General features: G+C 38.4%; 1 protein-coding gene across 3 annotated transcripts; it reads left to right on the top strand.

Moving 5' to 3' along the window:
* The first annotated feature begins 20,116 nt into the window (after positions 1 to 20,116).
* On the top strand, positions 20,117 to 107,656 carry SIPA1L2 (signal induced proliferation associated 1 like 2). Of its 3 annotated transcripts, XM_059829186.1 has the most exons (21): positions 20,117 to 21,620; positions 28,081 to 28,214; positions 29,577 to 29,765; positions 37,073 to 37,247; positions 42,847 to 42,950; positions 49,475 to 49,632; positions 51,170 to 51,746; positions 57,616 to 57,890; positions 69,748 to 70,005; positions 73,429 to 73,512; positions 75,025 to 75,128; positions 75,536 to 75,639; positions 78,430 to 78,818; positions 82,492 to 82,716; positions 85,310 to 85,463; positions 88,300 to 88,519; positions 95,452 to 95,583; positions 102,704 to 102,757; positions 103,715 to 103,838; positions 105,487 to 105,568; positions 106,426 to 107,656. In XM_059829186.1, the coding sequence occupies exons 1-21, from the start codon at positions 20,156 to 20,158 to the stop codon at positions 106,570 to 106,572; spliced, it is 5,154 nt and encodes a 1,717-aa protein (XP_059685169.1). In that variant the 5' UTR covers positions 20,117 to 20,155; the 3' UTR covers positions 106,573 to 107,656. The 3 variants fall into 3 exon arrangements, with proteins under 3 accessions (XP_059685169.1, XP_059685176.1, XP_059685185.1); XM_059829193.1 differs by lacking the exon at positions 102,704 to 102,757; XM_059829202.1 differs by lacking the exons at positions 95,452 to 95,583; positions 102,704 to 102,757.
* Positions 107,657 to 144,179: the final 36,523 nt, after the last annotated feature.

The raw sequence follows: 144,179 nt of genomic DNA on the forward strand, positions 1-144,179 counted from the left end.
TATCAAGGTAATGAAGTGATGTAGTTAAAAAGTTAAAATGAAGGCTATTTTTTAATATATGCTTTTTTTTTCCTTTTCTTTTTTGGCAGTTAGCAGATTGTCTCTTTAAAGAAGTAACTGTGAAAATATAAAAATTGGCAGACTGCATACTGAAATTATGTTGTAGTTGACAAGTGTGTTTTATGAAATAAGATGATTTTTGTCTTGAACCTCTATGTTTATATTCCTGTTGCCCTTGTATTTTTTTGTTATTAAGCTCACACAGGAAACTAAAATAGAATTCTCCATTGTGTTAGGTGTATGTATGTGGCTTACTATAAGGTGTTGTGTGTATGGCTTCTAGAACTACATCCTGAAGTAATTATTTCATTGTTGGAAGCTTCAGGTTTCCTGGTGTGACAAAAGTGAACTAAAGCACAATTTGAAACCAGATACACTCATAACAGAGGAACAACATGACAGTTGCCAGTGGAACAGCTGCAAGTCTACAGAAAGTACAGGACCTAGTGAAGTTATACCTGTGACTGTATTTCTGAAGCAAAAATTGAAAACTTGAGAGTATTTTGCTGCTGCTGTGTTGCGGGACATACTTAGTAACTTTTTGCAGAGATATAGTTTGTTAGTTTCTAAACTTTTAAAGTCATCATCCAGAAAATTTAAAATCTTCCTTTTAGTTCAAGGAGATTAAAACTTAAAAGTTAGTTTTAAAATGAGAATGAATAAAGGTAACTATTTTAGAAGGATCTTGTAGAAACATAATCAAACCAATATTCTGGATGGACATAAGGTATTTTGTTCAGGGTCACATGAGGTATAGACCTTTGTGTAGAGCACTATCAGAAATAACGGTATCTTGTAGTATTGGGATAAGAATTCCATCCCGGTAAAACCTCCAAAATATCTTGTCTCTATTCTTTGTGAATATTCAACTGAAGTGGATGATGTAATATTAATGCTTCACTCATCTGGTTGATTTAAAATTAGTTTGATTTTTTTATCTATTACTTTGGTGCTGAGTGAAATATGAATAAATCTTAACTAAACTGAATTTAATCTTATTTCTTTTGCTAGAAAAATCAATCCCTCAGACTAAGCCCCCCAGTGTTGGCCATAAGCTCGTTGGATGAGTGATGAGGGACTGGTGATAGAGTGCATTCTATTGGGACATGCATTCTACTGTGTGTCGCTCATTGCCCACATGCTCCCTTTTCTGGAGCTTTCTCATACTCTTTCCGTCTGTGTTTCACCCACTAATGCAATACTCTCCCCTGTTTTTTATCCCTTCCCTAAAATAATAAAATAATTGTCCAACAGCTTCTTTTCCTTTTGCTTTGGTTAAACCACAAGGTTATATGCACTTGATCCACATAGCTGCTAAAGAGAAGAGAAGAGAACTGAGCTCAGTTGGCACATGCAAACTTCCTGGTGCTACTGGTGCATACGTTTATATCTGGTATATATTTTAGGCATATGTGCTCATATGCTTCCTAACTTGAGGGATCAAGCAATCCAATCTTGCTCAGGCCATAGGTAGAATAAGGACTGCAAAACTGATTTGATTTGGATGTTGTATAGACTTAGAGTTAGAGAGAAAAACTGGTAAGGAAATAATAATTTTAGTTAGATTTACTTGGTAGTGCTTAATTTAATTGTCTAGTCCTATTAAAAATTATTTTCTCTAGCAGTTCTCTTTATAGTTAATGTACTTTCTTCTTCCTCTTTTTCCCTCCTTCTCCCATCTCCATGCCTGGGCTGTTAGCATATAACTTAAGTTTTCTAACTGACAGATTGGGATTTTTTTTTTTTTTTTAATTGCTTTTACTGACTTCTAAGTGTCAGCTTTGACTAGGATGTACTTACTGTCTCATTTCAACCCCTGGTAACTATGCTGATTTGCATGCAGACAGCAACATGCATTATTTTGATTCAAGTGTTACCACCTTGATGCTCTGTCCTTTTTACATGGTACATTTCCCTTAAGTATTCAGCCCAGCGACTGGCCAGCTATGTTGGACGTACTGCTCAGTGAAGATTTTACTAAAATAGTTTTTAACTTGTGTTTTCTTCTCTAGTTAGCAGAAGTAGAACTAAGCACAGTGTAAACAGATGTTTCCCTATTTATGTTTAAATTACAGAACGTTGTAAAATGACCTTGTTTCATAGCATGGAAAGAGGCCTTACTGGTATCCCATACCTCCAGTGAAGGCTATCTGTATGATGGATTGGGGGTGGGTGGTTGTTTTTGTTTGAGCACTTTTAGTTCTTGTGCTCCCTTACAAAAAATGCCCTTACAAAGGCAGGATAGAAGTGCCTGTATGTATTCTAGGAACAAGTCTTTGCAGTATATCATTCACACTTAATTTATTCTGTAACGTTCATGCTACCTTCTTTATTCAATTGTTATGAAATCTACTTATTAATTGAATCAGAAAGCATCTGGTTTTGATACTGATTCAGGTTTAAAAAAATCTTTCAGTTGACCACATATGTGGTCTGTCAAGTGGTATTCATTCCTTGTGTGGAAGCAAACATTTCCAGAAAAGTACTGCCTACGTGTCCATTGCCCAGACTCAGGATCTCCTTCTGTTGTCTTGTCTACAATTATTAGGTGTTGATGGTAGCTAGAACTGGGAAGAAATATATATATTTTTTTCTGTTACATGAATATTTTGGTTTCTAAGTGTTTTCAGTATTTGGCAAGGTTGAAGTGGACATCTGCAAACTTTCCTCTAGATGCCTCCCCACTTCAGAGTAACCAGTTCCTTGCTAGTTTTGGTACTTCACTGGGGTATTGATTGCTGAGGTTCCCTTTTGTAGACTTGTTGCAATAAGATTTAATTTACTTCCCTATATTAAACAGAGAAATGAGAACTTACTACTTACTGGAATCTGAGTTATATTGCAACACAGCAGGAATACATATTTATAAATGTTGCTTAGAAAACAAGCTGTATATTGGACAGATTGTACTAATTTTTTTAATTAATAAAAAACCAAACCCACAAAAAACCCCCAACACAAAACCCAACACAAACATCACCACCAAAAACCAAACTCAAATTCAATTCCTTCTGAGTATTTCAGTGTAGGAGGATGTTTATTGTGTTGTACTGTGTAGCTGCTCTGGATAATTTTTTCTGTATTTGTACTTCAGTTCTACAGTTTTCCACAAAGCTGCTTTTCTCCAGTAGACTTAGGATTTTTATGTTAATGTGTACTCTTTCCCCAGTCACTTCACACTGTCACTGGGGTTCTACAGAATTCAATGGAAATAATGCTTGTCTTGTTTAGCTTAAGCACAGTATGCTACTATAATAGTTTTACCCAACTTCTTTCTGTGCAAAGCAGTTTGCATGGTGTATTGAATTATATTGCATTCTAATATAGTGTCATTGTGTGTGTAGGAACAATTAAATGTATATCAGTAAATTGCATTCAGTTTTTGTGTGTTTGTTTAATAACGTGCATTTTTCTAACTTAGTTACAAATGTTGTTGCTGATGCCTGCTTTAAAAATTAGGTTTATTAAAGTTTATTAAAAATTAAGAGATTCAACAAATACTTACTCAAGTTATACCTTGTTTGAGCACCAAATATCAAAAGAATTGTAGCATTAAGATGACCTGTTTTTGGTTTTTTTGCAGCTTTTAATTGCTTTTGTCTAACTAGAAAGTCAGTTCTAATAATGCTTTAAGACAATATTAAACTACTGATGTATTTTTAAAAAGTTAACTAACTTATTCCAGTTTCATAAGTAGTTGGGAGAGAATTAGATGGGCTCATTGCTTTACCTCCAGGTGAGTTGACAGGTATGTCTGACAAAGTGTGTGACCTTATGGCAGCCATAATGTTCGCTGCTTGTACAGATTTGTGAGGAAATTATGTTCCTGGAGAAAACACAGCAGTGAAGAACTATTCCCTTCTAAAATTCTCCCTTGAGTGGTTCATGTATTAATAAGGTCACCTCTTATGTGCAGTTGGTACTAGACTGAGTCCATTCAAGTAGGAGAGGCACTTTCATGTGAAATTGGGGGAGGGAGTCAAACTAGGCAAATGGGGAAGGGTCAGTGTTTTATCTGAGAAATGTGACTATAGATTTGCTTTTAATTTTCTGTGAAGACTAACTACCTCTTGCTGTGACTAATTCTGTTAGTTATATCTAACTGGTATTTGTTGGCAAGGAATAATATTTGGCTTAGTTTCAAATATTTTAGGACTTCCACGTTGGTTATTAGAATGGAAGAACTGATTAACTCATGAGTTGATAGGCCTTTATTTCTTTCATGAAGAGTTTTATTAGTAAGCATGGAGAGACCCCCACTTTCATTTCATCAGTGGAAGAATTGTTTTGACTGGAACACTAAGTCTAATCTTTATTATTAAAAGGTCTTTTTGAGGTGTCTTAGCAAGAAAAAAATAATTCCAGTCGACACTTTACTCCTTTTATGAAATGCAGGTTTCCAGGAAGATGTGGCAAAATAATATAGCATTCCCATTTCATCTTCAAGATTAATTCTTGCATTCACAAAATACTTCGATCAAGAACAGTTATTTCAGTTATTCTCTTGATAGAGGTGTTATAATTTCTTTTTCTTCATACGTGTTCCATTTGTTTAAATTATTTTGTGGCTTCAATATGTATGTTTGAGGTTTTTACATGGTAATCTCCGTGTTTAAACTCAAAGATGAATTGAACACTTTCAAGTAGCTTTAATCAGTTTCTGAAGTATTTAATTATTATTATTTTTTAAAAGCAAAAGCGAAAGATTTCTATTATATTTCCTCTAAAAATAATAGCTGAATAGTGAAAGAGATTTTTTAAAAAATATCTAGTTTAAAAAATGTACGATATAGTACCACAGGGCTACTAGACATTCTGTTTTCCATATAAGTGTCTCATTTTAGTTTATCTATACTTAAAATGTGCGATTTGTGATCTTTAAGATTGTATTTGTGTTTACTCATTTTCTCAATAGGCTTGTCAGTTTTTGTAATTGAAGGAGGGTTGCTGACAGAGTGTTCTCTGAGAGGCTTTGTTCCTTGGAATTCTCTCTAGGCTATTGCTTGAAGTAGATAATTTGCTAACTTGAAGGACACATTGAAGTACATATTTGTTTTGCCTTGGTTTTGACAGGAGATGGTTGGGTTGGATGGGTTAGCACCTAAGTATAATGCATGGTATTAACTGTTGAGCGTAGGTACAGACCCTTTTATTCAAACAAAAAGAAACAACATTTAAATAATCATACAGCATAGTGGACATTTTAAAAAGTCCCATAGCTTCCTTACTCTCCTGGAAAGAAGGATAAAGGAAAGTAAGGTAACTGATGCTGGTAATGTTGTACAGTGTCTCATCTGACTGTCTTGGATGCCACAAAGATGTATCTTGGTAGAATAGAAAGGACTGATGAATGATACTTTAGGAAGATATTAGTAAGAAGGAAAAAATACTGAGATAAAGGAAGTGGCAGTAGAGGAACAGTAGTGACATCAAAGAGAACAAAGCATTCAGTGAGGAAATGAATAGTAGAACTGGAGAATGAAATAGAACCTGAAGTGAATATTTCTAGATGAGAAGGCTAAAACAAAGAGACGTGCTTTTAAAGTCAGCTGAGCTGTTGCTATGTCGGAAAGCTGGACTTCTGTCGGAGTAGTAGACCTTGGAAAGGACAAGGAAAAGGATATTTATAAAAGAGGAAGAAATGGGCTTGGGGGAAGACAATGATGTAGGATGTTTATTTTGATTTCAAGATGTTATAGGAGGCTGAACTTGCCAGGACCAGATAGATCACTTCTTGATAACAGATGATTTTGAACAAGGGGTCAGATTAATTCTGAGTTTTCCAGGATGGTTTTAGGCATCAGTGAGCAGAAACCAATTGATTTGGGTGGAAAACAGAAATAAGATAGTGTGGACGTGTGGGAACTTTTGGCTGGTGATGAGCAAAGCTGCTAGCTTTTGCCATCTCTGTAATTGCCTGCAAATTAAAAAAAATCGTTGATGACAACCATTACCATCCTAACTTTGCCTGACATCTTAATTTACCTTATTGGCCTGTTTACATTCCGAATAGCTATGCCTGAATAACTGTTATCTGTGAACACTCTCATTCCAGACCAAAGGGTGTCATGGTCCTAACACACGTAAACTATCTGGCTTGTGCTCCTTGAAAGGAGGATGATAGAAGTAATGGATTTAGAAGGAAAATGTTGCATGAATTGGATATAATTTGGTGAATACATGGTTCCTAGTATATGGAAATAGAGAAAAGAGGAAGTGAAGAAGCACATAGCATCCTCAACATGTGAGATAAAAATGGGAAACTGAAAGACTCTTGCATTCGAAGGAAAACACTGGAATAAATATGGATGAGAGCTACATCATGAGAGGCAAAGAATTCCTGGTGTATGCAGCAAAACATGGCATGCAGATGCACACCATCACTTCTACGGAAAGTTAACAAATCCTTAGAATGAAAGGAAAACTGTATATATGCTATTTGTTTTGTAAATATAAATTTGCATAATGAAATCTTCCTAGTGAAATGTTGACAACCTAGTTAATGATGTGATGAAAGGCTGCTATATGCTGAAACAGCAATTCATGAGAGTTTGGCACTGTTTTTTTTCCCCTCAAGATTTGGCATTTTGGATAGAAATTAGCAGATTCACAAATAAGACTAATAAGAAAAATAAGACTGAAACTGTGTGGAATGACATGGTTCCATAAAACATAGTTTTAGTGGGTGTCCCCCACACCCCCATTCTCAGAGCAGTCCGTTACAATTTCCTAATTTAAATTTGTGTCACTGCCAATGCGGCCCTCATGTAATCAAGCCTTCTGAAGTGCAAGTAGCCTTTTAATTTTTCTAAATATGGCTTTAGATGATTACTTAGCAAGTTTGCACCCCTCTGTTTTGGTCCAGATTGTTACCCAAGCTTTTTATTTTAACATAGTTCTCTAGCTAAGAGGGGAAAAAAAAAGGTCTTGCTTCATCTAAAATCAAAACTGTTGACCAGAAATTTAGTCTGCATTTTCAGAAAGTTATTTATCTTCTAGGAAGAAGAGGTGTTTTTCCTGCTAGATACCATAGTCTTAAAAATATTCTAGAGCCTATAAAATCTCTGCTTAGTTCAATTTAAGACTATAAAACAGTGTTTAGAGTAGTTAAAGAATAAGATGAGAGGGAATTTGTGATTACTTAACTTTAAAGATGGTACTAAAATTTACATACACTTTTTTTGCAAAATCATTGTTAATGTGGACTTACAGACTAATGAGAGTATGGATGCATTTGTTTGCAAAAATATTTTTGCGTACTTCATGCACACATTGTAGTGTGAGTGTCCATATTGAGGAATGCAGCCTTGAACATGCACAAAAGTTTGCTCCCATACAGTTCGGCTGGAAAAAATTCAAACAACTGAACTATACACTTGCATAGAAACATAAGTATTTATTAAAATTCTGGATATCTTTGGCGTTGGGGTTTTTGTTATTTTTTTTTAAAGTGAAAAATAGTTCATCGCAATTGATGGTTAGGAAGTCCCTGACTATTTTGATTTTATTGCCTTTTGTGTTACAAAAGACTACTGATCATACTTTATTCAAGCCAGTAGTAATTCACATTAACTTATTGTATGGATATTTTAGTGCATCTTTAATTGCGTTGTTTGGTTGGGGTTTTTTTTTATTCTCATGTGCATTTATTTGTTTAAAAATGCAGAAAAGCTAGCTGAGCAGATTCTGTAGAAAGTCCTTTAAAATCACTTACATTATGAATTGCCCTAGATAAGGATACTTTTCTTACATTCTGTCATACGTAATGTTGACACAAATAGCTGAGACCTTTTGTAAGCAATTTATATTTTGTTGACAAATATGCAGTCGGGGTTCAGTTTAGGGGAAAACATTTCTCTAGATTATGAAGAAAACAGGATTTATTTCATAATGTCCTGAATTTGGGGGAAAAATAATCTGTGGATTTTACTGATAAAGTAGGTGAGTATGCACTGGAAAGGAGAAGGAATGCTGTTTACTTAGGTTATATGTCAAATGTGTAGTTTCTCTTATAATCTAATCTGAGCTTTCTAAGAGTCATAACTTAGCAAATGTGATTGTTCCTCTCTAAATTTGGACTTTGAAATAAATCTGTAGTTTCTCTAATTCAAATATGCTGCAAAAAAGAGGCAGATATGCACTGACAGCAAGTAAAAACGCAGTTCCAGAAATGTGCAGTCTGTATGAATGATATGCAGTTTGTTGGCTGACCAGAAACTTTGTGCTAAATCAAGGCCAATAATGAAATTCAGAGGCAGAATTTTTACAATGCCTACACTGCATTACTATGCTTGTATGTGAATGCTTTGGATCGGTTAATCATACCCTCTTATTTGAATGTTTTCATTTACATAAGGAGCAGAACTTGGTAAATCAAATACAAAATTCAGTGTCTGAATTATTGGATGGGGTGTTATATAATCAGAATTTTAAAAGCAAAAGTTAAAACAAAATTGGCTCTATAAAAGCAAACCATTCCAGATGAATGTGAATTTATAATTAACATACCCCATGCTTACCAGCACTGGACCACAGTTATATTTTTCATACTTCCTAACAGTATGATTTCTTATTAGTGTGTTCAGAGAGCTATTTAAAGGTAAATTACTGATTAATAAATTACTGAGTATTTCAGTAAGTTGTCTTAAAGCAAGACTTCTTTTTTCAAAATTTTTGCCTTTTGGTCCTTTATCATAAAGCAGTAGATTTAGGAAGATGATAGCATGCTTATGATAGCTTGTAGCTATCATCTCATGTGTCGCACCATACAAGATTTTTTTCAGAATCCAAAGAAAGAGGTAAGACTTATAGTAGCATGGGTGGGGGGTGCAAAGAAGTAAGATTCCTGAATTATTAGAAACTTATTTTTAGGGTTGTAGCTTTTTAAAGGCTACTTTACTCTATTGTCATCTTGCTAAAAATCAAGAAAGGCTTATAGACATTTTATTTAATGTCTCTCTAACAGGAAGGAATACAACATTGAATCTGCGTTCCTTAACCCCAGTCATGATGATGACTTTGTCTGGAAAATGCATATATATGACGAGAAGTCTTCTTTTCAATTTAGGAAAATAAAGTCTTGCTGATCTGGCTCAGAATTTTTGAAAGATGTGTTTCCACACTATAATTTTGAAGACAGTTATTTTCTTCCTGTTTAAAATTAAAATATATAGCATACTTTCTCAGCAGGACAATTCCAGAAAGTTCTCTGACATATGCTTTAACTTAACAAACTAAAAGCAAAACTGTAGTGCAATGATTAAACTATCTTACCGGGGTTTTTTTGTTTGGTTTTTTTTGGTTGTTTTTTTTTTTTGAGAGGGGAGCGGAAGGAAGTGTTTCATAAAGTTTACATAAAACTTTAACCAAAATTAGTTCCATTATGACCCTTTTAAGTCTTACTGACAACAAGTTTTTTACCTTGACAGCAATTTGATTCTAGGTAAGATATCAAATGATCACTGAACAGATGGCAATGACTTTTTATTGCTATCAAGTTGTGGTGAATTTGAGTGGACTGCTGAAAAATGAAGAACAATATGCTGCTAGCAACTCTCTCACTCCAGCTACTGTTCTTCTGTTTATGTCTAGAATCATGTGAAAAGGTTTTATTCCTCAAAAAAGAACCGTGACTCTACAAAGCTGTAGAACACCCGGCCTATAGGTTGGCTGTCTCAGAGAGGTGCTTGTTTGCCCAAGCTGTATTGTTCAGTGCCAGGTGGCCCAGGCTCAATTGCACGTGCTAGGAAATGTCATGTGGACACAAGTTACCAAGTTATTTGGTAACTACCAAGATATGTAATGTATTTTGTTAATATTATGAAATCTGCTTTCCAAATATACGTTGTAAGATTAAGAACAAAATTGTTTTTATGTAGTAAGACTGTATGAATTAAGTGTGTTATGGTCACCATAGATTTTAAAGTATTTTCTTTCTATATGGAATTTCTGCTCTTTTGATTCAGGGAGAAACGATAGAAAAAAGTGAATCTCTGTTCTCAGAAAATAACTTCTTTAAAACATCTTGATGTTCAGTGAGGTGAAATAATACTTTAGAACTCTAAAGTGATGCAAAAGTATGTGAGAAGTTACTTGCTGACATCTGAAACAGCAGAACCCCAGTCAGTTTGAAAGATTCAGAAAACTGGCCAGTAATATTATCAGTTTATGCTACCTCACAGTTCATGCCAGTTAATAAAGAACCAAGGTCAAACTGAAACAGTTTCCATAAAAAACAATGAAGATAAAGGCTGATGTTTCCTTTTACTTTAAAACTGACTTTAGTTTAATCAACCACTTCCTTTATTACTCCTAAAAATAATTTAGATAATTCAGAACTATGACATCAGACCATTCTACTGCCAAATGACATGGCCTAAAACTTATTTTCTGTTTTACTTTCTTGTAAACAGAATAAACAGAAGCAAAGCTAGTATATCTATTTTTTCCATAAAATGTGCCTCTGTACTCTCTTCCTACTGAATAGTTTAGATCTCGTCCACACTAGAATGTTTTGAATTTTTGAAGACTCCATCTGTTGTCATAGACAGTATTCAATGTTTCTTTATTGATTAGTGGGAGAGCATGTTCTTTTAGGTTTTTTTCATTGTTGTGAACTTTTATGATGAGTGAGATTATTCAAATTCTCCTTTGCTTTAAGTATGAAGTGGACTTACCCTCTTTTTTCCCCTAGCAATGAACTAACTTGAACTTCTAAAATTGCATTTATCCACTTTGTGATTCCCTCTTTGCCCAGAGGTTGCAAAGTGTTAGAGAAAGTGGTGTTAGCTGTAGCAGCTCAGTTCCTAAAGAGTGTGTAAGTGAATGTATACAGTTCCATTTAGTAATTACAGACTATTTTCAGCCATCCTGGAGGAACGTGGCTAGTCAGGATGGCACAAAGACAGGACTTTTAACAGGAGCCACACTAAAAAATTTTGAGAAACACGGTGTTCATTATTGTAGATACTCACTTGGTAAGAACTAGGTAATAGCTGTATGAAGCTGTAGAACAAATGGCCTCTAGGCTGGCTGTCTCAGGGGTGCTTTTTGCTCAAACTGTATTGTTTAGTGCCAGGTGGTGTTTGGAAATGTCAGGGGAATGCAATAGGTCTAGCAGAAGGGAAGGGAATCAGCACATTGCCTTTGTGCATTTCATTGGGAAACTGTAGAATGTATGAGGAATCACTGGATGATGCTGCATATGTGCAGAGAGACTGTATAGTGCATTTGCAATTTGCCTACTCACATGATGGGGTAGGAGCTGGAGGATGACCCTCTGGTGTCACAGGCCTACAGTTGTAAGGCCAGTCTATAGGAATTCTCTAGAGCATTGCCAAAATAGTGTTTTTCTGGAATGATATTTTGTCCCAAAAGAAGCTGGAATGATTAACTTTGTGTGAGCCTTTCTAATAGATACAGAAATTAGAGTCCTGTGGTAGACCAACTTGAGTATCATGAAATAGTGTTATTACAGGAAAACTCTCAAAAAACATGAACATGTCTTTGATATCGGGGGGGGAATATGAAGACAAATCTAAAAAAAAATAATCTACGTTTAGCAAAGTTTCTCAAATCTTATTTCAATCATTGCAGTTTTCTCTCAAATATCTACGTACAACAGGAGATGGGATAAAATAGCATCTGTAACAAAATAGTGTAATTTTGTAGGCACTAAGTATTAATGTCATATCCAGATGTTCTGTGGTACCCAAAGTTTTATACAGTTGATGGATTTTTGAGAGGTTATCTGTAAAATATATTCTTGTACATATGCCTTAAATGCAAAAATCTGATTATTTTGAGCCAGCAAGGTCTGCTGCAAGTAAGTGTATGGAGATCTGTAGGATGACATACCTATTTCTCATGAACATAAGCAGAACAAATGTTCAACCTTTTCTTAGTTATCACTTACAGTCCTTACAGTTTATTCCATTGAATCCACTTTGGAATGTCTGTTTCCATTGGGCACTAACAGTCTTATTAATGGTAATTTGTCAAAACAGAAGATTTTTGGAATGGAATAGGAAGTTTGATTCTCAAACTCAAGCTGTTGTGTCCCCATGATTAAAATCCATGCACCCTCTTTGGTTATCTCTTTCACCGATGGATGTACTGAGTGTGCCTTTTCCTTTAAGGAGGCTCTTTCTTCTACTTCAAAAAATTAGGTGCCCTTAAAAATCATATGCAGTATGTCTCATGATGCATTGGAGAGAGTATTTCTGCTGGAAGTAGCATTAATATTGTTCTAGTGCTAAGTGTTCTGCTGTTTAGAGGAATTTGGTGATCTGTGGAGATGATGTCCAATGTATGGGTTTGTGAGCTCATACCATGGAATCCAAGTGTGTGCTTAGGACAATGCAAATAGTCTGACCTCTCCAATGTGAACATGGCAGGCTTAATCTCTGCTCCTGCCTGAAGCAGCATTTTACTATGAAACACAGTTATAATAGAAACATATAAAAGAACTTTCTTCTTCTGGCTAAAAATGGGTTTGCCCATTTCAAAAGCTCTTGAGTGCTGTGTCAGAATCTGAAACCTGCTTCATGGAATAGGCAGCCTCAGCTGTTTAATAGATTTATTGTTTTATTTTTTCACTGAGTGGAAGAAGCTTTATTTTGGGCCTCACTGTAGTAGTCTTATAAAAAGTGGAATTGCCTCTTATGATTTTTTTGTGACATACTGGCTCTGAAAAGTCAAAGCTTGCAATCTTGTTCTCTCTTACTGAACAATTTCTCCTCTTCCAGTACTTGACTTCTTATGCAACTTCAGTGCAGCCTCTGAACTTGCTTCCAAATTTCTACCTCCGAATGTGAACTAACAGTCAAAATGTTAGTGCGTGTCTCATTTCCTATCAACCTTTAATTAAAAACCCTTTTTTCAGATACCCCAGGAGGCGCCAACTCCAATATTCTTAATTTTTTTCAGAATAATCGAAAGCAATTTTATGCAATATGTGAAAACAGCCTTACACACGTATCCCAAAAAAGGTTTGAGATAATTTCTCTAGAAAATACAGTGCTAACACAGTCAGTCAGAAATTTATCTAAACATATGTTTCTGTTAGAAATCACCCTCTGTTCCTGAAGTTTTAAATTTTTGTAGATTGATAAGTATAGATAATCATGTTTAACTACTTCTAATTTTTCTGTCACATCATTCCATCTGTAGCAATTTGTTATATATTGTGAGGGCAAAAATTCTTACAGTGTTACTGTTTTTTATGAAATGGACAAGACGTTTTGTAATATTCTGTGGGTTGGGTTATTTTTTTCCCCTGGTTTTCTCTATGCCTGCTCTTGGGCAGAGTGCTTTCTCATTGGAATTTCAATAACCATTTTTTGCGCTGAGCTAGAATTATAACAAAAAAGATAATTTCTGATGTGACTAATTCTGGGAAAGGCAGAATATGTTCTTTTCATTGTTTTAAAATAATGGAATACACTTCCATTATTTTTTCTAAATCGCTGAGTTGCTTTTTGTTTCTGCCAGTATTTTACGTAAAAAAAGCTTGGCATTCTTAGTATTTATTAATGTGTATTAATAACTTGAAGGTAAAAAGTTTATTTTGAAATGGAACATATGTAGTATGTTCCTTTCTCAATATACAGTGTGAATATTCTCCTTTCTGTATAATCTTCTGCTAGTTGGTTTGCAGATGCGGAATTTCTCTTTTGAGTGTTATCCCAATGCATACAATTGGCTGTCAAAAGCTCATTTTCATCCGACAGGTTATTCAGCAACTACTGACTTTCCTTTTGGATTATGCAAATGGTTGCTTAGAGTCAGTACATGGTACTCCTTTTCCTTGTGTTTGCATAATATGAATGTGGTGCACAAGTCCTATCTTTATCTTTCTAAGCTTTGCCTCTGAAAGTGACTTGGTACACTTCTTGTTTACGAACTGGATTATCATAGTATTTATAGCATCCCATACAGTGAGGTCATCATATGAGGATCCTGTTGGAACAGGACAAATAAATAGTCCCTGCCTTGGGGATTATACAATTTAAATGAGAAAACATGCATTCAGGCAGGAAGGGGCAATTCAAGAATCAGTGGACACATGACAATTTCTGAGCCTGTAGACAGTACTGTTTCTACTGAGGATTCAGAGGTTGTCCAACTTGCTTGAGAAGACCCCTGAAAATGACTTTTTTGTTGTTTTTGAGTGGAACTTGCTTCAATGCAATGTTTCAGTATTGTAACTGAAAGTTAATCATCTTTACTCTTTCAGAATAATTCATGCTCTGTGTAATCCGACCTCTCTTACTGAATAGGTTCTACTAGCTGAGGAAAAGTATATGTCATGCAAACAGATTTTTACTCCCTACTTTGTAAGCTCTTAAACTACACTGAATATATAAAGTATTATACAAAATTTACTTGTGTTTATCTGCTGACTGATATTTCGTCATAGGAATCTTGTTCATGACATACCTGTATCATCATGTGTTGAGGACTCAAACATTCGAAGACTGTAATTCTGTATTATCAGTATTTTAAGGATAAATATATTTACAAGGAAATTGTAATTACTGTGAAATATTGGAGGCACAGAGATAAGTACATCTAAATACTTTAAGATAGGGAAATATCTTAGAGTCATCCCATCTGCTATACTTCTGTCTGTCCTGAAGAGATAATGTGCATGCATATAAATTATGTTCTGGATGTTATTTTAGTCATCCTGTAGAAAACAGATTATTTAATGGTCAATAAGTAGGGTTCTTTTTTGTTATCATGCCCTTTGACTCCTAGATTCATGAATGGAAAGAATGAAAGGAAACAAAGACAGTTTGGATTCTGTTTATTTAAAATTTTTACTGATACAAGAACTTAACTGACAGGTATAGAGCTTCTATTTGCAATTAGCAACGACTGCCAAAAAATGGTATTGGTTAATAAAAACCTATGAGGAGTTTGGTGCCTTTTTTTTTTCTCTTCTCTCTTTCATGGGATAATAAGTGGTCAGTGCTTGCAGATGTTTTTTCAACCCTTCCCTGGAAAAATTCCTTGGTCTAAGAATTTCATGTTAAGATGTTTCCTTTTTACCTTATTAATTATGTTATGTTGTAGGCTTTGCTCTATTTTATTAGGTTCCATAATTTCAGTTAAAAATAATTGAACTGAAGAGTATAAAAGAAAGATTCTCAGTGTGTCAGTGGTAGTTTTGCTATTGATTTTAACATAATTGTGATTTCACTCTGCTACTTTACATAGTTCAACCTGAAGAAGACATAACTTCATTTCCAGTTTCATAGTTAAACTCTGCATAGGCTGCATAATTGAAAAATGTTTGTAATAGAGCTGTAAGAATTCAAAGTTCTGTTCTAAAGATCCATTGCTCAAAAATTACACGTTGCATCTCAGTTTCAGTATTTACATGTATCTGCCATTTTTTTTGTTGGAGAAGGGAACCGTATTTGAAGAAGAAACAGAGTATGTTTTGTTGTGTTTTTTACCCCAAATCTTCTACCACTCCCAAACTAGTGCAATTCCACTGCTTTGATAAGAAATGTGATGGTCTTACACCAGCACTGAGAATCATGTAGGCTATTGTCACTCTTAGTTATAGCTCCTTCCCCCCAACCTTAAATCAGCTAAGCTGTGGTATGATTGTTGGTGGATTATTCTGTAGTTACATTTCTGTAACTGTGTAATTTCAACAAAGGATTCTTTTCAGTTTCTACTCTTGCATTTCTCTTGCAAGCAGACTGTAAATGTGAGGAAATACAGCACAACTAAAGAATGTGCAACAAATATTCACTACACAGCAGCTCATATGTATTTCCATTAATCAAATAGGGGCTTCCCATCCTTCTTCTGCCTCTTGTCTATGTCTGCATATTAATAAAGTATCTGAAATATGCATATGAGAAGTAACCATTTATACTGTAGTAGTTATAGCTTTAATTGTAAATTTGATGTATAATAATTTGAAGCATTTTTTTCATGAGCTGTGCTCATAATTTGTTCATTGTATTATTTCCAATCCATTTTCCACAGCTGCAATCTGAATAAGTGACTCAATTATAGTTAGTGTTATCCTTTAATATTCACTGTGCCTCATGGAAAACTTTGAAAGAAATATTCTATTTAAAGGCAATTATGCTTCAATATCATGGTTTTCTAAAGACATTTGCATGAAAACAAATGCATGAAGAACTAATTTTCCTCTTCCATACTCCTATCTGCAGTAATAATTCTCCTGCGTGACATCATAATCAACTGTCATATGATATGGTATCACAGTTCAGTGTGACCAGAATTTTGTGGCTTGGACACACCAATAAGTAGCATGGCTTAAAAACCAGGCATAGCCCTCATTTTGCTTCTGAAAATTCAATAGTTCTGATTTAGGAATCATTAAGAAATAAATGCTGTTAATAGATATACTGAAAATATGTAAATCTAAAAACATTTGCTGATGTAATCTGGTTTTAAAAATAAGCAAACTGAAACAAGTTTGAACTTGCATTAAAAAATTTTTTTGTATGATTTTCTTCTTTTTCAAAAATTATGTACATTTTTTCTAGTGGCAACCTTAGTTTTAGGAAGTGGTACCTTGTGAGAGTTTTGTTCAGTGGGTTATCTGGTCCAGAAAATTGCCTATATTGTGAAAATATAGGCAGCCTACAAACCATGTTCATTTCTCCTTTTCACAGTTCTTTTTCATTGCACTTAGAAGTACGGGCCTGAAGGCAGAATTTTCTTGCAGACTTTCGATTCCCATAAAGTAGCCATTGTGTAACTGCTACTCTGCTATACTGGCAAAATACATAACACTACTACCCTACTATGTGTTTCTTTGGGGAGTGGAAACTAACCAGCCTCTGAGCACGCAGAAAATGCTGTGTAGAATCAATTGAATGCAAATTAAATGTCTGATCTTCAGCTTTTGGCATATTATTCCTGCCTATACTCCTATTTTATCAAATTGCACTTCCCATTTTTTAAGATTAGTAGAGCTTGAGAGTCATGGTTTATAGAATTGTCATCTTGATAAATAGTAGATATTAGTGCTTTCATCCAAATTATGCACTCTTTTTAGGATGATAACATTACATAATAATAGGGGCAGATTTCCAAAGTCTTGATCAACAAAATGATCACAGAAAGACTTCTTAAATAATTCATTTCCATCTATCAAGGCTGACATGAGGCAGCGTTACCAAACAGCTTCCTTTTGACAGGATAGTCCAATAGTACAGTTCTTATTCATTGCTGTGCTACTGGCACAGGAACATTTGTGGGCATGTATCCAGGTCCCCAGGAAACTTGGAATCATTCCATGTTAAAGAACTGTAACTGTGGCTAACAAACCAGCTGCTGTATTGAGCTCAGAAGGAAGTCTTTGTAGCTGTGTGGAAGGAACTTAAGTTATTTGCATAACATCCATCAGCCTTAGTGGGAAGGGTTGGCAGGAGCACAACAGCAGGGTAGGCATCCAGCTTTTCTTTTCTGACCATATCTGACAGTGATTCCATTCTTAAATGCTAGGATGAGATGAAAAGAGAGAGAAACGAAGAACTTGACCAAAAGGACTGTACAGGTCTGAAGAGAAGGGTACATATGATCATATTGACAGCATTCTTTGTGGAAGTAATAATTTATTAAATTCAGCAAACAACATTGGTTTCTAGTAAATAGTCTCAACATCTGTAGGGGAATGTTTGTGAGTTGCTAAATTCTTAGTATGAAGAGAGAGAAAAACCTTAAACAACAAGTACAGGAGAATGTAGTGCTATCCATCAGCATAGGTCAGCTGTCAACCAAAACATGCTGTCATACTGAGTTACAGGAATTTACAGGAATGGTGAGTACCAAAACACACACATTTATTTTAAAAACAGGCAGATTTTGTCAATTAGGCCACTTCAGATTTAAAAAAAAATATTTACTAGTATACCTTAAATATACTGCATCACCTCTTCAAATATTAGTATTTCCAATAAAATGTAGATCTACAGTTCCAAAACAGGCATTTCTTTGGTCTTCTGTCATACCAGCTTTACACTGTAAAGAAAAATAATTCTCTCTTTAAATGCTACCTTTTGCAATGTACCTTTGTTTTAAAATAGTCAGGCCATACTTCATCAAGTATTTAAGCTAACACTACCACCAAAAAAAAAAAAAGTCTTGCTTTCCTGTGGCCTTTAGCCTCTCTTCTGCCTTCCACAAATACAGCTATTTGTGAGGCCAAACAGTAAATCACATTGTGGATTTAGATTGAAAATAAATGGGGTGGTAGCGTGCATTTGTTTGTTTAAAAATTCTACAGGCTACTTTTGAAATACTGTGTCTCTGAACACGCTGGTTGTTTAAACAATCTTTTGGACTCCTGTAAGGAACCAAAACCTTTGTTTTAATTGACATCATTGGCCATTAAACAGGAGTACTGAGGAATTTGTATGTAGTGAAAGTAAGCTGCAATGATATATTGTTATTATTACTCGTTCCTGGTAACAGTCACGTAGAAACCATGTCAATCATGATGCTACTGTAACTTTAACTTGTGTTTATTAACCCATTTTGGTAGAAGAGTCCTAAAGTTTGCTGTATCAAACACAACTTCGTGTTGATTTCTGACAAGCAGAAAAAATAACCTGCAAGTTTTAATGCATATTATTCCTTTGCCCCCCCGCCTCACACTCTTTAGAATTTTTATGGCATTAAATGTAGGGGAAAGAAACACCTATCTTCTGAGCTCCTCTTACCACCTGATATCTTCACTGAAATAAGGGCAGAATTCATATTCCAGGCTAATTTGACCTGACCTTTTCTTTAAACTCTGGTAAATGCATATTATGCTTATTTGCAGCATCTTAAAACATCATTATGTTGGCATTTCTGTTCAAGGAACAAAAGCTGAAAAGGAAGTACATAACATGCTGTCTTGTGTCTTATTTTAGTCTAGGTTTATGCAGTGGGTTAAAGGATGGGCTCTGCCTGCAAATGAATCTTCACAGCATGAGTCATGGTCATTCTTAAGACCATTAAAGACACTGAAGAATATTTTTATATCCTAACAATTCCAATTTGGTGAGCAAATTAACACTTATCAATAGGCCTACTGTCTCTTCTTATTTGTGGAAGACAGCAGATGTGTTCTTTAGCCCAGTAACTGAGTTAACAGTCTAGGTTTCCAACCAGAGGAATATAATGTAACAGAAACAACTATGACTGTTTTACACAGCTAAATAATAGTTTACACTCCAAATAAAGGAATGTAAGTAAATCTCCCTTTGGGGAGAGAGGAGAAAACAAGCGAAATACATTTATTCACTGAATTAATCATAACGGAGAGATTACTTACCTTTAAAATGTTCTTTTAAATGGGACAAAACAGTGTTCTTTGTGCTGTTTCATATATTTTGCTTACATTTTCTACCAGTTTTGCCCCAGTAACTCCTGTGTGTATTAGCCAGTTTCAAGCAAACTTGAAAAAGCTATCTTAGAGATGGCTGTGTTCTTTCATGTTATGTAAAAAACCCCAGTGATTAGACAGAGAATAGGTATCTAAGTTGCTGTCAGCATTGAAGGAAACTCAGAGAGAATTGTATGTGGCTATTCTGCTTGGCAGGACCTGGTCTGCTATTCAGTGTGCGTGTACTGGTTAGCCCGTGAGAGAGATGCAGGTTCAAATTGCTCGCGTCCTGTGGGCATCATACGGGAAACTGGAATTACTGCATTTGTTGGGTTTTAAGGAGGCAGAGGATAGAAAACCATACAAAGCAAGTCTCATTAGTTCCAGTTTCATGGGGTGTTCTGTATATATAAGCAACATTGGAAGCTTACTGTTATTGACTATAAACATTGTAATACACTTTCTCTTCTTTTTTTATGAACAGATAAAAGAAATTTGTCTGGATTAATACTCTACTGAACGCGTCTGAACTGAAGGAAATGTTTTAAGATTGCTCTCCTGACAGAAGTTGTACAAAAATGGTACACTGAGATTTCTGCTTGCACTTCTGGGAAGACTGTAACTGTATTTTTATATTGCAGTTTATTGACCCATAAAAGATAATGTAATAACAAAGGTAACAGTATATTTATGCAATAGTAGTGGTTCCCCTCCCACTGACTGGACATGAGTGATCAAAGGTCTTTGCAAGAAGATAAGCACAAAATTAGCAGAACTTCCTCAAAGTTCAGGGAGTCTTCAAGAAGCATGCAATCTGATGATTATTTTGCTAGAAAACTTAAAGCTTTGAATGGTAGCATGGGTCCTCCTGTTTCTTCAAGTGCATCTAGCAAAACTGAAAATAATCAAACAAATGGTACACCAGCTGTGCCTAAAATGGGTGTTCGAGCAAGGGTATCTGAATGGCCACCTAAAAAGGATTGCTCTAAAGAGCTGAGTAAAGCTGCTTGGGAAAACAGACCTCCAACCAGTTACGAAACTGTTGGCTCAGTACTTCCAAACGGACAAAATGACCAAAGTGATGGACAGCAGGAAGAGCTAGAATTGGAATTTACAGAGGGAAAATACTCGATTGGAGATCTTTTTGTTCATTCCCCTCAAAGGGGACTTCATCCCATAAGGCAAAGAAGCAACAGTGATGTGACAATAAGTGATATTGATGCTGAAGATGTGTTAGACCAGAATGCTGTTAACCCAAATACTGGAGCAGCTCTTCATAGAGAATATGGCAGTACCTCTTCAATTGATAGACAAGGCTTGTCTGGAGAAAATTTTTTTGCAATGCTAAGAGGATACCGAGTGGAAAATTTTGAACATAAAACCCTTGCTCCATTTGGATTTTCTGAGTTTTTCCACTGTGACCCTACAGTTTCTCCAAGCCTACATGCTGCTGCGCAGATTTCCAGGGGAGAATTTGTCAGGATTTCTGGCTTGGATTATATGGATAGTGCCCTACTTATTGGTCGAGACAGGGAGAAATCTTTCAAGCGGAGACTAAAATCAGAAGCCGTAGAAACATCTCTATTTAGAAAATTGCGAACAGTTAAAAGTGAGCATGAAACTTTTAAGTTTTCATCTGATCTGGATGATAGACTTGACAGAAATGTTCGTTCTTGGAACTGTCAGAAATGTTTTGCACATTATGATGTTCAGAGCGTTTTGTTTAACATAAATGAAGCAATGGCTACCAGAGTAAATGTAGGAAAAAGAAAAAATATAACCACTGGGGCTTCAGCTGCATCACAAACTCAGATGCCAGCAGGCCAAACAGGAAACTGTGAATCTCCTTTGGGAAGCAAAGAGGACCTCAATTCAAAAGAGAATTTAGATGCTGATGAGGGTGATGGGAAAAGCAATGATTTAGTATTGAGTTGTCCTTACTTCAGGAACGAAACTGGTGGGGAAGGAGATAGACGGATTGCACTTTCTAGGGCAAATTCAGCATCTTTTTCTTCAGGTGAAAGTTGTTCTTTTGAGTCCTCTCTGAGTTCCCATTGCACAAATGCTGGTGTTTCAGTACTGGAAGTACCAAGAGAAAACCAGTCCATTCACAGAGAGAAAGTGAAGCGTTACATCATAGAACACATTGATCTTGGAGCGTATTATTACCGCAAGTTCTTCTATGGAAAAGGTAATTTTTTCTAATGCAACTGTTCTGAGATACTAATGCATTAGTTTTAAGTTGCTTAGTAAAGATTTTTTTAACTCCTCCTTCTCTCTAGAGAGACGTAAGTATTACAGGGGATCCTGAAACTCTTTACTAAAATTAAGCCTGTTATTCTTGCTCTCCCAGAGGGATATTCAACAACCAGTGGGTTATGTATAAAGTTATGCAATACTTGTGTAAGTTCACTAAGTGTGGGGTCATTTAAATTATTATGTAAACTAACTTCTCTGAACCAAACTTTCTTGGTGGGCAGGAGGAAAAGACGGCATTTATATCCAGTAAATGCATTGGAAATACTGATGCCCAGAGTGGAAATCATTACTTCCTAAAAGGTGCATCCAAAAGAGAAGGTTTTATTATTGAGGCTTCTGACTCCCTTCTTCTAGATTCTGCTGTCTTCAAGTGTGTCTTGGGGCCTTTCATACTGTATGCACATATACATACTCCTTAAACAGGCAGTTTCTGATGATACTTAGTTTTTCAGCTTAAAGAAGGTTGTTTTATGATTTTCTCCTAGCCTTTTACCCTATTCTTTTAGGGTATGTTCACACCACAAAGTGCCAGGGTGCTCTTCTCAGCAGAGTAATTATCTTGGCTTGAATTGTTATTCAGATAAACTATTTCCACTTTGTGGTCTACTTTGTCTGTATTCAGTACTGCATTGTGCGATGTGTGCGAAATATCTGTGGGGAGAACCCCAAAATACCTGTCTCTGTCCTTTCTGTATTATGAATTACAGCTCAGTCTTTTTGCTGTTATTAAAAGAAAAGGAAAAAAAAATCTGCTTCTGTCCTTAGAAGACTGCTTGTTACTGCCCGAGTCTTCCTGAAATCATACCTCCTCTGCTTTCTAACTATATTTGAACAGCAGGAAATAAGCACTGTACTGTATGTACAACTTCCTCCTGTGACCCTGTACAAGGGACTTGAAAGAGGATCCAGTACAGTGCTTGTTTTCACAATACGGTAAACGCCTAGAGCACATTGGCTGTAAAAGGACTATATTTAAAAGGCAAGGAGGAAAAGAATCTGGATCTGTCATGGAAGAGGAAGAAAAAGACCCAGAGCTAGGCAAGAAACGGGCAGTAAATTCAGAGGTTCAAAATGGCTTTTAAGCTAGACAAGGTTGTAAAGGATCAAAAAGTGTTGAGGGAGTCAGAGTGGACGAGAATGAAGGGAAACTTGTAACAAAAGGGCGGCATATTTTTTGAGGGGCGGAGAGAAGAAAGGATTGGCATAGACGGAAATGAAAGGAAGATTGTCAGCGGACAAAGGTGGTGGCAGGATAGGAGGAAAAAAGACAAGGATTAAGCCAAATGAAAGAGTACTTGTTTGTGAAATGCTTTTTTCATGGATGAGTTACAGGTTCTGAAGGGCTGAACGTTTTTTGTGAAGAAAAATCTTGTCAGAGAGATTAAAAAAAATACAAAGAGTACTCAAAAATACTTTAATATACTATAAAAAAACCTAATGACCTTTCTGGAAAGCTGATGCAAATATAATTAGTTTTAATTAATTTCTGTTCCGGTATTATGTATATATGATATCTTAACTAAAAGTAAAGTATGTTTATATTAATATAGTATTAAAAAGTTTAGAAATGGTATCCGAGAGTTTTATCCCACATAGTGTAGTACTAGGAAACTTGAATTGTTATTGTCCTTCTTACTAATTGTTCTGTAGGTAGAGTTCTTCAAAAGTAAATATGATGTGATGCATTTAATATCCAGTAATAAATTATTATCCTCTCACCTTTGCAATGATATATAAGCCATGCCCTGTTCCACATTATCTTTCCTTAGAGCTGTAACAGAAGCTACTTGAGAGAAATCTGTGTTGGATGGCTCTTGAGACAGATAGCAAGTCAGGGCAAACATGTTGATGGAACTAAAAACTTAATTTTCAATACCTGTTGTCTCAAGGGAACAAGCATGTAAGGAAGCTCCAGAATCCTTCCAGCTGAACACAGTTCTCACCTAAGCAAAGTTTATTGTGGATAGAGGAAATAAAACATGCATTTTGCCTTGGGCACCAAAATGTCTTGCTGCTGTGCTGATCTCCATATAAGAAAAAAATGACATTTATATGCATACTGAGACTTACTTGATGGTCTTCCATGACAGTGAGCTCTCCTAGCTGATTGTTCATTGAATTGTAGATTTAATAGCACAGTTGAGTTTAGCAAAATAATTGTGGAAGGATGAAATAAAAATTTAGCAAACAATCATCACTTGTATATAGAGATATATGTAATGCCACCAATTTTCTTTGCTTTTAACAAGATAACTATGAAAAAGAAATAACTTTCTGAATATTTGATTTAGTTCACAGTTTTATAATTGGCACTTGTCAGCGTACAAGTTTTATTTCTGTGTTAAGATGCATGAAAGAAACACCCTGGCATGTGTAGCACTAATTATTCCATTCCCTTTCAAGAAATGAGAGATTTGAATTCAGTGTCTTCTGAAATGAGCTGTAGCTTTATACTGCATATTTATAAGCTTTGTAACTATTGTTAAAATCAAATCCAACACGATGGATGTAAAATATGTTAATGTTTATGGAAAATATCTTCTCAGTTTTCAGTTAAGGTTTGTAAAGGCTAGAACATTTTATTTTATCTCATGGTTTTGATTTATTAATGATGTCCTTTAGTGAACTATATTTTTGTGGGATAAAAGGGGATGAGAAGGGAAAAAAAAGCTATCTTGATTTTTAAAAAGGATAATTGAAATATGGTTTTATTATCATTGATTTGTCTTTTTCCCCTTGTGCAATTATCCTCATAATACCTTGAGACTTGACTATTACTACCATGCTTTTTATTTGAGGGATGCTTGCAACCATTTCTTAATATGGTATTGCATCTATCTGCTGATATGAAACTGAAAAAATGTCCTAGAAGACATGTACAGGCTTAGCAAGCTTTTGGTATTAACTCAGTTTTGTATAAGTAAGACTTTCGTATTAGAAGAAATGTTGACAATTATTCCTCAAAATGAAAAAGTAAAAAATTAGGAATATTTTATCATCTCTCTTTAAGCAGCTAGAAAATAGTAATTATTTTCTTCTCTTCTCTTCAGTTGATACTTTTAAATCAACATAAATACATTTAAATGAGCTTAATGAGTTTGTACTTTTTGAGATTTTTTAAAAAAAAGTGCCTTGAATGAAAAATGTTTTCCCCAAATCCCAGAATATCAGTAGCCATGCTATTCTTTAATTTACTTCAGCTTCTTTAATTCCCATTCTTGAAACTTTTTTATCTATTTTATTTTTAATGTACATAAATAACGTCTTTGGTTTTGTGTCTTTCATATTGTACAAGAAATAAGCAGATATCTACCAAGCTTGCATTTTTCTCCTCAGTAATACTTCAGCCAAGAAATCTAGTAACTGTGTAATACCCTTTTCTAGATTTACATCAAAATGGAAGTCTATAGAAACCCTAACTGAGAAGTTTACCTTTTGTCAAAGCCTGAATATGCAGCTGTGGGGAGTTTTTATGTCGTTGAAAGCGTTTGGCCTCTGAATCTCTCTCTGGTCTGTAAAGTCCTGTTCCATTTGATAACTTTGCCCATTAAGGCTCAAAGTTTTTTAATTTAATACTGGGAAATCCATGAGGTATAATTTATCCATGCAGGTAGGGTGCTCAGATTGGTGAAGGTATGTGCTTGGTGAGCATGAGCGAATAATTTAATGTCTGTGCCCCTTTGATCCCAGGTGTTCCTTGCAAAAAATTATGCTAGTTGTAATGTGCTGCTACTCATTTTCTCTCCACTGGGACATGGACTGTAACCACCAACATACTTTATAGATATATTTTTTGAAAGACTACTGGTAACTTAATTTAAACTTGATTTGACAAATACGACTGTCGCTTATGTAGAGATAACTTATCTTTTTTGTATCCATTCTGAGAGTATGGATGACTTCTCAGTGAAAGACATTTTGTGAAAACTTCCTTATACATTTCTATAAGTACATTGTAAAAAAAAGAAAGTATCAAACTATATCAAAAATGCTAGCAAAGTGGTTTTTAATCCAGATGATCTTAAAAGGGGATATTAGTCTATTACTTCATTGCTATTTAAAATATGGAATTATAGCATAAATTGGATTGGAAGACATTTTTGGAGGTCATCCAGTCTAATTCCATGTTTAAGGCTGCCTTTAAAGTAGGTACTGAATAGGTTGCTCAGAACCTATTCCCCTATGGCTGTCCCTTTAGCTTTTGACCATCCCTAAGGATGGAGATTTCACAAACTCTCCTGGCAACCTGTTCCTGTGTTTGATTCCCCTCAATGAGGGGCTGCATCTTGTGATGGTTGCATCTTGTCCTTTCTCTCTGTACCCTGGAGAAGAGTCTGGCTCTCCCTTCTCCATAAGCCCCCATCAGCTACTGGGATCCTGCAATTATTTCCCCCTTTAACCGGCTCTTCTCCAGGCTGCACAAGCCCATCTCCTTCAGCCTCTCCTCATCTGTTACATGCTTCAGCCCCCTACTTGTCTTGGAATTTGTCTGCTGGCCTTGTCCCACTCTGTCCAAAACTGGACACTATTCCCTATGTGGCCTCACAAGTGCCGAATAGCGAGGCATAACGTCTTCTCCTGACCTGGTGGTATGCTCTTGCTAGTGCAGCCCAGAGTGTGGTTAGCCTTCATGTCTGCAGGAGGTTCTGCTGGCTGCTGTGCAGCCTGTTGCTCACCAGGGTCCCCAGTACTTTTCTGCAGAGCTGCTCCTGAGGCAGTTGGTCCCCAGCCTGTGCTGTTGGATGAGCTTGCTCTGCTCCAGGCACAGGTCTGTGTTGGCCTTCATAAGGTTTTTGTCAGTCCATTTTTTCAGATTGTCAAAGGGAGAGTTTGTTTTAACATGTCAGGTTGAAAATTTCAGTGGTTTAGGAGTTGCTTCACATGCAACTCAGCTGTCCTATCTCAGCAGCAGCTGCCTCCAGGGGAAGGGGAGGGTGGGCAGTGAAGCACAGAGACCTTACAGCTATAGGACTCCATCTGTGTGCATGAGTTAACCTGCTTTACTTTTGTCAAATACTGCAAGGTTTATGCATTTCAGTACCTGCCCTGTGTACATATTACTTATTTGTTAAAAGCCTGCCAGTTACTCCTCTTTATCTGTTGCACCCAGCTGCAGCCCTAACCTCCAATACATGAACTGTTCTCCTTGAGGTTGGCCATGTACATGAACTTGTTGAGGATGCATTCCACTCCATAATTTAGATAATTTAAAAAAATACTAAACAATAACAGCTCCACTATCAACTTTTGATAAACTTTTTAGTAACTGGCCACTACTTGGAATTTGTATTACTAATCACAGTCCTTTTGAGGCCACCTGTCCAGCCAGTTTATGTCCAACTTGTAATTTGCATTTCCAAATCATGTCTTTTCAGTTTAGCTACACGGATATTATGGGAGACTGTGTAAAAAGCATTGCTAAAGCACAAGTAGGTGACATTCATTGCACCTTCCTCATCCATAAAGCCAGTTATCTCATTGTAGAAAGCAACTGGGTTGGTCATGCATGATTTGCACTTGGTAAATCTGTGCAGGCTGTTCCCAAGCATCTTTTTGTCTTTCATGTGCCTGGAAATGTCTTCCATGAGAATTTGTTCCTTAATCTGCCTGAGAACTAAGGTTTATGGTGACTAGTCTGTAGCTTCCCAGACCCTCTTTCTTCCCCGTTTTAAAGGAGGGTATAACCACTTACTATGACCTTTCAAAGGGGATAGAGTGGCCTTATGGTGACACTGGCTAATTCCGTCAACATATATCCTGTTTGGTGCTATGGACTTGAGTGTGTCTAGTCTGCTTAAATAGTCTCTAACTTGATCTTCCTCATCTGTTGGTACTGCTTTACTCTCCCAGACTGGGCCAGTTGGCTCAAGGATGAATTTAACTATTCATCAAAGACTGAAGAGTTGCTAGCCTCAGTTTTCACTTGTAAAACTGAGTTGCTGCTTTGAATGTAAAGCTTTAAATAAGAATAAATTGAATGAAATGAAGGAAGCTAGATAGCATCTTACTTGTTTGAAGAATGTTAGCTTTTTGTTAAAGACTTCATGTAGATATAGTTTCTCCAAAGTAGTTTCTTACAGCATCAAGCAAAATGATTAATTTAGAGGTAACAAAAAATGCAAAAAATTATTATTTTATAGTAGCAGCAGTTGCAGTCGTTTGAGTTACGTGATATGAGTGACCATTCTGCTCATCAAAATTAGCATTTTGTGATTTATGTACTTATTGTGCAGTTCAGAATATCACAAGCCAGTGTATTTACAGATCTTATAGCTCAATTAAAAGTAATATTTTTTCTTGCTGCAGAAATTTTTAATGAGATTCGATGAACATTTTCTAGGAGACTCATATTTCATTATTTCCTTCTCTCTTCATTCACTCTTGTGCAAAAGAGCATCAGAACTACTTTGGAATAGATGAAAATCTTGGGCCTGTAGCAGTTAGCATCCGGAGAGAGAAGGTTGAAGATGCCAAGGAGAAAGAAGGATCTCAGTTCAACTATCGTATAGTTTTCAGGACAAGTGAGGTAATGTTCTTTCAGTAATTCTGCAAAGAAATGGAAAAGTTAACTTAGAGCTTAGGATACTAGTTGTTTGTCTATGGATATGTTGCTATCTTTGAAAGTAAATCTGTTAATGGGAAAGCAATGTTTCTTGGAACGTTAGTAAATGTAGTTGCTCCTGGAACAAAGGTTTCCCTTTCTGTACTGCATAAAACCTTTCTTTTTTTGAGCGGGCACCCAAAAGGAGGTAAGTTGACTGAAGGGAACTGCAAGGGGCAAGCAAGGGAACAGATGATAAGAACAAAGCTGAAGATAAGTTTGGATCAAGCTGCTTAATGTTAAGTTTCTAATGACAGAAATAAAAGATTATGTAATGTAGGGGAAAAGGGAGGGGAAAAATATGAAAGCTAGTACTATGACTTATTTGTATTTTTGTGTTTTGTTTCAAAATACTTTCTTAGAAGCTTTTTTCTGTGAGATGTTTTTATATGCTTCTACATACATGATTTGTGGAAGGAATATTAGTAGGCCGATAAAAATAATTGTCTTATTTGGAAGAATAGCTTGCTTGTGGTTGTTGTGGAAGGATATGTCTCATAACTTCTATTTCAAGCAAACTAGTATATCTTGCAAACTAATTTCTTCTTTATCACCACAACTAGCTTTGATTTGTGTGAAAGTACATAATGTTATTATTGTAACAAGCAACTGAATTTTCATAATCACAGAATCACAGAATGATAGGGGTTGGAAGGGACCTCTGGAGATCATCTAGTCCAACCCCCCCGCCAGAGCAGGTTCACCTAGAGCAGATTGCACACGAATGCGTCCAGGCAAGTTGTGAATATCTCCAGAGAAGGAGACTCCACAACCTCTCTGGGCAGCTCGTTCCAGTGCTCTGCCACCCTCAAAGTAAAGAAGTTCCTCCTCCTGTTTAGATGGAACTACCTAATAATCCATAGGACTATTGCTTTTTATTGTGATTAGGACATAGAGAAGTGTTAGCTAGACCTCCTGATATCTCTGGGCTCATGTGCTTTTACAAACAGATATAGAAACTACTGTGTCTGCTAGGGTAGTATGGTATTAAAATTAACAATTTTTAGTTTTCCTGGCATTATAAATATTTTTTTCCAAAAGAAGTAATAGTCTTTGGAATTAGAATAAGTTAATAAGATCATCAGTGAATTTCTTTAAACAAGAAATGTATTTGTCACTGAGTCAATAAGAGCCTGTCTCCTCTTTAAAAGTTAAAAAAATTAAAAATAGGGATCTTTCTTCCAATTCTTTCTTCCATGTTTTTGCTAAAACCTGAAGTTTATCTCTTTAAAAGTTATTGTAGTATTAGAACTAAAAATGTTTTGTGTGTTTTACCTTTACTTGCAGCTTACTACACTTAGAGGAGCAATTTTAGAAGATGCTATACCATCCACTGCTCGGCATGGCACAGCAAGAGGTCTGCCTCTCAAAGAGGTACTAGAGTATGTAATACCAGAGCTGAGCATTCAGTGCCTAAGGCAGGCTTCCAACTCACCCAAAGTACCTGAACAGCTGCTTAAACTGGATGAACAAGGGGTATGTAGCACATGACTTTTCTTTAAAGACTATTCAAAAAAAAAAAAAAAATCTTAAATATTTTGCAGGCAATGTTAATAAACATGGATCTGTAATGCAAACTATTCACTTTCTTGGTTTTGGAGATACTTGTGTATTTTCATTGACAAAATGAGGTTTGCTTTTCTAAGCAAATTATTTTTAAAATACTTTGGAGCTTAGGAAAAAAATTATTGGTCTATGAAGATTCTCTTTAGATGAGTGAATGAGAGAAAGATTATAACTAAATTTTTAATGTTGGTAAGAAGTGATTTTCACAATCTGTATTTGCACTTTAATGTGTACAAATGCTAAATGCAAATGAAAATACATCTAACACTTTATTAATATTGTGTATAGGTAAGGAGGCAAAAGGATATAACATATCAAGTCTGTACATCTAAAATTTTGGGTTGTTTTTTACAATAACATTTTCTGATTAACTTGCAATAGTCTTACTAGAATAGAATGCTTCTGGGTTCAAACAACTGAAATTGTGATTGAGACTAATGAATTAACTGCATGGCAATTAAATATTCATATGACTTAAATTTGGAGAGAAAATGGTGAGGCTTACTGGGTTCAATAAAGCGAATCTGCTTAATTCAAAGCTAGTGATTAAATTTATAGCTTCTGAATATTTTGTGAAGGTCAGGCTTGCGATGGCTTTTAAATCAATTTTTAAAACCATGTTTTTAAAAAATGTTTATTTAAAGTGAAGATTGCACTTTCTAGGCAAAAGTCAGTATCTATCTGTTGAAGTTGAATCAGCTGATGGATCCACTTGATTATGATGGTGGTGTAATTAATTTCTTAATGCTAATTCAGTTTCGAATGTAGTGATTACATCTGACATTGGTGGTGTCTACCAGAATTATTCTGTCTTCTCTTGTGGCTGTAACAATTGCTCAAAACCAAGTAAATGTAGACAGAGGAAGAGAATTGCTTTTTTTTGGGTGGATTGTTAAGCTAGTTTTGTATGTATATTTTACTACTTTTGTTTTTGTCTTTAAGGAGGACTGTTAATTGAAAATTCATTTTGCCACGTCTTTATTTTTTCCTGTGTTTGTCAGTTCTTCTGGTAAAACAATAAAGGGAAATCAGAAGCACTCAGTTCTGAATCTAAGAGTTCCTGATGCATTGTTGCTTTCTGTCTTTCCTGTTTGAGCTCCAGAGTGAGTTTAGGTTAATCTAATTACTATTCACTGCTCAAAGGGGCAGTATGTTCTAGGCAGTGTAGAGTACTACTATATTAGATCTGACCTGAATATTTCCCAAACTCACACTGTAAGTATTTCCCAAAAATTAGTAATGGAGATTGTCCATTGAACACTGACCAAAGTAATTCTTTAATCATGAACTCCTAATTTTGAGAAACAGCAGTACATAGCACTTCTTTTTATTTTGGGTGATCAATTCTGAAAATTCAATCCTGTTTTGAAATGGGCTGTCACCAGGCAAAATGTAATACTAATGTATCTTAGGTGCTTCTTATTATGAGATAATTACTTGAACATAGACAGAAAGCTGTGCATAGAACTGGCATGAGATCCATTTATGCTTTTAATCCTCTTATGTACTTGATGCTTTCAGTTTATTAATCAAGCAAATATAAAAAGAGTTATGCTTGGCAACTGAAGGTGATGACTGGCTGAAATGTCATGAATTCAAAAATACAAATCATGACCTAGAGGACTAATGCTGTCACCAGAATCATATTCATTTTGCGTAACGGTGTATTAAATGTCCATAGTTCCTCAGCAGTCTGAAGACTATTTTGGTGTTTTGATTTAATTTTCTGCCTGTTTCATAGTTTTCAGTGAAATCTGGTATGGATTATGGAGGAAATGTGTGGGTAAAACTTTGTCTCTAAAATGACAGTAGAAAGTAGATGCAAATTGGCTGGTTGACCTAATTTGAATATGTAAATAAAGAATCTGCATGTTCCCAATTTATTCTCACATATGATGATCAGCATTAGATTTGGCTGTAAATTTACAAGAAAAGTCAACTATCTATCTATAACCTGGACAGGATTTTTTTACCTCTCTCTAATTTCCCCCTCCCCGTTTCTGCTAGTGGTTGTTTATTGAATAGATGCTTTTTGTTTCCCCTCGCATCCTTCTGGGAATGTTCATTTCTTTCTAGGCCAAAGGCTGAAGTTTATAAAAAGCCCAAAGAAATTAGGAGCTTTGATTGCAGTGATACTTAGTGGCTATTGAGTGCCTAATCTCTTGAGATTCCTTGCCAGAAAAGCTCTAAAATGTTCACATGATGAAAGTCAACAAGTTGTTGTTACATGATAAAGAATCTATACTGTACAAGAAGACAAGATGTCAGGATTCAGTAGTTGAGTGATTTGGACTAGAACATAGTCATTTTGAGTCAGGAAGGATTGCTATGCACCAGGCTTGCCAACGTGACGCCCATCTACAAGAAGGATTGGAAGGAGGATCCAGGGAACTACAGGCCTGTCAGCCTGACCTCGGTGCCGGGGAAGGTTATGGGGAGGCTTATCTTGAGGGCGCTCACGGGACACATGCAGGATACCCAAGGGATCAGGCCCAGCCAGCACGGGTTCATGAAAGGCAGGTCCTGCTTGACCAACCTGATCTCCTTCTATGACCAGGTGACCCGCCTAGTGGATGAGGGAAAGGCTGTTGATGTTGTCTACCTGGACTTCAGCAAAGCCTTTGACACTGTTCCCCACAGTATTCTCCTAGAGAAGCTGGCGGCCCGTGGTTTAGACAGGTACACTCTTCGCTGGGTAAAAAACTGGCTGGATGGCCGAGCCCAGAGAGTTGTAGTGAATGGGGTGAAATCCAGCTGGCGGCCGGTCACAAGCGGAGTCCCCCAGGGCTCAGTTTTGGGACCGGTCTTGTTTAATGTCTTCATTGATGATCTGGATGAGGGGATAGAGTGCTCCCTCAGCAAGTTTGCAGGTGACACCAAGTTGGGAGGGAGCGTTGATCTGCTTGAGGGTAGGAAGGCTCTGCAGAGGGATTTGGACAGGCTGGATCGATGGGCTGAGGCCAACCGGATGAAGTTCAATAAGGCCAAGTGCCGGGTTCTACACTTTGGCCACTACAACCCCAGGCAACGCTACAGGCTTGGGGACGAGTGGCTGGAAAGTTCCCCCGCAGAAAAGGACCTGGGGGTGTTGATCGACAGCCGGCTGAATATGAGCCAGCAGTGTGCCCAGGTGGCCAAGAAGGCCAATGGCATCCTGGCTTGTATCAGAAATGGTGTGGCCAGCAGGAGCAGGGAGGTAATCATGCCTCTGTACTCGGCACTGCTGAGGCCGCACCTCGAATCCTGTGTTCAGTTTTGGGCCCCTCACTACAAGAAAGACATTGAGGTGCTGGAGTGTGTCCAGAGAAGGGCGATGAAGCTGGTGAGGGGTCTGGAGCACAAGTCTTATGAGGAGGGGCTGAGGGAACTGGGGTTGTTCAGCCTGGAGAAGAGGAGGCTGAGGGGAGACCTTATTGCTCTCTACAACTACCTGAAAGGGGGTTGCAGAGAGGTGGGTGTTGGTCTCTTCTCCCAAGTGACTAGTGACAGGACTAGAGGAAATGGCCTCAAGTTGTGACAGGGGAGGTTTAGGCTAGATATTAGGAAAAAGTTCTTTACTGAGAGAGTAGTGAAACATTGGAATAGGCTGCCCAGGGAGGTGGTAGAGTCACCCTCCCTGGAGGTATTCAAGGAGCATGTGGATGTGGCATTGTGGCATGTAGCTTGATGGGCATGGTGCTGTGTGGTGTTGGGTGGGTTGGTTTTTGGTGTGTTGTGGCTTGTTGTTGTTGTGTGGTGGTTGGCTTTTTTTTTTTCTTTTTTTTTCTCTCTTTTTTTTTTCTTTTTTTTTTCAGGTTGGACTTGATGATCTTACAGGTCTTTTCCAACCGTAGTGATTCTGTGATTCTGTGATTTAATACATATCATATAGACAAGTAGCTAAATGGGTTTAGAAATTATTTTCTGATGTTACATTAGTAAATTGTTCTCAGTATTACATTAAATGTAGAATTTCTAATTTAGAAATCATGAAATCAGAACCATGTCTGCAATTATTTACTTAAAAAGACATGAATAAGGTTGCGGTACCATTTCAAAACTGGCAAACTTTATTAGTTTTAAATATTCTGATAGTTTTTCATGCCAGTTAAATGCGCCGCAGAAGAAGATCCTGCGAAAGCTCATTTAGTTCCTTCTTTCTTAGGCGTTGATGTTGTAAGGGTACCTTGATTTCTGCTTCTGCAGAGTCCCCATGATCTTGGCATGAGAGTCTTCTAATTCCATCGTCAGGAGTGCTCCTAGCACACGGGTAGGAGGTTCAGATTACTGCAAATAAGCTTGCAACTGCTGCCTTGATTAGGAATAGTGGTATTGGTAGGATCAAATTTGTACATCATTGCCTAGCGTTTACAGTATTTGTCCATGAAGTGAAAACCCAGGAGTAATTCCTTCCTTGGGTTGGAGAGTTTCAGATCCTCATCTTCAATGTCTTATAGGACAGTGTTTAAACCATGAGATGGTAGGTTGTTTTGGAAGATAGAGGTATACTTAACTCCTGTTTGGAATTATTTTGATATTTATGAACAAATTCAGGAACGACTGGTGTCCTCAGAAAGAATGAAGGAGTGTGACTGCATATTCTAGACTGAACATTTTGCCTAGGTGCTTCTTTACTGTTAGTTGTTGCCCCTATTGTTGGTGGCTCAGTTAGCATTTAATTTCTCCACTCTGTAATTCTAGTGTGAAGTTAAGGGAATTAACTTAAATTCCCTGTGGTTTAAGCTAAACTATTTGACACAGAGCTGGGATAGAGATAGCAGTGTGCTTCCAATCATTTAAAGTCTCTGCTGGGAAACTGTCAAGTAACAGCACTGCTTCCTGTAACCTAATGTTTATATGGCCAGTTCTTGTCCGGTTTCTTCCATGAAGTGTTCATGCTAGCTTTCCACTGAATAAAACAGTCACCAGCATGCAATCTGAAATCTTTTGTTAAATACCTAACTCTCTCCAGGCAGTGCTTCAAAATGGGGATGACGCAAGGAAGCACTCTGAGTGGATAGCATCTAATGCCAGTCAGAAGGAAATGATAAGAGCAAGCTGGTATCTTAACCCTGCCCTGCTCCAGAGTTCAGCAGTCTGACTCAGGTGGCTCCTACAGTGCATCCATAACCCAGAATCTCTTTTTATTTCAGATGGTCATCCCTCCCATTCCAAACCAAACTTTGGCACAGCTCCTAGTTCTTCTGTGTTCTGTGCTACCCTTACTGCAGCACCACTCCTCATTCCTGTCCTTACTAAGCCTGTTCTTTCTTCCTAACTGCTCCCTGGTCAATGGCCTCCTGCCAGAGTATGTTCCACAAGGGCTCCCCCCTACATAAAGCAGTTATCAAAGGGAGAGGATGGATTGGGCTCACCAGAGAGGCGGGAGGGCTGCCATCATACATTACTCTTATTTCTGCTGTGCTGCAGGTTTTCTACACCAGTAGACCAATTTCGTTAGTGTGCATTGCTGTGAATATAGATTGGCTGAAATCACGGAGTTAGGCCTGTTTGTATTAGTTAAAATGAGAATAAATTGTCCCACTGATAGGCTTAACTTCATAGTAGGAAAAGAACTCCAGGCCCAATTGGTGTTATGAAATGTTTTGCTATTGGCTTTAATAGTCTAGCATTTCCCTGTTACTTCATTTTAGTACATTTACCTTTTGGGCATGAGATTCTTAGCGTGAATGATTCTATCTATGGCCTTCAAAAATCTTCATTAGTTTGGATATCTTGGGGATTTTTTTGTGTGTTGGTTGTGCATGAAAGTAAATATTTAAACCAAGAATGCTGTCAAGTTAAATCTTCAATTGCATGGGAGATAAAGAATACGAGCTTAAAAATGCAATAGTATCATGAAAACACAGAAAACTAGGTTAGTAAAAGCATAGTGAAAGCTTTTATTTCTCCAGGGGTGATGAGGATTTGGGTAGTGGTTTTCTTTTTTTTGGTTTTCCTTTTTTTTTTTTTTTTTTTTTTTTTTTAAATTGACAGTTGGCAACTGCCTTATATACAACTCTCCACTTACAATGGAGAAACGCAGCATTTATTGAAGAGGGAAGGTTAAGGATTATTTGAAGTCTGGAATGATATTTTTGACACTTTCTTCTTTCATGTGTGTATGTTTTCTTGACTTCTTACGAGTTAGGATTCTCGTAACTTTTCCTCAAAATTGCTGCGGTGCAGTAGCATGTTTATGGATTTGAGTTTTACAATATACTTAACATGGCAGAGCATGTGTTTTGTATGACTAAGGTAAAGCAGACTGTTCTGGTCACCTTTGCTCTAATAGGAATATATACAGTCTTTGCATAACACACATTTTAGACACTAATCCTGAAGTTTGAGTAAGAGAAGTCTACAGCTGGAAAATTTATTTCAGTCATGAATATAGATAAATGTCTTAAGGAAATCTGGTGTGACTGATGGTCTCTGTCAGTTCATGAAGCTCTAGAAGCTGTCAGTTAAGAATAATAAGACTAATTCATTCACATGGAGGTTTGCTGTTTGTCATCTTAAGTATGCATAAAAGCTAAGAAGACAACACTCTGCTCAAGAAGTAATCATCTCTTTTTATAGTTTTTATACTGATTTTTTTTATATAAGTAATTTATCTCTTTTTAGTGTTCTAGAATTGAGACTCCAGTTTGTTTAACAAAACTATTTAACTGCAGTCTGGTTTCTAGCTTGAAGTATACTTTTGAAAACGGGGAATAATTTTTAACAATGGACAATTTTATGGGGAGGACAAAAGATTACATATAACAAAAATTACTGTTCTGAGGGCCTGTTTTAACTGAACTGCACTGAACTTTAAGGGGTAGAAATAAGGGAAAATAAGCTCACCTTGTTTTGAATCTGAGAAAGAAGACAGTTACACAAAATTGCCCATTAAAGTTCTCATACTATAACATGCATTAGAGTGTGTTTTTATAGATAACTAAGTCAAAAGTCTTAATGTACTGCTTTTATCTGTGTTTGGATAGTGACAATCCAGTTTTCTTTCAAGACAGTTGTTGTTGGGGTTTTTTGGTCTTTGTTTGTTTGTTATTTTTTCTTTCTATGGTGACTTAATTTCCCAAATCAGAACACTTATTTTTTCACTTTCAGATAACTTCTGCCAGGGGTTATAACAGTGTCAATATTTAAATTGTTAATATTTGTTCTAGTATTGATTTTCCTTTGCTTCTGTAATTTTTCCTTCCCCCCTCCCACTTTTTTTTTTTTAATTTCAGCTGAGTTTTCAACATAAAATTGGTATCCTTTACTGCAAAGCAGGCCAAAGCACAGAGGAAGAAATGTATAACAATGAGATGGCAGGACCAGCTTTTGAAGAGTTCCTTGATCTGCTGGGCCAGAGAGTACGGCTAAAAGGATTTAGTAAATACAGGGCTCAGCTAGATAATAAAAGTAAGTTATGTTTCTGACCTATGGTAGAAAATATAACTAACCAGTTGTTGTTCTGCAAATCCTGTTTTGTCTTTTCATGCTCTTGACGTTGGGTTTTGATTAGTAAGATTATATGGTAAATGAGGAAGATGACACATATGATAAGAGTATGTATCCCAACTTGTCTGAAAGGTTATTTACTTTTTCTGTGGCATTAGTAGAACTGAAAATAAAAGCAAGTTATTTCATTTGTCTGCACTTAGTTAAAATCATACTATGTGAGTGATATTTTTTATATATTTCGGAATTTCCCAGCTACACTTTTAACATCTTATCCTTAAAAAGGCAAAAGAAAAAATACATATTTCAAAACATGGAGTCATGAAAGGCACCATTTTCCTTATTTTGACTAAACTTTTGTGCTTCTTTTTAATCAACATACATATTGATGTTTAAATTTAAGGAGCAATCAAGTTTTCTCAGTTTTCTAGTTTCTCACACATGCACAGTAAGCATGTTATCATTTGGCAGTTGATAAACGTTTGTCTACTTAACCACTGTGTTATTACTGCCATTTCGTCAGGTCTTTCAGTTTCCCTAAGTGCAATAGTATAATAATTTAATTGTACAAATTTGTCGGGGTTTGTAGCAAAAAATAGGAACTAAAGTATCGCTGTTAAAAAAGTCAATGATATGTTGACACACTTCTTTATTAGCACTGCTTTTCACTGCCCTTAAATTTAACTTAACTCATTCTTAGTTTAATGTAGTTTTAACAGGATTTTGACAAGTGATCACTATGAGCTGTGGTCTAAGGATATCTAGGCATTCATCTACTTTATTGTAATGTACTGTTTTCATAGATATAAAGACTCGCTATAAGGAAGAAATTTTTTACAATGAGGGTGGTGAAACACTGGAACAGGTTGCCCAGAGAGGTGGTAGATGCCCCATCCCTGGAAACATTCAAGGTCAGGCTGGATGGGGCTCTGAGCAGCCTGATCTAGTTAAAGATGATGTCCCTGCTCATTACCGGGGGGTTGGACTAGATGACCTTTAATGGTCCCTTCCAACCCAAACTATTCTATGATTCTATGATTTGATTTGTATCCTTATTTTTGCTGTAGCTTGCATATTACATCCTGAAAACAGATACTTTTTTTAATATACTGTATATGGCCTGTGTATAACAGAAAAGGAATATTTTTGTTGGTGAAGTACATCTCTTTAAACTATTAAATCCCAATACTTGTGTGTGTATTCTACTTACTCTTCTACTCAAATGGGAAAGTTCCTTGAACTGTTAGAGAGAAGCTGCCAAGAAGGGAACTTGGAAAGATGTGCTTAAAGGAAATTAAGGGAAGATCTTTTCTTGCAAGGGATATTTTTGCCTTTCAGATAGTCATAGAGATCTAGGAATCGAAAGTCCTCTTATTTGCTTCTCTGTTCCTTCTGCCACTTATCCACCTGACCTAGCCTGGTTCTTAGGGATCTCTCGCGTGTTTTTGCTACTTCAACATCAGTCTTCATTTAACTGGACTACATCTGGATTTTTATTTTTCTGAAAATGATACATTTGAACACTGATCAGTGTCACAGTCATAAAAGGATTTCTCTTCTGTTATCAAACTGGTAGTGCACTGATGGACTGTCATCTGCTGTTCAGCACCAGGAGAGAGACTTAGTGATTCGTATTAGAAATTTTTGGAAATGTCTAGTGTGTGTACATTGTGGTTGGTACCCAGTGCAGATGAACTGTCCATAGGTCAGTCTCCAGGGGGAAATGAGATATGCAAAGTTGGTGATAAAACCTCATGCTTTTGCAATGAAGGGAGACCAGCTTTCCAACTCAAGAATTCTTTCACATTCTCCATCTCTAGTAGTGGTGGGAAGTGGTGAAAAAAGTGAGCTGAATCCTATGGCAGATTCTAATTTATGACTTACAAGGCAGGAAAGCTGCAATTCTGTAGCCCTGTCAACCTGCGTAAGCACCACATTTATTTTTATTAACATTATTGCCTCTTTGCTTAAATCCGTGCTTGTTTCGCTTTAATAATTCAGGCTTGATAGAGACTATTGCATCCTATTTCAGTACAGAATAATAACTCATTTTTCAAATTAATGTGTAGAAATATTTATTAACATGCTGTGGATGTCAGACTGCTGGGATGAATTGATAAATAAGGATGAAAAATTCAAAGGAGTAAGGGGTGTTTTGGTTTTGCTTTTTTTTTTTTTCCCTCACTCAGAGCATGACTGAGTGTCACCTAGTAATTTTTACATATGAAGATATATGCTGGTCTGTCCAGCAAATTCAGTTTCTAAATTTGCTGTGCTTCAGTATGAATGTACATTGCTGATTGTCATTGTGTATGTATCATTCAGTAACATAATTTTAGTATTTTACTAATGCTGTGTGCCATTAACAATATTGGCCTGTCATAATATGTTCTCATAGTTTGCAACAAACAGAATGGAATTAAGAGAGTTCACAAAAATATAGTATTCAGCTTTATATTAAATGTAAAATACTGACTTAATTATAATCTTTTTTGTATTATACTTGTTTTTTTAATATGAGGGCACAACGAGTATTACTGCATGTCATATTTATAATTGGATAATACATTGATCTGACTGCCTGCAGGTTCAAAATAGTGCAATAAATTCATATCTAGGAGCTACATTTTTGGTTGCCATAATGTTTCAGTAATATTTCTTGCTCAGTTTTTGTAGGGTTCACATTTATTAAGTGTTTCTATTCTCAAATGTTTGACTAGCTGTGGGTTTTTTTCTTTTAAAAGTTCATTTTAAAAAAAATTGTTCTGTTTATTTAATATTTTGATAAGTAATTGATTGGTCCATTTCTTATGGAATATAGAATGTAGACTGTTGTGGTGGGTTGATCTGTCTGGCAGGTAAGCCCCCACCCACTTGCTTGCTTGCTCACCCCCCAACAAGGTGGGGCAGAAAATCAGAAGGACAAAAGCAAGAAAAACTTGTGAGTTGAGATTAAGGCAGTTCAGTAAGTGATGGAAAGGAAAAAAACCACACTGTGTCGTGTGTGTCCCCCCAAAAAAAACACCAAAAAACCAACCCACCACCACAACAACCAACAAACCAACAAAAAAACCCCACAAAACCAAGTGCCACTTGCCACCTCCCATCGGCAGACTGATGCCCAGCAAGCTTTTGAGCAACAGCTACCATGGAAAAAGTCCCCCTGCTCCAGTTTTATTGCAGAGCATAATGTTATATGGTATGGAATATGTCTTTGGTCAATTCAATTCAGCTGTCCTCGCTGCGTCCCCTCCCAAACTCTCACCCACCCCTAGCATACTCCCTGGCCTGGGGGGACAGTGTGAGAAACAGGAAGCCCTGATGCTGTGCCCTATTCAGCAATAGCTAAAACATTGGTGTATTATCAACACTGTTTTCATCACATACAGAAAACACAGCACCATATGGGCTGCTATGAAGAAAACTAGCTCCATCCAAGCCAGACCCAGTGCAAATGTGAAGTACTTGTGGAATATATTAACTAGAAACTCTTTTCTGCCATTCTTTAGTGCATTTTAATGGCATGCAATTCTAAATCCTAAGATCAAGAAATAAGAAAATTAGAGGAAACTTTACCAATTCAACACTATATAATTTGTTTAGTATATGTTTTAAGACATACCAATCTATGAGAAATGAGGAATTAAAAAATTATTATTGGAACATTAATATTCTCATTTGTAATGTTCAGACTTTAATAATGGATTATACTATGGATAAATTGGGTTATGTTTGCAATGAATTTCCTTATACCTGTAAAGAGAGAAATGAAGGTGAAAGAAATTGAGGAAACGTTGAAATTTTATCTCTACAGAGGAATAGTGCTGTTTCAGTTCTGTTTGGTAAAAGGTGCTTTTCTGCAAAAAAGCAGAAACATTTCGTAACTGAAAAAAAAAAGTTTAGCCAATTTTTCTCAAACTTTGTGAAATAAAACTAATGTTTGGAAAGGAATGAGGTGCAAAAATGTCAGCCCAGATATATATATTTTTTTCAACTAAAATTCTCAGCAGAATAATGTTTGTAGTAGCAACCTCTAAGTCAATTTAATCACAGTGAGCCTTAGTAGGTGTTCAGTAAAGCATCTGTTGAGTTAGAAGATTTCAGCTTGCTCCGTGTGAGGGTCTGAATTTCAGAAGAAAAACTTGCTAGCTCATTTCCAAAGTCAAGGTGCTGAATCAAAAGTATTCAACTAAGTAGGATGTTGTATTAGGAAAGCATTGATTTAAGGGTAAGGAATCTGCCTTTCTGTAATAAGTATTTAAAGGGACTGTTTTGTGCAATATCTGTTCAAGATAATTTGACTTTATTTAATACCTAGTATAATGGAATTATATTTTCAACAAAGATTTCAAAATAATGGTGTGCAATAATGTTTGTTTTTTTAGCAACATTTAAGTAAGAAACTTCAGTGGAAATTATGCTTCCTATTTCTTATGTAACTGTAATTTATATTACATCAATATTAATAAATGAAGTTAATTTTATTATTGTACAAACGTAACTGATGAAGCCAGTTGTAATATGAATGTCTTCAAAGTTATACACACACATAAATATTTTAGATCTAGGGCTGCAGATACAGTATGGTTACTGTTGAATTTTACACTTAAGTGTAGGTTTATATACTTTTAACCGGACAACTAACATGGCCAATCAATTTCTTTTTGGAATACAGTTACTATTTAAAACAAAACAAAACCAAACCCCAAAACCATAAACACTGTGTGGAAGAGAGTGCTGGAGAATGTTTATTGGTGTAGATACATAATATAAAATTAAATAAAAAAATGAGTGAACACGGAAAAAGAGAAGAAAAATTGATAGATTTCTTGAGTCAATAGGGTGTTCTCAACCTCCTGCTTTAAAGTTAATTGTACTTACTTAAATAATCCATACATATTAAAGAAGGTGAATAAAGAGGATTAATTTTTGACTACAGAGTAAAACTGACCTGATTTGCTGTAAACATTTTGAGATCCTAACTCTATTAATAAACTTCCTAAATAAAAGAAATATAAATATCAAATAATATTGTATATGAAATGTATTTTAATATTTTTTAAAGATCTGAAAATTCCCAGTAAAATTATTTGACATTGTACTACAATGTATTATGTACATATTTTATGTTTTTAAAATGTCTGATCTGCAGTATGTGTTTTAATGTCAGATTTGAAGTAGCATTTTCTGCTTATTTTTGGTAAAGTATGGGTTTAGTCAGTTGTCCTCATTTAAGTAATGAAAATATATTTTATATAAAACTATACTCAAGTAGCTAAGTGTTTGTTCATTTCTTCATGAAATGCCAGTATATTCAAATTTAGATCATTTAGGCCTCATAGACAGCAAACTCTTTGGGCAATTTCTTGCAGGACCCTTCTATGTCATAATATGAAACTAAAGAGTAGATCGTTAGCTGATGCAAACTGTTTTTGTTCTACTGAAAAAAGTTTTAAATGGCATTAATTGATTTAAATCATAACATGCAAAGAGTGGTGTCCTAAAAAGTAGTATGAATGTTCTATTTTACTGACCTTTTTGCAATTAAATTAATTTTCAGCTGATTCAACAGGAACTCATTCCCTCTATACCACCTATAAAGATTATGAGTTAATGTTTCATGTATCAACAATGCTTCCATACATGCCCAGTAACAGGCAACAGGTATGTTTTTAGACTTTTCATTGTAATTTTACATTATAAATGTTTGATATTGAGGGTTTTTTTGAAGTAATACAGATTTTAAACTGAATTTTTTTATATGAACTATGACTCAATTGTATTTTTTTTTTTTTCTTGAAATATTATAAGGCATTAGAAATCTCATAGGATTTTTATACTATGTAATTCAGGAACTTATCCTATCTCCCCCATTTCATGATATTATCAAAAGGTAATGTTGCCTGTGGTTAATGAGTTCTTTTCAGTTTGGACTGGAATTACATCTTATGTATGTTTTAAACACTGAAGGGAACGAAGCTTGAAAATAGTCTTATGGTTAAAATATGCATGTAATAAGATTTTAAAAACAATTCCACTTAATCCTTATATTACAGATCTTGAAATGTTTATTAATGTGTCAGCTTAGTAATAAATGCTTAACTGTATTCTTCAAGGTGTCTGCTTGTGAAGACAGAAAACTGCAGTGTACTTAATTTATTTCTGGAGAATTCCCTTTGCTTATGTAATAATTCAGAACATCTTTAAAGCATTAAGGATGGCTAAAAAAACAGCACAGCATCCAAAGTGTGCGGTGCACCAGTAAGGTTACTCTGTCTTGCCTGTCTCGGATATTTCTTGCAATTGAATTAAAAAGTACAAGCACATTTGGTATAATATATCAACATTAACAATTAAAAGAAAAAAAAGCAGTAGAATTGCTCATAGGTCAGACTGATGATAGTTTGTAATTTTCTGCACTACTACTCTGCATTTTTCCAGGTGTGCAGAAATGTGTATTGGATTTATTTAGTTAGTCTTAGAATATTCTGTCATTACCATGCAAGATATAAAGATTTCAGTCATTTTGGAGGGTTGTCATGCAATAAAGATGCTATCTCACTTTCTTTTTGAACAGCATACAAAAGATGGTTACTGATTGTTAAACCCTATGTGAGTTGTATCTTTCATGTCTACCCTATCAATAGGTCTTGTGGGAAGAAAGAGATGTGTCAAGGCAGCAAGAAAAAGGCAAAAGAAAATTATTACGAATCTTGAGAAGGGATAAATGAAAATTGAAATGGAAGAAAGTATATGATGTATTTATGTACTTTAAATAGTCAGTGCATAATGTTCTGAACTGTTTGAAGAACTGTTTCAAGTGAACAGTTAAGACAACTGCAAATTTTACTCCATTACACTTAGGATTTAGATGTGGTTTAAAGAAACTAAATTAGAAATCAAAAGACAGAAACTCTTCGCCATATGAATAATATGAATGTTTAGATGACTCACATCTTAAAATGTGTGGCTTTCAGAGGACAGGATGTTCTGCTCTATCACACACTCAGCTGTGGCAATAGCTAGTAATCAAGGTATCAGATCATCACCACTGATTTGAGATTGCTCCACTTCTCTGAACTTTCACTTACATCTTATTAGAATACAGGATTAATTTAGTAAACACACTAGAATTGTTCTGTCTGTTATCAGTCATAACAGTCTTTGACTGGAAAGCACATCTAAATAAGGAGAGCTGTACATTATTAAGAAGATATAATACACTGAATGAGCTTGCCTTAAAAGGAAAAAATTAATATTTTCATAGCTGATCACAGGCACTGACAGTAAATATGCCCTTACTTGGAGTTTATTACTTTTGTTGTCTTTCATGACTTTCCCTTATTTGTGAGAACAGGATATCCTCTTGCCACAATCTACTAATTTTCATTATTGTTTGCTGTTTGTCACCTTCACTGCTATGTTGCTTAGCTACCCCCTATTACTGTCCTTTCACTTCTTCCTGTGCCTTCCTTTCATTCTCATGATTTTCTTATGTGTCTTTTCTTTATAGTTAGGTGCAAAATCTTCCATTTTAACTCCATGGTTTTCCCCAGCAACAAGCACTCCTTTCCACAGTGTTTTAGTAAGCTCTCGTCATTGTCACTGTAACAGGTTAAATATTTCGTAGAAGCACCATGTTGTTATTCGTGGCTTTCTTGGGATCAAAATAATGTGGCGGTTTTCCAAGTTCAAGTAGTACGCCTATCTGAAGACCCACCACATTATTTTTTTTAGGTGCTGGGATCTAGCAGTATTTGCACAGCATGGACACTGTCTTAATGAAATGTGACAAGTGCACCCAAATGACCAGAATTTAGCCAGCCTTAATGTGCAAAAGGGATCTATATTCATTGCTTAATTTTCTTCTATTACTGTTTAGTTCCAAAATACATACTGAAGTGTGAAATATATCAACAGTGTTATTTCTCACAAGCTAGGATAAAATTCAGTTAGGCCTTTTTCCTTGAGACATTTTAGATGCTGAAGACCACAGATGCAGTTGCATCAGTTGTGCTCAAGACAGAGACACACTTACAGGTGCTGTGGAATATGAATGTTGTTTGTCTCTTCAGAGTTTGGCTCACTAACTCTACATACCCAAGTAAGGGGAAGTTAGGGACCATGGTAATTTCCCTTTTAGGTTATGTTAGCAATGAAGATGCCCATTCAATAGTTATTTTTTGCTAGCATTTTGTGTGTGTACTGGCAATGAGGTTATTGCATCCTATCCCTATGTCACTTGTTTGGTAATGACTGGGCAAGGTATTGAGTCACTCTTCATCATCTAGGACTACGACCTTCAATGAGCAAGCACTGAGCATTGCTTAGATTCCAAATACCTGTGAGCCAAAAATAGGCCACACCAGAATTGTTTGTTGCTTCTTCCAGGACATAACTACGCCCTGCTTGGTCCCTGATCAGGACATCCCTCTAGTTTTAGAGCCCGCAGGAGATCCAAAGAGCAAGGTAATTTTCACTTTGGCTGCAACATAGGCTGGGAACTTTCAAGTCAGCTGCTCCTTCCGTAGGACAGAAAAGACTACCAGCCCTGGTGTGGCCAGTTTCTTTTCCTTTACTGGCCTTTTCTTCAAATCATAGGCTTTCCCCTTTAAACTTTACCTTTGCGACGTCCCTTTCCAAATCATTCCCTTGCAAGTTTCCTGTTCACACATTTACAGTCTGCTTGTGTACACATGGTCAGACCTGTTTAATCCAAATCAGTTCAAATAATCAGTTTTCACCTGGTTTAATGAAAACTTAAATATAAAACAGATATGCAATAATGAAATAACCTTGCTGAATTTAAGCTACTGTTAAAATGGTTGGGATAACAAGACGTGTGATTATACCAAACTCAGTTTAACCAGATCTGATGAAATATCTTTTGCCGTTTTTCTCTGGTTTTGGTAATGGTTAAGAACACAAATCGAAGATAAAACTTTTGAAACCACTTATTTTAGAAATGTACTAAAATAAGTTTGAAGATTGTCTTATTTGACTCTTAACATTTCATCATTTAATTGAATTAAGAGTAAATTTCACTGCTATTTCAGCAAGAATTCCTTGTTGTTTCGCAGTTTGGCTAGGCAATTAAAATTCCACAGAAGTGGGTAGATTTTTATGGCTGGGCATAACCTGTAAATATGCTAAGTTTTAAGACAGTACTTTTCTTCAGAGATGCATATCTGAAAATTAAGAATTGAGTAGTTAAAAACTCAAAATTAATATAGTAACTATTATTTGGTAGAAATAATTTTAATCTAATGGATTCTGCTTTTCTAACATATTTTCCTTACTGGACTCCCCTTTGTGTGTCATGTATTCTTACATAAAACTCCACTGATTTGCTTTTGGCTGCCTGTTGTACTTGATTGGGTTCATTTTCAAATTCTACCATGCCAATTTAGACTGATACAAGAATGATGTCAAAGTGTGTTTGATGTCTCCTTACTGTAAGTAATCCTCTGTAATCTGTGCACCCTGTTGAGAGTTCCTATTGTGCTCTGCATTGGCATGAGACTCTTTAGAGTATGTTAGAAAGGCAGATTAAAAAGAAATTCATAGTACAACAACCCCCAAAAACCCAAAACCTGAGCAGACCTCAAAATGGGAGAGGAAGGGGAAACTGAGAACCTGGAAAAAAAACTAGGAGGTAAAAGCTGGGAGGAAGATCTAGGTTATAGAATGGGAACTAGAAAAGGGTTTCTTACAAATCTTTTTGCTTAGTTCCGGTTTCCTTCAATTCCTTTTTCATTTTCAGTATGCTATCCTTATCTCACATTTCCCAGGGAAGTATGTGTTCCCTCCTTCTTTTCCATTCAATACTTTATTCTTTTCCTATTCCTTTATCCTATCCAGAGCACTTCTTTCCATCTTACAGATCACCCCAATTTACTTCTCTCCCCTCTCCAAGTTCTTTGCATTATGATACTTTGTGCACAGCCACAACTGTGCTTTGCCTTTGCATTGTGTTGAAGTTCACTGTCCACTTATGCATGAGTGTTATTTATAACGGTGTTACACTGATTTTATTTTAAAACATTGAAGATGTCACTAAGATCTCTGCAAGCTTGGTAAGGTTCTTAAAAATTATGACCTGACCTCCTATTTCCTATTTTTGTGCCTCTTAGTGGTTTAAGCTCTTGAAAAATAGTTTAGGGATAGGATATGGGAACTGCCATAATTTTGAAAAGACTATTTTTGCTAGTAAAATTTCAAACATTTCTAAAACTTACCTCTGAAGTGACTGCTATTCTTGCTTAAGCAGCCTATGATGGTAAGCAGAACCCCCTAAAGAGGTCTGCAAAAGCAAAAAATATTAGTGAAATTGAGGAATAAATATAACTTTAAACAGGATGTTGCTTTCTCATTTTTGTTGTTTTGCTCTGTGGAAATGTATATGCATAGGAATGAACTACTACAGCAAGAAAGAGTAACTGGGCAGTTAGTTATATACAAAGGCAGAAATGAATCACCTTGTACCTCATAATTGGAAGGTTTCTTACAAATTTAACTGCGGTGTAAATTCCAACCTGTGAGATAATAACCTCTAAACATGAATTTGTGCTTCACTACTACGATCTAATTGCATGGTTCACTAGCTCAGCAAATAAAAGCATACCTGACACACTTAGTTCTGTGATCAGTTCCATGTAATGTACTTCTGTAATTTGTACTCAACAGGATGTATATCTTCAATTGCTCAAATAGCCAGTTATTTCGATTTTAGTCTTAATAACCTGAAAACTTGATTGAGCCACATGATTTATACAAAATACTATTTTCTGTTCTTATATCTGTTTTAAAGTTTCGTCACAAGTCTTATTTCTTTAATCTGCATTTGGGATTTTGATTAAAATAATATAGTTATACTGAGTGCTTTAAAATTGTGGCTTTGGCCCTTCTTACTACCTTTAGAATACCATCCTTTGTGTTATTTTAGGAGATATAATGACACATACTTATGGGTCTTAGGCTTTAGCATGTGCAACTTTGCTTTTTTTATAGGTAGCTGAAATACTCACGTTAAATGGAGCTGAGAAAATACAAGTAAATGCTCTTTTATTAGAAAGACTATGTTCTGTAAAATGAGCTTGATAGAGAAATTTTTACTTGAGCTGTCATAAGGTTTTCAAATAAATTTATTCTTATATCCTTTTCAGTTACACATGAGCTAAGGTAAAGCTTTAAGTGTCTGTATGTTATTAGTTGACAGTGCAATGTCTTTGGCAGACTTTGGGTGGATATTTAAAATGTAGCACATGCTAGACTGCTTTTTTCCGTTTGGTAATATATGTGAATGTTTTATAAGCAAAGGTATTTAAGAAAAACGTGTAAAAACAATTTGAGAGGTACAATATACTTCTGTGAGGAAAGTGAACATCATTTTACTGTGTTATTTTGTTGGGGTTTTTTTTTTTGAGAAAGAATTGGTCCCTTATTGCTGGACGTGTTTTGTAGTTTTTTATTGTTTTAGCCTGTAACAATGGTTTAGTACTTTTAAATTATTCCTTAAATATATTCTGATGATGAAAGCTACCAATTACAAGAATAGGTTTTTAATTAATGAGTTTCTAATAGCTATTGTTTCTCCATGAGTATTCTGTGTCTCAGCTCTGTTCCTCAAGTATGCAGTTGTTAAAATTTGTGATGAGTATTCATCATAATCTATTTTTTAAAAAAAATAACATCATAATATTAAGGACAATGTTTAAAAAAAATGTAACATGGAAAAGGAAGGTTTATTGAGAAAGAAAAGCAATTCTATATTTTTCATATAGAAGCAAATGCTACACTGTAAAGTGGGAACTGAAGTACAGTTCTCTGCATAGTGAGAAATGTCAAGTGATATAACATTTTTTATTACTGAAGTGATGCACTAAAGTAAGAGAAATATATTTTTCTCATAGAATAAAAGAGAAATGAGCAGAAACTATGCAGAACTAGTGTGGGGATGCAAGAGAACTCACTAGTATTTTTGTGAACTTAGCCTAATTTCCGTTCCCTATCTTTTTGCAGTTCAGTCCGATATCCTTTATCTGTAGCTATCCAGGATATGATTAATTAAAAGTTATTTCTGAAAAATTAAGCTTCATTTATTTTCGTTTGGGTTTTTTTTTTCTAGAATTAAGAGACTGTGATTATTTTTTTTATAACTAATTTTTCAATGCATGTTTCTTGTCTAGCTGCTAAGGAAAAGGCATATAGGAAATGACATAGTTACCATTGTCTTCCAAGAACCAGGAGCACTTCCTTTTACTCCAAAAAATATTCGTTCCCACTTTCAACATGTGTTTGTCATAGTCAAAGTGCATAATCCTTGCACTGAAAATGTGTGCTATAGGTGAGTAGAGCCTTATAACTATTTAAGTTTTTTATTAAGACTGCAATGGAGCTGCGTCTTCTAACAATTTTGTATTTTCTAGAGATATTATGTATACAATTTTAAAATTTCTGCTACATTTTCTGAGTTTGAAAACCCCATGTCTCCCTTGCACACATCTAGAGTTATGGGGCAGTTTGTAGACTTAAATGGGTATATGCAGAACTCTGTGTTGCTGATTTATGGGCATAAAATGGGGATATGACAAGTTAGGAAAAATAAGATTTGCAGACATAGCAATAGAAATTAATTTAGAATTTGTATTGCACATTTCCTTTCTCAAAGAAAGTGATTTAAAATAAAATATTTTAGAAGGCTATTAACCTCTATAAATCCCTCACAATATGACACCAGGATGAGTCATGGCCTTTAAGCACATGAGTGAGGTCTTTTGGGAAGTATAACAACACCTCAAATTTCAGATGACCTTAAATCTCACATTTAAGTTACTGCATCATGAATTCTAGCAAGGTAACTGGGGTGGAAGCATGGTTCTGAACTGATTGGGAATTGTGCAAATAATGATAAGGACTTGAAGCATAATGGTGAAGATTTAGCATGTATAAATGTTATTTATTCATTGTTTAGAATGAAATTAAATTATATCATGAGGTCGAGTCATATTATTGTCTTTTAGCTGTGTTTTAGAACTTAGGCTACCTTTTGGAACTTGATTTTGTTTCAGTAGCTCTTTTGTGTTTAATAATACATGACATCTCATGAGTTACAATTTTCTTATTACTAAATGACGTCTGCCTGTCATCCCAAATGTGACTGCATTTCAGTCAAACTAGTAGTAGTGTACGTAGTTTGCACAGTATTTTGAAATGCTTTTTCAGTTGAAATACATTATGTAGATATCAATTGTAGGTATAATTGCATCAATGAGAAAATATTCCTGTCTCTTTTACATCTTGCTATGAACTGTCCATATCAAGAATTGCAGGTATTTTGAAATTTTATGAACATGGAGTAGTCAACTTAAACAGGTGCAGAATGTTCCCATTATAGACACATTTGGCACCAATACTTTGTCTTCACACTTCATTGTAGCAAAATGTTTAAGGATTAAAATAAATTCTTTTCTATTTATGTATTTTTTAGTTTTCAGATCATGCAACTGAGTGACAGCTGAAAATGATAGTCAGACTTACATTAAAAAATAATTTTTAAAAAATTATTCTCTCATTTATGTCTCACAAAGCATTTTTATATTTATTTCATTAAAGAAAGGAAACAGTGACATCCTAAGAAGTCATCCTTGATATTTTTTGTCTTAGTAACATACATCCATAATGTCTTTTATATATTTAAAAGAAAAAAGCCATTTTAAAACAGGCACTCCAATCAGTTTTCTTTGATGTGTCTAAAATGTCTGAAAATTGACATGTCAAAGCTAAACCCAACTGTGTAAATGGACTGCACAGATCACAGTTCTGCTTACCATCTGATCTTTTTTTAGGAATTAACCATTGTATTTTTTTCTTTCTATTTTCAGTGTTGGTGTTTCACGATCAAAAGATGTACCTCCGTTCGGTCCACCCATTCCCAAAGGAGTTACTTTCCCCAAATCAGCAGTCTTTAGGGACTTCCTTTTAGCCAAAGTTATTAATGCTGAAAATGCGGCTCATAAGTCGGAAAAATTTCGAGCCATGGCCACAAGGACACGTCAAGAATACTTGAAAGATCTGGCAGAAAATTTTGTTACCACAGCTACAGTGGATACGTCAGTGAAGTTTAGCTTTATTACTTTGGGGGCAAAAAAAAAGGAAAAAGTGAAACCAAGGAAAGATGCACATCTATTCAGTGTTGGAGCAATTATGTGGAATGTGATTGCACGAGATTTTGGCCAGTCTGCTGACATTGAATGTCTCCTTGGAATCTCCAATGAGTTTATCATGTTGATTGAAAAGGAATCAAAAAATGTTGTGTTTAACTGCTCCTGCAGAGATGTTATTGGATGGACATCTGGATTAATGAGCATCAAAATATTTTATGAAAGAGGAGAATGTATTCTTCTGTCTGCAGCAGATAATTGTACTGAAGACATCAGAGAAATTGTTCAAAGACTTGAAGTAAGTACAGTTTCTAAATTGAAATTCCAAATTTTTTAAGAGTTACTTGCCTACATCTCCTTTGAGATATAATCAAAAATGTCTTATGTTTATACTTCAGGAGTGTTTTCAGCCTTCAGAGAGCATTACAGACAATAATGCTCACAACAGCTTATGAGATAAGGGTTATCAACCCATTTTCAGGGATGAAGAATCTGATACCAATAAGCTGATAGACTTGCACAAAGCCATAGATGGGTTTCAGTGTTGAAATCAGGATTGAAAGGCTAAGCTTTTGTCTTCTCTTGCTGTAGCCTGTTCTCAAATCACATCTTTGTAGGTAGAAAAATACCTTAATTTAAAAATACACAAAATCTTAATGTGTAAAATATACCCCTTGGATTTTTTATAATAACCCACGTGAATATTAGCAGAAAAAATTGTGTGATTCTGCTGATTTGTTCCTCTATACTTGAGCAACTGCAGGAAGTAAAGAAAACTAGACCAATTAATGCCAGCTTTTACAGCTGACTAGATGAAGTTTTTCAGATGCTTGATGACCCTGTTAGCACAACTGTCCTGTAACTATTTCAGTCAGTATAAATGAACTGACAGGAACTCCAAAGTAAAAGTGTTGATGCATCTACTTCACGTGGTTACACTTCACCCTTTGGTCGTAATTTAAGTGTTCTAGATGGTCTCAGTTTTGTTTATATTAGAAAGCCCAGTACTGAAAAGAAATCATCATGCTTACCATTTTCACACTGGAACAGTTGGATTGCAGCTGATGTTTTAGGGTGTCTGTAGTTCTGCAGTCCCATTTAGCATTGCTCAATATCATGCTCTAAATAATAACCTTTTTCTTCCAAAGTACAATTAATCTTTCAATCGATTAACGTCTTTAAACTCTTCTTGCCACTGTTCTGTTACCCTTTACATTGAGGTCTTCAGTTTCACTTTCCTTAGACAGATATTTCCCTTCTGAAAAATAGTGTATGCATAGTTCACTCCTGTTAAGTATTGCTAAATGAACAATATAAATTGCTTAACACAGATGGAAAGCAAGATAAAAAGTTCTAGTGGAAACTTCTGCTGTCCTCAGTGATGACAACTTCTTTTGCTGTTTTCCACTTCTTTGTTTTTACAAAACGTGGAAATATCCCAGCTGCTGAGGATAGATCTTAAAATTCAGTAATTAAAAACACAAAATGAAATGGTTATCTGTATCTATACCTTCTCTCTTTCACTGCCACCTATCCAACTTTCACATTGCTTAAAATAATTAGTTGTCATTACTTGTTTTAAAATTTCTTTCATCCCTATTTCTTACCTCATATTTTTCTCCTTTTTCCTGGTTCTTCATCTCTTTTGAAAGCTGCATATTACTGTTATTTCCTAGTTGGTTTATGATGTTGAATGCTTTCTAAACAGTCCTTATATATATTGTGATATAGAAGCTCAGAGGTGACCACTGCAACTACTAAAAAGTATTTAAAACCCTGATTCCACACTTCATATGCATCCTTTAAAAACCTTTTAAGTCTCTTGGAACACAGCTAAGGTCAATAACCACATGTGTCAGCAGATGCTAAAGATGAAAGCTCGAACTATGACATATTACCAAACTTCAGTGACCAGATGATTAACTCTTTTCAGTCACTAGTAAAAGCATTTCTTAAAACCAGTGAGTAAAATGTTGCAGTTACTAAATGAGATTGTCAAAGAAATAACTACATTTTATTGCCTGGGTTTAAAACATGCAGATGAATAGGAAACCTATCTGAATATTCAGATAAAGCAAAGATCTGAAAAGCTGAGACTGTAATTTTGGTTTGAACCAAAAGAATCAGTTCAGGACTGGGATTTGTCAATCTAGAGACAGATCTGTATTTGTGGGGGAGAAAATCTAGTGATATAAAGTAGAAAAAGCAGGAAAAGCAAACTGTAGATTAACTTGGCGGGCTGTGTTTGAAGGCAGAAAAAGCAGTGGTTCTGAGCTTTAGGATAACAGAGAATGGCAGGGTGATATAAGATTAAATGAAAACCCCGAATGGATCTTTAGACAACAATCTGAGTAGACAACATTTCCTTAGAAGCCTGTATACTAAAACTCTTCACCTTCTTCATGGGACTTAGTGGATCTCTGTCTTTTAATTTCATCTGTATTAAGTGCATTCAGAGAAGCCAGCTCTTAGTTCATGCACAGCCACATGTTCAGTGAAACGGCAGCCAAGTAAGCAGAATGACCTGTTTTGAAGTGGAGCAGCACTATGTTTTATGTGACATTACTATCACAGAATCACAGACTCACTACGGTTGGAAAAGACCTGTAAGATCATCAAGTCCAACCATCAACCAACACCACCATGCCCACTAAACCATGTCCCGCAATACCTCATCCACACGTTCCTTGAACACCTCCAGTGAGGGTGACTCTACCATCCTCCCTGGGCAGCCTGTTCCAGTGTTTCACCACTCTCTCAGTAAAGAAATTTTTCCCAATATCCAGCCTGAACCTCCCCTGCCGCAACTTGAGGCCATTCCCTCTTGTCCTGTCACTCATCACTTAGGAGAAGAGACCAACACCCACCTCTCTGCAACCTCCTTTCAGGTAATTGTAGAGAGCGATGAGGTCTCCCCTCAGCCTCCTCTTCTCCAGACTGAACAACCCCAGCTCCCTCAGCCGCTCCTCATAAGACTTGTGTTCCAGACCCCTCACCAGCCTTGTCGCCCTTCTCTGGACACGCTCCAGCACCTCAATGTCCTTCTTGTAGTGAGGGGCCCTAAACTGAACACAGTATTCGAGTAACATCCAGTGTCACATTTTAGGAGATATACTTGTGGAGGACTTGATCTCCTGGAATCCTTTTCATTGGTAATAGATGAATCTTTGGCAGGAATGTTTATCTTCCTTTGCTTTTGATCTTTGAATATTTAACTAACTTGAAGAAGAGATTTTGAGTGCTCTGAGTTGGGGAAATCCATATACTTTGGCTGCTGCATTCATTCTGCAGTATTCTATAATTGTGACATAATGATAAAGAGATGTCTGCCCCCCCAAAAGAATATTGTGTAATTTCATAAGGATAAAATTCCATCCCTCTGCTGGGGTCCTGACTTTAATAGCATGTTCTTCTTTTCACTGCAGGACTAAATATTATATATACATTTTAGAAACTTGTGCAGAAGTGTAGGGAAACTAATGAAGAGCTGAAAATTTCATTTTCACTTATCTAGTTCATAAATTATGAAAGTCTTGTTGAAAATTAGTCATGACCGAAGATGAAAGTCAGAGCTGGGGAAAAAAAGAGTTAAAGTTTAGTGCTTTCAGCATGCCATATAGCTCTAATACTATATGCACATTTATAAACACAACAGAAAGTTCTGTTTTAAATTGAAAGCTTCTAAAAGATACCAAAAACTCAGAGCTGAATAATGACAAAGGAAATAGCTGCGTTTTTCAATAGGAAGGCCCAGAACATGATTTTGTAAACAAAACCTCCAGAGTACATTTTGGACATCTCAAGAATGACTTTCACATTTTAACTTTGAAGCCTACATCTTCAGAAATAACTGGAAGATTCATGAAGTGAAAGTGCTACAGTTTAAGTAGCCTAAATTTGCCAAGCAATGATTCTCAGAATACCAGATCCCTGCAAGATCTTTCTCCAATATTTCACAGCTCAGTGAAGATTAGCCCTTAATGAAAGAGGTCTAACTGTCTTTCATTACCTTGAGTTTATCAGAGGTTAAAAGCATGAGCATGGACCAGCTCCCTCAGATCAGCAAACTTACAATAACTTATGGTTTTGTGGCACTTTGTTGTCATGTGTGCAAGTCCTAATTTTTTCTGCTGAGTGACAGATAACCATGTAGAAATAGTCTATAAAAGCAATAGTGCTTTAAAACTTACTAAGGTACCGAAAACCGTGACTTTGAGTCATTGACCAAGTTGCAGGCATAAGTTACACAAACACTCCAAAGTTTTCCCAGTTGGCCATTGGATTGGGAAGGGAGTAGAAGTTAGGTGTCACATCCCTGACTCTGTAACAGACTTGGACAAAAGATTTGTCTAAATAGGAAGTGTGAAAAGGAAGCTACGAAAGTAACTTCCAGCTTAATATTTGCTGTGTGTTAAGTTCCTTTGTCGATGATGGAGATGTACTTTTGTAATAGTTGCCAGTGAAGGAGACAATCCCATCCATTCCCTGCCTGCAACCCCTTTGGAACACTGTTTTAAAAAGCACCCTGTTTTTCAGCTGTATCATATCTCTGATCTGTCTGCATGGCTGCACAAGTGCTAATGTGATACAAAGGACAGCGTAGTGGTAATAGGGTCTTAGATCAGTTTAAACCTCCCATGAAACTGCACGTAGTCAACTGCCTCTGATTCAGGTAGTGAGAGGAGCGGTTTTGTGACAGCTTTACCCAGTCACAGTACCAACATTTCACTAGCTGCACAGTCCCACGCCCTCACCGTGCAGCCCTGAATTAGGTTGGGTCATGCTTCTGTGGGAAGCGCACAATAAACTAGTGAGCTAGGCTGCCCAGATTCTGGCTCAAGTAGATAACGGAGGGGGAGAATGACTTCCAAAAGAGCCTCCTGAATTACGCTCAAGCTCTAAAACAATCTTTGCAAAGATCTATTCTATACAACTGACTATACAGGACACTAGTCTCTTAACTTAAGCACCTTAAATTATATGCCTAAAGTTGAATAATGTGTGTATCTTTGTAACGCACGCTAAAAGCAACCATAAACAGCGTGAACACCTTTGTGGAACAAGGTGCACTGTGGAACTGCTCTTAATGCAGCATGACGTTGGGAATATCCCTTGATCTGTATCATAACATATGCATCTTTAAAGGGCAGATATTTGCCTTGCCAGGGTGTTATAAAGCACTGTGTTCGAATGATGTGCATTATGAACAAAGATTCTTGATAATGTTGTTTCACAGTGGTTAAGTTTTTGTTCTAATTGTACTAATGGAGCTAAAATATATACTGGTTTTGTGACACTGACAGAAGGGAATGTTAGGGTAACTCACAAACTTACTGTGTAATGTGGACTAGAATTTGATCTTCTGAGTCTGGTGCAGTATCCCAGCATACATGCTACTGTATGATTATTTTTTACTGGGCAAAACTGTTGAGGACTTGTTACATAGTATATAGAAATGAGCCTGCTTCATAAAGTCTGAATTTGAAGGATTTTGGCTACTCTATATAATGACAGAATTACTTTTCATTGAAAATGAAAAAAGTAATTTTTTTGTTTCTAAATTTCCCAGTGAGATGAAAACTCTTACCCCATTTTAGTGATGTCCACATCTCGAGATGGTGGTAGTTAGGAATCTGACTACAAGGCAAAATAAATCAAAATTATCTTCATTGCTATGTTCTTGAGGAAGAAAACCTGCTAGAACTGAAGCATTTAACTCAATTTGCCTCATGTTATATCTCAAGTTTAATACTGTCTAATACTGAAGAAAAAATGCCTGCACACCTGCAGTCAGCCAACAAGAATGAAGTAACTGACGGGACAGCATTTTGCTTGCTTTGTGTTTTAAAACTAAAGCAGCTGTTAAGTTTTCAATAAAATATAAATGGTATTGTGTTCATGTTGTGCAAGGGGGAAGGAACTTGACATGGGTCAGCTTCTTGCTCTGGGGATGTAAGATTTTTAGCATTGTGAAATGTTTTGTTCATTTTGTTTTATGCAGAAACCTTCATTCAACCACAAATGTTAAAATAATAGTTAGTATAAGTATATTAAAGGTATTTAATGTCAAGCCATACATGGCTTTATAGTGTTTGAAAACAGATCTATTTGTGTGTCCAAAGAAGTGAATGTCCTGACAACAATGTAACAATCTGATACTTCTTTAGATAGTGACCAGAGGATGTGAAACCACGGAAATGACCCTTCGGAGGAATGGGTTGGGCCAACTTGGCTTCCACGTGAACTTTGAAGGGATAGTGGCAGATGTGGAGCCCTTTGGTTTTGCATGGAAGGCAGGCCTACGGCAAGGGAGCCGCCTGGTTGAGATCTGTAAAGTGGCTGTGGCAACTTTGACTCATGAACAAATGATTGACCTTTTACGTACATCGGTGACAGTAAAAGTGGTGATTATTCAACCACATGAGGATGGAGCGCCTAGAAGGTAATGAGCAACGGTTGTCAATGTGACATTTGTATCTGTTTGTTTGGGTTTTTTTTTCTCTGCTACTGCTTAAATGATGGCTCTTTTATTGGAGGCCCTCAGGAAATGGATATTGTCTCTCATGTTTGGTGATAATATTATTGAGGCTCTTAAAGCAATCTTTTTCCCCAAACCCCCTATTGGCTTGTAATAGAAGATAAAATGGGAACCTGTAAGAAATGTAATGGGAAATTTACCTTTATATGGCTTTGAAAGAGTAAGAAGTAAACTTTAGTGCATCGTGACTGAGCTGTTATTAAAGTTGATGTGAATTCTTTTCTTGCATAGGAGAATTTTATATTTTAATACTAAATTTGAAAATCGGGAAACCTTCTCTGAAAACTGTACCTTGTCTGTCTTTAACATTTCTCTGACTCCTGACTATTGAAAGAGATTTGTTGTATTTTTTCTTATATTGAAATTTTAACAAAAGTAGTGAAATACTGGGTTCTGGACATATATGGTACCAAGTCGTAGGGTCCTCCTCACTTTCTACAGATATCTAATTTAGTCATTTTAGTGAATTACATCAATGAAATCATCAGTTAAAGCAAAGAAATCTTGCTGCAACAAGAAATAAATGCACACACAGAGGAAAAAGGCTGTAATAAAGATTATTAGAGTGACTGTATCATTGTTTTCAGGGATTAAATGCAATTTTCTTTTATCAGTGTTCCTTTTTTGGTGACAAAAAGATTTTTGCTCTTCTCTCCATTTTTTAGTATTATGCTGTAGAGAAGAAGTGGGGAAAAATTGAAACTTTATAATAATGTGACTTTATTTCTTACATACCTTGTCTAGCCACTGTTAATTTGGCTCATTCTAAATGAGAACTGTACCAGAGTAAATTGAATTACTTGTCTTCTTGTAGAAGGCCAACTTTAAATCTCTTGTTGATTTTTAATTTAACAGAAGAAACATTAGATGTGTTGCTTTTGGCAAGACAACAAGCCATAAAATTTTACGTAGCATGCAGCACTATGAAGTTGGTGCCAACTGTACACGAATACTGTTTAATTGGTGGCAATTCTCCAAGTAGTCATTGGCCCGATGAATGACACAGAAGTGCCCTCCCCTGCCTCAGCCTGCATGTCGATGCGTTGGGTTCCTTTCTGAAGAAAATGCCTGTGAATGTAGAATACCACCGTTTTGCTTAGTTGGATATAATTTGCAATTAAGCCTCTCTGTGCTTAGCTTTGCTATTCTCACCATCTGCTTCTGGGTATGAATTTTCACTGACTTGTTTGGTATACATTTCCAAGCTGTTTACAGAATATGAGCCTAATGAGCTGATCCTATTATATTGAAGGTAAAAACGTGTATTTTATAGGCTCTGATGGAAAAATACATACTGTATGAATTGCTTATATCTTCTTTGATACATTTTTAGAAATAAAATGTTAAAATCCCAAATCAGTGTGATACATGGCACTCAGTCTATGTGTAGGAGGAGTTTTAACTGAGTGCCACCAAACTGGGAAAAATCTGCAAAAGCTGTTCTTGTTTATAAAATTTTTGCATTTTTAAAACTGTGCGACTAATTACTAAGGAAAATTATTTTTTTTAAACTATGTTTCTATTCTAAAATATGAAAAACACCAAAGCATTTATGTTTAAGTTCTTTTCAGCGTCATCTCTCTAGTATAAAAAAGTAATCTTCATTAATGCCTCTTTCTCTCAAGTATCAACTTCTCACTGAAACAGAAAGCTCCTCATTTTCCCCTTTATATCCCCAAAATATGATTAGTGATTTTGATTGCCCAACTTGAAAGGGATTCAATATCCAGAGAGTTTTGAGCTTGACTTTTCTCAATGTTTATAATCTAAACAGAGCAGACAGAAAGCAATATAAATATCAGGGGACAAGACTGAGAGTTTCAGTTGACAAACATGATGTTGTTTGTAAAATACATTAATGAGCAGGGGAATGAGAAGAAAGCAGAAAGGTATAAATTACCAGAGGTTTGGAGAAAGAAGATAGTCTATCACAGCTACTTACTAGTTAAAACTTCTGCAAGTCCATCTCCCTGTCTCCTAAATTGCTTGCCTCAGCCATCTGTAATGTCTTATCTTCCAGAACCATAGAAACAGAGAATAGTTGGGGTTGGTAGGGACCTCTGAACATTGTTGAGTCCAACCCCATTGCTCAAAGCAAGGTCAACTAGAGCAGACTGCTCAGGGACATGTTCACTGGGTTTTGAATATCTCCAAGGATGGAGACGCCACAACATCACTTCTGGTGTTCAATCATCCTTAGAATAACAAATGTTTTTACTTATACTTAAATGGAATTTCCTGTATTTCAATTTGTGCACCACCTTGCCTCCTATGGTTTCACTGGATACAACTCTGAAGTCTTACTCTGTCATCTTTTCTCCCCATGACCTCATCAGGTATTTATACACATTGATAAGATCCCTGCTGAGCCTTCTCTTTCCCAGGTTGAACAATCCCAGCATTCTCAGCCTCCCCTTGTTTCAGCTGCTCTGATCCCTTAATCATCTTTGTAGCCCTTTGCTGGACTTGGTCCAGTATGTTCTTGTCTCTCTTGCACTCTGATATTAGGTTTACCCAGAAATTTACATGCAGTAGTTTTGGATGTAAACCAGGAGTATCTGGAGAACTAGAATCTATTTCACCTTCATTTGACAAGAAATGTCCCTGTCCTTGGAGAATCCATGTATGGCTATGCATGGCCCGGTAGAATTGGGCTTCTGTGAGTGATTACCAACACGTGTCTGTGAGCAACAGTTAAGGCAGGTGTGCCAGCTCATCAAGAGAGAACTTTTTTTACTGTCAAATAGCTCTAATAATTATCAAATAACGCTCAAAACAGACATACAGGTATTTCCTTCAAAGTTGGGGGTCCATCAGTCCTTGATCCACACAATGTACATGTCTAGAAGAATGATGGTTCAAAAGCAGGAGAAAGCTTCACATATATGCTCCAATAATTATTGCTTTCATTCACAGCTGTTTTTAGAGATTTTCTTCTAAGAAATGATACTTCAGTCTATCTGGCATATGTAGAACAGTAGATTTGGAGGATGAAATAAGTATCTTGAAAGTTTGACTTACCCTACGGAGCATATGATGTTCTGGCAGTTGGGGGTTTTTTTCTCTGTATTTCAGCCTTACTTCTCAGGGTAGATGTTGGTAGTTTATAAAAAATTTTTTACTTTAAATGCCATAATCTGGGTTTTCAAGTTCAGCCACTAAGTTTTTGTCCACAGTACATAGATATAAAAATACATTCATCTTTGTTTCTACAAGAATCAGTTGCATTAAAAATTGGCATGTGTTTACAAGAATATAAATATAATTTTAGCAAAAAAAAATTCATAGTTTCATGAAAAATCCCCATGTATCATTTTAGTAATACCTTTCATTTACTGTGATAATCAGCTGATTTTCACTGCTTGAAAGAGTAGTTTCTGCTTAGCTCTGTCTGCTGGGTTTTAGGAATACAAAGCAATGAGGGCTTTCTCTTCAGGTTGCTTATTAGCACTGGTTCCTTGCTGGGATCAAATTCTGAAGTGAGTTTACACAGATTGGACATGAGTGCCATGGAGTGTCTTGGGAACTATACCCTTCAAATGACAATGAGTTTCAAGTGTTCAAGGGTGTTTCCAAAGCAGCCCCAGTTCCTTGGAAAACTATCAGCTGAAGTGTAGATCTTTAATCAAGTTCTTAACCTGATTATTTTTTTCTCCGTTAGCTTACCCACAAATCATCCTCAGTTCATCAACCCTTTATATTCTAAAAGAAAACCGACAAAGTGTAAGTGTGCATACACTGAGAATATTAGCAATGAGCTATTAACAGTGAATTTATTTTTTGCTGCAAACTGTCTTGTATTAATTTATTTCAGCATGAAAATAAATAATTTGGAATGTTGAAGGTGCTTACAAAGGAATGTTACAGAGTGATTATACTGAGGAAAATTCTGCTCAATAAATGCATTCCATTACTTACTGTAGATCCTTCTACCTATAGTCTTGATAGCAGCATATGCAAAAGCAATCATGGAATAAGGCCTTTCATTTACTGCCCTGTAAAATTAATGAACTTGAGACAAAGCTCCTGCTGTTTTCAGTTTGCTCCAGCAATTAAATAGTCATGCACAAATTGAGAAATCATAATTATTTGCATGGCACCAGGCTGATTTTTAGATAGGAAGAAGAAATTGCTATTTCAAACATAAATTCTTTAAATTCCAAAGCAGTATTAGAACAAACATGCCAGTCAGCATATTCAGATCTGCATAAGTATCCTTGTGTCATGTTTGTTTCTATGCTATGTCTTTCCCTCCAGAATTGTTGATTTGTTCTTCTGTTGTTGTCAATATTACCTAGTACTGCAATGCAGTAGCTAGAATTATACAGGAGAATAATGATGTTCATTCTAATTTGCTTTCACTGGTGACGTCACAGTAATGCTCAAGGACACTGTCCTTAATTAGTCAAATCCAGTCAAGGAATTCAAGTACTTCTAAATCCATTTTAAATGTAGATTCTGCTAGAATCTTACTTACTACATTGAGACTTGCGTGTCTTAGTTCAACTACCATTATATATAAAAAGAAATTATTTAAGAACTGCTTAAGAAACAATTTCTAGAAAGTTTAGAAATGAATGAAACTTTAAGCAAAATTTCGAGGGATGGACAAGAAACAGAAGGTCCAGTACAACCCCTGTAAGAGACCTAGCAGTGGTGGTTTCCACCTGTTGGTCTGAAGTAATAGACTTTTCTCCTGCTGTTGTAGGTAATTTTGAAAATTGAAATGTTTTAGTAACTATGACTGAAACTGCCTGTAGGCCATTATTAAGTACTACTGCATTTCTTTTGAGGTTGTTTTATTCTCTTGAACTTTGCAAACTCTTTCTTACAAATAAAATAGGTGTAATGGCTTTCTGTATTTTCCAGTCCTGATGCTTGTTCCTCTTAAAGGATTGTGATCTTATTAGACAATTGTGTTTCTAGGGCTTTTCTTAAGTAACAGATAACCAACAGAATATAGAATGTTTGGGAAAATGTTTTTTGGAAGTGGAAAGGTTTACTGTGTGGAGGAGTTCAAGTCTTCTCCCAAGGGTGTTTGCCATAAGCTGGTGGGATAGTTCATAGGGCCTTCAAATAATTGTTGGGTTTTTTTAATTAAGCATTCTGAGCTAGAAAGAAGTCAGGTCTAGAATTGCTGGCAGCATACTGCCAGACTAACAACACTTGAGGCAGGTTAAAGCAGAAAAACCTGAAACTGAACTTCTGGTTGTAAAAGTAGAATTTGGATCTACCAAAGCTTTTAATTACCACCCCTGCTACTAACCTAAGAAGGCTGCAAATACCTGAAAAAGATTATGATAGTTTTTAGAGGCAGCTGAAAGAACTGCACTAAGAAAATATAATGATATTAATTAGAAGCCATATCATTTGCCAAAGTTAATCCTCTGTACCCAACAAAAAATAAAATGTCAGAAAATGCTTAGCTTCCTTTACTGTCAGAATTACTGTATGTCTTATAACATGATTAAATTCAGGGAATGAGACATATGCGCTGTGATTTAGCCTGATGGAGACTTTTGGCAAAAACAAGCTCTGTCAGAACTCTGATTAGCACCAGAGATTTTAACCTAGGCTGTTACATTTTAAATGCAAGTCCTAATAGAAGGTCAATGTCACAGTAAGACCTTTCGGCTCTTCCCCTCACTGTGAAGTCTCTGCCTCTCCTGCCTTTGGAAGTGTGGCAGCACCAGCAAACCAACAGCTTAGGTGTAAGGTATGGGCTGCCCTCTTCCCCATCTTTAATATGTCATGCACCATGTGCTTTGTCTCTTCTTTAAATAACCAAAACATCATGGTTTTCTTCTGCATAAAAGAAAAAGACTTTGTTATTGTTTAAAAAAATAAAAAATTGTTTTCTGCCACTTTTATAAAATTCTTTTGAGCTTTATTCTTCCCAATATAGTTTTCAAAGAAAAGGATGTGTAAACTTGGCATTTGCCAGTATATACAATTTGGATTTTAACATCTTTCCTTAAAGTCATTGTACTTAAGAGAGTAAGGCTAAGTATGCAGCATTACTATAACCCTTGGGAAACTGAAACTTTACTGTATGAGCATCTTTTTCTATTTTGATTTGTATCAAAACAAAGGAAAACCTGGGAAATGTATGTAACGTACCATCTCCACACAGAAATAGTCTAACAAAAGAACTATAAACTAAAAAGATACAAAGTTGAAAACAATTCTCTGATGCTTATCGTATTTCTCATCCAAGTAAAAAGTCTTTGAGTTTTTCTTACATTTAGTTATGAATGAACTCATAGCAGGGGTTAGTTACAATTGCTAAAGTTTATTATGTGTACAGTTGCTACAGTCAAGCATAAAAACCCAAAAATGCCAGGCAAAGCTCTGATTGTCTCTATGGAGAGATGTAAATAGGAGTTCCAGGCTCCTTTTTTTTTTTTTTCCCCCCACTTCTTTCTATTATTCAATATGATTGAAAAACTCAAGAGAATCACATGGTTTTTGCATTTTGAAGTTTAATGTATTGCCTATTCAAGTCTGGGTCAGCAAAGAAGTTTTTCATTGTAAATAATTTGGGGTATATGTACTCCTACTATTATATAAAACATTTTTTAGGATCCATTTTTGTTATGTCTGGGTTGGAGTGCACAACATCTCTGCAGAAATTGCAAGTGATTTGATCTTTACCTCATTGAAAACCTTTTGGGTTCATGGAATCATAGGATAATTCAGGCTGGAAAGGACTGCAGGGGATTATCTGGTTCAATCTCCTGCTCAAAATGGAATCAGTTATGAGGTCAAGCCAGGTTATTCAGGGCTTTATCCAGTCAGGGATTCAAAAACTCCAGGGATGGAGACTGCGTAACCTCTCTCTGGGAAACATATTCTGCTTGGTTTTCTTTGATGGGGATCATCTGTGTTCTCCTGTATCTCCTCATGTGTGGTCTTATTCCTAATCTTGTCTCTCCAGTATCTTAAAGACTACTTCAAAATCAGGATTCATTCTGAACTCAGTCCTTTCAGAGCTCAAAGACTTAGATCTCCATTTGGTACTCTTTCCCCTACTTCATTTGTCCTCTCTGTTACTTGTGATTTCCGTTTCTTAAGGTGGAGCATAGTATAACTTTTACATCCCTGCCATTGGTTTTCCAGCTCTTCTTCATTTTACATTCTTACTGTGAATTTTGAAGGCTTTTCTCTTTAATGTCACAAAAATCTTTCCTATTTATCTATTTTTCCCAGTGATTCTTCCTTCTTGCCAATAGCTTATCAAGCCTTTATTCCCCATAATTGTTGTCTTTTGATGTAGCTGTTTTCCTGTTCACTGGAATTTGGAAATGTGACTTGCTGTGCTTGTGTCCTAGTTTCCATCAGCAGAGACTGCAGGGGTTGTTACTGCTTTACTGATCATACAAGTAGGCCAAACACCTTGGTTGTTTTGGGGTTTTTTCTCCTCTTTTATTTCCTGACTAACTCCTTTCATCCAGTGTCCTGTTTGTATTTCTCTTGTCTTTGTCATACAACAATGCATGCGTAGAGGCTCTTAGGAGGCCTCTAAATTGTTTGTCAGTACAAAGATTCTGTTTAAAACTGAGTAGTAACAAAGATCAGGAGGACAATGAGTGTATCTTCATAAAGGAGGGATTGTGAGCTTCAACTCTTCAGCTCTGTGAAGGGGCTGCCAGGGAGTTATCACTCGCCTTAAACCAGGAGTGATAAAGTGGGCAGCAGCCTTATCTGAGGTTGTTGTAAGCAATCATGTACATATATTGTGCTATGAAATTATTTTAAAGTGAAACTGATTTACCATTTTTCAAATGACATCTCTTTCCTTTTTGATGCATTGTGACTACTGTTAATAGGTTTCTGAGATGTCAGAACTTGGAATTTTTGTTTTGACTTTTTGACCAAAGTCCTCTTAGACCATTTGAATCTTATCCAATGTCTTGGACTTGAGCTGTAGTTGATATAGGGAGTCAATGGAGTCAAGGGGTTACCTCCAGGAGGCACTTCAGAGTGTCAGAGAAGGGAAAATGTATGTATGAATTACTTAACTACACGGTGAGTCTAAGCAAAACCAAGCTACTAAACTCTGCTTTTCAGCTAAGTCCCTAAAATTATGTGAAATTAATTTATATTTTATTATGTGGGTTTAATAGATTGCATGATGAGTCCTCAGTCTCATTGGGGCACTTTGTGGGAACTGCTGTAGTGTAAGAACAAACATGCACTGTAATAGAAGTGATTACTTTCAAACACAAAGTTTGAGTTAGAAGAATGCAATTACTTATTGTACTGCTAGATATAGATAAAGACTCCTTATTGAGCAAGATTAAATGTTTTGAATTGAAATGGTGATAGTAAGGGATAATTTATCAGTGCAATACCACTGGTGAACACCAATGATGACTTCTCTATCCCTACATCCCCCTTAGTGGTTCAGATCTGTGATACATTGAACTAAAGTTAAATTGTGATCAGTTATTCTAGTTTTGTTATTACCCTAACAAATAGTTCATCATGCATGAAATCTGTAGATATTGGGGTCCAAATACGAAAGTCATACCCAGGAGTTGATAGTGGTAGGATATAACAGAAAAGAAGGCTTTTGTGTAATTATCAAGGTGGCAAACTGCTGATCATAGTATATGAAAGCTTCTAACTTTTCCATGGAGATGAACATTCACCTTTTTTAACTAGCATCCTTGCCTAATGTAGGCCCTTCACAGAGCCTTTTACAGAACCTTTATATGGAGTCTTAAATTAATATTGAAAGGTTTGGTTAACATAGTTTGAAAAATTTAATGGACTGCTTGATAATTGTTTCAGAACATAATGCTCCTTGCAGTAATATTTTAATATTGTGGATTTGTATAGTGGACTCTTAAATTTTAATATGCAGTTATGACCTGCCAGCTGTATCATAGTCATGCTCTGTGTAATTGCAGAGTAGGTTTTATTAACCAAAATTTTTATAGGACAATATGGTTCTTGAACCAAAGATATTAATAGGAGTCTGTGCTTTATGTTGAAGGATTGATTTTAATTAATACCAAACTACAGTGAAGGACAGGAAGTGCTATCATTTCTGATGTGTGGTTAAGACTTGGTCACACCTCCTTGGTAAATAACATGAGACTGTTTTTCAAAATGTTATCTTGAATATAATTGGGAAATAAGTTTGATATCCTATAGCTGTTTAACATAAATTTAAATATATTTTTAAGACCATAAAATACAGATTTGTCTTTATATATATTCTTTAAAATGAATTTTAAAAAAATTTAAAAATTTAAAATTAAAAAATGAATTAAAAGCTGTCATTCAGTACCACTGCCAATGTATATTCTTCATCCAGTGGAATAAGTAGCAATATTATAAATAGGAGTTAGAGAAAGGTAAAATTAAATATTTAATAGGAAATTGCATTTAATTTTGTGGGTTTTTTCATACAAGATAACTTGCTGTTTGATCCATGCTGGGGGTGGGGATCCTTATGGGATTGCAGGCATGAAGTAATTGATTCTCTTTGTTTCTGATATAGGAGGTAGCTACACTTATGACTTTACATATCTCAGTATACAGCAGTATCTGTTCTTTAGGCAGTGCTTGTGAAACATAATTTTTCATATAAATGTTGAACTGATTGGTTTGGCACTTTTAAATTAAAATTAAAAAGTCTATGTGACAAAGGAAGCCATATAAGGTATTTCAATTTTAACCATGGAAGTTTTTTTGGGCCAGTTACAACAGTTGTGTTGGGGCTTTGTTTTGAATTTAAAAGTAACATTGTTAGATTTTTGTAGTGATTTGAAATAGAGTTGTTTTGTAAGCCTTTTTTTGCAGGAACAGTGTCCTGAATAATTTTTTCATTTGTCAGAGTACATTTTTATGATGTAAACAAACACAAAATTTTACAAAATTTTAAGTTCTTATTCTTTGCAGGAAAGCTTGTTGTTTGCTATTTTTATATCATGCTTTACTTATTCAGTTAGCAGGCTGAGTCAAACGAAATAGTAGCAACAATCCTTTTTGCCTTCAAAACCCATGGCTATTTTTACAGCATTTAAAGTACTTTAGGGGGGGTATCTAATAAGGGATACAATAACAATTACATGCTATAACTCTCTCAATTACCAAGACAAACTGTGGAATCAATATAATAATAAAAGTTGTGGAGGGCATGGTTTGTTTCTCACACTTAAGGTCTATAGGAATGCAGAAGGGGCTGAAATGATACTAAGAAATCAGCAGAAGGTTGATTGAAATTGTAGCCTACATAATTGTTCAACTTCCTAGTCAAATAATGACAAACTGTGTATATATGGCCACATGAAAAATAATGCAGTGGTCTAAGCTAGTATTAACCTTGCTATGTCATCCATGCATTCTTTGTTCTGTTTGTTTTGTATATAAAGCTTTATGAAAGCCTTTGATTGAATAATCAGTCTTAGCTTATTTTTTCCTTTAAGAACTTTCTATGTTCACGTAACGTAGACCTGCTCTGGAAATGAATCAAGGTTGCATTGCTGGAGGCTATTGTCTCCTACACCTTCATCTTATTTGTGCAGGCAGTGAATGAGGCAGGGAACTTTATAAAGAGAAGAATGGTCTTGGAACATAAGCATTTGAATATTACACTGGAGAAACGTATTCTATGTATGCTTCAGCAGTAGAAATGTTTGCACAATTCCATGCAATTCACTTAACTCGGCCTTTCCATGGTGTTCATCATTCTAAGAGCCCAACGTGTGTTTTGTGATGTTCAGAAGTGTGAAACAGTTTTAAAAAACAGATACATGAACTGAGGTAGTCTGAAGTGGTGGTCTGAATAACTGAGGCATTTTCAGGGCAGGGGAAGTCTGTAGATATATCAAATTGACCTTCTGAAATTAATTGATAATTTTATAACATTGCTTTCTCTGTAGCTCCATTCCTTGTGTGTAGGAGGAGACTATTAGGGTGGTTTTACATCCATAGGGAGGCTAAAACAACCAGAAAATCATTACTGTGAAATTCCCTGATGCTTCCAGCATGTCCAGCTATGACTTGTCAGCAGAGTTTACACATGTCAGATTTTACTGGTGCATTTAATACTGATATTTCTGATCAAAGAATAACCTTGAAAAACCAGGAATTCTGAGTTCTTTTTTGGGGCATTCTAGTGACCCCTCTTCAGCTTGTCTTCATCACGGTGTCTTCTACCCTACATTTGGCTACTAATCTCCACTCTCCATGCTTTATCCTCTATATTTTATAGTTCTTTTTTTACCTTCTCCATATGTTTAAGTGTCAGCAGGGACTGAGATTTAATGCTACGGGATAAACAGTTTGCCTATTTAGTACCACAAAATTCAACAGCCTAAAGCATTTGGCTGGATCAGACTGGGCATATACAGAGCATCTAGAACATAAGTGCTACAGTTGCACACGCATCTTCTCTTCAACAACCTTAAAGAACACAGGGGTGGGTTTTTTTAATTTTTATTATGTTTTTATTATGTGAAATTCAAGCTGCAGATTAATTTATAAAAGCTTAATATTTTCTCCTTTTTGAAGGGCAAGGAGAGAGTTCAAAAACCTTTGAGCACCTGAGAGCAAAACCTTTATTTTGAAATGTTTCCTACCTGGTTGGCTTGATAGTTTTGAAGTGTTCGAAGGGTTGTGCAATGCTATACGAACACCTTTGGGCACCTGGAAGAAAAATACGCATATACGTCCGACTGTAGAATGCAAGACTTCTTTTTCTGTTCCCTCCAGTGAAGACTGATCAGCATTTTCATTTGTCGCGCAGGGGTTGTTCAGAACTTTGTCGTATACCCATGGTGGAATACAAACTTGACAGTGAAGGCACCCCATGTGAGTATAAAACCCCTTTCAGAAGGAATACCACTTGGCATCGGGTGCCGACTCCCGCTGGGCAGCCTCTCTCTCGTGCCTCTCCAATCCTAGGAACATCTGACAGACTGCAGTGCCAGCAGCTTCTCCAGCAGGCTCAGACAGCCATTCCTCGCAGCACTTCCTTTGATAGAAAACTGCCAGATGGTGCAAGGTAATATACTCTCCGTTTAATGTCTGTCATTTTCCTAATGTGCCTTACTTTAGCTATCTCTGCTTTCTAGAACTTTGGTATACTTATTTTTTAAACCTTATTTTGTTGACTTTTGACAGTAATTTTAATTCTGAGGTTGTGTTAAAGAGCATTCACTGAGCCCAGTTCCCTCTACTTGAAACAAGTGGCTTTTGTTGTTTGTGATGAAAGTGGACTTTACTGAGAATCCTACCGCTGAGGACAGCTGACCTTTCCCTTTAGTTCCAAATCAATAAAGTAGGAAACTGTCTTGTGACTTTTTGATCTAAACAATGTCCTGCCCGCTACCTTTTGGGACCCTATTTAAACAAATAATGAGTGTAAATAAAATTAACTTATCCCTTTAAAAATGAATTATTTAATCTCATTACCAAGCTATTGGCATAGTTTCAAAGGGTTCTGTAACTCATTACCAAGTCCTTATGCTTTGCTTTGCTTTTAATTAAACAAAGCAGAGCTTGTGGTTTGAATATGTAACACCTTTTAGATGATGGAATGGTATCCTTTAATGTTAGCTCTGTTCTAATTTAATCATAATTTTTAAAGTTAAAAACTTGTAAATACATTTGACCTTTGAGTTATTTGGGCAAACCATATGTTTTGAGCAGAACTCTCTGTCCTTTATTGCTTGCAATTATTTCTGCTTATGCCCTTTTTCCATGGGGTGATGTAGTTCTAATTTCCAAGGAAAAAAATACTGCATGTTGAAAATACCTAATTGATATGAAAATCTAAAATACTAGTCTTAAATAGCTTTAAAAAATTCTGAATGAAATAATTAAATACTACTAATGCTCCAGTACCTATCTTTTACATCGTTTGATGTATAGTATATACTTGAAAATATGTCTATATCATGGCCTGGGGAAGGCAGACTCCCAGTTATGACCACCTGATCATTTGTATTCTCCTTCTGCCCTACCCCCCTCCTCACCCCCTGAAAAAAGGAGAGGTGCATTTCTGTAAGCATGTATATACCATTATAGGACTTAAGCTTTTCCTAATGTCTTGTTACTGAAATTCTCAGTAAAATCTAGCATAAGGAGACAATATATCAAATGTCTATAAATATGTCAGGATTTATGGAGCTTTATTAAGCATACTATACGCCTATACAGAGAAAAAAAATGAAAGCTTTCTGACATACTATTCATTTCCAAAAACTTCACAAACATAAATTGCTCTTCTCCTAACACTTGGTGAAGCATGTGAAAAAAAGCTAAGACAGAGGCTATCTCTAGTCATGAAGAAATTCCTGTATCACTTAAGCAAAACAAGTGCAATGCAGAAGTGCTATTCTGGGGAAGACATGTTACAGAGTAAAAATGATGAAAAGGGAGGAAAATGATGAACTGTGACATGTAGGACTTGAAACATGAAAGGAAAGGAACCTAATTGGCAAGGTCTTTCCCTGTGGGAAGAGGCATAGTTGATGGCTTGGCAGAGTGATGGGCTTAAAACAACAGAGTTTGAAGTAAGGTTGATTAGTACTTATAGGTAGGCTTGCAACGTATATTCAGGCTAGAAAAATGAAGAAGAGATTTTAGAGGGTCAGAGACCCAATATCAATTTAGACAAATTGAAGAGTGCAGGCTGGGAAAAGCAGGTTGATAAAACAGGGAAGTTACAGCAACTGATCTAAAAATGAGCTAACAGTGAAGTCAGTGATAAAATGGTTGTTTTTAGAGATAAAAGGAGAAAGAAGCAACAGAAATGTGGGCTAGATATAGTAAAAGACTTAACATCAGTTGAACTGTTGCTACTTAGGTGTTGAAATGTAACAGTTAGGTGCCCAGTCCCTGGAGTGAAATTAAAAACTGGGAGCCGAACACCTATGCTCCTAGTACAGTTCCTGAGGAGAGTTAAGTGCTTTGAGAAGGCAATCCAAATATTTGTGTTGATCAAGGAGTTTCCTCTAATTAGTCACTAAGAAATACATGGATGTCCTTGGTCTCTATTCCTGTTTTTACAAAATGCATAATTCTGTGACAGCTGCTCATAGCAAGTGCCTAAGAGTGAAGCTTCAGTTAGACTCACTCTTCTGGATTTTTGCACAAAGAACCATGTACTTTAGTCCTTGAGTCACACTTGTAGGCCAGCGCATCCTTTCGTCTGGAGTCTGGAATCCATTCCTGAGAGCAGGCAGCTGCAACTTTTTCTGTAAAGGAACTGTGTGAGGCATTCACTGACTGGATTTCTGTGGTTCTCCTTTTGTAGCCACCTTTTGTTTAGTAGGCTAATGGCTAGACACTTGTCTGGCAAATGGGACGCTTGAGATCTAGTCATTCCTCAGCCTGGAATAGTAAAAAACAATTTCCTGGTTTTAAGGACAATGTCCTAAATGTCAAGTCTGGAGGCTAGAAACACATGGGATCATAACTTACCCATTCTTTAATGTTGGTTCACTTAAGCTGTGCAAGAAATGCAAAGTTCTTGTTGCGTGTGCTTGCTTCTTACCACCTTCAGCTGTAGTCTATAGACTAATTCACTTGATTGAGAGTGGCTCAGTCCTGTCAATACTTACCGGAGACAGACATGCTGAGAAATTAGGCACTACACTATCTACTTATTGTATATGTGTTTGGCTGTTAGACAAATATAATAGCTAACGTCTTTAAAATTTTCAAGCTGAACAGTAAAGTTGCTTGAATGTCATGTCCTTGGGAAAGTGTTGTGCATAAATCCAAAACTACCTCTTTTCACCTGTTCCCTGAGTACATACATTCATTTCTACACATAGCCTTTGGTAAAAAACAAAAGGGAAATACAGGGAATTCAAGGTAATGTCATTGAGGGAAATTGTATCATGATTATGGACTGATATGCACAGAAGTGAAGGATAGGAGGGTGATCGAAACCAAAGTTGAACGTTGCTTTTCAACTGTCTGGAAATCCAAGAAGAGTAATTAGAGACATTGTTAACACATGAGGCTCAAAAGTAAAATAGTACTATTCATGAAAATGTTTTCTATTGCTCTTCTATGTCAAATAATTAATAAAATAAAAAAGTATTGGTATTACCTCTTCTAAATTACTGTATTGAAAATTGGCTCCTCTGGCTCCTGAGTAATCCCACTTGTTCAGAAGTAAAGGTAGATGTAACGAAAATAGGATTTGGCACTTAGTATTTCTCTTTTTGTGCCTTTTTTATATTTTCAGTTGGAAGTATTTTATCAGTGCTGAAATAAATAATATACTTTTTTAAGTTTTATGAAGCTAAGTTAAAACTGTAAATTCCCAAAATGAATATAATTAAGTGTTCATACTGCATCTGCATTATTTGTAAAAATGAATGTACTCATATAAAAGCAGCACAACCCAGTTCAAATCGGAAACCCCACAAATATCTCGGTGCCCTGTTAATGACTCTAGTCAACATTACAGAAGTTCTCCGAGCAACCAGTCTTCCTCCAGTGACCCAGGACCCAGTGGGAGCAGCCAATGGAGACAGCAAGTGGGATATGACGGGTATTGGTGACTTTTTTTTTTTTTACTTTTTTTTGTAAATCTTGCCATAGCTCCCATGCATCTTCTTTCTGAAGCAAAATATATGTGGATGTTCTATATCATAAATATATTTGCAAAATCTGTTAGTATATTTTAATACGTACAGGTTTACTGATCTTTAATGTAACATGTATGCCAATAAAATTTTAAAGACATACTGCTTTAACTTTTTAGGACCAAATTGTTATTTTACAATTCAGGTAAATAACAAACAGTTCTCAGGTTTGTTTTCCCAGAAACAGGCCAGAAATCAGCTAGTAACTCAGAACTGGAATAAAATAAGAATTTCTCTTCCTTTTGCTTCAGTGGAAGGTGTTTGATTAAAAAAATTGTCTTTATGCTCTTCAAAGGTTTTAATTCCTACTGTGCTTGTTCCAGTGGCATACATTCCCCAGTATCTCTCCTCAAAAAAGTAGCACTCTTTCCGAGGTCTCTTCTCCCTAAAAGTCTGTTGCAGTATATAGATGGTTCTTTCATATCCCTGTTAATCCCCTGGTGCTGAAGTTTCAAAGTTAGCTATCTGTGTATAAAAGACCACTCCAATATACTGTCCATGTTTAAGAATATTATGTGAGAAAACTGTTCTAAATTACTTTAAATTTATCACTTCGTTGTATAAATATAGCTGCCAAAAATATTTCTGTTATAAAATGTTGAGCTGTGGCAGTATCTACATAGCATAATATAAAAGCATTCCAGACTTGCCACTTGGCTTTCAGAAGCTACTTTTCAGAAAAAATGTGAATATTGAAAACATCAGCTTGACTCCTTGTCTGTAAGTTTAATGTTGTTTTGGCATGACTGTTTGTGTATAAGATACTCCATGTAGCAGATATATATGCAATATCTTGGAGACTCCTCAAGGAATTTCAGAATACTCACTGAAATCTCTGGCAGCTAAATAGATGCTAATAATTCAAATAAAACTATAGCATTTTTTTTGACAGTAGACACATGAAAATGCATCTTGTGTCATTTTTCCAGCACAGTTATTTCTAATAGCAACCCTGTTTTCAGTGTGTTGCTTTGTGAAATAATGTAACTTCTGCAATACAATACAAAGCAATGGATCTGGTACTAGCTTATGTGTTCTGAATGTGAAAACATGCAAAACTACAGTTACTTTCTGTGGGACTTAGTTCATAAAGCAATTAAGCATGCATTACCATAGTTCTCCATTGCAAAAACCTTTGGCTATGTAGCCCCAAGAATGCATTTCTTAAAGTTCAGTGTCTTCTTGGCCTGTTCACACTTAAGACATAACAGTGTGCTGTTGAAAAAAATTACATGTAAATATTTCCATGCAACGTTTGGAAATGTTACTATATTTGTTTGATGGTGGGTATGATGATTGTTTAAACAAATCACTTAGGAAATATTTGCTTTGAAGAGTAAAAAGTGTTGTTGTTCATCATGTAACTAGTTTTCTAGGAAAAAAAACCAAACAGCTTAATTTTCTGCTTATGTTAAAAGGTGCCAGTCCCCTTTGCTCCACGAACACCACCAAGGTTCAGGCTCACTGGAGTGTGAAGGAGGCAGAGAACGAGAGGAAACTTTGGAAGGAACTAGACATTCTGGTAATAAAACCCACTGTATCTTAAAAATAAATGCTCTTTGCAATGCAGTGCCTGTTGAAGTGCAGCCACCTTCTGATGCAGAGGTTTGATACCCAAAGAGCACCTGTTACGACAGTGAAAGCAGGGACTGTTACAGTCTAACAGAGTATGGTGTGGGATATTTAGATAACACTTAGGACAAACTACTCCTGAACTTCAGAAAGCCTCATGAACGATGAAAAGCAGGTTGAACTTTGTTTAATTATTGTTGGAAAACTAGATCTTAGAAAATTCTGCAAAGATACATGTGTCTGATTCCAAAGAGTTCACAGGTTTGAAACCTGATGCTAAGCCATGTGCCTTTTTTCTTTGTACAGTATACTCATCTTTTTAGCATTCAGAAATTAAAACACAATTATTTATGGCAGAAACCAAGTGGCATGCACCATCGACCAAAGTCCTGAGCTCCTACAAAGACCGGGCTTTACAGAAAGAAGGCAGTGGCAAGGAGTCGCCAAACAAACTTTCACATGTAAGTCGTTTACTTGGATGTCATTCAAAACTATAAAAAAAAACAAAACAAAAAAAACCATCCCACCCTGGACTTAAAGAAATACATCTTAAAAATACATTTTAGTAATTTATGAAGACCACTGAGTGTTTTGGGAGGCAAAGACTATGCTCGCCTATATGTGGGGTGAATTGACTGTGCTTAATCTGTGTTCATAAACTAAAAGCTCCAAGAGGGCTTGGGTCTGGGGCACTGAGGAGATAAAACTAGTATAGTCTACACTCAGCTGTGTATTTACAGCTTTGTTTATACTGGCTTGCTTAATCTGTGAAGTATTTAATAACCTTTAAAAAAAAAAAATTATATTCACCATACCACTTATTGTGTTGCGTGAAATACCCATATAGCATAATTATCAATAAGCACTATAAAAATGTAGCTTGCATGTTGAGAATGCTGAACAGATTTATAGTCTACCTAGTTTAGTGTCTTGTCTTCAGTAATGGCAAAATCCTCAATGGCTTAGTGATGGAAAGTACACTAATGATATGCACGGTCTTTTTCTTTTTTTTTGGTGTTTGTTACATGTCAAAACCTGCTATATGTAGTAGGAATCTGTACGCTATTTGTAGACTTATATTAGTAAGATTATGGGGCCAGTTTCTCATCTTACGTACATTGATATCTTATGAGAATCTAGCTTGATACTTCTTGAAAAAAGTACTATAATAAACAGAATCATGCTGTAGAATTATGCACATGAAGGCAAAAATACTTTCTTTTACCTTAAGCCAAAGTTAGCAGGAAGCTAGAATCAGTATATGTAACAATCAGTATTAAACAGAGCACCAATACCAAAGTTAAATGATGAGTTCGCTTAACTTTAGAGTTTTATGCTAATAATAGCAGCTCTCATGCTAATAATAGCAGCTCTCATGCTTTTAGTATAGTGGGGATCTGAACAGAAAACTTTGTAACGGGCATGTTTGTGTTTGCCTGCGCGTGCGTATGTGTAGTGCAGGTGCAAAAGAACTATGTTGTACAAAGAACCAGCATTATTATAAAGATAATACTAATAAAATGAGGTTATTTTGTTGTTAGATGCTGTAAAACAGAAAAAATGGTCATCACCTTGTAAAGGACCTTGTAATGTTCTATTGTGCATCCCCTTTTTGTTCAGCTCAATTAGCCATATGACTCTCTGCCAGCCAGTGAAATTCATACTGAGGGCTACAGCGAATGTACAAGAACTCTGTAAAATATTTAACCATTAGAAAAAAACCTTTATGCTGTCTTTTTATCAGTTTTAACTTGGGGGAAGAAGGGTGGGGGGAATTTCACTGGCTATCTTCAAGCTCTCTTTGTTCTCCTGGAATAAGTATCATATTCCTGCTGATTTTTTTTTTTTTTTTTTTAAAATCTTGCTCCACGACACAGTCTTTAATAACATGTAACAATTAGGGACATGCTGGGCTTTCATACAATAATTTCTGTAGGCACAAGGAAATGCATAAAATGATCCTAAGCTATGGCCGTAGTGAACTCTGAGCAGTTCAAGGTGTCTATACCAATAGCTGTTGTCCACATTTTCTGCTGCTTGCAGGGTCAGGAAGGTGCCGAAGCATTGTGTGTTCAGCAACATACAGGAAATTTTTGGGAAGGTTCATACATGCAATACGTCTTTTAAGGCTAATTTTATGCCTTTGTGCTCCTCCCTCCGCCTTGTTTCTTTCCACTTTGGTTCCATGTTACATTTACAGTGAGAAGTGGCATGCCTTTTCTCCAGACACCTTTCTCCAAGTCCCTCTCCTTGGAAAAACTGTTCATTGTATTTTTATCAATTGTTCCGTTGTTTTTAAGGTGACAGCCATCTTGTAAAGGTTAGAGTGAATGCAAATGTAGCCCCTCCTTTTTTCTAAAATAATTTTCTCAAATTCTGAGGCCTGTTAATTTTCATATGGAATAGAAGTATCACTTCTGGAATGGCTGCCTTGTCTAACTGCTTTAATGTGTGAGCAACAGCTATGTTTATATGCATCTGCTAAGAGGGGGATCTCGTAAAAAAGTTAGTCACCCTTCCCACTTATTCTACCTAATAGAAGTCCATCTGCCTGTATTGTGGCTACTCTGTCACATAGATAAATTAATCCAACTCTCTATAAAATCTCTTTTTTTAAAAAAAAAAACAACAAAAAACCCCCACCTTTATTGACACAAATGCCTGACATAATTATTTGACTTCAATAGCCAAGCTTAGCTTAGGGCCCTGTGACTTAAGTTGCTTTCATCTGGTACACATACATCGCAGTTGGCTTCAATTTAGTTAGCCACACATCCAATTGGATTTGATCCAATAAGCTGCATATTTCACCCACACTGAGAAAAAGCCAAGGATAATTCAGTCTTCGGTGTTTTCAGATTTGCAGTAGAACTTGTTTAAACAAATAATTACAATGCTTCTAGCTTTAACAAATGCTTATTTTAACTGTTCAGAAATGCAATTTTATGGATGTTAAGCAGGTCCTATAATCAGAAAATTCAAGTGTGATCGTAAGATTTGCCATAGAAGATGGAACTAGAGCCTTTTTATTTGCAGTGACATCAACCTTTAATATGTCTAGCCAGTTGTGCAATTCATTTCACAGAAACTGCTGGTATAATTAGCTCTTTTCATACTTTGCAGTTATATTATAGCATACTGTAAAAAATAATAAAATGGTCTTTGAATGGCACAAATTCAGTAATTTATGTGAAAATAAATTTTTTACTATTTAACTTGAGAGGAGTCTTTTTGTTTGCTTTCTTGTTAAGATTGGAGACAAAAGCTGTTCAAGCCACTCAAGCAGCAACACGCTATCCAGTAATACATCCAGCAACAGTGATGAAAAACACTTTGGTTCTGGAGATCTGATGGATCCTGAGCTGCTTGGATTAACATACATAAAAGGGGCTTCTACTGACAGTGGAATTGATACAGCTCCCTGCATGCCTGCTCCTCTTCTGGCTCCTTTGCATCTTGCTGGCAGCAGGTCTGGAGTACATTGCCGTACTGAGCAGTGGACCGAGTCTTCTGAAACTCCTGGGCCAGATGATGATCCAGCTAAAATCTATGCTGTTCATAGCTATGCCTCTGCTATTTCTACCAGTCATACAGCTGAAGGCAGTATGGGAGACCTAAGTGAAATCTCCTCTCATTCCAGGTATGTGTTTCTTACAATTAGGGATTATGGATTATAGACTAAGATACAGAGAACTCTTTTTCATTGTTGTTATTCTGTTTACCCTTCTCTGAAAGTAAACTTAACTGATTTTGATTTTTTTGTTGTATTTAAATGACTATATGAGCAATTTTCAGGCAATTTTTGATAAGTATGCCTAAAAAGCATAGCTAGCCTTACTCCCAGATCTCATGGAGACTTTATATGTGACCTTGTTCACATTGCTTAGGTTTTTAAAGTTCGGAAATATCCCTTAGTAAAAGTGAAGTTTGCACCTAGAACTTATTTCACATGCCCTTTTCTTTTTTTTTTTAGTACAGTGCAACAAATTACCTGGGAGTTAATGCTGAGGGAAAACCGAAAAAATGTAATGGACAATTATTACATATAGTGGTGGACAATTTTTACATATAGTGAAACTGCATAGCATACCATCCCCCCCTAATTTACATTATTGTCATGTATGCTTTACAATTTTGTTTGTTGAACTGAATTTCTGATTGATTTTCAGCTCTTCTTTTTGTTACTATTGGAATGTGTGCATGGTACATCTGTTGTAAAGCAAACTTTGAAAACACACTTTTAGAGCTGGTTGCCTTTATGTCCCAATTCCCATTTTATGGTGACTTTGAAGTTGAAGCTTTGGTCTATGTGATATGTTTTTTACTGTGTAAAGGATGGAAAGAAACTGTTCTTCTTTCCTCCTGATTTTCCTGTTTTCAATGTCAATCAGTACAGGAAAATAACCAAATAATGTCTTGTATCCTCATTTCTTTATATGCTTGACATGAGTGACTTAGTCTTGCATACTTACTCTGACTTCTAGGGGTTTTTTTTCCCCACAAGTTATAGAAGACAGTATAGACTATCGTATAGACTATTGTGAAAACTAGGTAAATGCTTCCACACTAAGCTTTCACGACTCCTGTGATAATGCAGAAGCTCCAGATTTACTCTGCTTTGTGTGTGTTGAGATTTATGTATTGTGACTTCTAAAGCGCTAGAAATAAGCTCTGTGTTTTTAGGACTTCATCATAATGAGCTGAAATAGATTTCTAACGGCTAGAATATGTATTCTCAGCACTTGTGTGGCAGCTGTCATATTTAAAGTGCCAGGCAGCCATTAAGTAGTCTGCTGCTCACTTCTATGGAATAAACATTTTATGGATTAATTAAAAATTTAAAAAAAAAAAGCATATAGATTTTAAGTGAGTTTACCTAGGCATTTCCAAAGCAGTAATTATTGTTGAGATGATGACTCACATGAGGATTGCCCAATTCCACTTTGGCTATAGCAATGTATTCAAATGATCGCCTTCTAATTTGTGTGCCAAATCCTTTTGCTATAGGAAAATGTTAGACTTATGTTGTGTGACCCAACTGTTTTATTTAAACTTTGCTTACATATCTGTTAAATTACATTGGAATGATAAATAATTTTGCTGTTGGGTTTAAAAGCTGACATCACCTATACAACACCCACAGGCATACATTATTAAAAAAATCTCACTTTATACCTGTGATGCTACAACACTGACATGTTCAAATAGACATAAGTAATTTGACTTAACATATAAGCATGTGATATCTACTGCTGAATCCTATATATATATTTCCTAACTGGTCAGACACTGAGTTTGTATTTCTTCATAATCTGTAACAATGAAATTCTAACACTGTTGAGGCATTCATTCACAATTATTTTATGAATATTAAATAGTAAACTTGTTCTGCAGTAGCTAAGCAGTGTAAAACTTCAAGAAACAAGACCACACACTGGTGGAATGTCTTTGATCTATAAATGCAACATTTCTTAAAATTGTATTGTTTACTGAATAGATAAAGTGCAATGCACAGGAAATGTGTCGGTTGGTTGGTTGAAAAATACTGGCCTGATTCTCTAATATCATCAGATAAAGAACCCTCTGAAAAAGCTAATACTATAATGTTCGAGTAAGATTTACAGAATTAAACCTGCTGTAGGAAACAGTATCTCAAACTACAAGACTGATTTGAGCTATGTACAACATTATGTCTTACAGCTCTGTTATTAATGGTTTTATCTCTCCTATTTTATATTCATTATGCACATGAATTATCAAATACCTTCATGTTACTGTAGCTGAAACAGCTTAGCTTCATTGCCTTTAGTTTTGCTTTGTTTCTTACATAGAACATTTTTCGGATCCTAAAAATGTATACTGCTTGTTCCAACCATTGCATTGAACTCATTATCTAAAACCAGGCTTTTATAGGCATTTTATTTATTCACTTCAAAAATATTCCCTTATTTAAAACCTAAAGAATGAGGTTGGATGTTCGATTTTTCTTAAATTTAGTTACAAATAGAACTCTAAAATCCTCTGGATAATATCCTTGCTGTCGATCTGATACGTATTTTATATTGTGCTTTGACGTTTGCTTCATCTTTAGATTTCAGTTTTTCATAACTGAATTATTTTCTTCACCATGTCTGTACATAATTTATTTACATATTTGCAAGGATAGCAAGCAAAAAAGCTTTTAACATCACCCGCATTGTTTTCTTCCCCGAAAACCTCATAATCTTGTTACTACTTTCTGGGGAGGAAGAGGGAGGAGAGGAGAGAAAATAAATTGGGTTTAAGATTAAATGCTTATACTAACTGTGATCAAAATGTTAATCCATTGCCTTGATGATTCAACTTTCTTCCACAGTAGGCACATTAATTGTATCTAATGACATCTGTGCATGTGCATTGCTTGTATTTGACTGCATGGACAGCAAAGTAGCCATGTCTGCTACACTTTCAGCAACACCTTCTGGTCCTCTGTGAATTCATTCAATGCGCTTGGAATTAGATGAAAAGATAGCACTGTGTTTGGTACTTGTAAATCAACAACAAAAGTTAGGAGCTGCTGCTTCAGGTTCCAGCCTCTGATTTTAGGCAAAGCACTTGGTTTCTGAATGCTTTGTTTGCTTCACCTCCAAGATGAAAAGAAGAAATTTATTCTTCAAGGAAGTGTTTGCTTTAGTTCATTTTAAATCATTTTGAGAGTCTTCAGTAAAAGGTTTCATTAGTGCCTACTACTGCTATTATTCATAATAGAAGAGGCTATTAAAATTATCCAGAGGACTGTTTTTGTTGAACTGAAATTTACTTCTGTTAATATTAAATTCTCAACGGTACTGAATGAAAGACACAACTTAAACTGCCATGAACTGGCAAAATTGACATGAAGTGGAAAAGCATGTAACTTTTATAATTAGAGAGATACTTGGGGTAATTCCTTACCTAGTTCTTGATGTAAATGGAATTATACCATTAATAATGTGTGTGTACATATTTGCTTAAAATTGCATGCACAAATTCTATGTATAATGTCTTGAACTTAGTCTTTTAATTTTAATTCCTATTACTTTGCATTGGCATTTCAGCAAGTTGAATTACATCTATTACTTGTTTTAGAAACTCATCGCAATTCTGTTCTCAAAGTGCTTTAATATATACACGGCTGGTATGCAGAAAATTACTGTACCAATATTGCTACCTTGATTTTAACCTTGAGAAAAACTTCACATTAAGAACTATAGCTGCATACCAGGTGAAGCGTTTCTGATTTGTTGTATAGCAGATTTTATTTTTGCTTTTGTGTGTTTTCTTCAATTTTTCAGTGGGTCACATCATTCAGGAAGCCCATCAACACATTGCTCTAAAAAGAGTGGCTCCCTAGATACCTCCAAAGTCTATATAGTGTCGCAGAATAGTAGTCAAGAGATTTCTGGATCAGTTTCAAAACCATACCACAGACAAGGAGCAGTGAGTAAATATGTCATTGGATGGAAAAAATCAGAAGGAAGTCCTACACCTGAAGAATCTGAAGCTTCTGAATGTCACGAGTAAGAACGCTGTTTAACTTTGTTGGGGGAAGAAGGGTAATGAAAATAAAGCTTAAAATAGGATAGAAAAATCAGAAATTACAAATTCCGTTTCGCTTTTAAATGTTTGGGGTTTTTTCTGTACCTTTATGTAGCAAAGGTACATCCAAAAAAAAAGAAAAAAAAGACAATAACTGCACAGGACACTGTTTTCTCCTCTGTTCTGTCCAGCTGCATCTTTTTCCTATGTGTCAAATAAAGCAAGCTGACAGAAATTGCTGAAAAATGTGTGTAGGTAAAAACGTATGGCTATGTCAGACATACAAGAATTTCCATTTTGAGTCTCTAGGAAACAATTGGGAAGGTACAATTTTATTAAGGTCTTAAAGACCTTCTCTACAAATTTTCAGGAACTTTAGTTAGCTGAAAAAAGCTTACTTCCTGACGTTTCTGTATTAAACCTTACTACCTTGTTGCCTATTACATTGGCTAATACATTACAGATGAGAGAGATGACCTTAAATGTATTGGTGATCTATGGTAGATAATTTTTTAAAATTGGTGCCAGTTAGAGGTGTTTTAGTGGGACTTTGTTTTTAATGAACAGGTCCAAACTGGTGGTTAGGACCCCACAAGAAAAAGATTAAGTGTGGATATATCTGACCCTCTCTTCACGAGACTCTACAAAATGTGCAGGCTTCAATAAAACTGCATATTTTTCTAGCAAGTGACATTTAGACAAAAATATTCAGAGCAGTTCTAGCGAACAGCTCTATGTGCAGCTTAACACAGGAATAGCTCATGACAATGTGTTCTTCTTAGGTCGAAGAAAAAGGCTGGCACTCAAAGGAAAAGATGCAGTATCTCAAATACAGATAGAGATGATACTTCCCTAGTACTGCAGCAGTAATAAGTAATGTTTGAATCTGCTGTTTAAAACTAACCTTTAAATTCCTGTTATCTTCAAAGTCACCTTCTCAGATAACCTCCTTGCTTTCTTTTTGTGCATAAGCCATTCAGTTCTATCTCTCAGTAAATCATAGTCAGTCCTATATATCTCGATATTGACAAGATGACATGCAGTACCTGATTTTCAAATGTTTAATATGGGATTACTCTTTCTTTAATGGGAATTGGGTTATTTGCGTCTAATATCTCATATTGCATATATGTGCATGTTTATGGCAAGGTTCATATTTTAAAATATAAGCTAGAATATATGTGCTATGAAATACGAGCCTGAAGTTAAGCTCTAAAATTCCTAATTTTCAAAAGTAGATGATGTCACTACCTTCTGATCCTGGTTATTTGTGTTTCCTTGTGTTACTGTACTGGTGACTTCATTTTTCCCCCCCTCCAACGTTTAATTGTTTGAATGTTCAGTCGTAGTAGAATTTGCACTTAAAAAGTGGTAACTTCATTGATTCCCACAAGTTTTTGCATTTTGAAGTTGATGAACTCCTTTATTTTGAATGGAACCCTTAAAACAAAATTGCATAACGAATCTTGGTATTTAGACTGAAACCGTAGCAATTTAGAAAAGTATCTTCAAGAGCTAGTTCTATTTAAGAAATATGAATTGAATATGAAAACACTTCATATATCAGAAAATATTTTCAGATTTTTCCGTGGCATATAGCATTGCTTCACCTCTTTCTTTCTAGGAAAGCTTTGTATACATCACAGAGAGGAAATATGTCTCTGAGGATAATGATGTTGAAATAAAATAACATCTCTAATTAGCAATGATGATGAAAATCAGGTCAATTGCTGAATGTTGTGCCACTATAGGATGTAATTCACTGAGAATTACACTTTACTGTAGCAAAGCTTGTTTCCTCTCTGCTGAAGACAGTCACTGATTATGCTGCACTTGGCAGTAAGTAATGGCTTCAAATGTATGTTCTGTGTGATTGGGAATCTCTAGTTCCTTTGATTGCATTTCCAGAGTAAACCTGTTAAATTCTCCCTCTCCTTTCTCACTGGAAGGAAGCTGAAAGATAATAGTTCAGTTTGACAGACTTTTGTTGACTGTAAATACATTTTTATGTGCTGATAAATAAAACAGCTTTCTTCCTTAATTATCTAATGAGCTTTATGAAATTGCTGATAATAAAACACACTTGGCACATGGCACAATCGATTACCAATACACTTCAAACATTGCCATTGATGACCATAGTAATTTTGCTGGATTGTGAAGCTGGATACAATCTCACACTATAAAAATGTTGATTTTCTTATTTGCTAAGGAAGTAAAAGTTAAAATATTTTGTGATGAACTATTGGAAACGTTGATATAAATACAGCTTTAACAATAGAGAAGTGTGGTATGTAAAGAAGAGAGAGGCAAGCCAGGAGAAACAAGCATTATCCTTTTTTGAATTGTTCTTTATAATTCCTAAACCTGATTTTTAAATGGTTTAAGAATTTCATTTTGGACCCACAAACAGTTTCATAAATATAACATGATTGACAAAATATTCTAAATAAGAGTGTGCTGTGTCAGGAGATAATTCTAACAATTTTTAGTTTGTGACATAAAATGTATGCAGTGTTTCAAATCCAAGAGCACTATTGCTTCTTTTGCTAAAAACACCAATTGTCTCCACAGAGTGTATGATGACATTGATGCTGTGTCTGCATCGAGTCCACTCCAAACTTCTGTGAGGAATGCCATTGTTGAAAGCCAGCAAGTCTTGTCCAAAGAAGACTTTCTGAAGTTGATGCTGCCAGACAGCCTCTCTATGGAGGAGGGGAGAAGAAAGGTTAGCTACTTTCTTCGGCTTTGTGTATCTCGGACACAGTTGTCTTAAAAATGAATTTCTGGTATTCTCAAAATTGCTGTAGAGAAGGCAATATCATTTTGTACAAGCTAAGCCATGGGGATGCTATAAATACTGACCATAAGTCCAAAATGTCATTTCCCATAATATGAAATGGTATCTAGTTTGATGATTATGTATGAAATACAGTATTTGTTTAAGTATGTCTTTGCTTAGCCTGAGCAGATACAGGTACAGGTTGAGCAATTTAATTATCATTTCAAAGATTAAAAAGAACATTTTCAAGGTTGGATGCCTAAATTTATACACCTCGTATGATATTAAGGCACATGAATAAAAGTAGCCTGCTTTCCCCTGCCCTGTGATACTCAGTACCAACAATTCTGTTTGAAGTCTGAATCATAATTTTATGTTGGTATCAGTGGCAACTGCTCAAAAGGCACAATTGTCAGTGCTAGTGGAGAGCATACATCTCATCTTTATAGTATGAAGAAAATCAGTATTATTTAAAAGTTCACAAAACGTGGATAGAGAACTTAAGATTTACTACTCCCCAAAGTATACATGATTCTGAATTCTGTGCTTAATGTGGAATAAAGCACAAAGCAATTAAATTATTTGAGATTAATTGTCATATGTCGGTATTAACTCAATGCTCTTTTAACCCACTGTGTAAACACAGTGTGCTAAATAGCATAATCATCATGTCTGAACAAAAGTAATACATGGGAATCCTCTAAGTGCAGACTTGAATTTAAAATACAGATCATATATATTTTTTTAATGTGCAGTATGTTAAGTATGCATGTTATCTGTTTGAATTCCAATAAATAATGTCCTAGAGGTTTTTATGATTTATGATTGATACAATAATTGGTTTTCTGTGATGATTTCAAGAGCCACTAATGTTTCTGGCTATCTGAATAAGAAACAACAAGGATTGAGGAGGTGTGGCCATTCTGAGATAAATTACTGCTCTCTCCTTCCCCTCCCAAGACACCCAAACAAAAGCTCACTAAACGAGAGAGACTGTAGGCCCTGGCTTGCAGGGGATCCCCAGCCGTAAGGACTTGGCAGTATCCAGTCTTTGATTATGCCTTCGTAGAGGGTAGTAACCTTGGTATAGGTGAGTCAGTTGTCTTTTGACAGTGAAGCCAGAAAGGAATTCTCTGCATATGTAAGATTCTACAGAATCAAATCACATTTTTGGTTTGGTTTTACCTTCTTCATAGATCAGGGAATAATGACCCCTCTAGGTAGTGTTTAATTTTTGTCGCACCCTGAAAGAAACTCTGTAAAGCTCCAATAATTAACATTCAACGTGTTTGGCTAGCTCGTGAACAACTTTATAGGTAGAAGATGCAGTATAAGGTTGAGGAGACTTGAGTAATTGCAGCAGGGTGCTTGCTGGGAACCTTGAGTGCAGGACAGAGGATCAGAGACCCTTCAGTTTAGAGGGTGAAGGCTTTTAACCCTTTGCCCAATGTGGTCCCTAATTAGGCTCAGGGTCTTTTGAGGTTCTTTAACCACTGCTTGTAGAAGGATACCATATATCCATTCATTTAAGGATGCTGTGTATGCCCTCTGTCCATTCATTTAGGGATGCTGCTTATGTCTATTGTTGTGATCGTTTTATGTATGTGTTAAAATAAAGTTTTGGATTATGTTTATTCCCACGGCCCATATCTGTTTCAGGCAAATCTCTAGAACCAATGTAGTATTTTGATGCTTTCCTAGATTAGAATCCGAGTATCTCCCTCAATTTTCTCTGGGACACAGTTAAGCATTCTAACAATTGAGCACGTTCTGTATTGTCATCAAGATAGATGCTTTCCTGAACTAGCACTATGAAGTGTATTTAAGTATTTTGTAAAGACTGTGTCTTGTGGCATGATTGAGTGTTTCTGTGTATTCCTTTTAGAAGTAATCATCAGTGAGCAAGTCCTGTCAGAAATATAACAATGTAGATATCTTTAATTCTATGCTTTGTTCACTGTTTTAAAAAGCTACTGCTCTTAAGCATATATTCTGCATAGGGAGTGTGCAACTCATGATTAATTACAAAGAAAATGGGACAGGACATTAAATTGTTACAAGCAGGACAAACCAGTTAAAATAATTAAGGGAATAACTGACATTTGTGGATGTGAAGAATAACTGGATTTGCAGTGCTGAAGAATGACTTATGAAGTGGAATGGCCCAGTTTTACAATGGAGTAACATCTTGTTTTATTGTAGATATTTGGGTTGTGGTTTAAGTAACTTTTTGAAATGCATAAAGTTTTCACTGAACTCTGTTATCCTCTTTTCTAAGCCTATTTTGTGATATCTGGAGAGATGCAGTGTCTGAAGTCACTTTTATCATCCAATGAATTATATTGCACCATATATCAGTTCAGAATGTTCAACATTAAAGCGTAGTCATTTCAAATTAAAATCAAACAGTTCTATGTATAGTCTTGAATAAATGTTGCCAGAGTTGGTAACCTTATATACATTTCTGGAAAACATTGCTGTCATAAAGCTATGGAGGTTTCATTTAACATTTCAGAATTAATAAAACTACACAGTATCTGATAAATTCATGGTGATATGTTCCAAAATATCAAGAGGAAGTATGAAAATCCAGTTCAGTAACTCTTTTGAGGCCCCAGCAGATCTGATACAGTGGAACAAATTTCTGATCTTCTGTATAAGCTCAAGAATTCCAGAGTGCCTGCCCAGAAAAATACTCCCAAGAACTGGTGATGGGATATGATTGTGTGAATTATTTCAACCAGTAATATCTGTTCTTATATCTTAATGTTTTGATGTTTAGTTTTCATTTTATGGAAACCTTTCTCCACGGAGGACGCTTTACCGTACCCTATCTGATGAAAGTATATGTAGCAATCGAAGAGGATCTTCATATGCTAGCTCTCGAAGTTCCATGCTAGACCAGGCCTTGCCAAACGATATCTTATTCAGCACTACTCCACCGTATCACAGCACATTGCCTCCCAGAATGAGCCTGACTCCTGGAATGGGAAATCTGAGAAGTAAGTGATTGTTGCTGTCATTGCTGAGTTTGAAATATTTGTAATAAACTCAAACAAATCACCAAATATTAAGTTAGATTTTACTTTTAAGGTGAAATTATGAAATGTCAAATCAGTATACCAGATATCCTAGTAAAAGCATGCTTGGTCAGCAGTACAGGCATATGCTTTCCTTAGTGATCAATTCAGATTTATCATGTTTGGAGATAGCATTCACTTCCCAAAAAATTTTCATGAGACGAGTGATAGGCAACAAACATTTGCCTGAAGATATTTCTTGTTATCATTTTATTTTCCAGTGGTGACCAAATTAAGCCAAGCTGGCCTGTTTTATTTTAATATTTGTATTTATTTATTTTTTGTGTGCATTCAAATTACTGAAATATTCACAAATATATTCAAAATAATAGCTAAATGGGACAGCATCTATTTAGATGATCTTTTTGGTAACATCTTAAAAGGAAATGTGCAGTAGTTGTTGTCGTCATCTCCAATTTCAAAATCGAATTTGCCGATACTTTTTTTTAAAATGTTAGTAAAACCTTTGCAAGTAATGCTTCATTTTCAGTAGCAGAAAAAGAGTAGTCTGGGGTGCTAAATGAAAACTGTTTTATGAAGGTGTCTCTTTACTTGTGAGGTCTTCATAAGCAAGATCTTTATTATATGCTTATATTGCAATAATTCCAATATGGAGTTCCAATATGAACTATAAAGTTTGTAGTAATTCTGTGGAAAAAATAGAATGAAAATTATGAAAAATAAAGGGGGAAAAAAAGGAAATTGTGAAAAAAAAAATGCTTATACACCACAGCCCAAATCTGCACGGCCAGATACATATATTTAGGCTACATATCCATGTTTATGTATTTTATAAGAGTGAATTGTTTTTTTAAAAAATGCTAAATCTCTTCATTTCTCGACTATTTTGGCTGACCTGTAGGGGAAACCCAATCTAGAAAAAATGGAAAAGGCACTTTTAGTTAGCTACTTTAATATTGCATCACAGCTGACTGCAATTTAAAAAAATAGTAGAGCAATTGTGGATTCTGAAGTCCATAGTTAAGAAGCTGTGGGTGGATTTCTTGAAAGCATTAAGAACTTTTGTAGGCATGTGTCCAGAGAGAATGCAGACAGATGACTTAAAAGAAATAGTAATAAAAAGGGCTCTGTCATTCATCATGTCCTTTAGGAACTAGCAGTCACTTCTAACTTTCAGAAGTAAGCCTTATATACAAACCACTTTTTTCTAGCTCTAGTGGCCTCAGCTATGAGACTGAGTTTTAGTCACTAACCACTGGTTAAATTTGAAGTGGTATTGCAAACAAGTGCTAAATTCCTGCTTCAGATGGGAATGCATGCTTGGTGTACCTTTTGCCTTTCTAAAAGTATTCTTCTATCAGAGTAAAACTCTTTACTATAAATTTAATATGAAAAGATCCTTTGCTTTTACTGATAGAGAATGAAGACCCATTTTGTTTCATTTGAGACTAATTCAGTAGATTTTGTGGTCTATGAAGGAGCTATGTATATAATCAGGCATCCTGATTGTATTGTTTTCTCTTACTATGTTAGGCCTGCATTTTTAGAGCCATTTCTTGTAAAGGTAAATGTCCAATGGGATCAAACCTTCAGCGTGCTTTTATTCTGGAGATTGACACAAGCTGTATACTGCTCCTCCAGCAATGAAATTTTAGTGGTTTGTGTATTAGTTCTGTCTTAAACACCTTGTTTTCCATTCTTGCTGCTTCTTAGATACAGAAAGTTATTTATACACATAGCTGGGAAAAAACATGAAACTAGTATCCTGTCAGTCAAAATGAAGCTGATTTGTTGATATCCAAGGTAGTTCATGCTATTTTCATATACAACCTCTATTTTCTGAATCTTTTTATTTTTGAATTATGGAAGTGCCTTTCAATGCCAGCAATACAGGGTCTTTTCTGATGGCTGTTTCGAGGAAGATTTAATTGGCTGTCTGTAAGTACACTCTGAAAACAAACACATCAAGACTTGCCCACCTTAGTTTTCAAAATAAGGTTAGTCAGTATCTCCATATAAGAAACTAACTTTGACTCTTTGTTAGGAAGGTTTTTGTAATCAGTGCATAGCAGGTATTTACATTCTATAGCAGTGGTGATGTGAGAAGTTTCTTTTTCATTTATAATTTTAGCTTGAGGTTGTAGTTTCAGATATCAGGATTCTTAGCTGTCATAGCAATGTCTCTTGTAAAATACGTAAGTTTGTGATCCTAAAACATTTTAATTTTACTGATATTTAATGTTTACAGAAATCAGTGGCAATAGTGTGGTTTTGGCTGGAATTCATTTCAGAAAGATACATTCTTGCATGTTATTACACAGCATGTGGTACATGAAATATTGTGGCAGCACCAAGTCTCATGAGATCCCTCTTGCAAGGAAAAGAGTGTGATTAATAGGTAAGCAAGGCAGCACCAAACCCAAAGCATAATAGGCAACCTGAAGGGTCTCAGTTTACTGGGAAATCAGAACTGTCAGAACAACCGTACAAATATAGAAACAGAAACTTCACCTGTGTGCCATGTTGACTCAGGGAAAGAGATGAGAAAATGAAGCTATGAGATTTTTTTTATTATTTTATCACTGGGGGAAGTGAAGTGAAGTGAAGTGAAGAAGGGTTGCTTTCAGTAAAGCCTGAAACGCAAGCTCTGACAGTTGAGTGCTGTTGATTACACACAGTACACAAATGTAGAAAGATTTATTTCATTTTATCTTATTTTTAACTTAAACAAGAAAGCAGAACTCATGTAGCTAAGAACTGTGGAATTTTACCTTAGGGACATTAAAGATTCCCTAACTGAGACAGTGGTGTTCATGTTGAGTGATTCTAGCCTGCCATACATGGTTGCAGGTACAAATCTATCCCCATCTTGCAAATTCATGGCAGCTGAACTAGCAGGTGAAGAATGAAAACAGTGAGAACCACTGATACAGAACTAGTGTACTAACACAAGTTGGAAACCCAGAAAGACACCTGGAGGCAGTCTGACTGACATTGCAGGCACTGTGGTCCACTCCTATTATGAAACGCAGAAAGGGGAAAGAAAAATGCCCTAAGTGATACACTGGCATGACATTCCTGTGCTGTGAGGAAAGGAGCAAGGTGCAGGATACTTCCAGTGAAGACGGTCATGAGGAAGGGAATATTTTGCAATGATGCACTAAGAAATTCTGAAAGTTCTCAGATTATACATGCCATAGGGAAAAGGTTGCCGGAAGTGCAGCTGGTGTATCTGTAACAATGTTATTAGATGAAAGTCTATCTTAAAACTGGCTTACTACCAGTGTTAGCTGCAATCCAAAACTAACCTCATTGATAAGAAGCAGTATTAAAATGGAAGAGCATCACTGTGTATTGATGATGTACAACGTGAACAATTTGGAAATCAGTTTTTCAGGCTGATAAAGGCTGTTGATTAAATAATTCATGCAACCAATGGAGTACATATATTGTCTGCTACAGGCTCTCACACAGTGAATAATCCACCATACCGGAACATGAGACTATTTTCAGTAACGACTTTTCCCTTCCCTTTTGTTATTGGGAGCACATGTCCACTATTCTAACAGTAACATGAGCAGATATCCATGAGAAAGTCTATTAGCAGGCTGGCATCTTTGAAGGGAGACTTTGGGCAACCCTAGATACTACTGAAGAAGGGAAAGGTTCAGCAGGGAGAAGCTGTTGTTTAAGAGGACCATAGAGATATAATTGGCGATTGCAGGAAAGAAAAACAGAAGCAGACAATGGGATTTATGTCTGTGTATGACTTGATATGCTCCTTCAGCTGCAGCATCTTTTGAGATAATCTACTTGTTAAATGGCATGTCTAGTTTGAACACAGTAAGTGAGGAGTACTTAGCAGATATTTTTTCATCATCTACAGTCTCTACATAAAAGTAGCAGTTCCAACTGAAGCAGGATACTTGTCTTTGAAGCAGAAAAGGTTAAGTTAGGTGAATCTTTCTTCTTTCTGTATAACTAATTACTCTTTGAATACAGAGGTATGTGGGACTGATGACAGTCAATTTGAGGACCTCTGTTGGAAACTGAACTGACCATATAATTTTGGTGAAAATAAGGACTCTTCAAAATGCTTTATACTTTTATGTATCAATAATAAAAATAAAGAAATTTCCTAACTGGAGGAAGAGAGTGACATAACTGAAAGGACCAGAAACCACAAGATCAATGATTTTTGTGCCAAAAGGAGTAGAGCAAATAAAACAATCTTTAAAACTGAAAGATAACACTTACATGGTGTTAACAATACACATAACACTACAAGATTAGGCATATCCTCCTGGACATGCAGAGGTGGGCATTCTCAAGCATAACTTGCCACCTTTGCACAAATCAAAAAGGAAGACAACGGGCAGCCTGCAGCTGCTAATGCGGCAGTCATACAGAGAAAAAGTGGAGGTAACAGCAAGGTAAGAGGAGCAGGGAGGAAATGCAAATCCAGGAGGCTAAAAACAATTCATGTCACCCAGAGCATTCCTGAAATACAAACAATATTCTCTGAAATTCAGAAGCACAAAGATGCCTATATCATTAGAGCTCCCTTTTTCCTCCCTTTTTCCTCCCTTTTTCCTCCCCGCCCCCCCCCCCCTCCCCATTGCACAAGAACACATAATTTGTATCTTGAAAATTAATTATTCTGTGGTGGCATACTCATGCCTGTTCAGTTATTCCACTTATAATTTCAGCCATCAGCATGAGCACTTGCGTTTTCAGAGCTATCAATATTCAAATCTCTACTCTGGCAGGCTTTTGGCAGTTGAGTTGCTCTGTCAGGTCTTACACAGGACTGAATAAGATCCACCCTAAGGTGAGCTGAGGTTCTCACAAAGACAATGCGTAATGAAGGATGACTACTGGTGAATATATCACTCCTACACTTTAATTTGGAAAGCCAGCAGAATTGCACTGGGAACAGGCATCTTCCTGACAGATTTCGCAATCAGCCTCTGTAGGCTGATCACACAAAAGCAAGAAGGACTGTCCCTTAGGGCCTGCCTGCTGGTCTAGAACCAAAAGCTGGCTTGCCAGCCTTTCAAATAAGGCATTCTGTCTATTTTCCACAACAGGGATGTATAAAACATTTGTACTTGCATAAATAAGGTTCTTATAATTCCCAGGTCATATACAAGAGTTCAGAGACTCCTCTGATGTTGAGCTTCCAATGTATTTGCATCCCAGGGTAACCTTAGACAAGGTTTTATGTATGTTTGTAAGGAACTGAAAATAAAACCATAGTACAAATGTATGAGTAGAATCTATTTGTATATTACATTTTCCATTTCATACAACATCCACTTTTGCATACTAAGAGTGGGTATCGGGAAAGATATTTCTACAGAGGTTTGTCAAGCCACTTCCAATTGTAATATAACAATACTGCATCTTTCATATAAGTTGTAGAACAAGAAAAATTCCACAATAAACAGGTTTTCTACCTCTTCTGCATTGTTTTTGCTTTGTGGGACTCCTAGTTTTTGACAGAGGATTGCAAACCTCCTTCACTTTCCTGTTCCTGATTTTTATTTTTTTTTTATTTAAACAAGCTTTCTGCAAAGAATATGATATGCTCTTGTCATTGCTCCATGCAGTAGAATGCTCTACTGCTTTTGGATTTTTAGGTCAGAAATCTTTAGTTCAAATGGACTTTGGTGTTCTTTTTCATTGGTATGAGGACAATGACAACATGCCATTTTCTTAAACTATAATGTATCTTCCGCTTGCATGTGTGCATTTTTTCTTTCATTGATTTTTATGTACGATGTTTGGTGTTTTCCTGGAAAAAATATTCCTCATAAATATTATAATATCTGAATCACTGGAATAACTAGATGGAAATTTCCTGTTGAAATAATATTTGAGTAAAAATTACTGTTTTGACTTTTTTAATAGAAGTTGAGACATCTGAAGCAAAATTTCTTTTTTCCTGACTATACTGTGTAATAAAAGTACAATATTGTATCACTAGCTTTATGGTTAAGATGAAATGTCATTGTAAGTAATGTATTTGGTTTATGTTCAGTTTTAAGAACCTCTGTGTGCCTGTTCAGCAATATTCATTTTAATGTGTTCACATTGATCAGAGTGAAGATTGCTATGAATAGATAAGGAAAATGTAAAACTATTTAAGATAATTATGAAAATTAGCATCTCCTCTACTAAGATGTATGTTAGTGGTACCTTTCTAAAAGACTGCATAACTGAAAGCTGTATATACACTTTATAGTGTATACATTTCAATTAATATACACTCTATCTACAGTATACAATGTGTTACAGCTCACTCTGGAGCTTAGAGATCAGCACACAAGTCTTACATCCTCAGATATACGGCTACAAATATTAAACTAATAGGGTAGTATTTTCAATGTGAAAGTGAGTTTTGGATATAGACTCAAATTTATAAATGCATTAAAAGAAAAGCAGGTGATAATTTATAAATTGCTTCTGGAAATGAAATATTTAAGTTTCAGAATAAAATTCTGCATGTAAATATCTTGTATGTTGTTTCACAGCCTTCTTAAAAATATAACTTTGTGTATCTAGCAACTTTTCTGCTCAGTGCTCAGGTTTAATATGGTATGCTTTAAGAATGAATGCTGCCTACTCATACAGCATTCAGATGAAAATGTGAAGAACGCATCATGTGCAAAGCGGCACCAAAAAACCTTCAGAAACCCTTCCCATCTTATTCTGCTGAAGTTTAAAAATTATTCCACCCATACTGAGTATTGAACAGGAAAAGACAGAAACAAGAGAAATGAAGATAAGCACTCTTTGCTTATACATTTTTTTACAGTTCATTATAATAGCTTCAAAATTAATTGTCCATCGTTGTTATAGGAAGACTAATTATTGTGTTTATTGTTTAGATGAATTCTGGTTCTCAGATGGGTCCTTATCTGATAAAGCCAAATTCAATGATCCTGGCCTGATGCCCCTGCCAGACACTGCCACAGGGCTAGACTGGTCCCACCTGGTAGATGCTGCACGAGCGTTTGAAGGTAACAGGAAAATTTAAATAAAGATCAATGTTCAGTACACAAACTTTTTAAAAAATATATATATTGTATAGCCACATTTTGAATTACAGAAATACAGTGTTTGCCTCCGTAGCCCTTTAGTTCTTTTGGCAGTATCACTTCTCAGTGCAGAAGATTGTCACTGAAAATTTGGGGTATTCATGATATTTGCAGTATCTAAGATACAATTCATCCACTTAGGGGCCTAAGTTCCTTCTGTAATCAGCTGGAAAAGCCAGGTGCTTTGAAGGAGAGATTAAAAGCATTTAAGTTAGATGTTTAAAATGAAACAGGGAGTAACACTTCCCTGAGTTTCTTGTGTTTTTATAAACTTGTATGTGTGGTACAAATGATGTTGCAGTCCCTCTCAGTTTTCATAAGAAGCCCTTTAAAAACAGCAAAAATGTATGCTATATTTTCCAGTAGCAGCACTTGAGGTGCAGGATATAGGTTTGCATTATTAATTTATAAGACCGGGTTAGCTAAGAAAAAACCTCATTCGCTTCTCTGAGAGCTAAACCTACACATAATGTATAAACACAGAAAGGTGGATGATGGTTTGAGTGTATATATGAATACATACAGTTGAATGTTTGTGTTTTGTTGTTTCTGAGGGGTGTTTTGGTTAGGTTGCTGTGCTGTCCTGAAATCTCTGACATTTCTTAACTGGTGTTACTCTCATTAGTGAATGTATGGGAAGTTAGAGGTATCTGTGCATAAGATGACATTACCACAGTCTTTGTTACATAAGGTACAGATCTTAACTTCATGAAGAAAGCTGGTTGTGAAGTTAGTGATGAGATGTTCTTCTGTTTTTTTTTAACTAAAAGCAACCATGGGAATCAGTTTTCTGGTACCTGATTCCTTCCCTAAGTATGAAGTGATTAAATTTCAATTTGATCAAAAGCTCTTCAGAACTACTTACTATACTAATTTAAATGGCATTGTTAAAAAACCAAACCAACAGTGATGATTAGCAATCTAAAGTACTGTCTTGTTCCTTAACTTGATTAACTATTGTTACTATTCAGTACTACTCAAACATGCCTGTTGTAGCTGGCGGGAAGTACGGTGACGCTGAGAATCTGACAACTGTTCTCATGCAGTTCTATGTTTGATTGCTCAGGGAACATCCTGCTATTTGTTATTGACATCTTAAACAACTGAAAATAAATTTAGATCAGTAAACTAGTAACTCTTTAACTTGGTACTTGAAGAATATTTTTAAATGCTAGTAAAAATGTCGAGTTCAGCTGACTAAAAGGTCATTCTGTACCAGTTACGCACCTGTATTTTTAGCTTTCTTTGAAAACTTTAATAGATTTTCATTATTTTTACTACTTAATATTGTGATGAAAATAATTTCACTTTGGTAAGTGTTATGTGAGTGTAATTACCATTTGAATTTGAGAGAGCGAGGTAGAACAACATAGCTATCCACAGTGCCCTATCCTAGGGAGGAGGAGTATTCGCTTGTTGGGTTTTAATTGCAAAAATCTTAGATGTATTTTTAGATAACACTGAAGAATTGGTGGTCTGAGTCACAAGATAGAAACTTTTTACTGGGTTTTTTTTTAATTATTCTAAGAATTTGAGTAGTAAATAATAATTAGTTTTGTATGAAGTGATGTAATTCTTTTCTGTTTAGGACTCTGCAATAGAGACATCCGTGTATATGTTAGATGATTTATAAAATGTTTTGACTAAATTCATAGCACTGCAATTTAAAATTTTTACAAGGAATGGAATTTTTAAGCCTTGTTCAACTTTCTCTATCCTATGTCTTGCAATTTGAAAGGATTTTAAAAAAGAATAACTGATACACATGTCATAAAAAAATCACTGGCAGGGAATGTGTTGGATATCACAGAATCATTAAGGCTGGAAAAGACCTGTAAGATAATCAAGTCCAACCATCAACCCAACACCACCATGCCCACTAAACCATGTCCCACAATGCCTCATCCACATGTTCCTTGAATGCCTCCAGTGAGGGTGACACCACCACTTCCCTGGGCAGCCTGTTCCAGTGTTTCACCACTCTCTCAGTAAAGAAATTTTTCCTAATATCCAGCCTAAACCTCTCCTGGCGCAACTTGAGGCCATTTCCTCTTGTCCTGTCGCTAGTCACTTGGGAGAAGAGACCAGCACCCACCTCTCTGCAACCCCCTTTCAGGTAGTTGTAGAGAGCGATGAGGTCTCCCCTCAGCCTCCTCTTCTCCAGGCTAAACAACCCCAGCTCCCTCAGCCACTCCTCATAAGCCTTGTGCTCCAGACCCCTCACCAGCTTCGTCGCCCTTCTCTGGACACGCTCCAGCACCTCAATGTCCTTCTTGTAGTGAGGGGCCCAAAACTGAACACAGTATTTGAGGTGCAGCCTCACCAGTGCCAAGTAAAGGGGCACGATCACCTCCCTACTCCTGCTGGCCACACTATTTCTGATACAATTCTGATATGAATTAGCAGATACAGTTTCCTTATGTATTTTAATGTTGTTGACTTAGGAGTTGCATCAACTTACTATTTTAAAATAGCTTGGAACTACTGTTCTGTATTCTATTAATGTGAAAAACAGAGTGAATGATTTTAAAGTTTGTCCACTTCTGAATATAAAACTGCTTTGATCTTTTTCTTAAACTGGGTGGAAATGTGGTCACATTTTATATAGGATCGTCTCAAAAAACCTGCAAACCAAACACAGACAGACCTCCCCCCACCCCCCCAAACCTTCAATGAAAAAGATCACAAAACAGATAGGACTTGTTTAATACTTATTTAAGAAATTATTGTTGGAGTTGTTGTCTGGTTTGCCTTTGCTAACCTGATATTTCAAAGTTGTGTTCTATTCTAGAACCTAGATATAAGACCTAATTTTAGTTTTTTCTTTGTATAAGGTCTTTTCTTAATATCAATTTATTAGAAACACCAATCCGATTCCAAGGTCAGGGTTTTTCCCCTGTGATCTCTCTAGATTGTATGTTGACAACTTACATATTTTGATCAGTTCAACATCCATAATGAGGGCCTTGCAGTCCTTCATCTATCTGTCTTAAAATGCAATTGTATCTCGATTAATGCTAAATATATCCTTTTTAGGTGCTTATGTTGCTATTAATTGGATTAAGAATTAAATATAGTAGCAAGATTTTTGCTAACATCATCTGCACTCAGAGTTTACTCATGGGTGTAAGAAGAACAGTGGTCTCATTTTTAGCTCCCCCCCCAAATGAACAGTTGACTAGGTTGTTTATTAATTAGTATTAGCTTTTATCTAACTGAAGCCTTGGTCCTATGTAGAACAGCAGTTTTTAAACTGTGGTCCATGACGGTGGACTAATTACTTGGTTTTTTTTTTTAATTGCAAGTATGGTGATAATGCTTTTCACTTTGTGAGGATTTCATTTTCACTGCTTTTGCTTGGCAAGAACCTTTGTGGGAAGCTGAATATTTACTTCAAAATTTTCCTGAAATATCTTGTTATTCCTAAGACAGGTCTTCACAGTGCAATGGAGAGCTGTGCAGGCGTTAACTCCACAGGCTCCAGAAGCTGCATCAGTAAGGGGTTTTGCTTGAACTGTGTCTGTTGAGAGTCAGTGTCCATAAGCTGGAGCACAGTGCAATGTAATTTTAAGTCTTCACACTGTCTTCCTTTGCAGGACATAGTTTTGACTCTGATATTGATCCGGAGATCATCTTTAGCATGCATGCAGTCAGTAGCAAGGGGTATCCTTCCATTTCTTTCATACATGGATAGGTTTCTTCCAGTTTCCTTCTCTTATTTTGTGGGAGCTGCAGAGAGACAGTAACCAGGGAGCAGCTGACATGCTAGAAGTACACTGTTGTGTAGCAAACAATAAAAAATAGATAGGACTGGATGTGACTGTACAGCAAAAGAGGTAGGGTTTTAGGGAGGGCAGCTGGGGTGAAAGAAGAGAAGTTAAAGAAGCAAAAAGAAAGCAAACATGTTGAACTGAGTGAAGATAAAGATATGGGGATTTACAGAAAAAATTGGAAAGCTGAATTAGAAAAAGGAGAACAAAGAAATCTCAGAAAAGAATAAGGGGAAAGGAGAGAATGTATTTTTTAATTCTCTTTTTGTATTATCCTTCCAATAGATCTCCAAGTTAGGGAAGAAGAACTGGCTTTCAACGTGTGTATTATGGTGGTGATGGCTAATTTTGGATCTTTTTGATGTTTGGGGGAACAAAAGGAGAAGCCTTTCTGGATGTCCGTATTTGTTACTGTCATTATAGAAGAGAACTGACACAAACATAAATATTGATTATTATTATAAATAGAACTTTGTAATATTTGTGCTACTTTAAACTGGGCTTATTGTGCTTAAAAAAAGCTGTTTAGTGTTTGGTAAATCATATTGTGGGAATTAACAGCCTAAGAAGGTCCCTCCGATGTCTCTGATTTAGTTCATTGGAATAGGTGGTTTCAACTTCTGATTTTTTCCAGGTTATTTTTATGAACGTCTACTAGCACCAATCAGAATGCAGTGTTTCTTAATGCCAATTTATCTTTGCAGAAACATCTGTGCTACTATAATTAATATTATTTTAATATTTCCATTTAAAATATTTATAGCTTAATGCAAGTAATGCTGCACATAACATAATGTGAAAGAAGTGAAGCATTCAGCATGAGAGATAATTATTTTAACCAAATTAGTATGTTAAACTGCTAGAAAAAGAAAAAATGAAAACATTTAGTTAACATTTGGTCATTTCTAGTGCATGCATGTGTAACTCTTTGCTTCAGTGCGTATGGCAGTGTACGTTTGTGGGTAGACTTTGCCTGAATAATGAGAGAGTGGCTTCATGTACTATACTCATTTTAGCCTTTTCTGCTCTCCAGTACATCAAAATTGTCTGGAGTTTTTTCTGGCCTCAGTTAGTGGTCTGGAACAATGAAAATCCAGATTCAAATTTTTAGTGGTTACAACTGTACAATTCTATTACTTTAAAGTGAGACATGAATTTTGTCTCATCTTTGGTCTTGCTAAGGCAACTGTTGCTTAAACTTTTGATAGAAACAGCAATATATTTTTGCAAATAGCTTTCTATGCATGAGTCCTATATGGGGTTTAGCAAGGATGTCCCAGATAAAAATAAGAGCTCTGAGATTTACATGTATTTTCTTCTGTTTAGTACGCACATATCACTTGAATGGAATAGGAGGTGTCCCTGTAGTTTGGAGGAAGCAGAACTTACGTCTACAGCATCATAGTCAGAAATACACTTGATTTTTCTTTCAAAAAATTAACTGTTGGTGGAGGTAGCTTTGATTTAATTTCCATTAATATAGAGTCAAGCCAATTCTGTTAAGAACAAATAAACCAAAAATCAGAAGGAAGATTTTGCTCTTTGAAGCACAAGTTCAACCTTCACCGCAATTCAGGTTTAAAAACAGTTCTGATTTAAATAGTAAATTGGTGAAACTATTGCTAATCATGAATACTTACAGGGAGATCAGTGAGATTTGATATAGTTACTGAAATAAAAATGTCTTTAAAAGTACTTGAAAAGTATTCAAAGGCAAAATACTTTGCTAGCCCAGGATCTTGTTGATGTACTAGTTGTTACAGAGATTTATTGTGTTACTAACTTGTTCAGAGAATGATTTTGACACTAACCTGGCTTTTGAAAATTAAGGAACTACTCTTCGAAGAGCAACACAGGAGTTCACATAGTATATTATATGATTGGAGACTTCCAGTTATTAGTGAGCATGCAATGACTTTATTCCTCATCTGATGAATGTGAGAATATGGTTTCATCATTTATAAAGATATGAATATTTAACAGTTAATTTCCTCTTCTAAGTGTTAATATTATTTTTAAATTATGTGGAGTTGAAATTTGTTAGGGATTATACAAGGAAGAAAAAGTTAATCCACACATTATACTTCATTGCAAGCACCCACGTTTATATATTTAATCTGTGTGTTGAAATAATATGAAAATATTTTAAAACATTGTCTTTAAAAATAGCATCATGTGATTTCATTAACATCTGCATATACCTGTTTTTGCACCTGCTTTTATCCATCAAGAAGAAGATGCTTTCAAATACTGCTGGGAAGATCAAACTGACAAAACACTTTCTCAACTGACAAAATAAACTAGACAAGTGGCCATTCTCTTTAATTAAGCTTGCTTGTCAGAGGGAGAAAAATGCAGATTTTTTTATATTACAGTAGGATTGCCTCTGAGGCACAATGTCAAATGTCACTTATTGTTGGCCATAGAAAAAATAGCAATAGCAACATTATAACATTTGTTGCTGGCTTTGTTTTCTTCTATCAAGTGGTAATGGAAATCTGAACAGTAGAAAGGTGAAATCAATAACTAGATAAGTACTTCAAACTGATTGTTTGTGCAGTCTTGTTTCTGGCCTACATACTGCGTTTGATCTGGGAAACTAGTTTTAGTTTATCTGTACTAATTAAATCTGTTCAACTTAAGTTTCAAATCTGTAAAGGATGTCATTGATTATGTGTTGAAAATTAAATTCTTACCTTATTGTCAGCACATATGAAAAAGTCATGTTCATATTTGCTGAGATCCATCACTAGTCAGAAATAAGGATAAAAGCAGAGTAAATGAGCTGTGGTCTTTAAAATTGGACAAAAAATGACATGCAACTTTTCGTCATTATATTATAGAATGAATTGTCAATCTTTGCTATACCTTAAAACTATTCATTTGAAAAATCCTTTTAAAGAGCTTTTTAGTGATTTCCTATTTTTGTTTGGTGGAACTTTTAAACCAAAATTTCCTCCCTAGTTAAGATGATATGGCCTGTATTCACTGTTTGGGTGCTTAGAGTTTGGAGGGTTGCCTTTTTATGTATCATGCCAAGTTGTCATGCTGTGTCGCAATACTGGATATTACTATTAGAGACATGGGGCATGACACCTCCTGCTTTACTGTAATGTCAGTGTGGTGTAAAAAAGGCGTTGCAAGGCTGAGAGTGAGAGCCAGCATGAGTTGCACGAGGAGTATTCCGCTGTGTGCGCTGTACGTGAGGGCCACAGCTGCTCCAGCAGAGATGGACTGTCTTGTTTATAGGAACATTCTAAATCTTATTCCAGGTTTTGACTCAGATGAAGAACTTGGGCCATTCTGTCATCACACGCCGTTTCTAGGTGATGGTCTGGGATTGATGACTTTTGCCTTTGTAAACTTTCTTTAATATTTCCTATGTTTGCACGTTTGCATGACAATGCAAGCTTCGGGCCTGTGGGGTGGTAGAGCAAGGGGAGAAAGGGCAAGGGCAGGCATGTTGTCGCCAGAATTTATACAAGCCTACAGACAAGGATTTTGTTGGACAGAAATAAGTTAAATCAATCTCCACAGAATATGGATTTTTTTTTTTTTAAAGAAGACAAATTAAATCCTAATGAATGCATCATTTACTCCTGTTCTGTGCAATGATGATCTGCATGGCATACTTCTATTACGTGATGACTGATGTATTTTGGCAACCACACTGTATATCCATAGGTAATTACATCTGTGCTTGTTAGATTATGTTCTAGTGGAATCCAATGTAGATAATAGCGTGCCTTAGCAATATATGTAACAAAAACTCAATTGATAAAAATAGTGTGAATTTATTGTTTTTCAAGTATGCAGATTGCCATTCGGTTCTGCAAATACTTGAGACAGTAAAACAGTACGAAATGAACAGTGCAGATTTCTGAGGAATCTCAGAACCAAGAAAACCTGGTTTTAAGTCCATGGAAAATGCAAACCTTTTCACTGAATTATTATTGTCATTGGTTGTGGCCCTGAATTCTCAAATGGTTTTCTGCAGATTTCACCAAGACCAATTTACTGTTAATATCAGCATTAACTGGTCCAAACAAATCTGTCTTACTCTGCTGATAGACACCAAAAGTTGCTTTGGGGTTGCCTTTGGATGCAGATGTGGGGAAGCCAACTAGTTGGAATATACTTTACATCTGCTGATTATCTTCAAAGCTGTGATGTAGAAACCTACATCCATTTCTCTAACTGAACCAGGATAATGGCTGTAATATAGCCTTTTATTTTTTATATATGTCCAGCTTTAAACGTACCCTTACGTTACTTTTTTACAGATCAGAGAGTAGCATCTTTTTGCACCTTGAGTGATATGCAGCAAGCTCAGGGCTTGGAAGGAACACAAGAGTTACCTTTGGATGAGAGTCCCACAGATGGAAAAGATTTTCTTGAGGCTGCTGGGTATGTCAGAATTAAAGCGTATTTCTTACAAAAATATTTTAAGAAAAGGTTTTCTCTTAATGTCGCATGTCACATTGCCTGTATGCATGTTTCACTGCTATTTGATGGCAGAGCTGTTACCTTGGCTGATCATGTCTTTACTTCAATTTTGAAAAATGTTGTTTCTTGCAATCAACGTCTGAGCAGTTCTATCTAGAAAATTTATAGGATAGTCAGATAAAGCTCTCTCACTAGAATAGGCCTCTAATGCAGAGTGTGGTTAGACGCAGAGTTTCAGCTAATCAAATTTTTCACTGTATTCCTCCTATAAATAATAATAAGTGTTACCCTTATTTCTATTTTCATTAGAGTAAAATTGATTACAGGAGCTCAGCTCTGTAGTGTGCAATAACCTTATCTGCAGCAAATGTCTCAGACCTTGGAACAGGTGTTCCTGTCTATCTTTTGCAACTATTTGCTACTCACAAATCCATAATTTTTCATTGATACAGAGGTTAATTAATCAAGCAAACCTGTAACTGAGGACTGCAGGAAACTTTTGTGCCAAACTGCCCAATTCTTAAAATTCTTCCCAGTGCTCTGGGAGAGATTATCTTTCCCCCCACCGTCTTCCCTGCTGTGAGGAGTATACTTGTTGAAAACACAGATTCAGCAGTATAATCTGTGCACTAGCACACTTTAAAAGAAAAACATACCTTTGATTAGTTTGGCTCTTCAGCTGCAGGAATGAAAAAACAGGAAATGGAGGGAAAAGTCTTCTTGCTTGTTAGACTATCACATTTTAATTTGAACCAATTTTACACAAATTAACTTACATGGTAAAGCGCATTTATTATAATGACTTCTAAGTCCACATCTTTCCCCAGCCTAGTGATCAGTAAGGATTGCAAAAGACTGTTTAAAGATGTTCCACTTTTAGCATCGGCAAATCTGTCAGATTTGTGCACTTGTATAAAGCAGCTGATTCAGCTTTGTATATAAAGCTGCTCTCTTCAGCTTCTCTCTTGTAGACAAAATGATTCACATTATGGCTAATTTCATCTATAACATATACGAAACGGCCTCCCATAGTGCTCATTGCCAACAGAAGCTATTCTCAGTATTTTCCTTCCGTCATGCATTTAATTAACCTGTGGCAATATTTCAAATAGTTTGACCTTTAAACAAAATATTTGTCTCCATAAAGCCACAGGTTTATCCTTTGCTGGAAATGACACAACTGCAGACCAGACAAAAGGACTCTTAACAGCTCTTTTGGTTTACAATAATTGCTGCTGCAGCTTGCTTCAGATTAGTACAGTCCTTATCAGAAAGCAGCTTGTTAACAAATGTGCTCGGCACACCATTTAGCAGCAAGTTTGACTTGCACTGTGAGGGTATGTGCAAATAATTCCTAAAACATTCCTTCTTAAAATCATTGTAATTTCTGCCTGATTTGCATGAGAGGCAGTGTTGTATTTCAGGTATTGCAGCAGTGGGTTTATGTTCCAGTAATAGTCTTTTGCTGATGCTGGTTTTCTCTGTGTTTTCCTAACTATGCCTAAACTGATTTGTCTCCTTTGCTATCACTAAAAGTGTTACTCTGCAAAAGCTGGGGGAGAGAATGTTTTTAACTAACCCAGAGTGAAGGTAGTGGTTTTCTTTACAGCGAACATGCTCCGAGTACTCTGACTGGAAAAGTAAACCAGCTAGAAGTCATCCTCCGGCAACTACAAACCGACCTGAGAAAGGTAAGAGATCATTAGCGATATTATTACTCTCCCATTTTAACAGTTACATTTTTATGCAGAGTTCATCTTTTTTGAAAAAAGTACATCAGTTAAACCAGACAGTGTAATTAATGAATTTTAGAGCCCAGGGGTTGATCAGAACACTGAGGTGCAGAAGGGCCTGTGGGAATGGTTATGTGAACAAGCTGCCCCATGGCTAACTAGTTTATGGGTCTTTACTCCAGAATAACAGTCCTACATATAGTCATATGCCAGAAAGAATGAGGCGCTTTGTCTCCATTTATGGTACCTTGGGTTTAACAAAGGATAGGGATATGGACATGGGCACTATTGCCAAGTGTAGTTAACACTCCAGATTTGTCATCTTGTGGTATCTTGATCATGTAACAATGACTTGCTTTGTGTCGCATTTGCTGTCTGATTTCTGACCTGGAGACAATGCCAGGACTGCTTTTGGTAAGAAAATAATCATGTAACGGAAAATTTTGAAATTAGATATTTTTCTTCCTTAACATATGCTTGAAATAAATTCCTTACGACTTGGGCTCTCACATACAATTTGTAATAGCTAAAACCTTCTTAGCCTTTTAGTGCTTGAATTTGTTAAATGAAGTAAACTCCTATAATTTTTGTTTTAAAGTAGCATCTAGTTTTCTTTTTAGCTTGCAATATTTTCTCAGAATGAATGAGGTAGTTGGAGCATATTTGGGGACTTAACTTACAGTTCGGAGTTTTCAGAATGGATTAGGGAGCTCAACAAAATACAGCTGTATGACTTGCACAGAAATATTAACAACAAAAATAAATGCTGTCATTGCAACTACTCACTTTACTCAACTTGTATCTTTGTTAACCAGGAAAAACAGGACAAGGCAGTTCTCCAAGCAGAGGTACAGCATCTGAGACAAGATAACATGAGACTTCAGGAGGAATCTCAAACAGCAGCTGCTCAACTGAGGAAATTTACAGAATGGTTTTTCAATACGATAGACAAAAAATCTTAATGACTGGGCCCCTGGAAAGTAGTTATTTAAACAATGTAACAGCTGTATTTTTTGAATTAGCGGGGTAATAATTTCACTGTGTTCACAATCCATTTTAGGTGTTTCTGCTACATTCTCTGTCCAGCTTTATTCATTTGAAAAGGGGAGAGAACTGTGGTAATCGGTCTTTAAATTCATATGAAGAAGGCAGAGAATAGCAGATATTTGTTTGTGTGCAGATGAATGTAAAAAATCCTTAGTGTCATTTTAGACATTTTTAGAAGATGCTCTGGCTGGGGCTTGCCTGAAGAGGAATATTTGGGGTTTTAGTTCCCGCATTTCAGGTGCGCTGGTGAAGATGTTAAAGCAATTTACATTAGCTTGGGCTTCAGTATTGTAAGATAAAAAGAATAACCAGACGTATACTTTAATGTTTAAAAGGTGCTCTATTTTTTTGTATGTACAGTAGTTTTATTTCCACAGTCCACATTGTCATAGCAATAACAATGGAGGTATAGTGAATAGTCACAAAGCTGTGTTTATAAAATGTTAGCACTGATGTGTTTAACACTAGTTTGGATGCAGATACATTAGAGATTATTTATTTGCAGGAACAAATGGTGCCTGAATATAAACAGTGTTCTGATTTTCTAAAAATACACATGCCTTGTAAATGGCTCACTGGGGTTAGCCCACTTCCAACTTCAGTTACTTTTGTATAGTTGATGTTCAGCTAAACAGTTACACTGCTTAACTATTGAAATCATGTACGGTGTGAGCCAGCCAATCAATTGTACAATGCCAAATTTGTTTATCTTTGTACAGAAGCTTTGATCAAGTGTCTTGTATTTAACACCTTTATTTAAGCTTATTTAACCTAAATTGTTGTTTTTATAAAGTTTGTTTTATCTGCACTATGGTGAGGTCGGTTGGTTGCAAGTTGTAATATTTTGAGCTTGCCAAGACTGTACTGAGGAGTTCTAGAAAATTCTAACAATTGGATGCTGCTAGTACACAATTGATTTGTTTGTATGCTTTAACATTTTTAACTGTTTAATTTGAAATGAACATACATCCTGCTTTTTTAATAAATGTTAAAAATCTAAACCTGAATTATTTTGTCTCGTATTATTTATAACCACTGTCACCAGTAATAGCTCAGGGTTCTGTTCAGTCCACTCTCTACGTTCTCGATCCGGAGACAGTCCAGCCCCCCAGAGCTTTCACAATTCCTGGTTACCATTGAGGGACTGTCGACATTATCAAACTTGATCTCTTTGGTGTGTCCTATCCTGTAACTGAGGAGGTAGCTTCACAGGTCAAGGAACAAAAGCTGTTTTGACTGTTCACAGGTATTGATTAGTGTCCTAGGAGAAAAACTGCTTTATCCAAAAATATGTCCTAAAGAAAGTTTTCAAAAGGGACTAGTTTTCTTATATTCTTTTACATTTATTGTAGCAGCAAATAGCTTGCCATCTTCTTGTGCCGACAATCAAGGATTTGATTGCAGTGTTAGCATATGTGAGATGATTTGTGTGTAGTACTGAGCTTAAAGTCTAGTCCAAAAAAATACAGTTTTGCAAAATGAAATGAAGCTAAGGAGCACATTTGATGTTATCCTTCCGAGAGAAAAAAAAATTCAACATCACTGTTGTATCCAAGTTTCCTTTCAGCAGCTGAATGCATTCAGGCAAACCTACAGAAAATTGTTGAACAGTTAAAAAATATATTCAGCTGATGCAAGTAAAATTCTGTATCCATTCTTAGTGCATATCAGCTAAGAAATGTTTTGTAAGTTGAACAGATGTCTGTCCCTGCTATAATAATTGTTCTAAATGACTGCTCTTAGGAAAGGTTATGCATGGGCAGAGAATCAAGGCTTTGGTATCCTTACATTCAAATGAAAAAGACTATTTTGTCTTCCTACTTTTCATCAAAAGCTCTGACTCTTACATACCAAACTATATCCATTAAGCTGTATTAACTTAGAGTAATTAAACATGGCAGTCGTGTTACACTCGATTCTGATTTAAACACCTTACAGGAATCATTAGCAAACCCATCTGGCCAGAGACCTTGCCAAATAACAGTGCTGAACAACTTGGCCAATTTGTCTGTGAACATGTTTCTGTGAAGATTGGTTTGTCCACTTTGAAAAGCCGTGCTAACTGAAATGAGCCTGAGAATAAGCTTGTTCTGAAGGCACGCTGTTAGGTTTGTTTAAGAGTTTATAGTCCAATATTCATTTTAGCTCTTTATCTCTCAGCTACTGAAAACAAATGCCTACCCACAGAAAAAGGATTTTCAGTGGTTTTCTTTTGCCATCCAATTGAAAACATTTTATTTCCAAAAGTGACAGAAAACTTTGTCTACAAATCTGTTATTCCCTTTGCTGACAAAAGTAGTTGTGGCAGAGGCACATGGTTCTTCCTTAAGCAACTTTCACTATGGGAAAGTTTCTAGTCTGGCTGTTATTGTTCTAATGACATGTGAATACAATATTTATCAGAGACCATAATACAGTTTTGGCATAGGTAAAGGCCATTTAATTGGACATTTTAATTAACTGGTTTTTAAGAATAATCCTCTCAGAGACACTTTGCTAACAAAAATGCCTGTTTTAGACACGTGGAGTCAAAGGATAAGTCCACATAAGAAACTGATGTGGAGCACTAGGAAAATTGAGAGTGTTGCTAACCCAGGTTTTGGGAGTGGGAGGATATCTTTCAGGCTCTTTCTTGCCCAGTCCCATGACCTCTTAGTGGCTGAAATCGTATTTTAGGTGGGCTCTGGCTTAGCTTTGTCTGGAAGCTCTGTGCTTTAAAACCAATCCATATGAATCAAAGCGGAGTGAGTGGGGATGATTGGGAAATTCCCTTCAAAGATGTGTTTGTGATCTGAATTAAAACAGTAATATGGAAGTGTTTTAAATGTCAACAAAGTCTTCCCAGCACAGCAGGCCGTGCTGTGAAGTACTGAGATGCAGAAACCAAACGTGAGCCAACGCGTGTGTTTACTTCTGTAAAAGGGACGAATACCAACCATGGCAAAATTACAAAATGCTCTGCTTCTACCTTAAAAGTGGCACCCTAATTTATATATAGATCTTTATTGAAGGGATCCTTACTAAGACGTTTCTCACAATGTGGACTGTATTATTTTCTTATGTATAGTTTTTTCTGAGACCCCTATTACAAACATAAGGGATAATTTTTGGTATTTTTTCTATTCCTGAGAGTGTAGTCATACTGTAGTTTAGGCATGTGATAGCTTTATACAGAAGCTTTATGCATCCTCTGCATATTATTTAATATATATTCCAAAATTAGTTCATCTTTTTTTGTCCCCAAAATCCAGTTTTGTGGGAAAAATGTTTAAAATATTTGTAATATAAACTAGCTTACTGTAGGGCAGTTTCTTAGAAAAACAATTTTCCATCTGGAAAAGGAGAGAGTTGCTATATGCATTATGTTGTTGCAGCATTTCTTGAGCTCTCTGTGCTGACTGGTTCTAATATCTAAGAAATTCAGTAAAACTTAAGAATTGGTGTTGTATCTTTGTTTCCTATTTTGAAACTGATGAAAGTGTGTAACTGTTTGAGTGACCAAGGCTGTTACTAATAGAACAAATAAGTGACCCTAGGGTTGTCCAGTAGTAAATACTAGTCTAGCCATCTGAGGTTCTCTTTACCACTAACACTGTAGTCTCGCTTTCAGCTCAAGCATAACTTTGATAGATAATATTTTCTGAAGAATTTTTTGTGGAAACCTGAGATATCTGTGTTCTCATCAATGCTGTGTTTCTCCCTCTACATAGACATTTTGTTCAAGATGATGGATGTTCCTTTCACAAACCCAAGACACAGTGTTTCTTTTCAACAAGAAATGTTTCTCTTGTATGCAAGAACAGTGCTCCATGAAGTATATTCTAGCAGTAGTGCAATTTCAAGCTGTTTGTGCTCAAGGTTGACTATCTTCTGCCACACAGCTCCCAGATTCTTGGTCTTCCCTTCCTTTGCTAAGAGCTGAGTTTCGCAGGAGGGGTTTCACTAAAAATAAGCAGAAATCAAAAAGCTCCTTCAGACTTGCAATGTCTTCATTTTGCAGGAATTACAGTGGAAAGGTACAAATATCCTATCCTGGTTTTTTCTGTGCCTTCTCCTGTCAGAAAGCTTAAAAAGGAACTTCAGGATGGCTTAGCACTTGAACAATTCAAAGCCTGTTTGCTGAAATGCTTGTATATGAGTAGGGGATCTTAAATATAAGCACTAATTAATGTAAAAATTTATTCAACGTGCTTTCAGTCTGCATACAGACCAGAAGCAACCTTGTTTCCAATGAGGGAAACGCCATTCCATCAACTCCAGTCTGCATTGGCTTGGACAATGAGGAATGAGTAATCTGCCATTCAAAGGAGAAAGCAAGCAATGGGCTCATTCCTATGTATTTTAGTGTTACATAGCCAACAGAAGCTGTATATCATTTAGCCAGAAAAGCTCCAAATGGCATCATTAAATTGGACTGTGCTTTGTGGGATGGGTGGCTGATTTCTTTGAAAATATCAGAAAATGTATTCAATTCCTCAGGTGTAAATTAGGTTTAACATAATTGACATTACTTAAGAGAGTAAAACTGGGAAAAAGAATCAGTCTCTCTGTGTGGAATGGTGAATTACCTCCAGACCATGTTTAAAAATGAGGTCAAGTGATTAGGCCAAATACAGGATATGAAAATAAAATTGAAGTCTGTCTTTATTAACCATGACCTCAGTAGTCCACAGTTTTTTGGCTCATTGATTTCTAATGTTAATGTGGTTTAAACCTCTTACTAAGCTCTGAAGAATGTTCTTTCAACAGAACCATATCTATTAAATGAGTCATTTGCTCTTTAAATGGATAAAGCTGGATAGCTTCACAGCACAGCATGCAGTAAGCCTCCTAACGTCTCGCCAATTGTCCAGCAAGATTGTTGATATTTATACAGAGAAACTTTAAAGGGATGCTGACAGGAGAGTTTCATCATCTGTAAATAGCCATATTAAGGTTCATGCATAAAATCCTCCTGGATTCTTGAAGTGTGAATTCTTGCTAAAACTGTGTGTCGGTACCTTCCTTCCCAGTCTGTCCTAGTTTGTTATTGCAGAGCAACCCAGAGTTGTTCAGCTGCTGATTTATTTTTTTTTATAAACCAAACATGAAATAGAAGAGACTCTGGAAGAAACCTAAGGAGAGAAAGTGAAATCAGACTACAACAGATAAGCATCCTTTTTAAATGTTTTTATAACGTCATAGAGATGCTTTAATAATCCTTTTAGAGAGAAAAAGAGAGAAATAACTAGGCTTGCGTATTTAACAGGGCAATGTATAATTCCTGAATGCATCACGGGTTCTCTGTCAAGCCATGCAGACAGCAAAGCACACTGCAGTCAGTGCCTAACAATATGGTAATAATGACTTGTCCACATGTTTTACAAGAAATGTTACAAATTCCCTCCACAAAAATCACTATTTTTCATCTCTAGGAAAGTTCTCAGAAATACCCAAGCTGCATTTTTTAAAGTGATGTGGAACTGCTCACTCACTGTTAATGGCATGAACCCCATCATGTTGTGAATGAGAGTGAGATTGCTAAGCTGTGCTGGCAGGAAACATGCTCAGAGGCATCAGAGGCACAGATATACCTACCTGCACCTCTTCCCTGAAGGGACTATGCCTGAAGTATCAAAAGGGCTTCCAGTCTCTAATTCTTGATTTGATAAGAATACAGATGAGAGCATGCTGACAGAGATACTCTGATCTTCTGATGGAGCCAGGTATTTTTCCTAGTGTTCACAACCAAATCTTTGCCGCCTGCCCATGAGGCCTGGCTTTTCCCTCTTGCTCGTCCTGTGGAGCTTTGAGCAGCTTCCCGGATTGCACGGTCCCGTTTGACACCCGAGGAAAGTGTCATTTCCCCTGGCAGCCTGCAGGTTATTTGCGAGTCTTTTTGTTACGGCCAAATCTCCCGTTCCTTTTGGGAGTCTCCAGCCAGCCTGCAGGCTCCCTGCTCTCCGTTCTGCCCCCTTCCTCCAGTGGCTTTCACCTGCCCCATGTGCCGCAGCGAGCTGCTTGCTTGCATGCCAGAGTAAAGCCTGCCTTTCTGCTGCCCTGCTGTAGCCTTTTGAACTGTCCATAACACAGAGCACGCATGCAGTAAACAGCGGACAAACAAATACAAGCGATACTATCTATCCTCAGTTACCTAAGTGTTTTTAAAACGTTTGCTTGTGGTCATATAATGATAACTCTGGAAAATCTGGTGGTACCAGTACTGAGCACAAACTGTGGATTGCAGCTGGAAATGCAGGAAATAAAGTGGGTTTGAAAAAATGTAAACAGCTTAGTCTCATTAAAGTCATCTACAGGGAGAAGGAGCACAAGAAACTTCAGATATTTTGAGGAAAAACTACATTCCTCAGCCAGCTGGTCTTCACTGGCTAAATAGGATTCTTTTTTTCTTTTTTTATGTGGTTTTATTTTTTAATAAACTATCACAGAAGCCCTGACATGATTCAAAACTTGACTGTAGAACTTCACCTAGTGGCAAACAAATAGGTTCAGGGTTCCTAGGTTATTTTGGAAGTAACCGTCGCAGTTATACTCAATGTGCCTGAAGTATCTTCTCTGGCGTCCAAAGCAGTCGACTGTACAGCTGAAGGGTTGTCCCTCTGAAATTATATTTAACCCCCAATATGTATAAGGAATTGTACTGTCTAAAAAAGCCCTCTAGGAATCTTGTATGTCTGGGGCTTTATATTCCAACTCCGAGCAGGAAATACGGAGAACTCCGATTTTTAGTGAGGCTGCTTTTTGTTCTCTTCAAATTATCTGATGATCTTAAACTTGCTAAGGCAACATTGCCAGAAAAGTAAATGCTCTCTTTCATCTCTAAGTGCATTTTCTTCATTTGGCCTGTATGGATTTGCAGGGTCCAGAGTCCATTTTTCATACATGCACAGACATTTTTTCCTCCCCTGTGAGCAACCACATTTCCTTTTGAAGCTGTTTCAGTTACTGTCAATTAACAGGACTTACAGTTTGTGACAGAAATGTTGGCTGGAAGGAATGTCTGGAGGTCATCCTGTCCAACCTCCTGAACTAGCACCGCCACTACACCAGGTTAGGGATGGCTTTGTCTAGCCAAGTCTTACCAACCTCCAAGGTCTAGCCAACTTTAAACCTCCACAACCTCCCTGGCTACCCCATATTATCGCCCAGTAAAGGTTTTTTTTTCCTAATGTCCACCCAAGCCACAATCTCTGGTTGTTGCCCCTTGTTATCATCTGGCAGTACCAAGATTTTGATTTTTTCATGTGTGTAAATACCCTACAAATAGTTGTAGACTACTATTAAGTCATCCCTTAGTCTCTTCTTTATCAGATTAAACAAGATTAAACAAGCCCAATTCTCTCAGCTATCCCTTTTTGGCCATATGCTTAAGGCCCCTGACCACCTTAGCAGCGCTCTGCTGTTCTCTCCGGTTTATTACCACCCACCTCGTACTGGGAGTCCAAACCAGAACACAATATTCCAATTGAAGCCTTACCAGTACAGTTAATTACCCCATACATCCAGGGGCATGCAGCATAACTGTAGTTTCTGCCGCCTTCCTTCCTTTTCCCACCAACCCCAACGCTCTCTGGAGATGGAGCAGTGCTTTTTTCTTTTTTTTATGTCTGGAATTTTGTCTGGCTATGGTTTGAGGACAGGAGATGCTTTGCTATTTATGTCATCCACGGAGGTGGTGACAAGGGTAAAGACATCCGCAGATGCACACATGGTCCTGATAGACACAGTCAATAGTGTTGGTGATGGGCAGAAGTTGAAGTAAAAAACACATACATACACCTTCTGTGAGATCCACATCAGCTGAAACTCTCCAGAGGAGTGTGGTTACTGAAAGGAAAATAACCTTCTTCAGTTTAAGACTGTTTTCAAACATGCTATTGCTACTTGCTGCAAATCCAAGAAGGGTGCTGGGTAGCAATACTCTCACTTGTCTTTCTACTACAGAGTCCCAAGGAAGATCTGTCCAGATGAAGCCTCCTACATCTGAACTCATCATGTACTTTTCCTTAATAGCTGGAGAAGGAAAACAAGGGTTTGCAGAGGGTGGTTCAGCTGAACGATATCACAGAGCTTCTCTGAAGTGAGTCACCCACTGACAGGCCCTCTCTCTCTCTTCAACATGAGAGGAACACCCGAAAAGGAGTTCAGGTGTAGAGTTCTGCAGTATAGTCTGTCTTCTGGAGTTTTCATTGTTGGTTGTTTTTCTTGACTTTAATGTTTAAATGAATGTTTATGAACATCTTGAACAAAATGAGAAACACCCTGACCTGCTTTACCTAGCAAGCAAGATCAGTGTTTGGATTATTTGAAGTCAGTCCTGGTTTGTGTTCTACACAAGGTGTTATCCCTCAAAGGTGATTTTTCCTTTTGAATAAATAAGAACAGGAGATGTGAGATGCACTCACCTAACTTATCATGGCTGAGACAAATTTGAAGGGTTGTTGGATGCCTCAGTAAATGATACATGACCATCTGGAAACAGATTTTTGTAACTCAGAATTTCTATCCTTTTTGGGCAGGTTATTATGAGGAGCAGAGTTCAGCTGGCTTCAAGCTGGTGTTAAAGTAAAATCTAGTAAAGGCTCTAATAGAGTATCTAACAAACAAAGAGGCTTTGAGCCTGATCTACCAGTGTGTTATTCTAGTTCACTTCCAGAGTAACTCAATTCACTTAATGTTATTATACTTTATATTAGCTTCAAAATAGAGCTGCTCATTGTTGAATCAAGTCTTGTGTTTTGATCAAGATACAGACAACTGTGTTTTTAGAAGTGCTGAAGTCTTTGTTTGTTTTGGAAGATGTTAAAACATGTTAAAGAAAATTAGTTCTAGGCTGAATATTTGTATGACAAGTTCTGCCTACAGCAAATCTCTATGACTGAGCTGCAGATCTCTAAAAATAAGATTTAAAATTGGAATGTTTATGCAAGTCTTAACACTTGTGGTACCAGTGCGTGTTGCCATAATAATAAGTGGAATAACAGAGTGTTGTCACATTGCATTGAATTTCTGACCTCTGTTTCATCTTGTGAGACAAATTGATCCTTGAACATTAAGGCCATAAAGGATTATCTGAATAGAAATGTATTCTGGATACTTGTAATGAAGCTCAATATGCTACATGATTCAAGTAACAATAAATGAATTCATTATTATGATCAGTTTGTAAATGACATTAGCAGCAAAACAGAAGCATCATCAAACAAAAAAGTAGGCAATAACAGGGATTTTTTCCTATGCCTTTGTCTTACGCTCCACAGATGAAAGTTTCTAAAGAGCAAAAATACACAAAACCCAATAACTGTGTGTGGAAATTAACTCCTGTGGTTCCAGAGGATGTTAATTCTAACGCGCAGCAATGGGAAAGAGTGAAACGTTTCTGGGTTTGCCCTTTCCAAAATGGGCCACCAGTGGCCAAGTATAGCAATTGTAGAAAATATGTTAAGGGGAGTTGTGCTTTCTCTGTTACTGAAGGGGAACTGGTGCTCAGAGCCCCTCCAGCGGCACCGGCAGCTCTGTGGGAGGCAGGGGAGTACGGGGACAACTGAGGTACCTCTGTACATTTATGCCTCCATGGCATCAACATACTGAATCACCGCTGGATCTTTTTCATATGCTTTTGATCATGCTGCTGGAGTTGTTTGGGTTGTTCTTCAAGGTAATGGAAATTATGCTGGGGAACAGAGCCAGGATCTCAAGAGCCAGAGTAGCTGAAAGAGCAACAGCTCTGCTTGCCTCTCCCTCTTCATGCTCTGGGCTCCCTTGCTGCACCCTGGGATATGTGCCATAGATTTGAATCCCAGGAGGCTGGAGTGCCTTAGCCACCGATCTGTAGAGGATGAAGGCTCCTCCCCCTCTCCTGTTTATACCTATGGAAGAGTTTGGCTGGGAATGTGGTTATTTTGACTTACTAACGTGGGGCTGTGCTTGGGACAGGCCACGCTGCTGCACTGGCTGAGTTTAGTCTCCTTTCTTCAGAGCCTGGAGAGAACTACGTTCATTCCCTAAACAGAAACAGGCATCGAAAGGCACTGCCTTCAGTCTGGCAGGAGAGAGCATCATGCCTTTGATGTCAACTGGTGCTGTAGCCCAGCTCTGTGGAGCCTGGAGTTGTGTCAATCCCTCCAGAAACCAGAGGGCAGAGCATCTTTGGTTTTGCTGACAGAGCCCCTTACCCCAGAGGTGAATGTACTGGTGCCAGGCACTGGCTTGAGGAGTACAAATGACCCATAATCCAACAGTGATTACGGGAACAGTGTGTGTGATATCCCCTGTGAAGAGACCATATTTGTTTCTCCAAAATGAGTTACTTTTTGCAAGACTACCCTTAGCTTATAAGTATTCCTTCTTTTATGTGTGTTTCTCCAGCAGCTTACCCAGGTCAAGGTTTAGGAACAGTGATGTTACAAGACAGTGTAACAGTTCGTATGTTGAACTTCACAGGAGAATCTCCCTTTGGGGCTGTCCCGTATTTCAGATCATTTGGCCTTCCTTCCAATGCAGAGAAGTTAATCTTGTATTAGGTGAAAGTCGTAAGGAAATTCTTACATATTTTAAGCAACTCAATGAGCGTCTAAAAGAACTGGGGTTTCTGTTGCTCTGTTTTCACCAATAATGTCCAAGGCAGAGCTGGGAGTTTCAAAACTAGAGGAGCCTGTCTTTGCTTGTTCTGCTCATCACTCCACAGAAAAACATTCACCTTTTGTCCTTACCCCTCAAATGAAATCCCAGTGCTTTCGGTCAGGTGATCTACTTTGAATCGCTTGCAAAGTGAAATCAATAATCTCATTTTAAAAACTTGCTGAAGGCAGGGAATCTCCCTCATATTGGACATGCTATCAGAGAAGAATCTGCCGCTCTGGTTGCAACCTGACCTCCAGCCTGCAAGGATAAATAGCCTGAGAAAGCATGAGGGATTTAGCAGCAAAATGAAATGAGTGGCGAGATTGTGATAAGAACTATGTAAGGTTACCGAGAAGTTATTAGGATTATATCACATTTCAGTTTTTTGGTCATGCAGTTTTTCCATAGATTTTTCTAAATAATTGTGTTTGAGCCCATATACACAGGGTGGTGTAAGGTATGTATAGGTAAATATGTTGACACACTGAAAGCATAAGTAGCAGAAGACACGCTGTTTCTATTGCTCACCTCATTATACACAGATGACAGTCAAAGTCACAGTGTTTCTGTGAAATCATGAGTTTCTCTGATTATCGCTGAGCAAATGTCCATTTCCTTTTGTCAGAAGGCTGTTTCAGGCACTGCTGTGGAAGAAAGCCAAAACAGCTGAAGCCTGAATGCTATATTTTGGGTTCCCAACCCAGAAAAAAACAGATTTTGTTGTTAAGTACGAACACACACTGCTAGTCTCACAGCAGAGAAGACCTGTTTTCAGAATGGGAAACCACGCTGTCCCTGACTTCCAGTCTATATTTGTTTTTTATCCTTTAGGGAAGTAATACAAGAGTTTTCCAAAACTGGGTTTGGGGCCAAACATGTATGTTTTATAATAATCTTTAACCATATATCAAATGTCCTTTTAGATTTAAAGAATGCAGGACTTCATACAGTAACTTTATCTCCTGAGGCCTTAAAAAATACTCATCGATAGTCTTGGAGTAAGTGGCACCACTGCTGAGGGAAAAGGGACACTCAAAGACAGAGAGCGCGAATTGAAAAAACCCCTGCTCTATGAATCTGTATATGATCAGACAGATTTTCTGAGGCGCAATCTCCACCTCTCCCATTAATATCTTGTGGGAGGGTGCAGAGTTCCATGCACTTCCCATGCTGCAGTTGCAGCCACGCAGCTTGAGTGGCCCCAAGCGAGTAACTTCACCACATCTGTCAGCTACCAGATCTGAGAGCCCTGTGCTGATCCTGAGGAGTCCTGTGAAGCCGTGTAGCACATGGTACAGCAGGAACATGTGAACCCGGTGGTCCTTCCTGCTTAACCTCCACAGAGAGTAGTGGAGTTGGGTACCTTCCTGCTTGCTGTGACTTTGAGGTCCTTCATAATCCACATCAGTTCTTGAGATACGGGGTCATCAACTGATCTAAACCAGTACAGCCACTGATGGGTAATGATAGCAAATTCCTCAGCACAGCGTCATGGTTACATGTCCTCTGGATGTTCTGCAATGCAAACACTCTGCCTCCACTTTGCCTGTCTGTAGGGTGCTCATCTGTTTTTTGCTGAGCTGATGTCATGCTAATGACTTGGATGAACTTTGTTCTTAGGTCAGGGATTAAAGACACTAAAGGGTAGTTTGTGAAGACCCTGGTGCTTCACAGGGAATGTGAGTTACCCCACCCATGGCTGCAAACAACATGAGACCCTCTGAGGTTGCTGTCATCCAAGGGAAATTAGAAATTTGCGGACTGGAGCAAATGGGGAGAGCAAAGCACGATATTCATTACCTTGAGCATGCTTTTGCTTAGTGTTTTTCACGGATGAGCAAAGGTTGGATATCTGGGACATAAAGAGATGAAAAGTGAGGAAAAAATATGAAGAATCCTTAGAAACATGGTGAGATGGTGATCTCCCCATGGAGAATGAGGAGGAATTATATTTTCCTGACAGGAATGGCATTTTCCTACTACTTAACTAGAACAGCTGCAGTGAAGACTCCTGACCTAACTGCTCACACTGCAGACCACTGACTTCATCATTTCAGACACCAGCAAGAGTTGTGCATGCATGGGAAGGTCAGGGGATCTTTAAAGGCAGTTGGCTGTGAATGACTAGAGCTTTTTAAAAAATAGAAGGTGAGGGGTAGGGGGACGTGAGTGGAGCTACAGCAACAGGGAGGCGATGGAGAGCATGGGAGTGACAGGCTCTGTTCAGTTATTCCTCCTGGAGCTCTGGGCTGATGTGTTTTTGCATCTGCTGGTGGACCCATGTGACTTCCCATCCCCGGTGGAGCTGGCCAGGAATGCCCAACATGCAAATTACCATGGCCAGATGTGACTCAAGCACCATCACTGTGCATGAAGGCATATCAGGTTTTGTTTTAAGAATGAAAAAACAGTGACACAGCTCATTAATGTCAGACATCTGACTTGTTTTGGGACATACATGTCTTTTCTCAGCAGCTGATTTTTGCTGCTTTAAGCTGCAGACAGCTGGGGTAGGAAGGGGGGAGGTGGGGAGCAATGGTGTTAAAATGAGTGTTGTCTTGGCGTTTTCTCTACTTGTGCCAGAGCCCTGGCCAACCAGGACTGGGAGAGGGGATAGGATTAAATTGAGCAGAAGATGGGGAGACCCTCCTGGAAGCCAGAGTCACTGCCATCCCCACCATATATTCTGCTGACAGCCTGCTCCAAGCCCAGTCTGTAGGGCTCTCTCTTGACCCTGGAGTCAGATTTGGGTGGTTCCATTGGTCTAAGTATGTCATTAAGTCTCAATCTGTTAGCAGACTCAATGGCATTTTGATAAGAATTGGAGCCAGGGAAATGTTAAATGGAAATCTGTTTATTTCTCTTCCACACTGATAAAAGATGAACAATGCATAATGCTCTGTTCCCTCTCTAGTGCAGGAAATGAACAACAAACTCAATTTCACCCAAGAGCAGCTAAGAAAAAGGAGTTGAATTTGTCTTTGAAGCCTAAGCATTGATCGTAAAATATATGATATTATTACAGTGCACGCTTCCTCCAGGTGCATGAAGGGAGTCTCTGTAGCCACAATGTAAGGGATGTCCTGTTGTTTCTTGGTTATTTCATGTTGTACAAGGCAACCACTCCTATTTATAAGGCATGTAATGTTCAGCCACTGGAGTTTTCTGCCTGGCTGATTCTGCCTTAATTTACAATGAACATTAGGCTTGTGATTTACAGACTGCCAGATTCCCTGCATAGGACAACTCCCTTGAAGAAAGCTTCTCACCCACAGAATGGCTCAGACAGAGAGTTTTGCTTGCCTCTGCCAGCTCCAGCCTGGGATCTTGCAAGAAGAAAAGGGCAGGCAGGCAGGCAGGCAGGATGCGGCAGGTGAAGAAGCAGTCTTGGCACAGCAGACGGCATTTGCTTTGAGTCAAAGGTCTAAGATGGGTTCACTTCTCCTCTGCCTTGTTACTTATTTCCAGGTGCCTCCCTTGAACACATGGGTTCTGGCCAGACCCAAAGTGAAATTTCTTGTCTGTATTTATGTCTTCTGAAACTTTTTAATGGGAGAATTCATCACATGGTTTGCACTTTTACAGCTCAAGGGCTTGGACCTGCTCCTCTTGGGAGCCGAGGGGGAATGTGTCCATTCGGGACCCCAGATCTAAGATCACTCACAGTCAGGCATTGCCATTGATTTACACAAGCATAAAAAAGCACAGTCAGATGCCGGATCCCACAGCCTGCAAATCCTTGGGAACTAGTTCTCCTGTTTGGCTACCTGGTGTGGTGTCAGCACTGTGCTTTGAGGAGGTAATGGCTTCAGAGGAGCACCGCTCAAAGGAACTCCTTCTTCAGTGAGCAATTTGGCAGGCACAACACCTTTGATGACTTAACATCGTGCTCAGAAAGACAGTAACTACTTCTGGCTTAAGAATAAAGTAAAGGACAGGGAAAGAGGAGGATTCGGGGGTTTGGTGGTACCTCACACGCTTACAGCAGCAGTCCTCCCTTCTCCTCCCTGCCCCACTCCCTGCACTCCTCCCTCAGCTGCAAGGAGCAAAGAAAGCAGCAGGTTTTTTGGTAGCATAGATGTGGTGAGGCGGTATGTTGTCGTACTCCAATTAGGTACTCAGAAATGTCTCTAAAAGGTATTAATATCACAACAGATGCTAGCGGGCACTTTTGTTGTCAGTCTTGAAAGAGAGGCAAAAGGCTGAGTTACAGACAGGAGACTCAACCCAAATGTGCTTTGTCCAGTTCAGACGTGAAATGTGATCATTGCACGGAGTGAGGGAACTCATACTCTGGCTGCTCAAGCTCCACGTGTCCTGTGTGGCTGTGCACAGAGCTGCTGTGTCAGTGCTGGCAGTGGGGATGCTCTCACAAACTCCAAATCCGTGCCAGTAAAACAAAACAAAAATGAAGGCTGCTCATGTGTTTACCAGCCTAAATTCCCATAGCGCTGGGAACAGGAGGCTCTGATCAGATGTTTATGATGGTTCATTGTAAGCCCATGTAAAGAGGTGAACATCACATGTGTCAAGAGAGATTATCTGGGGTAGCTTCTCTTACTAATCCAGCTGGATGCAATCAGCTCATGAGAATTTCTTCCAAAGCAAATTGCCAGGGCTATGGCAGATGCCCGGGGTTCATGGGACTACTTTGTGGATGAAAAGGCCTTGCTGTTTGAACACTTCAGGAAACTATACCACTTCCTCCTGGAAATTTTCAAAGACTGAGGGGCAGTTATATTATTTTGGCCACCTTACGTGTCCTCCATTTCCAGGTGTTTGAGCACCTCATGAGACTCAGCTGTACAGTCTGCCTAGGTCCCTATTGGGAAAAAATTGTTCATGATGGTTTTTTGCCAGATTCCTAAGAGCTTGGGGTCTGAGAAAACACGGTTATAGACCTCGATGCTGATCAGGTGACGGGCTAAAATGCAAGGACACCAAAATGGGAGGCAGAAAAAATGAGAATATTCTCACTGCTGTGTTATTCAGATCAGGCCAAAAATGCTGTGAATCTTGGAGGAAATTCTATTTACAGCAGTTTTCCCAAACCAAGGTGGTGGCCATACCGTGAAAGGATTTAGTGGCCAACCTTTAGAAATTTCACCCATCTCTTTAGCTTGTGCTTTAACTGTGTTTTCATTGTCTGGGCAAGTTTTCACATCACAGAAACTGGAACTTATTAGAGTACTTGGCTCATGCATGTGATCCCATAGCTTTACTGAATCATCTCTCGCCACTGGATTAGGCTTTGATAAATGCAAGAAATATGCTATTTTATAGGAGGAGCCCAAAGACACCTCTCACATTGCCTATTGCTAGGAGAATTTTTCTCCAAATGTCAATTATGAAAATATTTTAGTGTAATTATTAGTGTAAGAAAGTCTTGATTAAAAAACAGTTTTCAAACAGGGCTCTTGTCCTGGCTGAGGTAGCATCAAATGAACAGATCTGTGCTGAGTGCCCTCTTTCTAGCCCGTGTGTATAAAGTATCCAGAGGTTTGAAACAAAACAATCAGACACACACACAAGCCTGTTTTGGTGGACTTCAGCCAGGCCATTAACATAACAAAGAAAATATGTGCTTATTCATATTCTGTTAATGATTGCTTGAATAATGGCAGTAATAATACCTTAGTAAAGTTACCTGTTGTAATCTTCAATGTGATCTGACAACTATGGAAAAATACAGCATGATTTGAGTATCTTAAAGTGTGTGTATGTATGTGTTGCAGGGGGGGATATGCAGAAAGGTCTATCTGCCACAATCATCATAGGAATCCTTGCTAAAAATACTGCTAAGTGCTTAGTGATGTACAGTTCATAAGAATTTTTTTTCTTCTTTTTCTTCTTTTTTCATTTTTTGGTCTTCTTCACTGCCAGCCTGAAGAGCTCCTCTCCGGTGGTCTAGTTCAGCACTGTGGACTCTGTCTTCAGACATCTCTGCAACAGCAAAAACCCTGTAGACCACAAGAGGGTTTTGCCATCACTCACATGGGATTACTGCCTGTTTGAGGTTTGCATGACTAGCTGCCTGGCACTTAGTGCATAGCTATGGAGGTAATTCAAAAGAAGAATTGAAAAGAGCCAGTGGGCTGCAATAAAAAGATTTAAATCCACATGACAATGCCCTGGAATAACGTCTGTATTCCAGCAAAGACAACACATTCACTAGCTTGACTTGCATTTCTTTAAAAATAAAAATCCAAGTAACTTTTCACTAACAGGTTTTCATATCACTCTTCTGCCTGGTACTGGAAACAGAAACTCAAATAAAGCACGAGCTTTGTGAGGTGCTTTCCCCTTCAGTTTCCTAAGTTTTGTTTTAAATAGTACAGCCTGGGGGTTGCTGATATCTACCTATACAGCTGGGCTGCTGCATGCTTTCCTGTACAAGAGATTATTTTTCTTAAGATTTTTTTTCTGTCATTGCCAATAGCAGATGGTTAGAATTTGGCATCTGGAGAGATGTTGATCTACAGATATACTTTGTCTTCACCCACAAAAATCTGTTTTAGAATTAGCTCACTTATAAATTGCTACGGATGTTATTTTCCTTCATTAACCTTCTCCGAAGTTGGCAGCATGCCAAAATAATAAGCAAACGTGGCGATTGCAAGGTGCAGGCTTCAGCACCTGCAGCTACAAGGGGTGGTGAAGGATGGAGAGAGAGCTAAGCGTGCCCACACCTCTCAAACCTTCCAGGCAGCTGGGTTGTGGTTTGAGCATCTGGGCTGCCTTTCAGAGGTAGCAGCCTTTACTGTGGTGGGGCATTGCTCTCAGTGTGCTGGTCTGGAGAGCACCACTCTGCCTCCAAATACAGGAGCCCAGCCCCACAGAGTCAGAGGCAGGGCATGGGAGGGGAGGCTCACTGCTGTCTAATGGACTAAATTGTTTGAACCCTCTTCTGCTCAAAAATGTATAAAACTGCATGTTTAAGCTAATAGGGTTCCAAGAAGAAAGGACTGGCCAGTTTTGGTCACTCCTGCCCTGTCAGAGACGTGGGTGCGCTGTGGTCTGGTCACACGTGGTTTTGTCCCAGGACCTTTGCCTCCCACAGTACAGCGGCTGGCCAGGTAGAAGTGCAGAAATAACATGGCTAAGGACAGGCTCTGTATTCTGTTTTAACTTTTAATGACTTTTGTGGTACAACACTAACAATTGTCTTCATGGCTTAACAGCATGTGGTATGGTAAAGTGGGTGAAACAAACTGAATAACCTCAAAAAATAATCATCTCTCTTCCCAATCAAGTAGCTTCCTACGCAATACCTGAAGAGATACCAGAGAGATAATAGCTATAATCACTCTGAATCCCTTACAGGTACAATTTATCATGCACCTTAATAAATTTAAAGGCCTTCTTTTTGTTCTTTCACTGATCCAGAACGTTATTTTCTTCATCTACGAGTAGTTATTCACCCTTGTACACTGTGCTGCTTCTCAGGCTGGCCAGGTCCCAGGGACTAGGTCTCTTGCCGTGCCAGGAAGACTCCCCCAGGAAACTCCCTCTGTTTTAGCTTGTACAGGATCTTCTCAATCATCCCTTTATAAGAGAGGGAAGAGTAGAGAGTAGGATTTGGGGTGATGTTTGAAACAGGGGTCAGGGTGCGGTTAGTAGGCATGCAGACTTAGAGAACTTAAAAACACCAGCTTAGAACCTGAAACACCCCAAAATAAAAAGTAAGAGACTATTTGCAGGGCACTGCTGGCCACAGTCCTTTGCTACGTTGGTGTAATGGACACACAAAAATGGGCATGTGGGAAGAAGTATGCCTGGCTAAAGGATCCTTGTTTTATTTTCAGAATGGAAGTGTTGATCCCAAAATAAACATGTACCAAGATCAGCTGCACTGGACTTGAGCCCTGATTCAGTCCTACACTGGATTATAGAGGCAGAAGACACTGTAGCTTTCCTCAGTATAGTGCTGCCCACAGCTCCATCAGGACGTCTCCATCAGGATGTCTCCATCAGGATGCCTGCATTCTCAGTGGGAGAGAGTCATCTCCTACGAATCACTCGTGTTGCTCTACAAAGGCTCTCCCTCTGCAGACTGACCAGGTCTGGCTCTTCTTAGGGTAAGATAGCTGATTCATAAATGATCAGGCTCAAATGGAGCACCGCAGCTGCCATGTTTGACCTCCCTTTGCCAACAGAGCAAGAGAAAGAAAGGTCTGGGCACTACTTTTCCAGGAGGTTTTCAAGGCATCCAGCCTGCTTGAGAAAAACAGATCTATGTCTAAATGAAGTTTCTCCCCAAAGCAAAGGTCTGGATTGGTTCAACCATTCCCAAAAGGCAAAGCAGCTGGCCATGCAGGTATGCAGCAGTCCCTAAACCTGATGCCATCTCTGCTGAGGTTGGCAGTCAACAGGGTGGGGTCAGGTCTTTTTGGTGGTATTTTTCTAGTGGTGTTGGGTAAATATAGCTCTGGATGATGACTAGTGACCGACAAACAATAACCAAGTGTATATTTTTATTGACTAATTAATTAATTACATGCCTCTCTCTCAGAGGAGCTCTCAGCTGAGTATGTGAGCAGGCTGGTGTGTGCATTTGAGCTGGCTGAGGTTTGAACTGTGGCAGCTGCAGCAGTGTGCTGATGCCTGCATTACTTTCCTCACATCCCCACACGTATCTTCTCTTGATCCAAATACTTTGACATTCCAGTGTGCTGCCTCAAAGCCAACCAAAGCTGACACAGCTGAGGACACGGTTGTGTTTGACCCCACTGGCTGCAGAGCACTCACAAGCACAGGCGTGGGGAGGCTTTATCCCTGTACTCCTGCATTCCTCCTTGCATGCCCAGGGTGAGGTCCTGGTTAAGAAGCCTTTGCTCATTCAAAACTGATTCAGAGCACAGTGTGAACTGAAAATTAGTTCCTCCAAGTCTCTGATTCCAGCCTGGTACAAAACAGGTGTATCTTTGCTGAGAAGAACATTGTGGAAATAACAAGATGCTTGTGCTTAATACCTGTATGCTTTGCACTTCATAAAGGCAGGCATGGTAACCGTATGTGGTAAAGAGCTGCCATACACAACCATATCAGACCACAGTGGTGTTTTTTCTCTCTGTTAACCCTCTGGATTTACCATTATGCTGTCCTTGTCACTTTTTGCTGACAGAAAGAGTCAGAGGTACAGTATCAGAGCCATCAGCTCAGGCTGTGGCTGTACATCTGACAGCAGGCAGCTCGGATCGCCATCAGCTCCACCAGTGCGCCCGGAAAGACAGGCGTTGTATGAACTGGTAGCACAAGTCAACATTTTAAACAGACAAGCAGGAATGAAGCCCCAGTCCCTGTCACAGTGGGCAGGAGCTCGTATCCCACCTAGCAGTAATTGGCACCTTTGTTCTCGCACTCTTTCTCCTCGGCTCTGCCCCACATCACCATGATAGTGAAGCACTGATTAATGACCCCAGCGGAAGTGTGGGACCCTGTGTGGTGTGGAGCTGAATGCTTTAGACAGCCCCTGGGTGTCAGAGATGAGGCATGCTGGAGGGGGTTTTCTGCTGCCCTTGGACCATTGATAAATAACAATGTCATTCTCTGAGTCTCTTGAGTGGGATCTCTGTGTGTATTTATGCAAATAAGTCGGTAAGAAGTAATAATCAGTCCCTTTTTGGTTTTAGCAATAGAGGAGACTATGTGCATTGCATGTGAGGCTGGTACCTGCTGAGACAACTGTCATGTTTTTTGTATTTCTTAGGAATTTTTGATATTTCCTGCCGATGGTGTTAATAAACCAGAAGGGAATTGCACAGACAGTGCTGCCAGACATATGAATGGAGATGTTACTTTAAAAGAAAAACGTGTGATGTTGGGATACATTTGCACATTCTGTCAGTCCTTTTCCCCACCTCCATATGCAATACTAACCAGGTAAAAGACTACACATGGAGGAAAATAGAAGTGGAAGAGAGGAGAGGAAGGCATCAAGACAGCTTCTTCTGGTTGGACCGTCAGGGTGAAAGGGTAGTGGTCCACAGTTCGAACTGGCATCTTGGTATGAGCGGTCATCTTCAAGGTTGATACTGGGGCTGATACTATTTAGCACCATCATCAACAGCCAAGATGATGGGATGGAGTGCACCCTCAACAAATCTGTGGATGACACTTAAGTGTGGTGGTGGGGAGTGGACACCATATTGGACATTAAGGCTGCCATTGAAGGACTTCAATAATCTGAGAAAACTGACTGACAAAAACCTTATGAAGGCCAACACAGACCTGTGCCTGGAGCAGAGCAAGCTCATCCAACAGCACAGGCTGGGGACCAACTGCCTCAGGAGCAGCTCTGCAGAAAAGTACTGGGGACCCTGGTGAGCAACAGGCTGCACAGCAGCCAGCAGAACCTCCTGCACACATGAAGGCTAACCACACTCTGGGCTGCACTAGCAAGAGCATACCACCAGGTCAGGAGAAGACGTTATGCCTCGCTATTCGGCACTTGTGAGGCCACATAGGGAATAGTGTCCAGTTTTGGACAGAGTGGGACAAGGCCAGCAGACAAATTCCAAGACAAGTAGGGGGCTGAAGCATGTAACAGATGAGGAGAGGCTGAAGGAGATGGGCTTGTGCAGCCTGGAGAAGAGCCGCTTAAAGGGGGAAATAATTGCAGGATCCCAGTAGCTGATGGGGGCTTATGGAGAAGGGAGAGCCAGACTCTTCTCCAGGGTACAGAAAGGACAAGATGCAACCGTGACAACATCCAACAAGGGACATTTGGGTTAGGTATCAGGAAAAAAAATTGTGGTAGGAATGGTTCATCAGTGGGACATGTTGCCCCTGGAGGTGGCTGGACCTCCATCTCTGGAGGAGATGTTCAGAGGTCAACTTGTCAAGGCCCTAAGCAACCTGCTTTCACTTCGAACTTGGGCTTGCTCTGAGAGGTGGGTTGGACTACGTGAACTCCAGAGGCTCCTCCGAGGCAAACTTACTCCATGGCTGTGTTGTTTGGACTGTCACTTCCCATTCCACTTGCAGCCTGCATACCTCAGTCTTTTCTCCTTTCTCTAGCTCACCCTTCATGTGTCAGGAGTACCTCGGCTTGTATGCCTTGGCCTTGGGATGAAAAAATTCAGTTTAGTCTTCAGTCAGCTCTGCCTCTTCACACTGCTGCACGGCTGGTCAGACTTTTGTGTGGCAGGGTCATATGTTTTTGTTGATTTGCCACCATTACTGCCAGGATAACTTGAGCTGAGGAGCTGCTTCTGACAGCAGGATTGCAGCCATTGAGGGAAACTGGTAGTAGTGGGTCAGCTGGATCTTTGAGTTCCTTATAGAAACCACTGTGAGTTATAAAATATGATTGATTTCAATCACTCTGTCCCTCAGAAGGTGCCAACTGCTGTTCTCAAAGCTCAGATTCTCATTTCAGGTAGATTAATACGCTTTTCTGTCATCTTCAAGATAACATCAATAAACCAGGACCTGGCCGTTCCGGCAGAAAAGATAACAAATGTACCTGCTGTCCTTTCAGACAGGATGTCAGCTACTGTTAAAATTGTTGTTGTTTTTCTTCAAAATTGCTATTGCCTGTCCTTCTTCAGTCTAATTGTGCTTCCTTCTCTCTCAGCATCTGTATGAACCCTCACCCTCTCTTGGTTGCCAGAGACACCTCAATGTTACCCACTATGGGATGAAGATGCACATAAATACACACATAAAAGCACGCACAGACAGGGGAATATCTTCAGCCAGCCCTCCATAGCCGGCTACCCCAGCTGCTGGGGAGCTTTGAGCCTCAGCAGAGCCACAAAAACACTGGGCTGTGGGAAAGAAAGCGATGCCACTTATAGCAGCATTAAATTCATCCCAGACCTCCCCTGAGTGAGCCTCGAGTCTCTTCCAAAAAGGAGAGGTACCGATGTTGGAGGGTCAGGGATGGCAGGCCTGAAATCTGTCACACTGCTCTGGCACAGTGTTACCACACAGGCGCTGCCATCTCCTCGGGCTCAGCCCACCCCAGGAAGCCAACACGGCTCCACTCACCACCTTCCTTGAGAGCTGCACGCAGCCCACTCGCAACAGTGTTTGTTCAGCTGTAGACAAAGGCTGCCATAACAAACGGTGTGAGGATCATTAACGGCGTGCAGAGACCTGAACATTTCAAATGCGGTGTTACAGAGGCACCAAGTACCATTTAAATACAGCGTGAAAAACTTTCTGCTCTTCCCAAGCTCTTCCCAAGCCATCCTCCCCTCTCCTTCCTACTGACGTTGCCTCTGCAGAGGCGCTGGGCACCTTCAAGGTCACTGCGCCTGCTCTCCTCCGGTGTTTTCTGAGCTATTTCTTTGAAGCAGGGCCCAGAGGGACCTCTCCTCCTCGGGCCTGATGGCTGGGCTGTCACTCATACCTCCGCTTTCTCATCTGCCTCTCCTCTGTGAAACAAGACTCTTGTCCCCCGAGAGCTGCCAGGCACGGCTTGTCGCTTTCCCTGGGAAAGCACAGCAGTCGTTTGTGCTCGTAAGGAAACGGCACTTCTAATGGCAGCAAAGAAAGTCCTCAGGAACAGGAAGAGATGAAGCACTAATTCAGCAGAGTTCAGGGACATGGGCAGGCTCTCTGTGTTCAACCTCTGCACCAGCGGTGAGAGGCAGGTGAGCATCAGTGGGGGCTCTGCAGGGGATCCCCACATCATTCGAAGGAGCTGCCATCCTCCGGAGCCGGAGGTACAGGCCAGCTCCTGGGGCAGAGTTAACACCGTCATGGCAAGGCTCTGGCTCTGCAATCCTTGATATCCTGGGAACATCAGAAAAAAGGTAAAGCTTTCGCCAGTTACTTTCTCTGAAATCATCAGTAACTGACTACTCCACCCAAGAAGGTGCTGGTGCAGCTTGCCCCGCTCACCCCCGGGACGGGGGAGGCCCGTTGGGAGTCAGTGGCTGTCTGCTCCCAGGTGCAGCCTGCCTGCGTCTGCCTGCTGTTGGGCTGGTGGGGAAACACTGCACCTCTCCTCCCAAACGCTGCCTTTGCCCTGCCGTCCTCCCCTCCGGAGACATTCCCACAGCCTGCACTTACCCCGAGCTCTGTTGTGGTGAGCTCGCCTTTCATTTGTGGTGTTAAAAGCTTTCTAAATCTGTTTTTTTCCCTTGCAGTTTCCCGTAAGGTAAACACCTCAATTTCAGTCTGAGTCGTATCTCCTTACACCACTTGTGCTGACATGCTGCGGTAAGTGGTGTGAAGTACCTGTCTCTGGCTAGATGCTGCCGTCCAGCATCCTGCAAGTGTGAGAGCCTTCAAAGTGATATAATCGCACAGGAGCTGAAGCTATCCAGTGTTTTTAAGACTGAGACACAGACAACAGCTCATCATTAACATTGCAGTCTTGGTTCCCATAATGCTGCAGAGCAGGCACTGCTCACCCACCCTGCTCTTTCTGCCTGACAGTGGGGACGTCACTCGCAGGGTTTCCTTTTCTTCTGCAGTAATAGCTGCTGTAGCTTCTCCATGGGACTATTGGAAGCCCAAAATAAATTACAGAAGCTTTCAGGTAACTGTGACATGCCAGGACATGGCCCTTGTCTGGGCAGCATCAGATCATGGGTGCACAGGTCAGGTGGCCTCCGGCTGCAGTGTGAACTTTTCTTGCTCTTCTCTATTTCACTGCTTTTGTCCACCATCACCTCTTCCTCCCTTGGTTTTCCTTGTTTCAGCTTGGATTTCTTAGTCGAAAGCTTATTAGTTCCCTGCAACATCACCCTATAACTGTGTTGCACTTGGGCCCTCATGGTGGGGTTTGAAGGAGAAGTGTCCAGGACACAGGAGGTGCCCTGAGTGCAGCCACTCGGAGAGTGGTGAGACACAGCACCTGCTGCTCCTCCTGTTGGAGTGAAAGCCCAAGTATCCTGCAGCACGGACCCTTAGGAGGGTACAGAAGAGGGAAGCTCCCAGTGAAAGAAATACAGCAAAGAGGAGAGAAGACCATGTCACCACCAAGAAAAGCAGCTGGCCTGTTCTGCTTAGGTGTCTACACTCAGCAGCAGTCCAGTGAGAGCAAAACTTGATGTTGCCAAACTGTGCTATAAAGTGAGTATTAGGAGTCTAAAGTCAGGGAGGAACATTAAGGAGCAGCTTTTGCTGCCTTGCCACCTTCCAGGTGACAAGAAATTACTCCATCTGTGTACTGAAAGCCTTGCTTTTCTCATCCCTGGTTCCTGAGCCAGCTCTTCCCAGGAGCACCTCAGCGGTGTGCAGACCAGGAGCTGGTCCACACTCTACCTTGTGACAGCTGTAGACTCACGGCAGCTCTTTTCCAGTCCCATGCACAGCCAGTCATCTCTGGCTGTAGGCTCAGGAGCAGCAATATTGTTACGTTAGATCAATATTATACAGATTAACTCTGTTCCCAAGGTCTTATTTAGAGAAGGATTGAGAAGATTTTCACACTGGCTTGCGTTTCTCGCAGCTGATCCCTCACAGTCTGGTGTTTCTCTTGATTTCTTCACTTTCCTTTTGCAGCTGCCAGGTTTTCTGAGCTACCTCAAAAGCTACTTGGCCTGGATTTTGCCTTTCTCTCCTTAAGTAGACTTGCTGATGACTTTTTCTTCTCCTGTGCATGCCGGTGTGACTGCAATGGCAATGCTAAGCCCACACATGTTGTTCTCTTAAGTTTGTCTGCCGTGTGATGCCATTTTCCCAAGGCAAATAGAAAGCATTTTGGTCTGTCACTAACTCAGCAGGTGTCCCGAGGGTTTCTAGCAAGCAGAACAAATGGAAACCTCTTCTCTTTTCCTTGCTATTTATTTGATTTTGCAGTGATCTAGCTGTTCTTCCTTATTTTAGAGGAGGTGAAGAAGACAGTCCAATATACAGAGCTTATTTTGTCACTGCATACTCATATTCCCATGGCAGTGCTTAGTGGTCAGTGAAATCTGAGTGGAGGTCTCAGAGACACAGCCCATGTTTGATCTTCTTTTACCTACAGAGACCCTCTTAGCTGCTTGGATTTATTTTCTGAAGCTTGTTCTCTCACCAGCCCACCCAGGGTCATCTTCATAAAATAGGTTGTCAAAATGGGTGGTGTATATTGACTTCTAGAAATCAATGCCTGTCATTCTCCCATGACTGTTAAAGGCACCCATGCAGACTAGCTAAGACTAAACCTTAAACCCCTAAACCTAAAAGGAGAGAGGTGAATTCCAGCCTCAAGTGCTCAAACCTGAGTGTTACTCCTGGCCCAGGGAGAGGTGGCCAAGGCACAGGGGGAAATACAGAAACAGAAAGAGCTGGTGGGGGACTGGTGCTTTCCCCATCTCTCATCCTTTTGTACCCATTTGGTGATCCTACCACTCCTCCCTTTGCTGTACTACTGAATATGTAGCTCAGGGGAGCTGTGGCCTTGAAGCCCGATGCTTGGAAACCTTTCAGCCCAAGGGGCCTGTTTTCCTGGCAGGAGTCACAAGGCAGAAATCCTTGCTAAACACTTACAACTCCTTATTCAAGGAGTTACAGGCTGCAGTACCATGCTCTTCCAGCCTTCAGCAATCTCGGATCTTTTTGTAGCTGAGCACTAGAAAAAGTAGACAGTAATTTGATTCTGTGACGTCTGAGACCATAAGGAGGAGCCATCATTATCCAAAGAGCAGATTTACCTCCCGTTTATTGAGTTATGCACATCAGATACTTGCTGAGCCACTATTCTGCCTATTAGACACTTAGCCCTGGGCTTGTCCTGGGTCTCTACTCGACTCAGTTCCCACACCCCTGGTAGGGGACTTGGTGGCCCCACGCGGTGCCCAGTGGCTAGCAGTACTTCCCAGGAGCCCTGCGTATGCATGGGGCCAGGGAGGCAGGTGGCTCCCAGAGTGGGCAAGGCTATAGGTCTGTGGGTGCAAACCATAAATGAAACCTGAATAGTGAAAAACAAATAAGTAAAAAGTGAAACGGAAAGCTCATCCTAAGGAGGTGTCATGACACAGCACTGATTTTATTCAGTCTTTTTTCTCTTACACTCTTCTAACAATTCAACTCCTTTGTCCTTACCCTGCCAGGACTGGAAAAGATGCATTTTCCATGCAGCAGTTCCCGTGAAGTTTGGAAGCATACCCTGTTTCCCTGCTCCCTCCCTGCCTCTCAGTGCTTCCCATGGGCCTGATCCTGTGCCAGGATGGTGAAAGACGGGGTCCTCACCTGAGTAGCAGCAAGACAAGGCAGGAATGTTGATGTGTAGCTTTAATGAATGGCGAGACAGAAGTAGCATTTGCTAGGAATAGTCTTGTGATGCACATTTCTGGTGTATATTTGGCTCATATCTGATACAATAGTTTAATGGATGTTTGCCATTAATATACTTCTGTTAAAAAGGAAAAAAAAAAAAAGAAGAATAAAAGGAGATTATTCTTGGAAGCAAATCTTACAGTTTTCTACGCTTCTCCGCTGGCCACTTTATTTTGGTTCCGTTGAGGCAGTGATCTCACCGAAGCCATGGTGTTGGCCAAGGGCCAGCTCGTGAGGCTGGCTACAGCTGCAGCCTCCCAGAAATGAACACCTTGAGGGGGGTGGTGAGCCTGCCTACCCCTCCGTGCCACTACCAAGCTGTTGAGTGTAGCAAGAGCCAGGCAACGCAGCACCGCTGAGCTAATCGCGTAGGGCGATGGTTGGACCTGGGGGCAGAGGGGCTGCAGCAGGGCTCTCAAGGACACTGTGGCCTGGATATTTTTCCCAGCAAAACCGGTGTCTTTATCAGCAGTCCCACAATGTGCCAAGCCCATAACTCGGTCCAAGAAGCAGAGATGTGGTGACGCAGTGAACTCACAGCTTAGTCCGGCTCCTTGCAGTGGCCTGGCTGTCTGTGAAAATCTTGGTGGCAGTGTGTAGGCATCAGCCTCACACAGGAGAAGTGATGGATCAGCAGTTTCACTGGACATCCTGGTTGCACAAGGAGCTAGGTAATGAATGTTCCGGTAAACATAGTATGGTATGGATCCTGCCATTGCCCTAGCAAAACTGAAAAGAAAGAGAAAAGAGATGCAAAACCTCATTGCATTGCACTGTGCAAGGCCAACCTTTCTGCAAAGACAGAGGAAAGCAAAATTCCCTTCTCTCCTTTCGCTCCTGTCCCCCCGCCTGACTCCCATTACTGCCTGTCTCTCTGTTGGCTTAAAGCCGTAGGGTTTTCCCGGTTAGAAGCAGTGCTGTAATAGGAGTGCTACCTCTGGGAGGAATAGTAAGCACAGCTGTATCCTGCCGGTGTTTTATGCGCAACCATATATACATGTGCACACACGCATTTGCCTGGTTGTATTTGGGGACTCTTGGAGACTTTTTTTGCCATGTTCCTCTTCTCCTCCCTACCCTCTCACATGAGATGTGTGACACATGACAGGACTGCCACTTCATTACATGATGATAACCCCTTCACATCAGCTCACCTTCTCCCCTTTCAACTGAAAAGCTCTTAAAATACTTAGTCGGGAAAAAAAAAAGTTCTTTTTACATGAGATAGATACACAAATTTCAGCCTGTAACTAAAGGAGTAATTGCACATGTGCCATTTGCACATGACCTAACCCCCTCTCTGTGTTGCCAAAACAGTCTTTGCTGTGACTGATGTTCTCAGCTGCTGTTTTGTTTCCTTAAAAACTCTGAGCCCGGGCAATGCATTTCAGTCCATTTGGGAGCTGCCAAGGGTCACTTAGAGAAACACCTGGAAGCTAGTTAGGGGAGGGGGGGTTGCTGCTGTTGTTTAAACATCTCTGGGCCAAGATTTTCAAATGCATTTAGAAACCTAAGGGTTTAGAGCAGGTGCCTAGGGGATTTTCAAGAAAGCCTGCATTTCTTATCTGTAAATTGCAACCTTTAAGTATTTCTGAAAATCCGACCCTAAGACGTGGGCTGAATGAAAGCAGAGCCGTCATGACAGGCATCGGCAGAGCTCTTGGTGGTGCCTTCGTGTAGCGCCATGAGGCACATCAGCAAAATTGTTTCCGTGTGGAGTAGCACAGTTGACTTTGCTTTGGCTTGCCAGGATGAAGCACCACACCAAGGCAGGCAGAGAGCGAGGAACTGCGAGGGAAGTGTTTTTTGGTGATAATCTGGAAGGGGAAAAGTGTTTTGGGTCGGATCAGAGCTGTTGCGTTCCTTAACATAAGGCTGGACAGGAAGGGCAACGGCATACTTCTAAAGATAAACAACCAGTTCACCAGTTAAGCTGGTGCCTTAGCAGAGCAAGCACAGCTGTCTGTAGGTGGTTGCTTAAGAGCAGCATTGAGATCCCTGCAAGCGCAGAGAGGACCCTTCCTTCCATTGCTGTTTTCCTGGTCTCGCCATGGAGGGAAGGCATGTCTCTCCGCCTGGCAGTCTCACCCCTCCCAAATCCACAGCATGGTCACTGTACGCCACCCAAAAATTATGGGAGCATCTCCGATTGCTGGATCCATGCATTGCTACCAAAGCTGTGACACTTGGCAGTCTCTCTCCCCTCCTGCTTAGTACCTGTGCCTGTACAGCAATATTCCCAAATCCCATCGCACCTGCTCTGTCACACTGAGGCGTAGCTCCTGGTGATGTCTTTCTTTTTTGAGAAGGGCCAGCAGCCCCTTGTGTGCCTCAGCTTACTCGCCTCTTTAGTGCAAAAGCTCTCACGCCCCGACCCCCTGGGAACTGCAGACGAAGCATAGTTTCCACTTCAGAGCACGCACAGGCTCTTGAAAAGCCTCCCTGGCCATTTGTCTGGGGTTTTGTTTGGAGGGGGCTCTTGGGATGTCAGGGAGCATGGGAGGAAACAATGGCCACAGGTGTTAAGCGAGGAGCCCCAAGCCAGGCTGTATGCTCAGGATGCACTCCGGAAAATGGAAAATAATTTGGAAATTGTTATCATTCCCAAAGGCCAAAATCCTGGACTTGAGCAGTTGCCAAACTGTGCACTGAGGGGAAGGAGTCTTGCTCCTGAGTGGAAATTGCTTCACCACCGTTAGCTCAGCCTGGGGATGAGCTATTTAAGCACTGCCAGCAAGATTTTTACATCCTGGGAGGTGAAGCATTGATTCAGATCAGAGCACTGTAATTCAAGCCTGGGCCTCTGAAAGCGCTTCCACACCAGCAGGTCTCCAGCCGCTTTCTGCGAAGGGATGAGTTGCCTCTGACATCCTTCAGTCATGGGCTTTTCCCTGGTCTGAAGCACAAAGCCGCTGTGAGACACATCCTGCTCTTCTTGCTAAGGAGAGGCAAAGTCTCCCTGTGAGCTACCTGAGAGCGGAGAGGCTTATTCCCAATGTGCTGTCCTGTGCTGGGTATGTGGGCAGGGGAAGACACGGCTCTCCCTCCCATAAACTGTTCAGTGCAAATTGAACAGAGCATGACATTGCACGCTGCCCGAGCGAGCATCCCGGTGAATGTGTGTCAGGGGATGACTCTGCTACACGGCGTCTTTTTCAGCAAAGAAAACTAATCCTTGTGCCACCTGCAGCTCTCCCAGAAGAGCACTGGCAAGAGGCAGGCTGGGGGAGTGCTCACCGCTGCTCGGCAGAGTGGGCAGGAGGGCACCCTGCCTGCGGGGAGAAGGGGAGCCCTGAAGCCTGGGAAGGGAAATGGACTCGTAGAAACACACTCGCACAGGTGGCGGGGAGACACGGCGGAAAAAAATAGGTTGTTGAAAGAGACAGGAGTCAACTTAGCAAACAGCAAGCAGCACAGGACAGAAAAATCCAAAGCCTCTCCTCTCCTCTCCTCTCCTCTCCTCTCCTCTCCTCTCCTCTCCTCTCCTCTCCTCTCCTCTCCTCTCCTCTCCTCTCCTCTCCTCTCCTCTCCTCTCCTCTCCTCTCCTCTCCTCTCCTCTCCTCTCCTCTCCTCTCCTCTCCTCTCCTCTCCTCGGACTTCAAGCAAGCTGGAGATGGGTTTGCAAAGCACTTGTTGCCCTGGCTTGGACATTTCTGGCATGAGTATTTTCCCATTCCCAGTGACCTGTTAGCTGACTGAGGGGAGGGAGGTGGGAACGCAGTCCCTGTGAACAGCACCGGGCCCCTTTGTGTACCTGGCTGCTGCGCATGACAGCCCATTTTGTGCATGAAGGCAGATAGGCTGCGGGAAACTGGGAGAAACAATGAGGTTCTGCTTTGCTGGTGCAACAGCTTGACAAGTGTTGGAGAGGAAACGCTTCGATGACAAGGGCAGGGTGAGCCAGAGGCCAGAGGGCACATTTTTCATGCTGTGAGGGCTTTTTGGTGTCACCACTGCACTTGCACAATAAAGCTCAGCACAGGGCAGTGCTTGGCTGGTGGGGTCAGTGCCTCTCAGTGGGGGTGCAGGGGGTTCCCAGTTTGAGAACCAGGGAAGACTACAGGAAAAAAAGCCTTAAGAGTTGTCCCTGAGAAGGGTCAAGCAGCCCCTGCGAGAGGTGGCAATGCTGCCTCCTTGTGCAAGTCTAAGCTGAAGACAGCATAGCCCCAGAAGTCATCTTCCAGCAGAGGAAAGGAGGCACTGCTGAAGCCCCATTGCAGGTCTGGAGCTGTGTTCAGCACCCATCTGAAAATCCGACTCATGCTGAGGCATTGCAGGGGGAACGAAATGCTTTAGAAACTAGGCTGAATGACAAGTGTCCATCTCCATCAGCTCTCTTCGAGCCTTTAACTTCCCCACCCAGCTCGGGGTGGTATTATGAGCGTGAAATTGTTGACATTTATGAAGTGCTTTGAAGATAAAAAGAGATGTTAAGTTTTACTGGGCCAAGATCTGAGGCCCACATTTAATCTTCCTCGAGCTGTCAGACACAAATCTCACACCAGGAGTTTACCGCATGCTGCTTCTAAGCAGCACAAGGAGCTGCCCCCCATTCCCATGCCCACCCCGCTGCTGCAGCCCCGTGCCCTGTCAGCTCTCCCATCACAACTCTTTTCCGGGCTGGCTGTAAGCCAGAGCGCCGAGACGATCCAAGTTACAACACTGCACAACTGCAGCCTCATTAAAACAAAGAGGGAAAAGAGGAGGCGAAGAGGAAGCTACACAAGAGAGAGGGAAGACTGGCACAAGATTTGTGTACATGTTTATATTATCCCAGCTATTTAGGATACGCATTGAAGTAGCCTCTGAAACTTGTTTTTGGCTGGGGCTCCCCGTTGTGCTCAGAGCTGTACAAACACAAGCTATCCCCTGCCCCCTCCCTGCCCCAAAGTGGTAGACTAGGCAAATGATGGATATGAGTACATGAGGGAGAAAAGAAAAAAAGCACCCATCAACGAGGCAAGCCAGGAGCACCAGACTGCTTATCGCTGTCAAATTTCCTACAGGCATTGCAAGGAAGAGGAGTTTTAAAGTGCTTTTAGACACCCCTGCCTGCTTGAGTGCACAGAAAAGACAGAAGTGGCTTCAGAAGCAACTGGTTGGTATTTGGTTCTGTATGTGGCCCCATGCCTTATTTGCAGTTTGCTGTGTAGGCACTGTTGTCAAGCAGGAGCTATTCGTTTCCTCCAGGCTTTTCTATGGGACTCATCACTATGACACAGGAGGACTTCACACGTGATTAAATTCTTTCCAGAACAACCCTGTGAGACTGAGGAAGGGGAAACCAGAGGTAAAGCTTTGTGGCTCTGAGGGCTCATCTCTGCCGCAAACCAAGCCCAAATTTCAAGTTAGGTACACAGAAAACAAGAAAATGTGATGACCTTCGGGTGAAGTGACTCACCCAGACTTGCACAGGAATCTTGTTGCAAAGGCTGGACTAACATCTAGTGCTCCCAGACAGTATTCAGATCAGTTAACCCCCATGAAATTGCTCTTTCTCCTCCTGAAGTCCCTTGCCTCACTCCTTCACTACATAGCTTCTTCACCAAAAGACACTCCCAGCCATGATGGATCCACAAGCTGTGCATATACTGTGTGCTGCAGGGACTGAATAAACATCTCTAAGGACTGTATGCAATTAATATGTGAAGAAAGAGGAAAAACTGGGTTCACACAGGTGTCTTCTAGACTTTGAGTACCTGGAATTTATGCTTTGAATCCCTTTTTTCTGGACTGAGGGATGTATGTGGGGAACACGTGTGGTGAAGTGTGCAATGTTTTTAGTTTTCCTGCCTGCCCTGCTCCTTCTCCCAAGCAACTCTCCTTGCCCATTTTGCTTGGAGCTGGGCAGCACCCTCCCAGTCCCACATTGCCGGCACCCAGCAGTGACACCACTGAAGTGCAGCCCAGGGATGTCTCCCTGCTCCTGAGGCTGAGATACAGTCCAGCTTGCATTGCCCACCAAAGCTTTCTCCTGCCCCTGGGCAGGCTTTGCCTGTGGGGAGCCATCCCTGGCATATGCCACTGAACCATGCCCAGGTACTGTTGGCTGTGGACCAACACCGTGCCAAGGAGCATGCAAAGTATTTGTGTGCGGATGATCAAAGGCTGGTGTTTGAGCCCACACCCTGGCCTTGCTTCATACACTAGAAGAAAGGTAGCTGGAGAGGCCTGGAGCTTCTCATTTCTAGTGACCGTGACCCAAAGAAGGATGCTACCAGAGAGGTAAGCAGGGGGATAGGGCTTGTGGAGGGTGAGGGTCATCTGCCACAGCCCAGCCCCCTGTTTCCCCTCACAGCACCAAGGATGTGTTGCCGTCTGCGAGGCACCGCAGGGTCTTGCAAGCTCTTCCAGAGCCTCAGAGGTGCAGAGGCTCTGCACCAAAACCTGTTGTGCAGGAGCTGTGCCCCATCTTCCCTGCTGGGGCCACATAGACCAGGGCAGGGGACTCAGCGTGGGGCAAAATACTGGCATAAGGCAGCCAGATGTTGTGGGGGAGGACAGGGCTCGTCGCTGCTTGCCAAAGCTGCTGTGAGCACAGACCCACCACCACGGGAATGTCATGCTCTCCGTGGGCTGGACCCTGCCCGCAGCTAACCAAGCAGCTAGCAGTCTTTAATGAGCTTTGTCAAACTGACATTATAGTCAAATCAAGGCAGCTTTTTATGGGAATGAAAAAATGAAAATTGTCCCTGACAAAAGGCAACTCCTGCTGCAGGTTTCAGGCTTTGACTTTGAACTATGCTGCTGTGGGTTCTTTAAACCAAACCAAAACTAGGTAATTTTTTAGCAGAATATTTTTGCTTGGCTATGCTCTTTTGGGTTTGGGGTTTCTTTTCCAAAAACAGATAAGATTTTTTGGCTGAAGCTCTCCTTCACAGTGGAAAGGACACAGGGGCATGGAAAATTTCAGGACTTAAAGCCTTAAAGCATTTGTCGAAATTATAATCAGCAGACAAAAAGGGCTTCTACCATGAAGCATGAGGCAGTCTCAACAATAAGTGATGCTACCAGTTCAACTTAAAATACGTCTAAACCGTATTTTATAAGGCCTCATATACTCTGCTAGGTTGAGTTTCTACAGTACTAAGGTACTTCACCCCTGAGAGAAGTGTATGGGCTTCTGGCAGGAGAGGAAGCAAGAGCTAGGAGGAAAGGATGTGAAAGAACTGGACGCCTTCTTGCTTTCCAGTCAGCCAGTTCTCCCTGGTCCCTGCAGCTGCCAAGAACTTTTGTATGACAATAGCAATAACACAAAAACATGTTAAATATAGATTCAACTGAATTTAAATTGAGGAGAAGCATCTCTAACCATCAAGGTTTGGTGGATGTGTTTTGAATGTGGCATTATTCTTAATTATTGAGCTCTGCACACCTGCAGCAAACATACTAAACGAAAAAAGTTTTCCAGCACGCTGCTGCTTGCTAAGTGAAACAAAGGCATGACCGCTCTGTGTGGTTTTGCCTTTACAAACTCAAGACAGTGAAACTTCACCAGTTCCGTCTCTAGCCTTTTACTTCCCAAGATGCCAGTTATGGCATAGGTCTCCAACGTATTCCAGACTCTTTTGTACTCTGTCTTTAAAAAACCTTCATGAGAAGGGGCACAGTGGCTTATCAAGATGCTTGTGAGCTGTGACCATACAGGCTGAAAACTAGAGCTGAATAGATTTGAGAAGAGCCAGACTCTTTGTGTGATTTGGCAAACAGCAGCTACAGACAATACTCAAGGCAGAGCTGTGTGCATACTTGAAACCCTTTCCTGGGGCTTTGCAAAGACCACCACGATGTGCTGAGGAGCTCTGGCAGCACTATTGGGTCTCCACACCAGGGGCAGCTTGTGGATGTGTTGGAGGACAGAGGGATAGAAATCCTCTGGAAGATCGTGTGCCTCCTCCACTCGCCTGAAAGTCACAGCACAAGCTCTTTCTTCCCCCCAGGGAGTGGGGGAAGGTGACTACGCTTTTTCCCTGCTGCCATGGCCACATCTCCTGGAGATAACCCTGCTCTCACCTTTGATATCAGGAGTCCAAATATCTGCTGTGGGGGTGCTCCCCATGCCACCAAGCTGTGCACTCCTGCAAAACCTGGCTGGGGCAGGCAGCACCTTTGGCTGTATCCACACAGACATGGCCACAGTTTAGTGTGCAAATTCCTGAGGCAGGACTAACAACTGGCTTTAGCAGTTAAATTATGTAATTGTGTATCTGCAGTGGCACGGAGCTCGGTGCTGGCCAAATCAGCCCATAGGGAAGTCTGTTGCATGACAGCAATGCAGATGATACACTCTTACTTTAGGAGTAACCCATAAATACACTTCAGGAAAAAACCCAGAAGTACAATATGCTAAAACGCAAAGGTTTACAGTAAGGTGTTCTCGCCAGGAGGCCCCTGAAACAGCTCAAGATAGCATGGCACGCACGTGAACTCATCACTCCTTCCATTGCCAGGGTTACTGCGCAGAAAATACATGGAGTAAAAATGGAGAAGAAATGCTCTAAGTAAAAAAACTGATCTAAGAATACCCAGGCCTGAAGCTATATTTAAATGCATGGCTTGTTTCACTGGATGGTGCGGGGCATGGAAAGTCTTGGCTTTGTTTCCCCCCTTTTTTTTTGGTCTTTGTGGCTGACAGTAACAGCATTGCCTGAGTATTCATAGAAGCATACACATACCTTGGTACACAGGCACTTCCCTTAGAAAAGTATTCCCTCACCTTAGTCTGCGACCAGGGTGGATCTGGTTTTGGCCACCGTGCAAACTGCCAGGCACTGTGGTTACTTCTGCAGCTCTCTCATGTGATGGGACTGTGGCATAAGCCTTTACCATGCTGCCAGGGAGGAGAAAGCAAGCCCTGGAGGGTGACTTTGCTGGACGTGCTTGTCTTTCTGATTCCTGGCTCCTGAGCCTACCACACAGGTGGGTTGGGAGAGCCGCGGAGAGAGGGTGAGGATGTCTTGACTGCTGTGTTAACACTGTCTACAGCAGTCAGCAATGCTGAGCTTGGTAGCTGGGCTTGGTAGCAGGGCTGAGCAGAGGGGAAAGCCATCGCCACCTGGCCAAGGACAGCTGCAGAGTGGGTTCTCCAGGGATCAGAGGCAACTAGGCAGCAGACTGTGCCCTGGGGCACTTTCTCATTCTGAAGAGCACCTTATTTGCCCCACAGCCCGGGGGAATCAGGAGCATTGCTCATGCCTTGCGGCAGGAAGGAAGAATAAACAAGAACGATGCCTTCAGTGACTTTCAGCCCAGCATCCTATTTCTATTATACCCATACAGCAGACTTTTCACCTGATTGCCTCTTTTACTTCCATATGTATGCCAGATCATCTTTTATTTTGTATCCATATGGTGCTAACACTGTGGGATTCATGAGGAGAGCTGACAGGCAATGCAGAGATACAATAATCACATACAAGTATATCATAGTGGCAGTGTGAGGAACTGCGAAGGTCTCTGCTTTGCCAAGTGGGGAACCAGTACAGCAGGACAGTTTGGTATTTCCAGGTTATTTACAGGTAGCGCTGAAAAGCTTATGCTGGGCTGTGTTGTTAACCTGTTTAGATGCACTTATGGAGAAGAAATATGAAGCCAGAGGCTGGCACAGCTGTTGTTTGTCTGATTTCTGTGTGTGGTTCCTGAAAACAGAGGAACTGAAATTTGTGTTCACGAGTACACAGTTTATGGTACCTGTGCACCTCCAGTGCTGCAAAGCTTCATATATCGACTTTTGTCATGGGCACTGAAGGGCAATGAAGTGTGCGATGTATAGACTTTTCCACCAGTTAAAAGGAAAGCTGGTGATCCCTCTGCTCTTCTTTATGATGATGCTGTTCCCTCAGTCCCTTAGGAAAAAGCTACAAAGAAGAAGAAATTGTTTGCAGTTCCCGCCACTGAACACAAAGTGAAGTTCCGGCAGACAGTGGACCAGACAAAAGTCACACAAGACAAAATGCCATTGCAGCCATCAGTGGTGGAGCTGAACACTCAGCTTTTGTTTCTTGTCCTGAAGTCAGGAATAAAACCATCTGAAGGGAGCTCCCAGGGTGGCTCCCAGCAGACAGATCCTCTGAAGAGCAAAGCGATGAATGATAGTATCAAACTTGCCCATGGTCTGTTTCGGAGCTGGCTAAATGCTGAAAAAGGTATGGCAGGTTCAGATCCTTTCCAGACTGTGACCCCTTGATGCCTTCCTTGGCCTCCTCCCTTTTGTTCTCTCTTCTCCATCCACCCACATTTCCTGCAGGGCAACACGAGGGGTGCAGAGCGGTGTCACTCCTCTTGAAACCTGGCTACCAAAGGCCATGATTAACCCACAGCCCCGTCCTAGTGGAACATTTGACCTTGTTGATTATTAACAGCATGTTATGCAAGGGATAAAATCCTGCCTCCTGGGGCCAAGATCCCGTGCCTATAAAAAAGCGCAGCCAGTGAGGGTGTTTCCCTCCATACGAGTGTGACTTGGCTGACCTATGGATATTTCTGACATGCAGATGGATGTTGAGCCATCCAAACAGCCAGAGTCACCTTCCTTTTGTTTTGCTTCGTTTCAGAAAAGAAAGAATTGCAAAGACGGACAAAGAGCTTGTAGCTGCTCTTGCACTGACATTTTATTTTGCCAAGCGATATGAAATGAAGGGCTCCTCCCTGGTGCCAGACCTTTAAAAGCCTTGGGATT

Source organism: Gavia stellata, chromosome 2, assembly GCF_030936135.1.
Source record: "Gavia stellata isolate bGavSte3 chromosome 2, bGavSte3.hap2, whole genome shotgun sequence".
NCBI classification, from domain to species: domain Eukaryota; kingdom Metazoa; phylum Chordata; class Aves; order Gaviiformes; family Gaviidae; genus Gavia; species Gavia stellata.

What these genes read in the sequence shown, in the direction of transcription:
- SIPA1L2 (XM_059829186.1), top strand. Translation starts at nt 20,156, where the DNA reads ATGAGTGATCAAAGGTCTTTGCAAGAAGATAAGCACAAAATTAGCAGA. An exon ending in TTAAACTGGATGAACAAGGG is followed by an intron (nt 29,766 to 37,072) that starts GTATGTAGCACA and finishes TTTTAATTTCAG; the next exon opens with CTGAGTTTTCAACATAAAAT. An exon ending in CAGCAAGTGGGATATGACGG is followed by an intron (nt 73,513 to 75,024) that starts GTATTGGTGACT and finishes TTATGTTAAAAG; the next exon opens with GTGCCAGTCCCCTTTGCTCC.